The 144,179-nt window shown below is 44.6% G+C and overlaps 1 protein-coding gene across 1 annotated transcript; it reads left to right on the top strand.

The window, feature by feature from the left end:
• The first annotated feature begins 32,162 nt into the window (after positions 1-32,162).
• On the top strand, positions 32,163-142,211 carry LOC120049073 (dedicator of cytokinesis protein 4-like). The gene is made up of 52 exons (XM_038995322.1): positions 32,163-32,181; positions 39,615-39,698; positions 42,734-42,774; positions 43,075-43,130; positions 44,045-44,141; positions 44,703-44,851; positions 45,402-45,486; positions 55,608-55,759; positions 63,377-63,458; positions 63,607-63,667; positions 63,878-64,010; positions 64,520-64,608; positions 77,086-77,211; positions 82,695-82,819; positions 83,437-83,599; positions 85,189-85,295; positions 89,593-89,746; positions 91,374-91,471; positions 91,630-91,713; positions 92,349-92,449; positions 94,692-94,773; positions 95,106-95,276; positions 98,385-98,577; positions 98,957-99,084; positions 101,746-101,880; positions 102,614-102,712; positions 103,221-103,315; positions 103,444-103,519; positions 103,632-103,732; positions 103,839-103,897; positions 104,033-104,181; positions 104,374-104,459; positions 105,439-105,465; positions 105,700-105,856; positions 106,374-106,467; positions 106,609-106,757; positions 107,402-107,488; positions 107,594-107,698; positions 108,078-108,219; positions 110,804-110,970; positions 111,914-112,000; positions 116,856-117,032; positions 119,504-119,587; positions 119,719-119,838; positions 120,022-120,146; positions 120,996-121,116; positions 121,315-121,396; positions 126,565-126,674; positions 126,906-126,978; positions 128,701-128,820; positions 130,089-130,150; positions 139,592-142,211. The coding sequence occupies exons 1-52, from the start codon at positions 32,163-32,165 to the stop codon at positions 140,057-140,059; spliced, it is 5,937 nt and encodes a 1,978-aa protein (XP_038851250.1). The 3' UTR covers positions 140,060-142,211.
• The last annotated feature ends 1,968 nt before the right edge of the window (positions 142,212-144,179 follow it).

Genomic DNA, 144,179 nt, shown 5'->3' with positions numbered 1-144,179 from the left:
TATCAAAACATCACACCAGGGTAAGCCTACAGGAAACACAGCCCTTATTTTAAGTTTTTCTAAGTTCTACGTTTTTCTAAGTTCACTCTGGAGTGCCAGAGAGCGCTCAGTGTGCTCTGGGCGTTCGTAAATTCCGAGTGTTGTCAGATTGTCCGTTCGTAAATTCAGAGCGTTTCGCTGATCCTACTGTTCTGAGCTCCCAATGGCAGTCAAGCACCCAAGCTAACTGGCTGAAGTTGGCTAGCTTGCTAGCTACTTCCAGACATAAATGGCAGAACACCTCACTCTGACCATTTTCTCGCCCTAGAAGAGCTGGTTAGGCTGTTTTAGGGCGATGGTGACTGTAACTGTGCTGCTGGCTACAATTTAATTATGCTTTTTTGTTATTCTGCGCTCTGGCACACTCTGACGAGAGTGCTCCAGAGGGAATTTACGAGCGCACCCTAAAATCCACTATGTGAAAAATTAATGGTGGAAAAACGATTGGAAACATTTCCCTGTTTGACTGCTAGGTTTTGTGGGTATTATGACTCATACAGTGGTACTCTATTTCATCCATGTTTTCATTGTGGCTTTGTGGGACTCTGAGTCCTTTTTTTTCTCTCAGTTTGTTTACGTCATTCGGTTTTACTACAAACCCCAAAATGCAAAGCTCCTTCTCCGTCTCAATCCACTATGAAGATACAGTAGCCGCTCTCTCTCCTGCAATCTGAACAATGACTTCAGAGCGGAGGAAAGGAATTCAATAGCCTAGAATGCGTTATACAGCACGAAATATCTGCATTGAGCTGCTGTTCTCACAAATTACTTTAATGTACCAATCGTAAATATGTGGATACCTACAGAACACGACAAATACGGCGTCGGTAAGTTTATTGGTTATATGTTTTAAAAATGCGGCGCTCTCGTTTACACCAAAAAATTTAATTACTTTCAATCTAATAGGGAATATGCTGCTGTTTAATTTTGTTACACAGTATCAACATAACAACGACCAATGTCTTTTATCTTGTAGTTTACTAACGGTTACTAACGCGTGCTTATTTCATAGGCACCACCACTTCCACGCATTTCACGAGTCTTTGCTCTTTCCATGCATTTGTAGGCTATAGGCTATGAATACATTATGGTTTTACAGCTATAAAAATGAACGCACCACGCATGACTCGGGGCAATGGAACCTCCGTGATCAGTGCATCTCTTTGCACTCTGTGCGCACTCAATCGCTTTGTTGGTTGTTGTTACATTGTGTCTGATAAATGAATGGAAGCAAACAAAATACGATACTCTGTGCGATGCATTTATTTAGCACTTTATATGTGTGTGTTGTGTTTACTCCTCATTGAAAAGAAAAGAAAGTGTCGATAAAAAAAATAACGTTCGAACGGAACATTGTTTGTGTTTTTGGTATTCGGAAATTCCACTGAACCGTCAACCTTGTTTATCTAGTCTCTCTCAGTGACAATAGGGAGTGAAGCTGACCTCCTAGTGTGCATTGTTCTGAGCGGCATGGGTGTCATAACCACAGATAAAACGTTGAAGTGAAGCAAACACAATGCGAGAGAAATATATGCTATGGGATTAAAAAAGAGTGCTGTGATATCTCATCGAAGTGGGGGATATTCACTGTGCGCCCACATTCTGTCAAAACATCCTATTGAGATGCGTTCCCCAATGGACCAAAAATAGTGTTGCAAATCATATTTATTGGTTGAAGGAGTGCATGTTTGGAATGCTTTATCCAGCCCCTAACTGCTTGAAATCTCACCATTGCAGAAATATTGCCATATTGTGTTATGTAGGCCTATCAGTCACACCTCTAGGTGCCTGAAGGCCTACCTTGTCTTGACCTGAAATCATTGGAACACAGTGATTCACTGAACCAGAAACTGGCCTCTGCCCTGTATCTGTTACAATTGGTTTTTGGTCACTAACTGACCCTGCTTTCCCCCCCGGTGTGTGCATGTTTTACTTCCCTCCCTGTCACAACTGAGCTAAGAAGCTTCGGCACTGTATAACTTAAAGACTCAAGTTAGAACCCAGCGCTTGCAGTTTGATACATTGCTTAATTTCACAATTTCAACCTCTTTCTAAGTTCAGTCCACGGAGACAGGTGGGAGGAGGCTTGTATAACATTCAATTTATTCTCAACGCTTGAATGCCTTCGTTGTCTTAAATTGCAAGTGAGGCTTTAAGTGGATTAAGCAGTCTTGATCCTATTTTCAATAAGACTATTTTAATTAGCTCAGATTTAGAGCCTGTGGTTGGGTAGTAGGGGACTTCCTCCCTGTGACGGTGGTGATTCTGGAGAAGAAAGGCCGTTTCCTTCTTGTGCAACTCTGGCCATAAACCCGCTGTTGTTTTTAAGTGGACAAAGAAGCAACAACACAACGTTGAGTAAATGTAGTGATTTGTCAGTGTTTTGTCACTCGGGTTAAGGTTATGCACACGTTGTTTGAAAATGGACAAAGAGTGCAAGAGCAGCACGCAGCAAATGCCATTTGAATATATGTTAATGGTGTAGAGAGATGTTTGACGGGATGAAGACGTAGCCCTGTGTAGAAGTACTGTGGTTGATCTTTGGTTGTTTGTTTGGATGCTTTGGGCTGCTAAATAGGTTAAGTGGAGAAATCTGGAGTTCAGAGGAGACCAGGTGTTTTCATCATCAAGACTCGGTCCCTTGTTTATAAATTCCTTCTGCCTCTCGGTACACAGGGTGCTCATTCCATTGAAGAGTTGTTACTGTTTCGACCTTTTACTGAAACGGATAGCTGAGGTCAAGATACATTTAGGCGTTTCAGTATGTTTTCTTGCATCTTTAAAGTCTTGGTCACCGTAGTTTTGGTTCATTGGTTTTTGAATGAGCAACAAAAAAAAATAGAATGCAGACGTTCGCTTGATTCAACAGGATCCTAACACGCGGAACACATTGCTGTTCTATAGCTATGTGACGTCAACCAGCTAATTACCCTCTGTGATCATCATCGATCATGATCACTCACTGAGGCTCCACACAGAATGTTATTTGAGAATATTCATGTTTCAGCGAAACGGCCGTCTTCAAAACCCTGGTTTTAACCGTCTCACCCCAGGGTCTTTAGTCTCAAGAGGTATGGATGTCCATTATGTCTTTGATGTACCAGTAGCGTTGATATAGTAGCCTACTGTATTTGAATACGATTGATATAGTGTGCACTGCAAATGTGATGTCCTTGAGGTCCTTTCAGTGAACATTTTACCCCCCTTTAAACCAGGGCTGGCTTCCCAAAATGGGTTGAGGTTCTTGGATCCTTGGTGCGAACCATTTGATCTCTCGCCACAGAGTGGAATTTAGAATTCCAGCTTTTAATTGGGAGGTATTGGGCTTTGATGTTGATTTGCCTTATGCATGGGAGGAGAGCCAATGAGGAGGACAGCCCTCTATCTATCTACCATTGATGAAATATGAATGGAGTCCAGCAGAGGAAGACAGTACGGCATTAAGACTCCTATTAGTACACCATTTAAGTGACTACAGGTTTGTAACCATAAGCAGGGGTGCTGTAAAATTGGATTCCTAATGGACATTGAGTCTATGGTGGCGTTGCATTCTGCCAAGTGGAGAGATTTTCATATCAAAGAGGGTTGGAATGTATTTCGGTTAAACATGAGGTGGGAATTTGAATAAAAATGTGTACATTGAGAAAGGATGGTAGACGAATGGAATAGTAGGACTGAATGTGGGGAATATTTTCACTGGAAATCCCACCTTTGGAAAATCCACTGCATCTGGTTCCTTTTGAACACTGGAATACTGAAATTCTCAGTGGATTATCCATCATCAATTAAACACAAAATAGCTAACAATGTAGCTTCACAGCCTTGGAGAGAGAACATTGTCTCTGTTTTGGGAAATTGTATTTGCTGCACATAGTCTTAAATTATGACTAACAGGAAGAGAAGGGGCCTTTCTCTCCTTGTTAAGACTGATATTGCAGCCAATCAAGCATGTCATTGCTCATCATAATTTAATGAGCTGCGTTAGGTCGTGTGAGTGTGTGTACTGAATAGAACTTTCCAGCAAACATTCAAACAAAATACTTTATATTTAGCATATAACCACAGCCTAGTATTTACTTTTGTAATCTCAATGTTTACCCACAGCAGCCTATGGAAACACATAAATAATCCTCAACATATAAACACCCTCAAGCGAATGGTAGAATAACAGAATGGAGCGGTTGGGTAGTGAAGTGCTGCCCTTGAATGGCCCTGGCCCTTAAGCAATGCATGTAGTAGAGTGGAGGAGTTTGAGACCTGCTATGTAGTGGGGGTCTGTGTCAGGCCTGGGGCTGTCCTTCTCCCCTGGCTGCTGTCGCCCGCCCCCCGTGGGGGGATGTCACTGGGCCGAGGGGTGGGTGGCGGGCCCTGCCTTGCGGCGTGTGTCAGGAGGCCTTATTGTTGGACGTGCCCACCCTACCCAACACCGCCTACCCCCGTGGGATTAGCAGGTTGTTTGGCAGGGGGAACGGGGGCCTGTGGTCCCATTCCTTCGTTATATTACACCCCCCTGCCTCCTTAATGAACACCGCCCCAGGGCACAGGGAGGCGTGGCCCCACAACGCCACCCCAGCTTGTAATTGCTTCTTCATCCGCTCCCGTCTGCTGTCTTCATCCATTAGGCTTCATCTACTAGCCGCGGCCGGGCCAACACAGGCAATCATTTAGGGATGATGATCGCTGGAGGGAGTTGCCCTAGTCAATATTGGAGCTCCCTGGTGAATTAGACAGGCACGGTGGGATCAGAGAGAGAGAGATAGCGAGAGGGAGAGAGTGGGGGAGAGGGATGGGGAAAGGGAGGGAAAGAGAGAGCTTAACCTCTGACATGTTAGCCTAGCTGGTGTTATAGGTAGACGGGGGCAACTAGCTATGTATATTTTATTCCTCCGCTCCAACAAAGATGTTTTGTGTTTATTTACAATGACAATCATGCACAACACCTTTTCAATTTAACATGGTTGGTGAATACTAGACTGGATTGAAAAATGCTGCATTTAGCCTGTTTGTGTTTTCCCATTACTGCAGCTCTATTTACTGTCAGTTGAAAATATAAGAAACATCATTCTATCCCATTTATTATATAAAGACACACAGAAAAAACACTGCTATTTTCCGGGTCTTATTTCTTACAGAATCAGCATGTTTACCTTTTCACCCCCTGTGGCAAGGCAGCCTTTTGATATGAATACAATGTAATGTGTGCGTCCCGTTGGATTCGGTGACGCCACCGCGGTCTAATTGGCGGCGTATGTTTTATGTGGAAGGATGCAGCTGAGGCTAGGCGGCTGCAGCCGGCCAATGAGTGGACTGGATCGCAGCTCACATGTCACCTCCAGTATGAATCCCAGCCTGCTTTTCACCACAGCACAGTCGGCTGACGGCAGGGCAGTCTGGAGGTAGCTAGGGCTACTGTCTCCTGGTAACTACTGGACTGAGAGGGCATCACTATGGCTACATACTGTACATAGTACATGCATGCATGTCCTATTAATGTATTACTTAATGTACATTAAAATCACACTACTGTAAAATAGATATATTTAAAGGACAGTGCTGTGAAATAGATATATTTAAAAGCCAATGTTTTAAAAAAGGGGTGATATTAGCCGATTCATTGTTCTATAGAAATGGCTTCCCCTCTGAGTGATTTCATGTACTCCTTTCAGGCCTATAGGGCCTACTTATTGAAATGGACCCTATATTTAAACCGTACTGACATAAATCCTACTTGAGTTACGTTGTAATGAAGTAGCCTTCCGATTCCAGAGGTCTGTCTATTGTATGGTCACCGTGGTTTCCCTGATACCAATCTGTGAACCCAGTAAGAGGTTAATGGGGCGTGTTCTACTATGATTTCACAGTTCGTGCTCATCAACACTGCGACAGCGGAGGTGGGGGGGGGAAGAAATGACAGGCTGTCACCAGAGTTGTCAGAAATGAATGCTATATTCATAGATGACAATCATTGGGATTGATGTGTGAAAGGAACTATGGATGCGTTTTGAGTTTTTGGTGCACATGCTCATTTTTAAAGGGGCAAAACAACAGATTCCCTAAACAAATGCATTCCCAGGGGTGTTGAGTTATATAGTGTCCATTGCGTGTGTAATCTCAGTCTTGCTGTATTGATCCAGCAGTTGTCTCAAATGGCACCGTATTCCCTTTAAAGTGCAATACTGTTGACTAGAGCGCTATGTGCACTATAAAGGGAATATGGTACCATTTGGGCCGCAGCAGCCATTGAGACTCTGGGACCCACACTACACACCAGTCACCATCTGACAACCTCTTGTCCTCAGTTATTAAAAAGAACAATAAGAGGCTATGTTATTCACGCATTATTAATGCTTTATAATAAATTGTCATTGTGGTGGTTGCGTCGTGGTTGAGCCAGGCCTTTATGTGCGGTGATGCTTGTGTTAGAGGTGTTAGCGGTTTGCTATTAATACATTATGAATGCCTAATAAAATGGGTTGTTGTGGTTGGTCGTACTAAGGTTGAGCCAGGCCTTTCTATGCAGTGATGGTCCTCGTTGTGTTCGAGGTCATCGAGCAGGCGCTCTCCTCTTGGCAGGCAGGAAACATGTCAGTGTCAGGAGTGGGCAGGGAGTGGGCTGTTTGCAGAGATTGGAGGTTACTCTCCCCCATATCTTCTTATCTCAATCTCGCTCTCTCTCTCTTTCATTCCATCTGTCTGTCTTTCTCTCTTTTCTCTTTCTCTCTCTGACTGTTGATCTGTCTGCCTGGTGGTTCTCTCTGTCTCTCTCTCTCTTTGTTATTTTCTCTCTTTACCCACCGCTCTCCGTATCTGTCTTTCCATCTGTCTTTTTTTTATCTACTCTCCTCCCATTTGTCTATTTCGCTCCCTCTCTTTTGTCTCTTTCACTCCTTCTGTTTGTCCATTCTTCCTCCTCCCCAGACACTTCCGTAGTGTTGTTGTGGTCTCTCTAGGGCAGAGAATACAGACAGAGCGACTGAGGATGGCAAAAGTAGTGAAACCTCACTGGCTCTCTGTGTAGTGTCTACCTCTCCTACTATCTCTATGCATTTACCTACAGCATGTCCCCGTCTCCCCATTCGGCTCCCCAAATGAATATGGATGATCATATCTGGGCATGGAGCATGTTGCTGACACACAAAGGCTTCCGTTGAGTACAGAACCCCACCACTGAGCTGGTGCCTGGCCACAATTAATTTAGGTGTTCATCTACATGAAAGAGATAGAGATCACTACCACCACAGTTGGTTGTAATCAAAGCGTATAGAACACTGTTTCTGTCTGTGTCCCAATTAAATGACACCCTATTCCCTATGTAGTGCACTACTTTTGACCAGAACCCTATGGGTCCCCTAGGATACCATTTGCGACGCACAAACTCTCTCTTTCTGGGTTGTGTTTTGTGTTGGTAAAGTACAATGTATCAGGCCAGATGGCTTTAATGTTTTCCTGGCTCTCCATGTCCTTGGCTCCTGTTTTGTCTGTGTTGTTGAAGGGTGATGTTTGAATGCTGTTCTGGCTCGGAAAAGCAGGAAGTATGATCCATCGTCGTGGTGTGATTGTACTCTAGGCTGTTCTGCTTGCCCAGCTCTCATCACTGTCTTTCATGTGAGTGATAATGATGTCTCTCTCTCTCTCTCTTAGCTTCACAACTATTATTTTACCCTGCTGATTTAAAACTCTTCCCTCTCTCTGTCGCACGTACAGTATGAATAAATATATTTGGCTGCCAGTGTTTGACTTGATACTACCTGAGCTGCTAGTGAGGTGTTAGATTTCCATTCCATTAGATCAATTCACACCACACACACTATACTGTGTTAGTTTTCCGTTCACGTCACTTGCACGCACACACACACACACACACACACACACACACCACATGAATCAGCTCGATGCGGCTGGGCAGATGATGGTTTGACCTTGGCTGCTGTAAGCCATCATCTTACCTGTCAGTGTGTGTGTGTGTGTGTGTGTGTGTGTGTGATCTCTGTTTCATTGCCCTGCCTGGTTCAGGGTCTGGCTCAACACACACACACAACCACAAAGCACACACACACACACACACACACACACACACACACACACACACACACACACACACACACACACACACACACACACACACACAACCACAAAGCACACACACACACACACACACACAACCACAAAGCACAAAGCACACGCACATCCTCCCTCAGGTCCTTTATATCCTGTCTTGGACATCCACAGACAAGCCAGTTTAACTTCATGTTAGTTTGACATTCAAAGGGTTTTTTATTGTAATTCACTGTTGGTCCATGGCTGTTTTTCACCAAGTGAAAAGCTGCGTGGGTATTTAGACCAATTGAAATTCATTTTATCCTGGTGCGCTGGTTGAAATGGCTTCGTTCTCCTTAAAGAGAGTAGGCTACACACATGGTACTTAACAATCTACATGGGTTGTTCAATGTTCCCAGTTGGCTTCGAAGGGACCAGAATAGAATAACAGTTTAATTGTTTTCAGTATGATTGAACACTAGAAATGCAAGCCTATTGACAACTTCCTGATGGAATAAAGAGCTTTATCTGAAATCTTACACAGCGAAGAATCGCTTTGTCTCTGAACCAGACGTTCCCCTAGGATTTCTTTCAGCAGCGGTGGCAAAGTTACGGGGGGGGGGGGGGGGTGGCAAGGTTTTCTTCTGCAATTCTACACATATTGATATGGGACAGAGAGAATAGTTTACAGTTTTAAAACTAGCTTCCTGCAATTTTACACATTTGTCATGGGGCTGAGAGAATTTTCTGTTTTAAAGGTAGTTTCCTGCAATTATACACATTTTGCAATTGGTTATTCCTTGTTCTTATGCTATCTGAGTGACTCAAACATTATAACAATATCAAATCAAATTTTATTGGTCACATACACGTGTTTAGCAGATGTTATTGTGGGTGTAGTGAAATGCTTGTGCTTCTAGCTCTGACAGTGCAGTAATATCTAACAAGTAATATCAAACAATTTCACAACATATACCCAATACACACAAATCTAAGTAAGGAATGGAATTAAGAATATATGCAGTTGAAGTCGGAAGTCTACATACACCTTAGCCAAATACATTTAAACTCAGTTTTTCACAATTCCTGACATTTAATCCTAATAAAAATTCCCTGTCTTAGGTCAGTTAGGATCACCACTTTATTTTAAGAATGTGAAATGTCAGAATAATAGTAGAGAGAATGATTTATTTCAGCTTTTATTTCTTTCATCACATTCTCAGTGGGTCAGAAGTTTACATACACTCAATTAGTATTTGGTAGCATTGCCTTTAAATTGTTTAACTTGGGTCAAACGTTTCGGTAGCCTTCCACAAGCTTCCCACAATAAGTTGGGTGAATTTTGGCCCATTCCTCCTGACAGAGCTGGTGTAACTGAGTCAGGTTTGAAGGCCTCCTTGCTCACACACGCTTTTTCAGTTCCGCCCACACATTTTCTTTAGGATTGAGGTCAGGGCTTTGTGATTGCCACTCCAATACGTTGACTTTGTTGTCCTTAAGCCATTTTGCCACAACTTTGGAAGTATGCTTAGGGTCATTGTCCACTTGGAAGACCCATTTGCTGTCACGCCCTGGCCTTAGTTATCTTTGTTTTCTTTATTATTTTAGTTAGGTCAGGGTGTGACATGGGGGATGTTTGTGTGTTTTTGTCTCGTCTAGGGTGTTTGTATTGTCTAGGTTTTTTTTGTAGAGTTCATGGGGTTGTGTTCATTGTAGGTGTTTATGTAAGTCTATGGTTGCCTAGATTGGTTCTCAATTAGAGACAGCTGTCTATCATTGTCTCTGATTGGGAGCCATATTTAGGCAGCCATAGTCATTAGGTAGGTTGTGGGTGATTGTCTATGTGTAGTGTTTAGTGGCAGCACTATTTGTTTATATAGCTTCACGGTTGTTTTGTTAGTTTGTAAAAGTGTTTGTTTCGTCCTCATTAAAAAAAAGAAGATGTATAGTTATCACGCTGCGCCTTGGTCCTCGTCTCTTTCACCATACGACGAGCGTGACATTTGCGATCAAGCTTTAACTTCCTGTCTGGTGTCTTGAGATGTTGCTTCAATATATCCACATATTGTTCCTGCCTCATGATGCTATCTATTTTGTAAAGTGCACCAGTCCCTCCTGCAGCAATGCACCACCACAACATGATGCTGCCATGGTTGGGATGTTGTTCTTCAGCTTGCAAGCCTCCTGCTGTTTCCTGAAGTCCATGATCATCTCCTTTGTTTTGTTGACATTGAGTGAGAGGCTATTTTCCTGGCACCACACTCCCAGAGCCCTCACCTCTTCCCTGTAGGCTGTCTCGGCATTGTTGGTAATCAAGCCTACCACTGTTGATGATTGAGTTGGAGGAGTGCTTGGCCACGCAGTCATGGGTGAACCGGCTGAGCGTTCTCACATAGGTATTCCTCTTGTCCAGATGGGATAGGGCAGTGTGCATAGTGATGGCAATTGCATCGTCTGTTGATCTATTGGGGCGGTAAGCAAATTGAAGTGGGTCTAGGGTGGCAGGTAAGGTAGAGGTGATATGACACTTGACTAGTCTCTCAAAGCACTTCATGATGACAGAGGTGAGTGATACAGGCCGGCAGTCATTTAGTTCAGTTACCTTTTCTTTCTTGGGTACAGGAACAATGGTGGCCATCTTGAAGCATATGCCCATAAACACACCAGCCAGCTGGTCTGCGCATGCTATGAGGACGCGGCTAGGGATGCCGCCTGGGCCGGCAGCCTTGCGAGGGTAAACACGTTTAAATGTTTTACTTACATCGGCCACGGAGAAGGAGAGCCCACAATCCTTGGTAACGGGTTGCGTCGGAGCCACTGTGTTATCCTCAAAGCGGGCAAAGAAGGTGTTTAGCTTGTCCGGAAGCAAGAAGTCGGTGTCCGTGACGTGGCTGGTTTTCCTTTTGTAGTCCGTGATTGTCTGTAGACCCTGCCACATACGGCTCGTGTCCGAGCCGTTGAATTGCGACTCCACCTTGTCTCTGTACTGAAATTTTGCCTGTTTAATTGAATAACTACACTGTTTGTATTCTGCCATATTCCCAGTCATGGTTAAATTGCCATGGTTAAATGCGGTGGTTCGCACTTTCAGTTTCGTGCGAATGATACCATCTATCCACGGTTTCTGGTTAGGGTAGGTTTTAATAGTCACAGTGGGTCAGACATCTTCTATACACTTCCTGAAAAACTGTCACCGTTTCAGTGTATAAATCCAATTTATTTTCGAAAGCTACCCGGAACATATCCCAGTCCACGTGATCAAAACAATCCTGAAGTGTGGATTCCGATTGGTCAGCCCATCGTTGAATAGTCCTTAGCACGGTGTCACACCCTGACCTTAGAGAGCTTTTTATGTCTCTATTTTGGTTTGGTCAGGGTGTGATTTGGGTAGTGTTCTATTCTATTCTATGTTCTATTTTCTATGTTTTTGTATTTCTTTGTTTTGGCCGGGTATGGTTCTCAAACAGGGACAGCTGTCTATTGTTGTCTCTGATTGGGAAATATACTAAGGCACCCTTTTTCCCTTTTGTGTTTGTGGGATGTTGTCATTGTTTGTGGCGCTATAGCCCTTAAGCTTCACGGTCGGTTTTGTATGGTTTATTGTTTTTGTTGGCGTCATTCCAAAATAAAAGTAATGTACGCTCAGCACACTGCGCTTTGGTCCAGTTCTTCCATCGGCAGTGACACACGGGTACTTCTTGTTTGAGTTTCTGCCTATATGAAGGGAAGAGCAAACTGGAGTCATGGTCAGATTTGCCCAAAAGGAGGGCGGGGAGGGCCTTGTAAGCATGCCGGAAGTTTGAATAGCTGTGGTCGAGTGTTTTACTCACGCGAGTACCACAGTTGATATGTTGATAGAACTTCGGCAGCCTAGTCCTCAAATTTGCTTTGTTAAAATCCCCAGCTACAATAAATGCAGCCTCAGGTTTCCAGTTTGTGGTAATTTTAGACATATGTGGTTTCCAGTTTGCATAAAGTCCAGTGGAGTTCCTTGAGGGCCGTCGTGGTATCGGCTTGAGGGGGGATATAAACGACTGTGGCTATGACCGAGGATAATTATTTTGGGAGATAATACGGTCGGCATTTGATTGTGAAGTATTCTAATTCAGGTGAACAAAAGGACTTGAGTTCCTGTATGTTACTACAATTACACAATGAGTCGTTAATCATGAAACACACACCTCTGCCCTTCTGCTTCCTGGAGAGATATTTATTCCTGTCTGTGCGATAAACTGAGAATCCCTCTGGCTGGATCGATTTCGACAGAATAGACAGAGAGACATGTTTCTGTGAAACAAAGGATGTTACAGGCTCTGATGTCTTTCTGGAAAGAAATCCTTGCCCTGAGCTCGTCAACTTTGTTATCGAAAGACTGAACATCAGCAAGTAATATACTCGGAAGCGATGGGTGGTGTGCGCGCCTCCTAAGTCGAACCAGCAGGCCGTTCTGAGTGCCTCTCCTCCGCCGGCAATGTTTTGGGTCGGCCTCTGGAATCAGTTTAATATCCTTGGGGAGAGCGAACAAAGGATCTGCTTCGGGGAAGTCGTATTCCTGGTCATAATGCTGTTAGTTCTGGTAAGTTACCACCGCTCTGATATCCAATAGTTCTTCCCGGCTGTATGTAATGACACAAAATATTTCCTGAGCTAATAATGTAAAAAAGAATACAGAAAAAAGCAAAGTTTCGTAAGAGGTAGTCAGCTGCCATCTCCGTCGGCGCCAGGTTCCTCCAATCCTCAATGGGTGTTCCATGCCATTTTGGGAATTTCAGATTCTCTCCGACTGCCTAGTTTTTATTTTGGGGATTGTTAGTTCTCAAAGATGATCTTATAAAAAAATATATTGCTCTATCTTTTATATTTTCTAAATACTTTGTCTGGTTTTAGTCATTTAAGTTTAAACTGAAAACGTTTTACCATCCCGAACATTATTGATATTGTCACTAGGTGGTAGAGGTTTTGCCTAAAAGAGCCTGTGTTTAATTTATTGAGTTGACTATACCTCCGACTGTTACCCACTCCACTTAGTCTCCTACTTAACCTGTTCTTTGGAGCTTTTTTCTGTCTGAATGTTTATCCAACTAAACAGAAAGCCTTTAAACCATTAAGGCGGAAACCAGAATTCTGTTAGGCTTTTCCTGAATAATAATAACCCGGTTCTCTCTCAAGTTGTTTGTCTGGGGACATTGTGTCTTCTCTTCCTCCTCCTTCTCATCATTGATTGAATGGGGCCTTTTTTGCATTCTTTCAGCATCAACACCAAAGGTTTGCATTGCAAAGCATTCTGGGATGCCCCTTTGTTTCCTGGTCTTTTTACTGGCTGTGAGGATTCCTTCGATTTATTCAGTAGGCAGCTTTTGTATCCTTGTCATTTAACAGTCTTTGTGTTACTCAACCATGACCTATTAATTACAAAGCAAGAGTGGATTGAAGTTGTTTGCTGAATTTTTTTCTTTTATGAGTAAGAAGTAACTTATTGAGTAAGAAGTAACTTATTCAGCAGTGGCTGACCCAGACTGACATCCCTGTCTGGCCTCCAGTATTAGTAAATACTGTACTGAGTGGCCTCTGGTCTGGCTTATCAAGTTCATACAGTACGTGGAGTGAGGGTGTAGTCTAGTTCACATCTCTGTACTGTGCATATCTGATGAAGAATCTAACATGACACTCAAGGTAACTACACCAAGAAGAAGCTGCCACAGTCCGGCCTGTTATGATATATTGCATATCTCTCAGACATGTTACATTCCAGTTCAAACGAACCTCAGACTGGAGTCATTCCTAGGGCTGGTGTCTCTTACACTTCACTCCCCGACCGATGGGCCACTGAAACCAACTGCAGTGGGACGGCTGCTCGTGAAATGGCCCGCTTTGCCCACAAGCCCTTAACCCCACGACCCCTTTCCTCTCTCGCTTTCCTTTTCATCTCCACCTGGTCCCTTTATTTTACTCCCCTCAGGGGTGAACATTTAGTCCTAAGTGTCTGCAGCGAAGTGCAGTTCAGCAAAAAGTCTGTGTAATGTATACCCTTTGTGTGGGTGAGTGGGCTGGGAAGGACTGTGGCAGTCCCACTGTGAGAGCTTTTGTGTGGGACGTTAATGCAAACGGTTCATGTGATGACAGATGGAGACCTTGGGCCATAGAGTCAATGCAGCAGGAGAGAGAAGAGATACTGTATGCACAACACTGGAGAACACTTAGCCTCTATACAGCCACCTTTCTGTGCGTATCAGTGGATAGGGCATAGGAGGTTTGGGGAGAATGAGAATATGGTTGGTTCCCATGCTTGAACCTACACTAAAAACAGCATTGGCTTGGATAATCAGAGAGCATTCACACTTTATAGTCTGAATAAAATTCTCCATTTGATGGCAGATGCCAAAATGTGTATTTTTCATCTTTACATTTTGTCATTTTGAATAAGTCAATAAAATGTGACTCGCCACCTGGATTTGGTCTTACGTAGCAACATTTGAAATTGTGTTTTTTTAAACTTTTGATAAAGTAGAGACTCAGAGCTACAAAATGGTATGTCATCCACTGCATTTTTGAGGAACAATGTTGAAGTAATTCTGCTTTGAAAGTTGATAAACTTGTAAACTCACTTTTGAGAAAATGGCCTTTGAATGTTTTGGTATTTAGTGAAGAGCTCTTCTTTGTCTACACCCATTCAGCATCGTTCTCACCCTCTTAAGCTTTAGCCCCACCCATCCCGTTTTGCTCTCGGAGCGTTCAGAGCGCACACTTGACGTATGGATAACAAACAGCATAACCAGACTGCTGGCAACAATTTCATTATGCTTTTTTGCAGACGTTTACTGATACCAGCCATATTCAATGGGTGTTGTACACTTTAGCTGAAGATATGTACTGTAGCTAGCTAGCTAGGTAAACAATGAACATAGCTAGGTAAACAATGCGTAAGATCACACACGCCACATAACGTTAGCTAACGAGCCAGCCAGCTAATGTTAGCTAGTTAAACAACAATGAACGTAGTGCCAAATCATGTCGTTACTACGCTGCATGAATATACCGGGAGCTAACCAACCAGGTTCAATGTTAGCTAGCTAACATTAGGCTCTAACTAACAAAGCTCTGGGATACGAATGATAACGTCATCTAGGGAGCCAGCCAGCTAACGTTAGCTAGCTAGTTAACAGTACACTAGCTTGAAACGAAACCACTTTCTGTCAAAATTAGAAATGTGTAATATCTGAAAATGTAGCTAGCTATCTTACCTGTATACATCATCATGCGTGATGTCAGGGATTCCATGCCACGGTTGCCCTTAGTTTGAAGATGTAATCCGGAGACAGGTGTTTTCTCCATCTCTTTAGATATCATACTCTAATTCCACTGATTTCAAAATTTGACCCTCCAGAACTACACGAAACTTTAAAAAAAAGTAGCGTTCGACAGGATTTCCAACACAGACTGACCAGCTCAAATCGACAGAAGCCTTCTATATGCCAGACCAATCCGAACTCCTCTCTAGGCATGTCCAACCCACTCATTATCTCAGCCAATCATGTTTAACTTCTTCTGGCTGCAAGCCCGACGTCGGTACACTTATGACAACAGCCAGCTCAAGTGCAGGGCGCGAAATTCAAAATATATTTTTTAGAAATATTTAACTTTCACACATTAACAAGTCCAATACAGCATTTGAAAGATAAACATCTTGTGAATCCAGCCAACATGTCCGATTTTTAAAATGTTTTACAGCGAAAACACCACGTATATTAATGTTAGCTCACCACCAAATACAAAAAAGGACAGACATTTTTCACAGCACAGGTAGCATGCACAAAACCAACCTAACTAACCAAGAACCAACCAAACTAACCAAGAAAAATGTGCATATTTGAGCTATAAATCAGTTTTACATTGCAGCTACCATCACAGCTACCGTCAGAAATAGCACCGAAGCAGCCAGAGTAATTACAGACACCAACGTCAAATACCTAAATACTCATCATAAAACATTTCTGAAAAATACATGGTGTACAGCAAATGAAAGACAGGCATCTTGTGATTCCAGCCAATATTTCCGATTTCTTAAGTGTTTTACAGCGAAAACACAATATAGCATTATATTAGCTTACCACAATAGCCAGAAACACAAGCCATTCCCCAGCAGCAAAAGTTAGCGATCGTAACAAACCAGCAAAAGATATATAATTTTTGACTGACCTTGATAAGCTTCATCAGATGACAGTCCTATAACATCAGGTTATACATACACTTATGTTTTGTTCAAAAATGTGCATATTTAGAGCTGAAATCAGTGGTTATACATTGTGCTAACGTAGCATCTTTTTCCCACAACGTCCGGATATTTTTCTGACACTCACATATTCTGACCAAATAACTAATCATAAACATTACTAAAAAATACATGTTGTATAGGAAATGATAGATACACTAGTTCTTAATGCAATCGCCGTGTTAGAATTCTAAAAATAACTTCATTACGACATCCAGCTTAGTTATAGCGAGAGAGTGCCCAAAATCTGGGCGCAAACTACTAGTACAACATGTTCGACAGATATATGAAATAGCATCATAAAATGGGTCCTACTTTTGATGATCTTCCATCAGAATGTTGTACAAGGGGTCCTTTGTCCAGAACAATCGTTGTTTGGATTTAGAATGTCCTCTTCTCCAGTCAATTAGCACGGAAAGCTAGCAAAGTGGCGCGAAGCTCTCCTTCCTGAACATACGCAGACAAAGCAACACGCCTAACGTCCCGAAAAAATTTCAATAATCTAATAAAACTATATTGAAAAAACATACTTTACGATGATATTGTCACATGTATCAAATAAAATCAAAGCCGGAGATATTAGTCGTCTATAACGACAGCTTTACAGAAGGCAATACCAGGTCCCTTCTCGCGCGTTCCAGGAAACAGGAAATTGGGGTCACGTCATGCCAAGAGCTTTTATTCGACCCCAGATCAAGTTATACTCTCCATTTCTTCTCTCACTCCCTGTTGACATCTAGTGGAAGGTGTATGAAGTGCATGTATACTGATATATATGAAGGCCATTTATAGGCAGGCCCTAGAACAGAGCATCGATTTCAGATTTTCCACTTCCTGTCAGGAAGTTTGCTGCAAAATGAGTTCTGTTTTACTCACAGATATAATTCAAACGGTTTTAGAAACTAGAGAGTGTTTTCTATCCAATAGTAATAATAATATGCATATTGTACGAGCAAGAATTGAGTACGAGGCCGTTTGAAATGGGCACCTTTATCCAAGTTACTCAATACTGCCCCTGCAGCCATAAGAAGTAAAAAAAATAAATAATTGTAACCTTTATTTAACTAGGCAAGTCAGTTAAGAACAAATTCTTATTTACAATGACGGCCTAACCCGGCCAAACCCTAACGACGCTGGGCCCATTGTGTGCCACGCAATGTGACTCCCAATCACGGCCGGTTGTGATACAGCCTGGAATCGAACCAGGGTCTGTAGTGACACCTCTAGCACTGAGATGCAGTGTCTTAGACCGCTGTGCCACTCGGGAGCCCCCAGGGCGAGGGTGAGTACCTTTAGAACTCTACAGATATTTTCTCTCCCACGCACCGGGAGAGAACATGGTATTACCTGGTATTTACATGGTAACAGTGTCATTATTTTTTGTCCCTATTCAATTCTATGGACCCTCTCCAGAAGATACAGTAATAAACTGTATGACTCTTTCTGGTGTCGTGACGTTGTATTAGTTAATGTGACGACTGTTGCTCATCGAATGATTAAAGGTTTCTAATTGCGTGATTAAATGAATCAAGCAATTATTAACTCATTAACCTGGGGCACCATGGGAAAATTAGTTTAATTGAGTTTCTATTTCCCAAATTAACTCAAAGAATATCAGAATATCAATTTTACAACAGCCGCTAATTAATCAGTTTCCTCTACAATCTCATTCTGAACGTCGCATAATCCGGGAATCTGCACGGACCCGGGTCCCACCAATGAGTTCGTACCACACCAATCTTAGTTGATTATTTATTTACTAGAAAGCTAAAATGATGATAAAAGATACACATACACAAAACACAGTCTAGGCTATTGATTAGAACTTAGTATAACGGGCCAACACACTATGGCGCGTGTTACCCAAAATGGGTATTTAAAAGAAAGAGAAAAAGAGAAAGTACACGAGAGAAATATACATTTGGGTGCATTTGTCAGCTATGCTTATTTTAACCTTAGCCTTGCCCCGAAATGCCGCTCTTATGGGTCAGAATATAATGATGTAATTACTTGTGGGAGGTCTCAGATGGGAAGCTCCGCGTGGGTCGTTTAGGCTTCTCAATGACGCACTTCTCCGGCACAACTCTCTGGTTGTCCTCACGATGTCAGTGTCCTTTTGGCTTAGTGGTCTGATTCCTTGCCCTTGCTCTGGGAGGGGTCTTCTGAGGACAGACAGCTCTGTAGCTCAGAGCTCACAGCGTAGGAATGAAACAGTGTAGATACCACGATTCGATGGAGTGGAGGCTAGGTGGTCCGGCTTGAATTCACCCGCTTAGACACAGCTACTCATCCGTAGCACGTCTTCAACCTTGTGTTGCGTTTTGGGTTCGTTGACTTTTTAGACCTTGGCTGCAGCTCGGGTCATTTAGTCTGATATGTTAATTCTTAACTCACATGTCTTATACACTCGGGTCAGAAGTGGGCGTGATCGCCTTTAGGGCAATTCTCTGGGCGTACCAAGTTAAGAGGCAAGGTCTAGATTTTACTCAAATCCAATTTTAGACAACTAACTTCACATTTCATCTTTACCAAAACATTCTCTTTGATTTGAACATTTTCCACACAACGTATCATGTATAAACTGGGAAAACTGTTAAAGTTACAATGTTTTCGTAATAACGTCATCTATTAACCTTTAATAACAAAACAAAAATGACATACATTTTCATATTCCATCCATCGTCATGACCACCATTGTGGCTGACGGAAACCATTGTTCCAAAGTCCCTTTATTGCATGTTTAATGTTCTGAGGCTGGTTCTCCATAGTGAGAGGACAAAGGAATTTTGTCTGTGGCCTAAGATTTACCATGGGCGTGAGGGGTCATAAAACCCCCACATCTTCAGACCCCTAGATCTCTCCCCCTCTGTTGGAGGTGAGAGATAATCTGTAGGGTTGTGGTCTCCTGTAACCTGACCTGATCAGGACAGTCATGACACTGGTTATTACTGAAGTCAAAAGGCCAGGATAATAGCTTGATGATTGGATTGATATGAATCTGAATCCAGGCCATTCTTTTATTTATTCATCAATTTACCTAAGGAATGTACCCACTCCACTCCAGACATCCTCATCAGCACCTGCGTTAGTGTTTAAATCTCTCCTGGTTGGTTTTCACCTGGAATCGCGCCATGATCCTCTTTGATGTTGGCCCTAATGCAGCGCGAAGGCTACTGCATCCCTCCACTCACACCACCAGTGCCACCAAGAAATAGGCCTATCTTATCAACAGGACAGCAGCAGAGGAGTGCACAGGCTTCCCCTGAATGGATCCCCCACCCCAAGCCCAGTCAGTGTAGCACAGCTCGGACAATAGGCCACACAGCAGCCTGTCACCCTGCCAGGCCGGATCCTACCTGCAAGACTGAGAGGATTACAGAGAGGGGGGGGGGGGGGGGTACACAGTCTGAGCCATCTGTAGCCCAGTGTTGAGTTTCATCCCCAGCTGGATCTGTGGATGAGAGGCTTGTGATGTGTTGCACATATTTGAGTGTGTTGCGATACAGAGAGACAGAAAGTAAGTTAAACCACTTCTGTCAGTTGATCATCAAGGCCTTGTCCTATGTGGATACATTTTGCAGCTTAGTCCCGTATCATCCATATTAAGGGATCGACTGCCGAATTAGCCAGGCACTGCGTTGGCATGAGGGTTGTGCCGGTTTGGCTTTGAGGAACACTGAGGAGCTCATACCAACCCATCCATGGCCCCCAGGGAGCTGTAAAGATGGAACGACTCACATACACAAATTAGGCAACATTTCTTTTTTGATATACGCTCTTATGCACCTCATACTGAGGGACTGTGAGGGGAGTAAAACAAAGATGAAATTAATCACACCAACCAACCTCCCCTTTTCCTCCTGTTCCATTTCCCCCAACACCTCCACATCCTCAGCCTTCTACAGAGCTTTTAACTCGTTTTGTTTAATTACAGGCAGTTTGAGGGTGTAAATGGCTGCCGCTGACCCAATTCAGGTTGGAAACTGGGGCACAGATTTTATTTTTTTTCAACCTCACTTACTTTCCTCTATTGATTTTGCCTGGCTGTGTGGACCCCGGTCGGCATGAATAAATTAGCAGAGCTTAACCACTTTGACTCACGACAGGAGCAGCGATAGCTGCTGCATCTAAATCGTCCGACTGAGGAAGTGAAGCCTGACTGGGTCTACTCAGGCATAACAGTTTTTTCCTTACAATTTTAATCTGCAAGTAAAGTACAAGAATTGAAAAACTCATTCATTTCGGTTTGACTGGACAAGCTATAAACTTGAGTCATTATGGAACTAAATGAGGAGCCCGGTATTAGTTTAAAGCGTGATATGCTCTGGCTGGACTGTAATTGGCAAGATAAAGATAATAGCAGATGTGTGAAGTAGCTGTTTCACCGCAACTCAAAGCAGAGCCTTGAGAGATGCACTCACATGACAGCTGAGTAGCAGTTAATCATGACTATGTTGTGAGGTAGCTGGAGAATGCACTCTCTTGGCTGTGCTGTGTTCTCCTGTCCTCTCCCCTCCCCACCCACTCTGTGGCTACTGGCTATACCTCCTGTCTCCGCGGCTGGCTTTGACAAATTGAGTTCCATTCCTGAAGGAACTCTCATACTGAGCCGACGGCGGTCTTCGCGGTTCCGTCGTGGCTCTCTCGCACAGTTCCCCCCCCCCCCCCCCCGACCCCTGGATGAATCCGGCATGATCCACCAACGGCGTGCGCCGGCAGCAGCGGGCGGCAAAATAACTCAGACAGCTGAAGCTCTTAGCCTCAGAGGAATGCTAAACCACGTGCACAAGCGTACTGTAGTTGACTTTAGCCCTTTCACTGTTTCTCTCTGATACTTCGTTGAATATTATTTTGTTCAGCAATAGTCCACTGTAACCTGAGAACCTGTACTTGGTGTGTCCATGATGACCATGTGTCTCGAATCCCATTCCCATGACTGATCTACCGCAGGCCCAGGCTCATGTCCACACCACACCTCAGAGTGTCAGTGTGCTGTCAATGGGCCGGATGGAAGCCAGGGTGGCGGTTATTGATGAGTCTAAATCCAAGCAAATGGCATAGCTGACTCTGGCATGCCTAAGGCTTAAAGGGCCTCTCCATAACCTCGTCCCTTAGCTATTGAGGAGGAACACATTTTCCACGAGGGGAAAAATGGAACACCACAGCAGCATGGATGGACTCGTTTGGTCGCTTGGTGACATCTTCTTGGCAGGCAGGGAAGGGGAGGGGGGATGGAATGTTAGTGTGACAAGAAAATTACATCCATTCATATGAGGGGTTTTGGTTTGGATGACACAAATCATTTTCACTTTCGTTTTTCACTGTCACCATATTGTATGGGCCCTGCAGTGGACTAGCTCTTTAGACACCACAGACACAGACATATTCTTAATGTAAGACAACAGCAGCATTCTCTCAGTCCATTAAACATCGTTATCCTTCACTTCTCCTCCCACTGCTCTGTTGTAAATTGATGATTAGCTATTCCAGCGCTTGTGGTTCTGGGGTGTGTCCTAAATAGTGCCCTATCCCCTTTTATAGCGCCCTACTAAAAGTAGTGGACTATATAGGGAATCATTTGGGATGCAGCCGTTGCGAAATTGTGTTGTGTTAGTGCCACTGTGCTCACGGGGCCGTGGCTCGCGCTCCTTTCTGACGGGATGAATGGCTTAATGCTAAAACAAACGAACAGCGTTGGCACTCCTATAACCAGATGTATCAGATTATGATAGCTGGCGGTACTGGAACGTCTCTGACAGCATGGTGGGTGATGTCATGTTTAAGGCTGCTGTGGAACTGTACACCACACTCTCTCAATCCTGTTTGACCCAAATACAGTACAGATTTAGGTATACATACCTAATACTCTGTTTACTGAGTAAACATGATATCTTCAAAATGCCTTTTCACATTATTGTGCTTTGATGTCATTGAAATAGTCGTACATGAATAACCGTGTAACTAACGGTTATGGATGGAGACCGTCATGAAAATAAAATAACAGTCAACCATTTAGATAGGCCTACATTATATTTGATTAACTTTATTTTCATGTAGATAAACGTGACCTAATAGTGGGACTATTTACTAAGGATTATAAGCAATTGTTTTGCTAACTTAGTCTCTCTATTAAACTGTCTACATCTCCTCCTCTTTCCAACTTTAGTTTGACATGGACAATGCGCCAAACCTCTCAAACCCGGCATAGTAGAATTTGATAGTGAATCTTTTCTTAATTTATATACGAATCAACGCTGATAAATAGGCTATGGACATTTTGCGTGTATTTGTTTCTATTTTAATGATAGTATGGAATGGACAATCGCATGGCTATCTCTCCCCTTTTAAGGAAAGGATAAATATTTGCTCTTGTGTCTGACATTCGCTGGCGGCTTTGATCGACGGGTCCTTTTACGGGGGTGTGCGTGTGTGAGTTCGCTGATTCTCTCTAAAGGCCTATATACCCATTCATATTCCTAAAGTAGCATGTCTGGACTCCATCTCTTTAATAAGATTTAAAGGCTCCTGTCATGATTTAATATAGTAAAAGGCCTCTTTTCAGTAGCTTAGGCTACATTATTTCTCTCATTACGGCGTCTTTGAAGAACATATGCCACTGCCATCGAATTACCACAGCAGCAGGGTTTGTGACATTATGCAAATATTTCGGGACATTTTGAGAAGAAAACATCGGACTTCATGTGAATGGATTTGTGCGTCGAAATAGGATCTGTATTTGATTTTTTCTATTTGCAGAAAGGCCAACAGACAAGGTCAAGAGAGGCATATCTCACACAAATTATCAATGAACCTACCAGGTACAACCCCAAATCCGTAAACATGGGCACCCTCATAGATATCATCCTAACCAACCTGCCCTCCAAATACACCTCTGCTGTCTTCAACCAGGATCTCAGCGATCACTGCCTCATTGCCTGCGTCCGTAACGGGTCTGCGGTCAAACGACCACCCCTCATCACTGTCAAACGCTCCCTAAAACACTTCAGCGAGCAGGCCTTTCTAATCGACCTGGCCCAGGTATCCTGGAAGGACATTGACCTCATTCCGTAAGTAGAGGATGCCTGGTTATTCTTTAAAAGTGCTTTCCTCACCATCTTAAATAAGCATGCCCCATTCAAAAAATGTAGAACCAGGAACAGATATAGCCCCTGGTTCACTCCAGACCTGACTGCCCTTGACCAGCACAAAAACATCCTGTGGCGTACTGCATTAGCATCGAATAGCTCCCGCGATAAGCCACTTTTCAGGGAAGTTAGGAACCAAAATACACAGGCAGTTAGGAAAGCAAAGGCTAGCTTTTTCAAACAGAAATTTGCATCCTGTAGCACAAACTCCCAAAAGTTCTGGGACACTGTAAAGTCCATGGAGAATAAGAGCACCTCCTCCCAGCTGCCCACTGCACTGAGGCTAGGAAACACTGTCACCACCGATAAATCCGCGATAATTGAGAATTTCAATAAGCATTTTTCTACGGCTGGCCATGCTTTCCACCTGGCTACACCTAACCCGGTCAACAGCCCTGCTCCCCCCACAGCAACTTGCCCAAGCCTCCCCCATTTCTCCTTCACCCAAATTCAGATAGCTGATGTTCTGAAAGAGCCGCAAAATCTGGACCCCTACAAATCAATCTGGACCCTCTCTTTCTAAAATGATCCACCAAATTTGTTGCACTCCAATTTGTTAACTCCAATGCTTCCCACAGGTGTGTCAAGTTGGCTGGATGTCATTTGGGTTGTGGATCATTCTCGATACAGACGGGAAACAGTTGAGTGTGAAATACCTAGCAGTGTTGTAGTTTTGACACAAACCGGAGCACCTGGCACCTCCTACCATACCTCATTGAAAGGCACTTAAATATTTTGTCTTGCCCGTTCACCCTCTGAATTGCACACATATAGGATCCACGTCTCAATTGTCTCAAGGCTTAAAAATCCTTCTTTAACCTGACTCCTCCTCTCCGTCCTCGTATTCCTACCCTATCATCACCCAGCTCATCCAGACCACTGCAAGATAACCAGTCTGTTGTGCGACACACGCCTGATCAGCCCTCTCACATTACTAATGTCTTCACCTGCCCCTTTCTTATGTCTTCCACCTTGTTTTATATATATATATATATATATATATATATATATATTTTTTTTTTATACCTTTATTTAACTAGGCAAGTCAGTTAAGAACAAATTCTTATTTTCAATGACGGCCTAGGAACAGTGCCTTGTTCAGGGGCAGAACGACAGGTTTTTGTCAGCTCGGGGATTCGATCTTGCAACCTTTCGGTTACTAGTCCAACGCTCTAACTTCTTTCTACCCTGCCAATCATTCTCTCTCTCTCCCCCCTTCTCTCTTTCCACTCTGACAACCATGCTATCTTTCTCCCCCTCCTCTTCTCAACCTCCCCTCTTTCTCCCCTGCCAATCATTCTCTCTCTCTCCCCCCTTCTCCCTTTCTACCCTTCCAACCATCCTCTCTTTCTCCCCCTCCTCTTCTCAACCTCCTCTCTTTCTCCCCTGCCAATCATTCTCTCTCTCTCCCCCCTTCTCTCTTTCCACTCTGACAACCATGCTATCTTTCTCCCCCTCCTCTTCTCAACCTCCCCTCTTTCTCCCCTGCCAATCATTCTCTCTCTCTCCCCCCTTCTCTCTTTCCACTCTGACTACCATGCTATCGTTCGACCTCCTCTGTTTCTCCCCAGCTTCTCTATCTCCCCTCCTCTTTTTCCGCCAAACATCCAACCATCGAACAAGTCATTCAGCTACGACTGATTCCTACAAAAAAATGTATCTCTCTCTCCAGTCTCCACCACTGGTTCTTCTGCTCGTCTGTGTCCGGGCCCAGGCTTGATTTGTATGGATGAAATATCGCGTGACCCTGGATGACTGAGTGTGTTTATACGGCTAGCGTGGTGGTTCCTGGGCCTGTTCTCGTATTGTTGTGAGCCTGGGATGGTTGCTTCACTTGCTTCTTGCGCTCAATCTAAATCACAGGTTGGGATATTGTAGTCAGAGGCTGGCTAGATGAGTTGATAATAAGGTATGCTCCACTGGCTTGTTTGTGTAGCACATGCCATCTGGGTCTTGAGTGTGTGTGTGTGTGTGTGTGTGTGTGTGTGTGTGTGTGTGTGTGTGTGTGTGTGTGTGTGTGTGTGTGTGTGTGTGTGTGTGTGTGTGTGTGTGTGTGTGTGTGTGTGTGTGTGTGTGTGTGTGTGTGTGTGGTGCCTGCGTGTATACTCTGGCTACTGTCTCCTTTGTAGGGACTTCCTCTGCCCTGGCTGTGCTCTGAGCCGAGCACCGTCTGTTCGTGTGCGTGCATGTGCGTGCGTGCGTGCGCGTGCACTGAACCCTAACGCACATCTGAAGACCAGGCGTGTGTCCGGTTCTCCCACTGTGCGCTCTTCCTTCTGTAGCTCTGCAGTGACCAGAGCATTTCATACACTCCCTGCTCTCATTTTGCTCAGGACTCTACTCGTACACTCACGGCACTGTGCTGCTTCGTTTGCACTAGTTCTATTGAGGCCGAATTGTCTAAATAAGCCATCGGTGATGATTAAACCAATGGACGTTTTCTGGCGGCTGATAATGGGGATGTTGATGCTTAGAGAGAAATACCTGATTCCTCCTTTACCCCTCCAGTCTTAGAGCTGATGAGCTATAATCGTGTGTGTGTGTGCGTGTGCGTGTGTCCGTGTGTGTGTGACTGTGTCGATACCACTTCCCTCTCTGCTTCCTATACAGAATGCATGTTCACTCAGCTGAGGTGCATTAGAGGCTATATATCCTTGCCCCATTACCACAGCCATTCAAAGTGACAAGTTAGTCTGATCTTTATTGAAAGCTCTTTTTATCGACGTGATAAGGAGATGCAAATGGCTATAGTTTAAAGGGAATCCAAACCTCCGGGCCCCAGCTCCATTTTGTCCTGAGAATTCAATCCATCTCCTCTGCCTCCCTCCCTCGCTCTGATCTGCTCTGCCTCCCTTTATCCCTTCCTCTCGATCTCTCCCTCCATCCTTTTATTCATCCCTCCCTCTGTTCTACTTCCCCTCTGTCTCTTCCTCCCTCGCTCTGCCCTCTCCCTCATCCTGACTCCTTCTCTCCCTCAATGAACCATAGGGCTGAGGGTGCTAATCAGATGGGGGCCCAGGGGGGCCCAGGGGGGAGGACACTAGCCAGCTTTGACTTACTGTGATACTGCCAGCTAGTGCCGTTAACACACATACACACACACACACACACAAAGTTGTGGTGTTATTGTGTGTTTTTCTCATCCTGAAGTGGTGTTGGTTGCGTGTGGTTGTCAGGGCTTTTCAAAATGGCTAATCGGTGTGCGTCTGCTTTTATATGTAATGAACAACGTAACTGCCTGACAATATTTCAGAGGCTACTGTCATGCAACAATCCAGCAGATTCACAAAAGAAATCCATATGGTCTTCATGGCTCAGTGCGGATTGAAATATGTTAGGCAATCCCCTAACACCACACTGTGTGGGACAATTTGAGGTAGAAATATTTCCATATTTTTAGCAGAAGTGATGAGCACCGTGTTATGGTGTTATAATAATCCATATTAACAAAATTATATCATACCACTTCAGTTGAGAACATAGCTTCCACACAGACATTGTCTGCATCGTCGGGAATGAGATGGCTGTAGTGTAGCCAGTCTAAATTCAAGTGGGAGAAAAGGTGCAGCTCTTCAGAAGTAGTGTTTCATCTTCCCGAAGGAGAGAAATAGTGAAAGTGTACAGCCTTACTATTAAATAGTCATCGAAAAAAAACACTCTATTCTCCCCAGACAGGCGGTCTCCACACAAAATGCACACGCTCGGATGCACATGCTCACACACACACACACACACACACACACACACACACACACACACACACACACACACACACACACACACACACACACACACACACACACACACACACACACACACACACACACACACACACACACACACACACACACACACACTCCTCACAGCATATTTCCCATCCTGACCATTAACATCAGTCCTCTCGTGTGTTTAGTTCTCCCATTTACTTCACCCCTGGTTCAGTCCAGGGCTTTTATGTTTGGAGATGAGAGTCGCGTGCTAGTGAATCACTTTATATTAGAAAGATACCAGACGGAAACAGAGAATGGGGGAGAGAGTAGAATGATATGCATGAGGTCTGACAGGCACTTATCTCTCCTCCTTTCCCTCTCTCTTCGTCCTCTTCTTCCTCTCCCCTCTACACTCCCTTGTTTGTTGTAACCCCACTGGTGTCTGGCTGTACAGACAGGGGCTTGAGTCGGATGCTGTATGTGTGTCTGGTCTAAGACCCATGGACTACCTAGTAACCTACTGTCTGTCTGCTTTAGGGCTGTCCCCGACTGAAAGAAATCTTGGTCGACTGAGAGCCTTCTGGTCTTTTGACCAATCGATTGGTTGAAAAAAAAAACATGTTTTTCTCCATAATTTCTTCTTAACTGACTTGCCTAGTTAAATAAAGGTTACATATATAGACACACCTTTTGTGTTTTAATAAAATCAACTATATGCTCTGAGCTTGTCTGATGCTTTAAGTAGGCTTGGTTGGTATCCAGATTGTCACACCTTCATACTGAGCTTGTGCCATACCGGGATATTCTGTAATACTGGCACTGAACACAAGGGGCGCTGTTCTCAAACCCCACTGATACTCAGCGTCTGCTAAATGACTAAAATGTAAATGTATTAAAAAAACTTCAACGAAATAGTTTCAACAGTATTGAATGACGGTATACCGCCTAGCTTTAAGCGCACTGTTTGATTAAATAATTAAGAAACGCAAATTACTCAAGATAACCAGGGATCAAGATAACCAGAAAAAACCCCAGACCCCCCCCAACTCTCTCTCCTTCCCTGCCCCCGCTGCTGCAGATTTTGCCCTTCCGCTCCTGAAGTTTTTTATTTGATCTTTATTTTACTAGGCAAGTCAGTTAAGAACAAATTCTTAGGAACCCCTTGTTCAGGGGCAGAATGACAGATTTTTTACCTTTTCAGCTCTGGGATTTTATCTTGCAACCTTTTGGTTACAAGTCCAACGCTCTAACCACTAGGCTGCCTGCCGCCCCATTACTGCCCCAAGTTTCCGGTAATAGGCTACACCAGTGGTTCCCAACCAGGGGTACTAGGACCCCCTGTGGTTTCTTTGCCTATCAACAGTGGATACTTAAGAAGACTCATGAGACCCTAAGCCTACTGGTAAAATGCACGAGGGGGGTATTTCAGGGGTACTCCGGGCATAACAAAATTCAGTTGGTGATATCGTAACCGAAAGAGGTTGTGAACCACTGGGTTACACAATAGGCCTTGTTGTAACTATATTTGAGAAGGCCAAGTAAAACGCAGGAGAAAGCGCTCACTATCCAACACGGGAGAAAGCGCTCACTGAAGATTCAGTTCAGCACCTTGGAGAGGGCCACTGCAGCGGCCGCTGTCAAGCATATAAAACCCATCAATGTTTTAGCATGCAACTAGAAAAACTAAGTTGGCTAACTTACTGTTTTCAAGTGGTATGTCATATTCGTGGTCGAACGATGAGCAAATTGCTGTTTGCAGACTTTGCTTTCCACTTTTTTTGCCGTCATCCTTTACTGCAATGAAATGCTGCCAGATTGCAGACTTTTTCTTTCATTTTGTCTTAAGTAGGTCTAATATGAGTATCTAGTAGTTACCGTATGTACCGGTACGCAAGTCTTAGGCTACAGTTAGGCTCATTTGCACGTGCCGTCTGCAAAAAAATCAAGTGAATACACAGTTTAATGAAAGGGGATGTTTGGCATTATATGTTAATAGTAATAAACCAAACAATTTGGGAAAACATATTTGTTATAAAATGTTGCACCATTGTTCTTACATAATATAACCATATACAATTTCAGTAGGACATATGTCTTAGAGAGATGGACTGTGCCATCCCCGCAGCCTCCACAATGGTTTAGTGTGTCTCGTGTGCCATTAAAAAAAACATATACACTTTGTGACTGCTCCACAAACAAAAATCTCTGTCGAACAACAGCCTATCGACCAGACAAACCAGACCACTAAATGGGGTCAGCCCTAGGCTGCTTGACCAAATCCTGGCTGACTTCCCTCAAACATTTAAGTAAAACAAAGTGAAGAGGCAAAGTCAGTGTGACATTTCTTAAAGTCGCAAAGTGAAAATGTAACTTCAAAAGGTCAACCTCACACTCTCTTACGAAGACTTTCATTATCCTCAAAAGGTAGCGCGCCACAAAGATTACTCACAGGCAGGATATCTTTTATTATTATTTTATTACAAGCGCGTGGGATATTTATTATTTATCCTAGCCGTGATTTCTTGGCTGAGGCTGAGATGTCCCCCTCCCTGGAAGCAGTTGTGGTGACAGTTAAACAAGGCAGCTGTCATCTCTGTTACTCTGTCATTCAGACAATAGGGATTAGGGAAAGAGAGAGGGGGAGGGGGGAGAGTGGGGACAGTTCGTCACATGCCCGGTCAATGGCCCCTTGCTCACTTGTGTCTGCTGTACACGTGTGTGTGTGTGTGTGTGTGTGTGTGTGTGTGTGTGTGTGTGTGTGTGTGTGTGTGTGTGTGTGTGTGTGTGTGTGTGTGTGTGTGTGTGTGTGTGTGTGTGTGTGTGTGTGTGTGTGTGTGTTGCACACACGTGTGTTTTTGTTTTCCTCTCTGACTGCTAGGTATTTACAACTCAAACGCCTGTTCATTTAATATCCTGTGTGCACATAATGTGTGTGTTCGCCCGCAAATGTGTGTGTGTGTGTTCATACACGTGCCGTGGGAAGAGCAGGTTATGGATGTAATTTCACTTGAAGTGCGGGTGGAGTAGGTGGTCACTCACTCCTCCCCTCTCCTCGGATGGAGGGATGTGGTGAACAAAGACACTCCGATGCAGCACGCTTCACATAACCTCTACACTGCCTCCACCCTCCCTCCCACAGAAAGACACTCCGATGCAGCACGCTTCATATAACCTCTACACTGCCTCCACCCTCCCTCCCACAGAAAGGCACGTTACCTGAGAATACAGGCCTCTTTTTTCCCCCTCTCGTTCACTCTCTCCACCGTTCCTCTCGCTCTCTCTAATTATACTCACCCATCCCTTTTTTCTCTCCTCTTCATATGTCGGTCTATATCCTCGTCTTTCTCCCCTCCCTCTGTCCTCTCCCTCTGTCCTCTCCCTCTGTCCTCTCCTCTCAGCTGGATGTGAGGAGGCGTAGGCATCTGTGTGTTTTCCGTTTTGCCACACCGTTGACATGCAATACTTTGTCAAGTTACAGCATCGACACCATCACTTTTCAGGGTCAAAATACAAAGTGAGTGAGAGTAGAACACAGAGAACTCAATGCCCCCTCCACACACATACAACTCAATGCCCCCTCCACACACATACAACTCAATGCCCCCTCCACACACATACAACTCAATGCCCCCTCCACACACATACAACTCAATGCCCCCTCCACACACATACAATGCCCCCTCCACACACATACAACTCAATGCCCCCTCCACACACATACAACTCAATGTCCCCTCCACACACATACAATGTCCCCTCCACACACATACAACTCAATGCCCCCTCCACACACATACAACTCAATGCCCCCTCCACACACATACAACTCAATGCCCCCTCCACACACATACAACTCAATGCCCCCTCCACACACATACAACTCAATGCCCCCTCCACACACATACAATGCCCCCTCCACACACATACAACTCAATGCCCCCTCCACACACATACAACTCAATGCCCCCTCCACACACATACAACTCAATGCCCCCTCCACACACATACAACTCAATGCCCCCTCCACACACATACAATGCCCCCTCCACACACATACAACTCAATGCCCCCTCCACACACATACAACTCAATGCCCCCTCCACACACATACAATGCCCCCTCCACACACATACAACTCAATGCCCCCTCCACACACATACAACTCAATGCCCCCTCCACACACATACAATGTCCCCTCCACACACATACAACTCAATGCCCCCTCCACACACATACAACTCAATGCCCCCTCCACACACATACAATGTCCCCTCCACACACATACAATGCCCCCTCCACACACATACAACTCAATGCCCCCTCCACACACATACAATGTCCCCTCCACACACATACAATGCCCCCTCCACACACATACAACTCAATGCCCTCTCCACACACATACAACTCAATGCCCCCTCCACACACATACAATGCCCCCTCCACACACATACAACTCAATGTCCCCTCCACACACATACAATGCCCCCCCGCCCTCCACACACATACAATGCCCCCCCGCCCTCCACACCCCAGCCAGTCCACAGAGAGAGGCAGCAGGCAGGCAGATTAGGCCTGAAACTGAGAATGAGGTGAAGTGGGATTGCTTTGCATTGGACTCGCTTTGACCTATATTCTCCTTTAATCTGAGTCATGTATGATTTCCGCTGCCTGGCCTAGTCATTAGGCAGGCTGTCACCATTTCACTGTTTTCACAGCGTTATTTCAGCAATATGGGACCTCTGATCTGGTCAACAAAGATGAGATGTTACACTGTCATTACTGTTTATGTTTGCCGTGACGTTATGCAGATGTTAAACAATCCGTATTTTTTTTTGAATTTTTACTCTATTTTCATGTATGATCTGAAAAAAATCACTCGCTACTGTGTTGATTACAATCAGGCTGTGTGGTTTATTGCAGAGATTGAGTCCGTGTTTGTGTGTCATCTTCCTTGTCACGATGCGGCGTACCATACGCGGTAAACACACGGTTCATGTTTTAGGCTGACTGCATTACGTAAAATGCGATTTATGCGACGGCGTTCAGGCCTAGACGCGTTTCTCGGCGCCATGGGAGCTCTTCCTTTGCGAGAGGCTTTAGTTCGTGCTAATCACGCGCTAGGAGAGATCTGCATGCTGAAGCAGCCACAGCAGAACACCCAGTTCCTCTCAGGCTTCCTTTTTAATGAGCAGAAATATAAGGGTCTTGAAAAGGGTCTGACAGGATGTTGCTGAAAGGTGGCGGACACACACGTTAGAATGCACATGTAGACACACACACACCCACCCACACACAATTAACACCTCTCTAAGAGCACACTGCTCTCTGGGGCGCCGTTCAAACTCATAATCTTGCATTTTATGAATACATTCAGACCAGAGCGAACAAAGCACCAACCAAGCGGAATTTCCATTTGACTCTTTGTGAGGCCTTGCATGATTTACTTGCATTGATATTTGTAGGAGGAGGAAGCCTATTGCGTGGCTTACATTTGTATTGATCGAAAGTTATGCATCCCGGTGTGATGTTCTTTTGCTCACAGTTATTTGTAGTAATTACATTGGTTTTATTTATTTATATTCCGTGCGTGGCCTTGCCACCTCATAGAAGCTATACACTTATCTTTTACGAAAGCTCATTGTGAGGTGTTGTGATTCGAGGGAAGGCTATTGTTGCCAGCGAGCGCTTGTTTCCCCGAGCCTGCTTATCACTGTTATCTCGACATACAAAGGCATCGAAAGGACAACTGGAAATGGAAAAGGTGAAATGAAAGCCGTTCCTCGTGAGCGATTTCGCCAGCCTAGCTGTTGTTGGCCTGTCTTTCCCTCTCTAGCACAGATAGAGAGCGCCTATATATATCTCTGTAGCTGACGCATTGTGGCGCAATGTGGGTCTTCTCCGTATCGTCTGGATGCTGTGAGGCAGGCGTGTGTGTGTTTGTTTGCTGTGAGGTGCGCGCGCGTGTGTGTGTGTGCATATACTCTATGCTGTGAGGCAGGCATCTGCTGCTGCCTCCTCTCACGCTGTCAGCCCCTTGTTGATTCCTCCTGCTTTAAAATGCATAGCGGCCTCTTCCGGGGTCGAAGCTCATCCCCAGGAGATCACCTTTGTGAAAGAGAGCAGAGCGCTGAAGCGCATCGGCACTTATTTAATCCCTGTCTCGGTTTTACAGCGCTCTGTCAGATGACCAGGCTTGGCCCAAAGCTTCGTGCCCCGTGTCTCACTAGACTGTGGTGCGCGTATACACACACACACGCATGCACACACATACATTTCTCTGCCCCAAAGCTGCTTAGTGTGTTTGGAGGGGCTGAGGGATGTAGGCATGTGTACTTAACCACGGGGGCTGAGTCATTGCCTTGAGTCCATAACACAGTGGAAAAGTATGTTAGGAGTGGGTATTTAAAGACGCATCTGTTCTCCGCATTGAAAAGAATGTCCAACTGTAATGTTTCCCTAGAACTGGGATATAATGGGTTGGGACCCATTCAAACAACGTGGTTAATGCTGGGTTACTCTGTCATGTTTATTCGCATAGCTAGAATAGAGAGTATTTTGGTCCAGAAAATTGCACAGCAAAGCAATATGAAGACGGTCTTAGACTTGGACAGACAGATGCTGTCTTTGTTTCGATTGGGGCTCCACTGTAAGGCATAAATAATTATTTTTCTCTACCCGTGTCGAAGCCACAATGGCATGCCTGTACCAACTACCAGCCCTTTGCCAGAGAACATTAAGGATCTGTTCAGAACTTTGAATAAATCACTGATTCTATAGGGACTTTGGATATTCTAACCCTGACAGCAGAATTCCCATTATGAAACCCAACCGTTTCATGGTTATGACGTCAAACCCAAGCAGATGGCTGTGGTTTGAGATGTAAATTCTGCAGACGCCAGAGTATAAATAAAGCAGGACTTAACCATCCTCTACTCGCAGCCTTACATATAGCGATGGAATAGAAAAAGGAGGAGAGGGAACGAGAGGAGGGATGGATAAGAGCAGGGGAAAAGCGAGGGATGTCATCTTCCATTTTGAATATCACTTACTGCTGATTAATTGTTTTGTAACTTCCTGCAACTCATTTGCGGTCCCGTTCTCTCCATTATTTATTAACCTTAGTACATTACATTATATTCCAGTATGTGTGGATTGTAGTAGGAATCCAACAACTACACATCTGAATAATGCAAAATGCATGCTGGCTCATTTCTGGCAGCAGGGTTAATGGACCACCCGTGTCTGTGGCGACGAATTAGCATATTAATGATGTGTTGAATAATTGATGACGGAGGAGTGGATTACGAGTGTGATTCGTTGTCGGAACACAAATCAGAGAGAAAGGGGGTGAGGCCCGACTGTTTAACGCACTTTTATGGAGCCTTTTGAAATCAATTTGCTTGTCTGGTTGGATTCAACTGACGGTTGTTTTTCTAGTTTTTTGGCAGATACTCTCAGTGGTGTAAAGTACTTAATGAAAAATACTTTAAAGTACTACTTAAGTCGTTTTTTGGGGTATCTGTACTTTACTTGACTATTTATATCTTAGACAACTTTTACTTCACTACATTCCAAAATAAAATAATTAACTTTTTACTCGATATATTTTCTCTGACACCCAAAAGTACTCATTACATTTTGAATGCTAGCAGGACAGGAAAATTGTCTAATTCATGCACCAAGAGAACATCCCTGGTCATCCCTATTGCCTCTGATCTGGCGGACTCACTAAACACAAATGCATAGTCTGTAAATTATGCCTGAGCGTTGGAGTGTGCCCCCGGCTATCTGTAAATAAAAAAACAAGAAAATGGTGCCATCTGGTTTGCGTAATATAGGGAATGTTTTATTATTTTTTACTTTTACTTTCAATACTTATTATATTTTAGCAATCACATTTACTTTTGATACTTAAGTATATTTAAAACCAAATACTTTTAGACTTTTACTCAAGTAGTATTTTACTGGGCGACTTTCACTTTTACTTGAGTCATTTTCTATTACGGTATCTTTACTTTTACTCAAGTATGACAATTGGGTACCTTTTTCCACCACTGGATACTCTCTGTACTAAGAACCGACTATGTATGTTCGTTGTCTTCTCTGAATATTCTGTCTGGTACATGAAACCCAACTGTTTCATATTCTTTTAAAGTAACCTTTCAAACGATGTTGTTGTTATGCCTACCACACTCAATCGGAAGCTACTTACCTTTTACATCTAGTATGGTTTGAACACATACCTAGCGAGCTGTAAACCTGGTATTGCTTGATAAATTCAGTATAACCTGTGAAACCCAGTGCCTTTGAACACAACTCAACAAACTACACCAAAGCATGTCTGAACCAGTGGTCTGCATCATGTTCCTATAAGGAGCTTAGAGGGAGACCGACAAACCAACTGTAGGATCATTTGACAGGCCTAGACTCCAAAATGGCAGCCTAAAGCACATGTAAGCCTAATTCACACAAACACTCTTTGTACTGATCTGCCTGCCTTTCCCCATCCACCCAGGGCAGAACACTGAGAACACAGTACATAGTCAGTCTTGTCTCTGGCTTTGGACTGCCTTAGGATTAGGGCAAGGTGAGAATCGCAGTCACACGTGGGTAGATTACTGGACGTAAGTGCGACTAAGTCTCCACTTTGGCTCAGGAATGGAGCATAGTTACCTACTTCCCTTTTGGACATACAGTTGAAGACGGAAGTTTACATACACTTATGACTTGGAGTCATTAAAACTCGTTTTTCAACCACTCCACAAATTTCTTGTTAACAAACTATAGTTTTGGCAAGTTGGTTAGGACATCTACTTTGTGCATGACACAAGTAATTTTTCCAACAATTGTTTACAGACACATTATTTAACTTATAATTAATTCACTGTATCACAATTCCAGTGGGTCAGAAGTTTACATACACTAAGTTGACTGTGCCATTAAACAGCTTGGAAAATTCCAGAAAATGATGTCATGGCTTTAGATGCTTCTGATAGGCTAATTGACATCATTTGAGTGAATTGGAGGTGTACCTGTGGATGTATTTCAAGGCCTACCTTCAAACTCAGTGCCTCTTTGCTTGACATCATGGGAAAATCAAAAGAAATCAGCCAAGACCTCAGAAAAATAATTGTAGACCTCCACAAGTCTGGTTCATCCTTGGGAGCAATTTCCAAACACCTGAAAATACCACCTTCATCTGTACAAACAATAGTATGCAAGTATAAACACCATGGGACCACACAGCCGTCATACCGCTCAGGAAGGAGACGCATTCTGTCTCCTAGAGATGAACGTACTTTGGTGCGAAAAGTGCAAATCAATCCCAGAACAATATCAAAGGAAGATGCTGGAGGAAACAGGTACGAAAGTATCTATATCCACAGTAAAACGAGTCCTATATCGACATAACCTGAAAAGCCGGTCAGCAAGGAAGAAGCCACTGCTCCAAAACCGCCATAAAAAAGCCAGACTACGGTTTGAAAATGCACATGGGGACAAAGATTGTACTTTTTGGAGAAATGTCCTCTAGTCTGATGAAACAAAAATAGAACTGTTTAACCATAATGACCATGGTTATGTTTGGAGGAAAAAGGGGGAGGCTTGCAAGCCAAAGAACATCATCCCAACCGTGAAGCACGGGGGTGGCAGCATCATGTTGTGGGGATGCTTTGCTACAGGAGGGACTGGTACACTTCACAAAATAGATGGCATCATGAGACAGGAAAAATATGTGGATATATTGAAGCAACCTCTCAAGACATCAGTAAGGAACTTTAAGCTTGGTTGCAAATGGGTCTTCCAAATGGACAATGACCTCAAGCATACCTCCAAAGTTGTGGCAAAATGGCTTAAGGACAACAAAGTCAAGGTACTGGAGTGGCCATCACAAAGCCCTGACCTCAATCCTATACAAAACGTGTGGGCAGAACTGAAAAAGCGAGTGCGAGCAAGGAGGCCTACAAACCTGACTCAGTTACACCAGTTCTGTCAGGAGGAATGGGCCAAAATTCACCCAACTTATTGTGGGAAGCTTGTGGAAGGCTACCCGAAACGTTTGACCCAAGTTAAACAATTTAAAGGCAATGCTACCAAATACTAATTTAGTGTATCTTCTGACCCACCGGGAATGTGATGAAAGAAATAAAAGCTGAAATAAATTATTCTCTCTATTATTATTCTGACATTTCACATTCTTAAAATAAAGTGGTGATCCTAACTGACCTAAGACAGGGGATTTTTGCAAGGATTAAATGTCAGGAATTTGAAAAACTGAGTTTAAATGTATTTGGCTAAGGTGTATGTAAACTTCCGACTTCAACTGTTAGTCTTTATATCTCAAGTCTGAAGGAGCTGTTGTCATATAAATTCATGGATCTCAGTCATAGTTCTGTTCAGGACTTTTATTTAAGTTTGTGACTTTTATCCCAGTTCCTGAATTCCTGTCTGTGTGTCTTTTTTCCCCGTTTCCTGCGGTCTTTACGTAATGTCTAAGTTAGTTCAGCATGAACGAGGCTGCCTGGTCAGAAATAGGAACAGCCATTTGCCCACGAGTAGATGTGTGTCACAGCAGAGCAGAGCACAGCTTGTGGTGACTGAACTCCTGCCTCAGACCAAGCCGACTGGAAATATGGGCCTTGCCCCTGTGTGACAGGTTCATGTACACATATCATACCAGTGCGGCTGTGGTTTAGCTATATTTGTGTGTGAAGCTTTTTTATACCCCAGTTCATATTTTTCATTACGCTGTGGTGTGTGTAGGTGCCAGGCTGTGGACTTCCGTTTGAGCTCTATCTCTTCTCTCTCTCCCATTCTTTCGTTCCTGTGTGTGTTTGTGTGTGCGCGTGCTGTCCTCTCTCTCCTGCCTTTAAGGAGGCACTTCTCTTACTCCCCTGGAGAGGAAATAAAAAATCTATTCCCCGCTGAGTGAACACCTTACAAGTGCCAACATCTCTGGAAAAGAGCCATGGCAGTTAGCAGACAGGCAACAGCTGGGGAATGGTTCATGAGGAAGTGATGCAGCTCTATCAAAACTCTACTTCAAGCTGCATAATTTAGTACACTGCAGCTGGAAAATTCTACTTGTAAAATTCATGCATTAGACTTGATGTGTTTACCCCCCCCCCACCCATGCGCCCCATGAAATGAAACCCTCTCCAAACCCTTGCCTGACTCGAGTCTTCCCAATTTCCTTTTTTTTCTCTCCACAATTTCGTGGTATCCAATTGGTAGTTACAGTCTTGTCTCATCGCTGCATCTCCCGTACGGACTCGGGAGAGGCGAAGGTCGAGAGCCGTGCATCCTCTCAAACACAACCCAACCAAGCCGCACTGCTTCTTGACACAATGCCCGCTTAACCCGGAAGCCAGCCACACAAATTGGTCGGAAGGAAACACCGTACACCTGGCGACCGTGTCAGCGTGCACTGCGCCCGGCTCGCCACAGAAGTAGCTACAGCGCGATGGGACAAGGACATCCCTGCCGGCCAAACCCTACCCTATCCCGGACGACGCTGGGCCAATTGTGTGCCACCACATGGGTCTCCCGGTCGCGGCCGGCTGCGACAGAGCCTGACTCGAACCCAGAATTTCTCGTGGCACGGCACCACTCCGGATGCACTTGACTCTTCCTCATTTCCATGTTGTAGTACTAACCCTATTAGTTTCCCCCCCGAGTGTGTCAGTGTGTGGCAGCTTGGAGAATTCTCTGAGTGCTGCTGTTGTCATGTCCTGTCTCTCAGAACCACAGAGAATGGCATCTGTCGACACTCCTCACTACTAACCCAGCTATTAGACGCTGTTAGACCAAAGTACTCTGTGCTGATCGACTGAGATCTCTCTCTCTCTCTCTCTCTCTCTCTCTCTCTCTCTCTCTCTCTCTCTCTCTCTCTCTCTCTCTCTCTCTCTCTCTCTCTCTCTCTCTCTCTCTCTCTCTCTCTCTCTCTCTCTCTCTCTCTCTCTCTCTCTCTCTCTCTCTCTCTCTCTCTCTCTCTCTCTCTCTCTCTCTCTCTGACAGTGCTTCTCATCAGCGAGAGTCCTACTCTAAGCCTCCTCAGGCGTTGCCTCCCTCCTCTATAAGAGCGCTCCTAGCAGAAAGACCCAGGATGACATTATATTCCCAGCTTATTTTCCCTCCACTTCAGCCTGACGCCCAGAGGCGTACTCAATCTACCAGCAGTCAGCGGGCTATTCTCTTCTCTCTTTCTCTCTGCCCAGAGAACACTAGAAACAAATCACCGCACGGCTTCAAAGTCAAGACAGTTGTGCTCGGATTCAATTCTAGTGACATGAAAAGACAGTGTTTTTTTGGGGGGGGACTGTGTGTGTGTGTCGATTTGGTGTGTGTGTTACCTACTTACACACATAAAAATACACACAGGTATTAAAGTATGTATCTTCTATTGTGTTTCAGTGCTGGCCAGTTTCCGAGGGACGGTCCAGCATGGCTTGCCATTGGAGATTGGGGACACGGTGCAGCTCCTGGAGAAATGTGAAGGTAACTGATAACCTCTACTCATTTCACACCCATATAAACCATGATCCCCCCTTCGAGCTTCACAGACTCCCAGATGGGCTGCTACTGCTACTTGGGCTGTAGTCAACCTTTGAGGTTGGGCCACTTTTCCTTCCCCAGTCTGTCCCTCCAGGAGTATTGTGTTGTACATGAAATGTTAATAGACTTTATTATTTTTTTGTTGTTGTATTTGATGAGATTGTGGAGGCTCTCAGTTTGCTACTGTTTCCTGTGCCGCGAGAGGGAGAAGACTTTGGTTCCTGCTTCCCGCCCACATTGAGCTCAGAGCGTGTGTGTGTTTGCTTGCCTTAGACACAAAGAGACTGAGAGCTTGTGTGTGCTTGCTTGCCAGTGTGTGTGTCCCTGCTTGCTGGTGTATTGCGAAGGAGTGTGTGAGCCTCGGGGTCAAGGCCGAGGCACTCACATTCACACACCAAGGTTCATTTTTGACATAGTTTCAGACAGAGCAGAGCAGGCGCCCGTCACACATTCCTGTTTCCACCCAGCTTACTTACACAGCATTGACGCAACCTTCCTCCCTTCTCAGAGTGGCACAATCTCACTTCCTGTTGTTGCTCAAGGCCAGACAGACAGATGACAGATCCGTCTGAGATAGCTGATGATGCATTCCAAACTCACCCAAGGAAATTATCTGACATCTAGCACACAGCCATGCATTCTCCATAGACAAACATTGGCATTAGAATGGCCTTACTGAAGAGCTCAGTGACTTTCAACGTGGCACCGTCATAGGATGCCACCTTTACAACAAGTCAGTTCATCAAATTTCTGCCCTGCTGGAGCTGCCCCGGTCAACTGTAAGTTCTGTTATTGGGAAGTAGAAACGTATAGGAGCAACAGCGGCTCAGCCGCAAAGTGGTAGACCACACAAGGTCACATAACTGTATCCCAGAATGCTGTAGCGCGTAAAGATCGTCTGTCCTCGGTTGCAACACAGCAACGTCAGCACAAGAGCTGTTAGTCGGGAGCTTCATGAAATGGGTTTCCATGGCCGAGCAGCCGCACACAAGCCTAAGATCACCATGCGCAATGCTAAGAGTCGAATGGAGTAGTGTGAAGCTCGCCACCTTGAACTCTGGAGCATTGGAACCGCGTTCTCTGGAGTGATGAATCACGCTTAGATATCTGGTAGTCCAACGAATGAATCTGGGTTTGGTGGATGCCAGGAGAATGTTAACTGCCCCAATGCATAGTGCCAATTGTAAAGTTTTGTTGAGGAGGAATAATGGTTTGAGGTTGTTTTTCATGGTTTGGGCTAGGCCCCTTAGTTCCAGTGAAGGGAAATCTTAATGCTACAGCATACAATGACATTCTAAATGATTCTGTGCTTCCAACTTTGTGGCAACAGTTTGGGGAAGTCCCTTTCCTGTTTCAGCATGACAATGCCCCCGTGCACAAAGCAAGGTCAATACAGAAATGGTTTGTCGGGATCGGTGTAGAAGAACTTGACTGGCCTGCACAGAGCCGTGACCTCAACCCCATCGAACACGTTTAGGATGTATTGGAACGCTGACTGCGAGCCAGTACTAATCACACAACATCAGTGTCCAACCTCATTAATGCTTTTGTGGCTGAATGGAAGCAAGTCCCCGCAGCAATGTTCCAACGTCCAAGTTGAAAGCCTTCCCAGAAGAGTGGAGGCTGTTATAGCAGCAAAGGGAGGACAAACTCCATATTATTGCCCATGATATTGGAATGTTGACACCTGCTTGACGAGCAGGTGTCAACATACTTTTGGTCGTGTATGTGTTTGGTTTGGAGGAAGGGAAGAAATAAAATATGTACCAGTCCCCACAACTCAAAGGCAAGACAGGCTGCTGACAAGAATGTCTATCTATTCTGTACTAAAGAGGAGAGGAGAGGAGAGGAGAGAGGAGAGGAGATACGTTACTATAAAAAGAGCTTCTGCCAGTGCTGGTACTGTGTCATCAAGTTGCTACTGTAGTGTGATAGGTAACATACGACCGCTTCTTCTCTGACACTCTGGCCAATCAAAAACTAGAAAGAGCTCTGAAAGAAAATGCCTAGCAGAGGTTCTTCAGGAGGCAAGACCACAAGTCAGTGGCAGCAGTGAGGCTCATTCTCACCTTGGCTCTAACACTCTCACCTCTAGCACTGTCACAGACAGGTGTTGGACCGAGGAGCACATTATGACCTTAGGTTACTAGTACTACTTACACCCCCCGGTGCTAGTTACAGTCCCTGGTTCTACTTACACCCCCCGGTGCTACTTACACACCCCGGTGCTACTTACACCCCCCCGGTGCTACTTACAGTCCCTGGTGCTACTGACACCCCCCGTTGCTACTTACACCCCCCCGGTGCTACTTACAGTCCCTGGTGCTACTGACACCCCCCTGGCTCACCAGCCTGGCCGGTGGCCACAACAAACACTGTAACACCGTGCCTGGTAGGCTGCAGTAAACAGTGCCGTGACAGAAACTGCCTCCCGTGTTCCAGCTGGCCGTTTTGTTTTACAGCTCGGCAACTCTACGACTGGTGTGGTTGGAGCTGAAGTGGCGATGCTTCAGTAACCCGAGGTCTCTGTCCCAAATGGCAACCTATAGCCCATAGGGCTACAGTAGTGCACTATAGGGACTAGGGTGCCATTTGAGACACAACCCCAGTCATTTGTTTGGCAGTAATAGGCAGACATTACTTAACCAGACAGCTCTTTCTCTCCTACTCTCCACTCCCATATCAGATGCTGTAGAGATGGAATGAAATTGATTATTTGATGGTTGACATTTTAACTGAGAGCGCAGAAGAGCCAATCTACAGAATCATAATAGGGCTGCTATCTATTAGTTCAGTGGACACACACACACACACACACACACACACACACACACACACACACACACACACACACACACACACACACACACACACACACACACACACACACACACACACACACACAATTTGATAGAAGGAAAGATAGCGGGTCTGAAAGTCACGGTGACACGATGAACATGTTGTTTTTGTCTCCTCAGGCTGGTACAGGGGGTTCGTCCATAAGAATCCAAATGCCAAGGTAGGTGAGACTATTGTGTGTGTTATTGAGGATGTCAGTGCAGCTGCTATTTTCAGATTCAGAAATATCAGCTCTCTGCTTTGATCTGAGGGCTGTGCAGCAAGCAGGTCAATAGGGCGAGGCTCATAGTTTAATAATGTCAAGTTGACACATGCACACACACACATACACACATGAATTTGTATTGATTATATGCATCATTTACACTCGCTAACAGAATGTGTTCATGGTAGTGTCGTTTAATGATACAGTTAGAATGACATTCGCCATTCATTAGCATGTTTATTCTCTCCCCCCCAGGGTATTTTCCCATGCACTTACATTCACTTGAAGAACGCCCATATCAAGAACAAAGGGTAAGTAATGAGTGTATTGTGTGTGTCTGTTTCCGTGTGTGTGCGCGCGTGTGTGTCTGTTTCCGTGTGTGTGCATGTGTGTGTGTCTGTTTCCCTGTGTGCGCGCGCGCGTGTGTCTGTTTCCGTGTGTGTGCATGTGTGTGTGTCTGTTTCCGTGTGTGCGCGCGCGCGTGTGTGTCTGTTTCCGTGTGTGTGCATGTGTGTGTGTCTGTTTCCGTGTGTGCGCGCGCGCGTGTGTCTGTTTCCGTGTGTGTGCATGTGTGTGTGTCTGTTTCCGTGTGTGCGCGCGCGCGTGTGTCTGTTTCCGTGTGTGTGCATGTGTGTGTGTTTGTTTCAGTGTGTGTCTGTTTCCGTGTGTGCGTGCGCGTGTGTGTCTGTTTCCTTGTGTGCGCGCGCGCGTGTGTCTGTTTCCCGTGTGTGTGCGCGCGTGTGTGTTTGTTTCAGTGTGTGTCTGTTTCCGTGTGTGCGTGCGCGTGTGTGTCTGTTTCCTTGTGTGCGCGCGCGCGTGTGTCTGTTTCCCGTGTGTGTGCGCGCGTGTGTGTCTGTTTCCGTGTGTGTGCATGTGTGTGTGTCTGTTTCAGTGTGTGTCTGTTTCTGTGTGTGTGTGTGTGTGTGTGTGTGTGTGTGTGTGTGTGTGTGTGTGTGTTTGTGTCTGTCTCTGAGAAGGCAAACAGCCTTATTAGATCAGCCAGTCTGGAAGGTGAGGGAGGTTTATGTCATACCTGTGGAAAGGAAACTTTAGATAAACATTAGATTTACGTCATAATAACAGAACAGAGGTTGAGTGCTTCTTCTATCAGCCTCTCATAATGACACTGCATTATTATCTGTGTGTGTGTGTGTGTGTGTGTGTGTGTGTGGGTATACTGTTGTAATTTGATGTCCCTCTCTCTTTCTCTCTCTCTGACCCACAGGCAGTTTGAGACTGTCATCCCCACAGAGGACTCTGTTATCACTGAGATGACATCCACCCTGAGAGACTGGGGGGCCATGTGGAAACGGCTCTACGTGGTAAAGAGTGTTCAACCCACACATGTAGGAATGCATGCAGGAATTCGCACAGACTTGCATGAGTTTACACATACACACATGCATGCAAACACACACACGCACACACGCATGTATGTGCATGCACACACCTCCTGCAGAGAGAAGAATAGACCTGGGAATACCTTTCAACTAGTGGGCAATGTGTTTCCCCTGCAGCAAACAGTGGAAGCTTTTTTTCTGCTTATTAATTACTAATCTTGCTTGTGTTTGTGTCCCTAATAAATATATGTGCTTGTTCGACGGAAAGTATTTATTTGTGATTTTTTATGGAAGGCTGACTTTCTGGCCCCAATTTTTTTTTTACTCTGAAATCTCGCTCTCTCGCTCGCTCTCTCGCTCGCTCTCTCGCTCTCTCTCTCGCTCTCTCTCTCTCGCTCGCTCTCTCGCTCTCGCTCTCTCGCTCTCTCGCTCTCTCTCTCGCTCTCTCTCTCGCTCTCTCTCTCTCTCTCTCTCTCTCTCTCTCTCTCTCTCTCTCTCTCTCACTCTCTCTCACTCTCTCGCTCTCTCGTTCTCTCTCTGTAGAAGAATGAGGGGGATCTGTTCCATCGGTTGTGGCACGTAATGAATGAGATCCTGGACCTGAGGAGACAGGTTCTGGTTGGTCACCTCACCAACGACCGCATGAAAGACGTCAAACAGCACATCACTGCCAGGTTGGACTGGGGAAACGAGTGAGTAGTGGAGAGAGAGAGAAACATTCCTGCGTCCCTCTGTCTTTGAATGTCACACTCCCTCCCCAGGCACATGCTGTGCTCAATCAGTTTCCGTTCCCCTTCAAACAGACACACCACGCGTTCAAACAGACACACACACTTTTCATTTTGTATCAAACAGACACACACACCAACACTCCCCACCGCGTCTCTATCTCCCGGGCAGAAGGGATAAAACGACACCCGTCAATCCCTTGCTGTTTGGTGTGGACAGACGACAGACGGCTCCCCCTGCCTCTCCTTGTCTTATGCTTTGAAAGACTTATCTATCCCTGGGAGATTGGAGAGCGTGTGTGTGGGTACCCATCTACGCCTCTATGTCCCTGTGAGACATAGCAGACTTGCAGTTCTGTCAAGTGTGTCCTTTCTGAATGGTTTGATGCACTGTCGTGTGTGTGTGTGTGTGTGTGTGTGTGTGTGTGTGTGTGTGTGTGTGTGTGTGTGTGTGTGTGTGTGTGTGTGTGTGTGTGTGTGTGTGTGTGTGTGTGTGTGTGTGTGTGTGTTCCAGACAGCTGAGTTTGGACCTGGTACCCCGCAGGGAGTTCAGCATGGTGGACCCAGACGAGATCAGCGTCACAGAACTCTTCAAACTGGTAAGTTATATTCCCAAAACCAGGCACACTTGTCTGAACACTGTTCTCTCGTTACTCTGTATTGCCTACTCACTATTGTCAGGTGCTAAATGAACCGAGTAAAAACTCACGGACGATTAGTAAAGCTCAAACCAAGTTTATTCACCCAAAGGGCCAGACAGCTGAACGGACAGACATGTTTCCACCAGCACAAGTATTTAACCCTTCCTCCTCTGCTGAGTCTCCTTACACATCTAAACATCCAATACACCTCTGTTGCTAAACAAAACTTTAGTGATATCTGTTCTTCCTCACTTCATCTGACCTGACCTCTGCCCAAATTCCTCACTTCTCTATCATGTTGACTTGTACCTGACTGTGGCCATTCTCCTTCCCATAGGATCCCTGATGTCTGACAATAACAGATTCTGACAGAATGTAAACGTTGTACATTCACCTCTCTCAGTGACATGAATAAGGATACTTCATATTTTCAAGTTTAGAAGTCAGAACCCATCAGTATCCTCATCAATCCACTGTCCACTATACCTTTCTCTAGCATTAGCCACATAGCTAGCCCTTGTGACTGTTGAGTGTGTGGCAGTATTCTCCTCTGTAATTCAGCTGTGTATTTGACTCTTTAAGGCTGAATAAAGGTACATAAGAGTCTCCCTTCGCCTTTCCCTTCCGCACTCTCCTCCCCAGGCAGCGCTTTTCCCTCCACAACCCCACCCCCATTTCCGTCTCCCACCCCGTAACCATAGCAACCGCATCCCCTGCCCGATACTCCTATCCTGACGTGAGATGGCTTTTTCTTTCCCCACACAATGTAATTGAGGCACTTAATCCTTTTTGATAAACAAAGACGTTACATGGGGATGAGAAAGAGGGGGGTGAGGGATGAGAGAAATAAAAGCTGAATGCATCTCCATTACAGCGTGTAGGATGTGGAAAATTACAGTAATTCCTTAGTAACTGAGACGGAAGATACAAAGGGGGAAGAACCAAACAATTACTGTTGTCGTCATGGATGCAAAACAATAATAACATCGCCATCATCATGACAACAGCAGCAGAGAACCCGTTTAATTTGTTTGGTGACAAAGGCAGATCTTTATTTGTGCCCCTCCGCATTGTGTGGCTTTATTAAGTTGCAGATAGGGCTGTTGCGGTGACTGCGTTACCGTGACACCGGTATGAGTCAGGACTGCAGTCAAATTCTATGTGACCGTTGAGTCATGGTAATCACCTCTTATGTACTCTGGACATGTGTTAGTAGGACCCAACTCTATAATGATCATCAGGTCGCTAATGGCCGGGTACTCAGGACTCTATTGTCCCTCTAACCACTCTGACATCAATGCAAATGGGTTTGAAAATCACATCAAACACATGAAAACAGTATGTGCTTTTAAAACTCACCTCACTGTGATGATCATTTTGAAGAAAGATGTTCAACAGCAGGTTGAAACTGAGTGTAAAATATGGTCATTGTGGATGTTGTTTCAAAGCCTAGCACACCGAAATGGAAAGTGCTTTCTATGGTGATGATTAATTCAAAACATCCATATGCGTATTAGAGGTTATGCATATGCGTAGGCCTATAAATGAGCCCAAGCCCGAGAAAAAAAAAAAACTGATTTAAGATATCTTTGGTACATAACTTCTCTAGCCTAAATTAAAAACATTCAGAGTTACCCTACATTATATTGAATTTTGTATTTGGTTTTGAATAGCCTAGTAATAGGGCGCTTTTTATATTTTCATAATGAATAGGCTGATGCATTACCTTAAGCTACAGAAAATCTCATCACTGCGTTTCCATCTCCTCCCCTCTCTCCTTTCTTCAGCGCCCAGAGAGAGGAGCTGTCAACAGTTTAATGAAATACTGACAGGTGTATAAAATCGAGCACACAGCCATGCAATCTCCATAGACAAATATTACTGTAGAGCTCAGTGACGTTCAACATTGCACCGTCATAGGATGCCACCTTTCCAACAAGTAAGTTCGTAAAATTCCTGACCTGCTAGAGCTGCCTCGGTCAACTAAAAGTGCTGTTATTGTGAAGTTGAAACATCTAGGAGCAACAATGGCTTAGCCACAATGTGGTAGGCCACACAAGCTTACAGAACGGTACCGCCGAGTGCTGAAGCAAGTAGAGCATAAAAATCGTGTGTCCTCGGTTGCAACACCCACTACCGAGTTCCAAACTGCCTCTGGAAGCAACGTCAGCACAAGAACCATGGCCGAGCAGCTGCACACAAGCTTTAGATCACCATGCGCAATGCCAAGCGTCGGCTAGAGTGGTGTAAAGCTTGGACTCTGGAGCAGTGGAAACACGTTCTCTGGCAGTCCGACGGACTAATCTGGTTTTGGCAGATGCCAGGAGAATGCTACATGCCAACTGTAAAGTTTGGTGGAGGAGGGATTATGGTCTGGGGCCCTTTTTCATGGTTTGGGCTAGGCTTCTTAGTTCCAGGGAAGGGAAATCTTAACGCCATACAATGACATTCTAGATGATTCTGTACTTCCAACTTTGTGGCAACAGTTTCGGGAAGGCCCTTTCCTGTTTCAGCATGACAAAGCCTCCGTGCACAAAGCGAGGTCCATACAGATATGAGATTGGTGTGGAAGAACTTGACTGGCCTGCACAGAGCCCTGACCTCAACCCCAACGAACACCTTTGGGATGAATTGGAATGCCGACTGCAAGCCAGGCCTAATCGCCCAACATCACTGCCCAACTTCCTTAATGCTCTTCTGGCTGAATGGAAGAAAGTCCCCGCAGCAATGTTCCAACATCTAGTGGAAAGCCTTCCCAGAAGAGTGGAGGCTGTTATAATGCCCATAGTGTTGGAATGAGATGTTTGATGAGCAGGTGTCCACATACTTTTGTTCATGTTTTGTATGTTTCGTTCGGAAAACATGTTACTATCGATGTTCCTGAACAGATTTCACTTGATTTCCCAAATGAAGCACTGAGTAGCTGCAGGAACAGGGTTGGAGAGGCCATGGCATACAGAGCTTGGACAGAATATCACCTGTTGTGCAGTGATATAACCCCAGTAGCCTACCCAACATGGGACGAACCAGCGGGAAAGTGGCCTCCATTCGCTATTCGAGTGCATACGGTCTTTTTCCTCTTTTCCTGCCCATTTGATAACGGGCCATTTCTAAATCTAAACAAATGTTAGATAGTAGTAAAGACAATATTAAATTGAGAATAGTCTGATGGGTGAAATAATGATCACTTGATTAGAGCTGGAGAGAACAATGTGACGTAAGGAACAGAGCGCAAGCTTTTTTCGCGGCTTTCTCAAATCGTCAACAGCCTGCAGTCGTATCATGCAGCCCATATATCTTTTGATTTCTAAGGCATTCTAAGGTCTGTATCATTCACAATTAAAGTTGTCAAGTACCTCTAAATCTAGCATATAGGACCTGTTTCAAATTCACTTTTACGCTCAACATAGCTACTTCGTATGTGCACTCTAACTCCGGAATGTGAAAAATATCCTTTCTATGTTACTCAGCTAAGTTCAATTATAATCTTCTTACTATAAAATCACATAATATAAAATAATGGCATGGGACTTGTAAGCTTGTCTTGTCAGCTAAATGAACAAGCCTACAGCCTATGGCATGAAGCATAGTCAGATAACATACAGTAGGGCAACATATTCTATTCTTCTGAATTCATTTTCTTCATACTGTATCATGTTTCTCTAGACCTGCCTAAAATAAATAATGGATGTATTGTGATGGTGTATATTCAATTGATTTACTATATATATTTTTTTACTGTAGATGTTCCAAAGGCACACGCATCAGCAGCTTGTGTGTGTGTGTGTGGAGGCCTGGAGATGCTAATTGTGTTTATGTTAATTAACGGTCAATTACCGTGAGACCGCAGTCTTTTGCCTGACAATAACCGGCAGACAAAATGACATGACCGCCACAGCCCTAGTTGCGGATGAGTGCTTTGCAGGATTAACCTTGTGTATGTACAAGGAGATGAGGAGATGTCATGAGGAGATGAGGAGATGTCATGAGGAGATGAGGAGATGTCACCAAGCTCTACAGTTACTATAGGTGTGCACTGTAAACAATGTGTATTTGGATCATCCTAAAAAAAAATGCGGCACTAGTTACAAGTAAATGAGTTAGGTTAAAAAAAAAAATAATAATAATAATAATTTGTTCAAATCAAATTGTATTTGTCACATACACGTGTTTAGCAGATGTTATTGCGGGTGTAGCGAAATGCTTGTGCTTCTAGTTCCAACAGTGCAGCAATAGCTAACAAGTAATATATAACAATTTCACAACAAATACCTAATACACACAAATCTAAGTAAAGGAATGGAATTAAGAATATATAAATATATGGATGAGCAATGTCAGAGCGGCATAGACTAAGATACAATAGATAGTATAGAATACAGTATATACATATGAGATGAGTAATGCAAGATATGTAAATATTATTAAAGTGTCATTTTTAAAGTGACTAGTGTTCCATTTATTAAAGGGGCCAATGATTTCAAGTCTCTATGTAGGCAGCAGCCTCTCTCTGCTAGTGATGGCTGTTTAACAGTCTGATGGCCTTGAGATAGAAGCTGTTTTTCAGTCTCTCGGTCCCAGCTTTGATGCACCTGTACTGACCTCGCCTTCTGGATGATAGCGGGGTGAACAGGCAGTGGCTCGGGGATTAGTTGTCCTTTTTGGCCTTCCTGTGACATCGGTTGCTGTAGGTGTCCTGGATGGCAGGTAGTTTGCCCCCGGTGATGCGTTGTGCTGACCGCACCACCGTCTGGAGAGCACTGCGGTTGTGGGCAGTGTAGTTGCCGTACCAGGCGGTGATACAGCCCGACAGGATGCTCTCAATTGTGCATCTGTAAAAGTTTGTGAGGTTTTTAGGTGACAAGCCAAATATATGGTTCAGTGTAAACTGTTAGATTTTATTATTAACAAACCTATATTTAAAGTTGCAACCTATTTCTTTCAACATTCAACTTACTTTTATCCTTTTGTTAAACCTAATAAATAACTATCATTTTTTTGCAATTATGTCAATTATGGCCTAGAAGGCCAGCATCCCGGAGTCGCCTCTTCACTGTTGATGTTGAGACTGGTGTTTTGTCGGTACTATTTAGTGAAGCTGTCTGTTGAGGACTTCTGAGGCATCTGTTTCTCAAACTAGACACTCCAATTTACTTGTCCTCTTGCTCAGTTGTTCACCGGGGCCTCCCAATCCTATTTCTATTCTGTTAGAGACAGTTTGCGCTGTTCTGGGAAGGGAGTAGTACACAGCGTTGTACGAGATCTTCAGTTTCTTGGCAATTTCTCGCATGGAATTTCTCAGAACAGGAATAGACTGACGAGTTTCAAGAGAAAGTTCTGTTTCTAGCCATTTTGAGCCTGTAATCTAACCCACAAATGCTGACGCTCCAGATACTCAACTAGTCTAAAAAAGGCCAGTTTTATTGTTTCTTTAATCAGAACAACAGTTTTCAGCTGTGCTAACATCATTGCAAAAGGGTTTTCTAATGATAAACTTGGATTAGCTAACACAACGTGCCATTGGAACACAGGAGTTGTAGATATTCCATCAAAAATGATCAGTTTCCAACTACAATAGTCATTTACAACATTAACAATGTCTACACTGCATTTCTGATCAATGTGATGTTACTTTAATGAACAAACCCTTTCTTTACATAAGACTTTCACATTAACTGGTTACAATATTGTAACCAGATGGTGACCAGCTCTTTAAAATCACATTACTTATGCAGATATTATTTAATAATCCTGTACAGTCATTCTGGAAAGTACCTTTTCCTCTCATGGCTAACTATCAGGAAGAGCTTATATTCATGAGCTCACCTTGAGTGACAGCTCTTTGAAACGTCTATGCCAAGCAACTTGGATGCAGTGTTGCAGTAAAAATCACCTCAAGCTAAATTGGTGATGCACAAAACAACTCAAGCAACATTGAAATTGCATCAACGATATATATACTGTATATATATATATATATATATATATATATATATATATATATATATATATATTTGCCTCTCCCATTTGGCATGTCTTTTGTGCTGCGTTTCACAGCAGCACTGACAAGCAGCACTGACAAATGTGTTGACTTGACAGCTGTCAGAGTTTTGAACGACCCTTCACCCCCATTTGTTCCATGCTGACTGAAGACCTAGCTAGCCAGTATCTAGCTAACACCAGACACAGATAACATGGGAAACATATAAGTATATTTGCCATAGGTAAATAGGGTAAACTTTTAATTATATTTGCTAACACCCTACAGTAAACATTTGGCACCAGTAGCTGTCGAAAAATGAAACCATGCCCATCTGCAAACACGCCTTAGGTAAGAGAATATATCATGTTACCATTGGTGTATTAAAATGGGCTCCCAAGTGGTGCAGGTCTAAGACACTGCATCTCAGTGCAAAAGGCATCACTGCAGTACCTGGTTCAAATCCAAGCTGCATCACATCTGGCTGTGATTGGGAGTCCCATAGGGCGGTGTACAATTGGCCTAGTGTCGTCCAGGGTAGGCCGTCATTGTAAATACAATTTTGTTCTTAACTGACTTGCCTAGTTAAATAAAGGTTAAATAAAAAATGCCACCTTGTCCCCTTAATAATGAATCAACAGGAGGGGGCCAGTAACTTTATGATCAAATTTGATCAATGTAGAAGCAACAGTAATTCTTCATACCTTGATCAGATTTCCTTCAAATATCCTTCAATTTCGTTATGATTCAGTGCTGGCAGTGAACATATAATCATAAAAGAAGAACATGTTACCTGGAATGACATTCACACTCACGGGTGGCCAAAAGAACAAACAAAGTCACACCCCCAATAGGCCACACCTCCAGCTCTTCTGATAGGCTGCTGCTGCGACATTGCTCCCACCGCTATGCAATACGCTTGAGGTGTTGAAAGTAATTTAGAAGCTTTCATCCAAATCAGAAACTGATATTGATCTGTCAAATAATTAATTTGATTTCAGACACAAATGTAATAGAATACGGTGAATGAACCAAGGCGTAATTTTGGATCATTCCACTCAGAAAAAGCACTTCAGATGAACAACAGTGCCGTTCCTCTTTTTACAGTCAGTATTAGAGAAAGAAACTAAGGTGCACTTGTCCAACAAAACACAAATGATTTGCATCAGAGCGTGAGTGTTCGGTTAGATGATGTCTTCAAGAATACTTGGTGGAGCATGGCGCTTGGTTCGATTCCCAGGACCACCCGTACGTAAAATGTATGCCTGCATGACTGTAAGCCACTTTGGATAAAAGCGTCTGCTAAATGGTATATTCATATATGTTATTTCTTTATTGTGACCCGATCTTGGTGATAAAAAACACCATTTATTATACTATATTGTGCCAACCTCTCAACTCGTAATTCAGATGTGTGTTTAGGACCCCTGAGCTGTAGGTCAGAGAGCCCAGAGCAGAGCAGGAACAGTAGGGCTCGCTACACTGTCATACTGAACAGTGGTGATGGATAGTTCAGGTTTACCTAGGTAAACATACTGTCTCCAGTTAGCACTAGCACACATGGAGATGGCATGGAGAGAGTAACCTGTTTCACACTATTGTGCCGACCTGAACCATACTGGTCAAGGATATTTTCTTTTCAGATTGTCCTTTGCCGCACGTTTCACGTGATAAAGGCATAATGGATGGATCCGTATATACTGTAGCCTTGATTATGTGATCTCTTAAGAATCTCAGTAGGCTGTATTTAACTCTCTCTCTCTCTAAAGCCCAGGGACATTTAGACTGTTACAATACTTGTTTCTGTTTCACGCTACTTACTCGAAAATATTACATGGTGAACCTGGTCCTCTGTAGCAGCTGGATAGTGAGTTTGATTACAAAAACCACCAACATGTAAAAACTATGCATGCATGACTGTAAGTCACTTTGGATAAAAGCATCTGCTCAATGGCATAATCATCATATATATTATGAACAATATTTGAACGGTTTGAACGGTTGACTTATAATACTACACTACACTAGTTCCCCTCCTGTATTAAGTGAGGCAGAGACAGTCACGTAAGACATTGTCTCCCCGCGGTTGCTTAACGTACTGCGTAGTTGAGACAGAGAAGAAAGCTGCTAATGAAATTCTACCAGTTGTCACATAAGCCTATTCATTCCAGATGAAACTAAACTGGGAGATTTAACCCTGTTACGTGAGCCCGCGGAAAACAGAACGTCTCAATGCCTGCTGGTGCCCCCTCTCCTCGCCTCTCTTCTCCTCCTCCTCCTCCGTCCCAACATCTTCCTCTCCTCCACCTCTTAGTCCTTATCCCTGAGAGAAAAGTGAAGATGAATGCTGGGCAGGCTTCGGCAGGGACTGTAGCAACCATCTGATGGAGTGGGTGAGTGAGTGGGTGAGTGAGTGAGTGGGTAAGTGATTGAGTGGGTGCGTGCAAGGAAGACTTGGACTGGGTCCTAGCTCGATGTTTAGTTGTTTGCCACACGTCCTTCTTTTGTCCTTGTACTGGGCACCAACACAGACAATGACTAAGGAAGATGAGAGTTCATTCTTTTTCACAGCAGTGAGCTGTGAATAATCTGTATGAAGGCGTCAGCATGCCTCAGTTCGGCTGGCGGGTAGCCGAAGTCGGCTAGGCGAACCGAACGAGTGTGCTCGAATACTCCCTTAACAGACATTCGCTTGAAAAACAAGAAAAAAGCGTGAAGAGTACTCTTTGTCCATTTTGAGATACCGTAGACAGTATACACTTCCTCAAAAAAGTCAGAAGGTAACTCAAGAAATCTGTCAGTAATTTTACGTTTTTGCTGAGATCTTAGTCGAGCAATTTTACATCTAACTAAGATGTTTGGTGCAGTATTTCTAAATAAGAAAATGTTAGTGAAAACTAGTCGTCTCTCGTTGAATGACATCAAAGACTTGCGTGCGTGCGTGCGCGCGCAAATGAAAGACATATCATTCCTTTGAAGCACTCTGTGTTGTGACATTCTTCCTATAAAGGTGTAAATGGCGTGTGTGTGTGTGCATTTCCTTATGCGTGTGTGTGTGTTTTTTCTACAAAGAGGGCAGCATATTAACTGAAACAAATTAGATTTAGGCGACTATTAAGGAAGCGTGCTGTGAACGTGCAGCCTCTGGAATTAAATGGAATACGTAACATGTTTTTGGGAAATAATATGCATAGCTTTAACACAGCTTGACTTAAAGGGCCAATCAGCAGTTGAAACAATAAAAAAGCATTTTCCCCACCACTGTTTTGGTAAAAAAGGTGATGGATGGGTCGGGAGAAATGATCTATGGATGGAGGTACTGACCATCTGTGATATCAAAATGATATTTTTAACCATGTTTACAAACATTGGAATCCAATAAGTGTTCTGGTGGGGTGTGACAGTTAAACTAAGCTCCGGGGGCATTTCTAAGTTATATTCTTCAAGAATCAATGGGAATCAATGGATGTTTCAACTGCTGATTGCCCCTTTAATGGGATTTGGAGCGATAGGTTGAAAATGCAGCATGAATCTGAAATTACCTCGTTCTCTTTACCTGCTCTACTCAACCAGTTGTAAAGCGCTTTCCTCAACTGAGATGAAAGGCAAACGCCAGAGTAGACAGAACAGCTTAAAAAGCCAATGCTGCCGTTTATTTTCACAGAGCTACTGTAGGTCCACTTTGAAGTGTTTAATTCAAGTCAAATTAGATCATAATTTTTTTTTTTATGAAGGTCAACGCTGAATAAATCAGTTCATTGAAAAAGGGAAAGTGATTAAATTGTGTTCATTTCTGCACTCAGAACCAACGATAAGGCTGTGTCGAGATGCTATAATAAAAGACCTGTGTTTGAACCGGCTGATGACCACCAGGGTTTTGACATGTCTAATCCTGTGTGCACACATTACAGAGCGCTAGCTTCCTGTCTTCATGACATCCCTAGTTCCGATAATAAACGACCAGTAGACCCGTGTTTGCACCGGCTGATGACCATCAGGGTTTTGACTTTTTCCGACCCGTTGACGATAACGCGCCACTGGACTAGACTGGTGTTTGCGCCGTCCACATGATCTCTGATCCTGTTTGTCCACACTACAGATGGAGCACCGTCACCGTAAGAAGGAGACTCCGGTGCCGGCCAGCACGCACCACCTCTTCGTCCACATGAAGAGTCTGATGAGCTCCAACCTGGGAGAGGAGCTGGAGGTGTTCTTCCACATCTATGACGGCAGGGAGAACAGGCCACTCAGGTAAACGTTGCAACCGCTGTGACTGTATGTTTTGATACTAACACGGGTATACTACTTAGAATGAAACACTGTATTGGGCATGCGTTCTCAGTGATGTGCTACTATCGCTATGTTGTTGACTTTGAAGTGTGTGCTCAATGTGTAACTTATAGTATGTGTGTCTTGCATCCGCTGGCGGCTGCCCCAAATCAAATTCAAAGGGATGAACACATTTTGTGTTGTGTTTTATTGTATTGCATTATATTTCTAAGTAGGTAGGGTAAGTAGGGTCTCATGATGTTGTTTTGAAGTGAACAGGATTGACTGACCTCTGACCTTGTGTTGGGGGTCTTTGCAACTAACAATGGAATTACATTTTTAACCAGTTCTGGCGTCTAGCAACCAGTCTATCGGTTGTGTTTTCCCCCTTGACCTCCATTGAGGCTACCACACTTGTAGCCAATCCTATCGGACTGTAATGCTGCGTCACAATGAGCTGTTAACTGGTGGCATGGTTGAAGTGGGTAAGGCCATGTTCCTTTCATCTGACTGTAAACGCAAGTCTGTCTCAAAGCCACGTCACTGGGTTTGTTTGCGGTTGGCCGTTGCTGCAGGTAGTAGTTATGAGGGAGGCACACGGGTGATTACGTGTGAAGGAACACCACACACACACACACACACACACACATCCACACACACTCATAGTGGCCCGTTGGTGAGAAGGCTGTGTGAATTAACGTCACTGTTTCCTCTGAAGAGTTGAGTGTGTCGTGAGTCAAAGGGAAGAAATTCCATTTCAACTCGCAAATGAATCCATTCATCAGAAAAATAAAAGGAAGTGTGAGAATAGAGGCTCAAGCGTCCTCTTTCTGTACAACAGTGTCTGACGTCTGTACCCTGGTGGCTAACATGATAGAAACTAGGCTGATGGTGATGGGATGAATGCTTCAGCATGTGCAACAGAGACGAGAAGCCAAGTGTATCTAGTCCACCATTATTCATACACGGTTATTCGTAGGCATCGATAGACTGATGTCCCAGAATTCATTGTGGTGTCTGTCGTCCGGGTAACTGTCAATGGATGTTGCATTGTTGTGTTTCATCCTCCCGGAAGCTTTTCATCCTATAGTTAGTCGCTACACTTCTTCCCCTTGTGAGTGTTGCTGTGACTACTTATCACATGAGAGAACATATATTTTCACCTTCTCTGCACAAGGCTGTGTTGATGGCGTGCTTTGTCTGCCTGAATGTCGAGAGTGTGCACTGGGGAATAAGAGCAGTTTCTGAATAAAATACCTACCTGCACAGAGTGCCAGTGGTACTCACTTTAAAAAGGGGCCTATTTAAGTGTGCTCTCTTGGCTCTCTAACTCACAGCTCTGAAGTCCATGATAATGAAGGCACTTTTTTCCCCTCCACTTTCCCAGCAAGCAACTTTGTCACAGAGTGTATAATTAGCTTTAACGATATTATCTTAATTTTCGCTCCAACCAGCTCTCTCTCGCTGTCTTGCTCGCTCTCTCTCTCTCTCGCGCGCGCTTTCTTTTAAAAAGCTTGCCACTAAGTACCTGTGCCCGGTAATTGGTCCTTAATTGTAATGCCGTGCCGTTTGAAATGTATTTTAAGCACACTACCTATAAGATAGTTCTCTTATTGAGAAGTAAGTGTGCTTAGCACTATATCATAGCTGTCGCTCAGTTGCTTGATAAATATAAACGTAACCCCCCACAAAACATAGAATCGTTTGAAAGACTATATCATTCATGTGATTCTTACCCTTGATATAGGCTTGATGGAATTGTGCATCTTCTAGCCCAGAGACATGAGAAACGCGACGCATCCAACTCATCCCAGCCGACTGTCACGTTATATGAATACGTTTCTCTCTATGCAAGCAGCGCTTTATCTTATCTCGTCTTAACTAATTACTTTCTCCCCCTCTCTCTTTTTCTCTCTCTCTCTCTATCTCTGGCTGGGGGCTGTTCAGCTGTCTACAGCTGTTGTCCTCCATTGTTCCTCCATTGTCTGGAAGCTCTGAGTGGCCGCTGAGTTCATCTTCCTCCCACCTATGTTGTCTTGAAGGGGAATCTGGACGCATCCCAAATGGCACCCGCTACTTTTGACATAGGGCTCTGGTCAAAAGTAGTGCACTATATATGGGAATTAGGGTGCCATTTGGGACGTGGACTCTGTTTTCTTTTTGGCTGTTTTCCAAGGCTTTTTTCCCTCAACCTGGCTGACAGCCAGTTAATTAGTCCTTATGGTGTTGTGTTGGTTCGGGGTTTGACTGGAGCCAGATGGGGGTCCGACCTGCTCTTTCTCGACCACAGCTAGAGGAAAGAGAAACCATGCCAGCACCACCAGCTCAGCAGAAGCCCTCATTCAGAGTCAGACATGGCATCTGTGTTATATCTAATAACCCTAGCATGGATGCAGGTGCGCACACACACACACACACACACACACACACACACACACACACACACACACACACACACACACACACACACACACACACACACACACACACACACACACACACACGACTACAACCACTCTGAAGAGTGGATGACACTGACAAGCCATCCAGACACCACTCTCTCTCTCTCTCTCTCTCTCTCTCTCTCTCTCTCTCTCTCTCTCTACTGAGCAGTTCTGTCAACATTCACTCAAGCCCCTGTCTCTCTGCTGTCATAGAAACGAATGGGTTCCCTCTCCTCTTCCACGCTCTGGTCAGTTTTAACAAGACTAGGGATGGATGGATGAGTGGAAATGGGGCACTAGCTGCTGTCTACACAAACATCTAGTGTTAGAGCAGCCAGGAAAACAACAGCAGTCCAATGAGAACTGTCACAGATGGTGTAGTGGGGACACGTTCCCTGATAGCTTGGATGTTGATTGGTATGTTTGGAATTGGTAACAACACTTATTTTCAATGTGTCTGGGTCAGTGGCGGTTCTGGCTTGTATGGCTCCCTGGGAACCCCTCCCCCAATCCCGCTAACACACAAAAAAGCACCATTCTGCACTAATGGTCCTTTTTATTCAGACATTGGAACAACACAAATTAATAATCATAACATTTAAAATTTATGTAAATATAAAAACATATACAAAAGTAAGACTCATAAATATCAAAAAGAAGTTACAAAGACAAATAGAAACAAATTTGTGTTGATTTGGCACTTGAGCAGCAATACAATACCCATCCCCCAACACTGTCAACCAAGAGTCAAGACTAATCCAATTCACCTTGGTGGTGTGCAGACTGGTTTTATGTTATTAACGATTTGGCATAAACCAGAAAAAAATGCAACAATGTGTCTGTGAAACTATATATTCACAGTATTATGAATGAATGTATGAGTTTATTTGGTAGTATTTCGTAATGTGACTGATTTTACTAATTGCATTAGTACTGTCCAAAGTTAGAGGTGCGCTATTTGATAGATTCCCCCGCTCCCCCTATCTCAGGCTTCCAGTGGGGAGACCTGAGGTCAACCTACCATCGCCCCCCTCCCCATCTCGTACTTCTGAGTGGGAGACCTTCCCAGGCAGTAGCCTGCCTAGCTCACAAACTAAAATCAGGGCGCCCACTCCGACAAGGTTAATTGACCCACAGTCTCACACGGTGACGTGCAAGTGACGTGACGTGCAAATGAGCGATAGAAAACCGATCGCGCAAATGTCACCATTCCCAAATCATTTGCGCGGGCGCCCCGTGCTGCCCCCGGCGACATGCCGCCATGGACGGCAGCCCATGTCGCCTATACCTAAATCCGCATCTGGTCTGGGTCCTCTATGAGACACACTCTCACAATGCTTCCCTCTGTGTTTGTCTGTGAGTGTGTGGGCCATATTGTGTGGCTATACGATAGTCCCTCAGACTGATTCAGACAGTCCACTGTGGAGTGATATCCCGTCTCCACTTCCCCTGGAGACTCTGTATAGAATGGTTCATTTACCTAGCCTTCAACACACACCAGCCAGGTCATTCTGGCCAACGCTCATGTCTGGATCTCTTTCCTAATGCAATCATCGATACCAGGGGAGGAAAGAATAAATGCTCCGAGCACTGCAGAGGTACTACGTGATGAGCGGGAGAGAGAGAGGGAGGGAGAGAGGGAGGGAGAGAGGGAGGTAGAGAGGGAGGGAGAGAAGCCATTCATTATATTTAAATGAATCTGCTGATAGGCAGTGATATGGTCCCACTAGAGACCTGCTAGTGGTCTGAAGCAACCTGATCAGCAGCCTTGCAGCTGTGTGTGTGTGTGTGTGTGTGTGTGTGTGTGTGTGTGTGTGTGTGTGTGTGTGTGTGTGTGTGTGTGTGTGTGTGTGTGTGTGTGTGTGTGTGTGTGTGTGTGTGTCGTGGGGCTCAGGGATCTGTATGCACTGGAGCGGCTGGTAATTGGAGGATGAGGTTTCAAAAATGTAGTGTTAATTAGAGATTGGAGAGGATGGGTGCGAGTGCACGCGTGTGTGACTCCCATGCTTAATGCATAGGAATCTGTCAATCTCCTGGTTGGCTTGCTGAATTAACAGGCTAGCTAGCTAACGGCCCATGTAAGGCTATAGCTGTAGCAGTGAGGTTGGAGTTGGCTTGCTGTCCCGGCATTACAAGGCTCTCTCTCTGCTTATCTGAGGGCTGTGAAAGTCACCTAACAGGATTAGCTGGCCGTTGGCAGCGGGATGGGACAAGTATGGCACGGGATGGTGTGTGTGTGTGTGTGTCCTCTGTCTGACAGTCACTCTCCTTCCTATCCTTTCAGCATGGAAGCATCTGAGGACAGTTCTATTATGCTGCAGTTGGTTAAATACACATTTTGTAGATGTTTTTGGAATTTGTATAAACACAATATGTATAATACGCATGCTATGTGCACTACCGTTCAAAAGTTTGGGGTCACTTAGAAATGTCCTTGTTTTTTGGTCCATTTAAAATAACATCACATTGATCAGAAATACAGTGTAGACATTGTTAATGTTGTAAAGGACTATTGTAGCTGGAAACTGCAGATTTTTGATGGAATATCTACAACCATCACTCAGCAACCATCACTCCTGTGTTCCAATGGCATGTTGTGTTAGCTAATCCAAGTTTATAATTTTAAAAGGCTGATTGATCATTAGAAAACCCTTTTGCAATTACGTTAGCACAGCTGAAAACTGTTTTTCTGATTAAAGAAGCAATAAAACTGTCCTTCTTTAGACTAGTTGAGTATCTGGAGCATCAGCATTTGTGGGTTCGATTACAGGCTCAAAATGGCTAGAAACAGAACTTTCTTCTGAAACTTGTCAGTCTATTCTTGTTCTGAGAAATTCCATGCGAGAAATTGCCAAGAAACTGAAGATCTCGTACAACGCTGTGTACTACTCCCTTCACAGAACAGCGCAAACTGTCTCTAACAGTATTGAAAGATGATTGGGAGGGCCTGGTGCACAAATGAGCAAGAGGACAAGTACATTAGAGTGTCTAGTTTGAGAAACAGACACCTCACAAGTCCTCAACTGGCAGCTTCATTAAATAATACCTGCAAAACACCAGTCTCAACGTCAAGAGTGAAATGGTGACTCCGGGATGCTGGCCTTCTAGGCAGAGTTGCAAAGAAAAAGCCATATCTCAGACTGGCCAATAAAAACAAAAGATTAAGACGGGCAAAAGAACACAGACACTGGACAGAGGAACTCTGCCTAGAAGGCCAGCATCCCGGAGTCACCTCTTCACTGTTGACGTTGAGACTGGTGTTTTGCGGGTACTATTTAATGAAGGACTGTAACGGCAGATTTGTGTAGCAGGGATCAGACCAAGATGCAGCGTAGTTAGTGTTCATCATGTTTAATAACGACAAAACCGTGAACACTACAAAATACAAAATAACAAATGTGGCAAAACCGAAACAGTCCTATCTGGTGTATAGACACAAAGACAGAAGACAACCACCCACAAACCCCAACACAAAACAGGCTACCTAAATATGGTTCCCAATCAGAGACAATGACTAACACCTGCCTCTGATTGAGAACCATATCAGGCCAAACATAGAAACAGGAAAACTAGACACACAACATAGAATGCCCACTCAGCTCACGTCCTGACCAACACTAAAACAAAGAAAACACAAAAGAACTATGGTCAGAACGTGACAAGGACGGAGGGATTTATCCCTTTTATACCACAGTTACCAGAGAAAACAAAGTTAAAGTAGACATTTACTTCTAGAAATAACATTTTTTTGTTGATATTTCAATTCATACTTTCTCCTATTTTGGTTGCTAGAGATGCAACCCAGTTGTTCATTACGAATGTTCTGTTGCCATGCTCACTGGCAATGTTATTATTCCTTGTTTGCTAACTAGTTATGGCTAACACAGTCACATCTTCTGCAGCCAGAATAAAAGCTAAATAGCGGCATTTGCGTTTGTTACTTCCATAACAATGAGCTGATGATGCCCAATTTTGCCTGGCAAAGGGCCTTCTCGTCAGGACACTTAACACTGTTCATTACGAGGAGATCACATTGCATATCAAACACTCGGCTAGAAGCTAGCTAAATAGTTTGTTGCTAGCAAACCTGCCAATATGACAGCCGAATTAAATAAGATCAGTTGCTGAGAACAGCTGGTCAAACTAGACGTTTCATGTGGGAGGATTTGACAGCATAGCGCCACTTGTGTCATGAAATTCATGTTCATCACTCACCACGTTAGGTTATTCTCCCCCAAAAAACAAATCAATTGCTAGCTAGCTAAATTTTTCTTCATTGGACCTGCGTTTACAATGTATCCAGTTTCGGTTCGTGTGCGGTTTAGCTTTCTGTAACTTTGTAGCAAGTACGGTCTTCATATGTAGGTGGATATTGCGACGTTTGCCATTTCACTGCTTTTCTTCCATGATCTATAATGTTTTTATGAATTCCCCCTTCATCTCCTTGCCATACTGCAAAATTACAATGACATCCGACATTGCAGTGTATCCCCAATGTTATTGCAAAGCGCTTTGCTTTGTTCATTCTAATCTACACTCCGTCACTTTCCTTTCCGTTGGTCGAGAGTCCAAGAACTGGGTTAGTATCGCTTCTGAAGAATTTGCTAAATTCTATGAATATTTAATCTAGTTTGGTTGAAAGGAAGCATCATTTTCTTGTGTTGTCGGACATGGAAATGAAGCATATATTTTTTCTGTGTTGCCGGATATGTTGCGTACATGTTGGGTACAATCTCGTCATGGTGCTATGGCATTAATTCTTCTTCTTCTAGCGTTATTTGCCACAGGGCTCTCTCTCTGTGAATATGGAGTAGCTTACCTCTGGGTTACCTCTTGTTGTACTCTTGTAGACTAATACACTACATCTGCTTGTACTCTAGTACACTACTAGTACACTACATCTGCTTGTACTGTAGTACACTACTAGTACACTACTTGTACTGTAGTACACTGCTAGTACACTACATCTGCTTGTATTGTAGTACACTACTCTCGTGTGGGAGTCCTGATCTAGTAGCTTACTTGTTGTTTAGCCAACTCCCCTCCTCTGTCATGTTTACTGTCATCACCAACATATATTTTATTTATGGCGTGACAATGAATAACCTCTCTTCCCCTCTTATTTCCTATTTTGTCCTCTCTTCTCCTCCTCCAGTGAGAGGTTCTTTGTCAGACTGAATAAGAACGGAGTGCCCAAGTCGCCAGAGAAGACAGAGAGACAATGCACCCTCTTTGTGGCGAGTACTGAACTTCACTGTGTCTTCTATGCACCCTAGGGGGGTATAGAAGTAGTAGTCGTTCTGCACATGACGCTTTGTCTGTTATTGTATTGAGGATACTACCATCACCCTGTGATTAAAAATGTATGTGTTTTTCTCTCTTCAGGATTTGGGGAGCAGCGATCTCAGAAAAGACGTCTACATTGTTGTTCACATTATGAGAATTGGTAGGTTCCCAGTGTATTTTCCTCTTCTTAATTAGTCAAACACTACATTTATATTGCATACATTAAACAAATGAACACAGCTCTAACACAGTAATAACATAGTATTATAGTATTGCAGTAATTATAGTTAAGTGGTAACACTCTCTAATATAGTAACTACAGAGCACTGATGTACAGACATTGACTGTGTTGTTGTTGTGTTGGTTGCAGGGCGGATGGGCGCCGGGGAGAAGAAGAACCTGTGTAGTGTCCAGTACAGACGGCCCTTCGGCTGTGCAGTGGTCAGTATCGCAGACCTCCTCACGGCAGACTCTAAAGACGACCACCTACTGAAGGTTTACGCGTGAGTCACCTTCCATCATATCGAAAGTGCATTTTACACAGACGCCACAACTCACAATACACTTCAGTACCCTCTCACAGACAATGAAATAATGTAGCAGATACATTGTTCAGCTTTCACAGTGGACGGATTGTGGTGCAACAGTGTTGACCAGCTTACACACACACACACACACACACACACACACACACACAGACAGACACACACGGAGACACACACACAGACACACACACAGACACACACACACACACGGGTACTATTACAGCACTCTAGATACATGCCCAAGGGATGATTGAAAAAGCCGTTATGGACACAGTAATGGTTTGACCTACATAGGGGCTGAAATGGGTGGACAATAGGCCTATAGTACTTAGCCCAGAGTTTTGACACTTCTCTACCTCTGTGTTTCATTGGATTTATATTATAAAGTTGCGGAATGTTATTGGGCTAATGTTATCTTGTTGACCCAAATCATGCATGACACACCGTGTTTTGCCTTTGTGTTCCAGATGTACCACGGAAAGCGAGTGGTATCAAATCCACGAGAACATCATCAGAAAGGTCAACTCCAGATACAACCTATCGGGTTCCAACACGGGTAAGGAACCGCCTCCCTTTTGTATTTTCTCACCTCACAACTAGCGGAAATATCATACCTCGAAAACTCTGCGAACTGAAAATACACGAGATGCGATGGATGGCAGTTTAATGGGAAGCCTGATTAGCTCTCTGCTGTACAGTTCCACTGTAGCTGGGTTCGTACCACGCTGCTCAGCGGGAAGCCTGCACAGCTCAATATGCATTGAACTGATATAAATAGCAATCCCCTCCATATGAAACTGACTGTCTGCCGTTCTCCCGAGCAAACAGGTTGATGGGTAGGAGGAGAACATTAGGTTTAGGCTGTGAGAGGAAATTGCAAATCGGATGGAAAGAAAGTAGATGGAAGACGGTTAAAGACATGTATGAATCTCTTTTCAAACAGGCCTAAATTATATTGTGTGTGTGTGTGTATACTTTTCTGCGCATGCGTGCGTGTGCGTCATCAATGGTTCATTTGAATAGCTATCTCGCCTTATTCTTATACGGCTTGTCTACAACAATACGATTAGTAGCTAACTGGCTTCTGTTCTCTCCACATAGAAAACACCGGGAAGGTTTGTAGGATTTGGATCTCCATAAACAGAGTCTATCTCACAGACAGATCTGCAAGTCTGCTCCTGTTTCAGCCTCAGCGCCTCAAAAGACCAGCAGTAATTGCACGAGGTGCAGTCACAACTCGGGGATTTTAATAAGCTGGTGGTGGAGGGAGCAGCAGCAACACAGTAATTACGATGACTGACATAAAGTCATTTAGCATACTGCGCTATCCGCTGCGGATTTACATGACGTCCGCATCTGAGAGTTAATAACAATAATAGTTAGTCGTCTGTTCGGACATTTTTAAACGTGTATTCTTCCATATGTAGACACATCCTGTGTGTTCTAATCCAATCAACTACATGCATTGAGCTTGTCTGATGCTTTAAGCGAACTGTTTGATTAAATAATTAAGACACGCAAATGACTAGAGGGAGTCCGACCGCAATTGATTTGAGTGTGCAGTGCTTGGCTCAGACTTGACGCGCAGTGTTAAAAAAAAAAGACTGCGAGTGACTGTGTGACTAGCACCCGCTGTCTCTCTCTCCTCCCTGCTGCAGCGGCCGCCACAGAACATCTACAGTGTGTATCACTGTAGATGTCCGTGTTGCTGAATCTGCAACGTAATTACAGCCATTTCTGACTTCAAAGTTATGTTTTACCGAAATCCCCTAATTTGTTTAGGGAAAAACATTCCCTATTCCCTCAACCCTTGCTCTCTTTAGTGAAACCTGTATGCATCGCATGCACGTGACCAATAGGACCTGACCTACAGCATATCATGATCACATCAATAAGTTGGTTATAACAAACTCTGAACACTGTAACATGTGGCAAATCAAATCGAATCAAATTGTATTGGTCACATACACATGGTTAGCAGATGTTAGTGCGAGTGTAGCGAAATGCTTGTGCTTCTAGTTCCGACCGTGCAGCAATATCTAACAAGTAATCTAACAATTTCACAACAAGAATATGAATAAGAATATGTACATAGAAATATATGGATGAGCGATGGCCGTGCGGCATAGGCAAGATGCTGTAGATGGTAACATTATATAAAGAGGCATTGTTTAAAGTGACGAGTGATACATTTATTACATCCAATTTTTTATTATTAAGGTGGCTAGAGATTTGAGTCAATATGTTGGCAGCAGCCACTCAATGTTAGTGATAGCTGTTTAACAGTCTGGTGGCCTTGAGATAGAAGCTGTTTTTCAGTCTCTCGGTCCCAGCTTCGATGCACCTGTACTGACCTTGCCTTCTGGATGATAGCGGGGTGAACAGGCAGTGGCTCGGGTGGTTGTTGTCCTTGATGATCTTTTTGGCCTTCCTGTGACATCGGGTGCTGTAGGTGTCCTGGAGGGCAGGACATCACCGAAGGTAGTTTGCCTTCGGTGATGCGTTGTGCAGACCTCACTACCCTCTGGAGAGCCTTACGGTTGAGGGCGGAGCAGTTGCCGTACCGGGCGGTGATACAGCCCGACAGGATGCTCTCGATTGTGCATCTGTAAAAGTTTGTGAGTGTTTTTGGTGACAAGCCAAATTTCTTCAGCCTCCTGAGGTTGAAGAGGCACTGTTGCGCCTTCTTCACCGCGCTGTCTGTGTGGGTAGACCTTTTCAGTTTGTCTGTGATGTGTACGCCAAGGAACTTTCCACCTTCTCCACTACTGTCCCGTCGATGTGGATAGGGGGGTGCTCCCTCTGCTGTTTTCTGAAGTCCATGATCATCTCCTTTTGTTTTTTTGACGTTGAGTGTGAGGTTATTTTCCTGACACCACACTCCGTGGGCCCTCACCTCCTCCCTGTAGGCCTTCTCGTCGTTGTTGGTAATCAAGCCTACCACTGTAGTGTCGTCTGCAAACTTGATGATTGAGTTGGAGGTGTGCATGGCCACGCAGTCATAGGTGAACAGGGAGTACAGGAGAGGGCTGAGAACGCACCCTTGTGGGGCCCCAGTGTTGAGGATCAGCGGGGTGGAGATGTTGTTTCCTACCCTCACCACCTGGGGGCGGCCCGTCAGAAAGTCCAGGACCCAGTTGCACAGGGCGGGGTCAAGACCCAGGGTCTCGAGCTTAATGACGAGTTTGGAGGGTACTATGGTGTTAAATGCTGAGCTGTAATCGATGAACAGCATTCTTAGATAGGTATTCCTCTTGTCCAGATGGGATAGGGCAGTGTGCAGTGCGATTGCATCATCTGTGGACCTATTGGGGCGGTAAGCAAATTGGAGTGGGTCTAGGGTGTCAGGTAGGGTGGAGGTGATATGATCCTTGACTATTCTCTCAAAGCACTTCATGATGACAGAAGTGAGTGCTACGGGGCGATAGTCATTCAGCTCAGTTACCTTTGCTTTCTTGGGTACAGGAACAATGGTAGCCATCTTGAAGCATGTGGGAAAAGCAGACTGGGATAGGGAGCGATTGAATATGTACATAAACACACCAGCCAGCTGGTCTGCGCATGCTCTGAGGACGCAGCTAGGGATGCCGTCTGGGCCGGGCAGCCTTGCGAGGGTTAAGACGTTTAAATGTTTTACTCGTTGGCCGCGGTGAAGGAGAGCCCGCAGGTTTTGGTAGCGGGCCGAGTCAGTGGCACTTTATTGTCCTCAAAGCGAGCAAAGAAGTTGTTTCATTTGTCTGGGAGCAAGACATCGGTGTCCACGACGGGGCTGGTTTTGTTTTTGTAATCCGTGTGACAGCAATATGGATGCAGTGGACTGACAAATAAACTCGAAACGAGGGAATGTTTGGAATAAATTTGACTAGTTGTGGAAAATACTGGAGATCAAGAAAAAGAAGGTAAGGAGCAAGTGCTGCATGCATATTGTGTATGCTAAACAGGTGCTGTTAGTTTACAATATACTTTTTTTGACCGTTTGGAACTATGCTAACAACACTAAATAAATTATTAAGTGTACCAGAGAGTCTGCAACTTTTTTTTGTAAACGCTTTAATTACAGCAAAGACTAAAAACTGTCGCATTTATTTTATTTGTGAATGCAATTTCTGAAATGGAACGGTTTAGGCCTATTTATTGTTTACGCAAATTATTCAGTGGTCGCTTTGTTATTGTATTTTAAAACTAAAATGCTTGATTTAATTTCAAATCATGAATGACTCGTATGCTGTGTGATAACATGAACGAATAAATGATTGATTGATACAGTAGCCTATATAAGTATTGAAATATAGGCCTAAGTAAGTTATGGTATTAAGACTAAACAGAATGCACTCTCAGGCCTACAGCTCAATGGTGGTTATACCAAGCTGCTATACTAAGCCTACTAATAATAATGACAGTTATTATAATGATGATATTAATAATAATAGTAATAATAACAATAAGGAAGAGAACAAGGAAAAAGGAGGGTTATTATTATTAGAAATATACTTTTTCGGACAATTTGGAACACTAAATAAATAGTAAATAATACCAGAGAGGCTGTTCTAACGAAAAAAAGTGTAAAGCTTTTTTTTTACAGCATAGCAAAGATTAAAAACAGTCGTGGTTGCTAGACTATTAAACAAACACTCAAACAGGCAACAGAAGCAGGACCTGTCTTATTTATGTAGATATAAACGCAGCAAAAAAAGAAACGTCCTCTCACTGTCAACTGCGTTTATTTTCAGCATTTGTATGAACATAACAAGATTCAACAACTGAGACATAAAGTGAACAAGTTCCACAGACATGTGACTAACAGAAATTGAATAATGTGTCCCTGAACAAGGGGGGGGGGGGTGTCAAAATCAAAAGTAACAGTCAGTATCTGGTGTGGCCACCAGCTGCATTAAGTACTGCAGTGCATCTCCTCCTCATGGACTGCACCAGATTTGCCAGTTCTTGCTGTGAGATGTTACCCCACTCTTCCACCAAGGCACCTGCAAGTTCACGGACATTTCAGGTGGGAATGGCCCTAGCCCTCACCCTCCGATCCAACAGGTCCCAGACGTGCGCAATGGGATTGAGATCCGGGCTCTTCGCTGGCCATGGCAGAACACTGACATTCCTGCCTTGCAGGAAATCACTCACAGAACGAGCAGTATGGCTGGTGGCATTGTCATGCTGGAGGGTCATGTCAGGATGAGCCTGCAGGAAGGGTACCGCATGAGGGAGGAGGATGTCTTCCCTGTAACGCACAGCGTTGAGATTGCCTGCAGTGACAACAAGCTCAGTCCGATGATGCTGTGACACACCGCCCCAGACCATGTTGGACCCTCACCTCCAAATCGATCCCGCTCCAGAGTACAGGCCTTGGTGTAATGCTCTTTCCTTCGACGATAAATGCGAATCCGACCATCACCCCTGGTGAGACAAAACCGAGACTCGTCAGAGAAGAGCACTTTTTGCCAGTCCTGTCTGGTCCAGCGACGGTGGGTTTGTGCCCATAGGCGATGTTGTTGCCGGTGATGTCTGGTGAGGACCTGCCTTACAACAGGCCTACAAGCCCTCAGTCCAGCCTCTCTCAGCCTCTCTCAGCCTATTGCGGACAGTCTGAGCACTGATGGAGGGATTGTGCACTCCTGGTGTAACTCAGGCAGTTGTTGTTGCCATCCTGTACCTGTCTCGCAGGTGTGATGATCGTATGTACCGATCCTGTGTTGTTACACGTGGTCTGCCACTGCGAGGAAGATCAGCTGTCCGTCCTGTCTCCCTGTAGCGCTGTCTTAGGCGTCTCACAGTACGGACATTGCAATTTATTTCCCTGGCCACATCTGCAGTCCTCATGCCTCCTTGCAGCATGCCTAAGGCACGTTCACGCAGATCAGCAGGGACCCTGGGCTTCTTTCTTTTGGTGTTTTTCAGAGTCAATAGAAAGGCCTCTTTAGTGTCCTAAGTTTTCATAACTTTGACCTTAATTGCCTACCGTCTGTAAGCTGTTAGTGTCTTAATGACCGTTCCACAGGTGCATTAATTGTTTATGGTTCATTGAACAAGCATGGGAAACAGTGTTTAAACTCTTTCCATTGAAGATCTGTGAAGTTATTTGGATTTTTACGAAGTATCTTTGAAAGACAGGGTCCTGGAAAAGGGACGTTTCTTTGTTTGCTGAGTTTATATGGATGGTTTATAAAGCAAGGCACATTTAACAGTTAGGCTATTGATTATAGACCTAATTAAGTTGGCGTTTCCTCTCTCCTCACTTTTCTTAGACAATTAAGGCAAGGGCTGTTTTCTCTTCTCCCAACTCCGCTGCTGCCTCTGCCGCATTGTTCTCAACACCAATATGCTGGTTAACTTTGCTATTATGCACATAGAAACGTGGTCTAGAGAAATGCGCCAATTCAACAGCGCACTGATGTGTTTCAGAACCCCGGACAGCGACCACTACCCAACGCGGGAGAAAGCACGTTTATTATAAAATAATATCATTTGTATTTGTGTTGCACCATTGTTCTTACATAATATAACCATATACAATTGTAGTACCATATCTTAGACTGATGGACTGTGCCATCCCAACAGCCTCCACAATGGATTAGTCCACTCAGACAGGTGTCTTGTGCACCATGACATATATATTTTTTTCTAGAGCTCGAGGAAAGACATTTTGGTCGACCAACAGCCTATCGACCAAACAATCGGCCAGTCGACTAAATGGGGTCAGCCCTAATAGCCCGGCGCCAGTTAAAATCCCAAATGAAAGATTGGCTTTGGAATAAATGAAGATGTTATTTGCTCAGTTGAATTGATAAGCGAGAAATTGGAATTAATTCCCAGACAAAAGTGAACTGGGGAATGATGCTAAGTAGGAGAACAATATCCTCACAGAGATCCACTTTAATCAACCATTTACTGCACTCTCTCTGACTCGATGGAGTTGAATTAATAAGTTCTATAAGATGATGTTATAATCCTTATATCAGATGCATATTGCGGTAGTATCTAGTAGTCTGTTATGTTGTTGTTGATATCAAATAAGACATGCATATTGCGATAGTATCTAGTAGTCTGTTATGTTGTTGTTGTTGATATCAGATAAGACATGCATATTTGATGTTAACTAAGAGGATGGGGATTCAGAATGCTTTTAAGATGTGTTGATTTTTCAGGAAGTTGCACAAGAGTTTAGGAGGTTTAGACATCGGGGTTATTTGTGGCAGTTTCCATGCAGGATGATATGGTCCAATAACACTTAAGTGTTCTGCTCTGCTGTATTTAATAGAATCGGTAACCATGCAGTTGATAGAGGTGTATAGCAACTTGTGATACTGTATGCTTCAATACATCACCGAAGGGGAAAGGGGATACCTAGTCAGTTGCACAACTGAATGCATTCAACCAGAAACGTGTCTTCCGTGTTTAACCCTTCTGAATCAGAGAGGTGTGTGGGGGGGGGGGGGGGGGCTGCCATAATCAACGTCCACGTCATTGATGCCCGGGGAGGAGTTGTTGTTGGGGGCTGCCTTGCTCAAGGGCAGAACGGCAGATTTTCCCACCTAACAGGCTCAGGAGTCGACCCAGCAACCTTTTGGTTACTGGCCCAACGCTCTTAACCGCCAGGCTACCTGCCACCCCGCACTTATCATGGTGTTTCTACACTGAGTGCTTCTCTTTCCATGACATAGACTGTCCAGGTGAAGGCTATGATCCCTTATTCATGTCACTTGTTAAATCCACTTCAACCAGTGTAGATGAAGGGGAGGAGACAGGTTAACACTAGAACCGCTGGGCCCCGAGGAACCCAGTTCAAGCTAAAGAGCAGTCATTCTGACTGCAACATTCTAACAGTGTAATTAATATATTTCATATATGCTATCACAAAAATAATCATTTGGTTGTGTTTATTGAAGGCCTTGGGTGACATTAGAATATGACTATTCAACTAACACGCTAGTATTTTCATTAGTTTATGTTACTGTAGGCTATATGTAAAAATATATATACGAATAAAAATGGCTAAAATTCAAGTGTTCAATCAATATAAAAATGGCTAAAATTCAAGTGTTCAATCAATTTTATTAGTGGAGTGCCATTGCTACAACGATGAAACAGAAAGCATATGCATTGGAACGTGGTAGTAGCTTTTTTTTTATATGGACAAAATAAAAATAACCCAACCACCAAGACACATGGTCAAAAGACGCGCAGTCAAATGATGGAAACGTAGCCTAAGCATCATTATAAGCGCCAAGTGGCCTTGATAAATAGTGAAACTCTGCAAAAAAAGCTATAAAGGCCTCATAATGAATATGAGTGTAGATATGACAGCAGTCAAAAATAATCAATTATTGTCCACTCGTGTTTGTGTGCATCTTCACGCAATGGCATTCGTTGGATTTAATTTCATGTTATCCCTTGTCCTAACAGTTGACCCAATTTTTAAAAAAAACTTTCAATAGTTTGACACACTTTGACACCTTTTGTTTGGTTGTAGTCTCCTATTTTCTCTTTGTGTCTTGTCATTCTTCCACACTGTTGTACCGCAACAGTTATGCGGCTGCCTTATTTTGGGCGGAGGGAGGGAGCTCCTGACTCACTTTGTTCACGGTGCCGGCCAGACTTGTCTTCTTTGCAAGCAACTTGTTCGCCAATTAAAGTGAAGTGAAGCAATTGTCCATGGGGGACATTGCTTCCCTTGCCAACGTAAAGGTGTAACAAGCCTCATCACCACATTCTCAGACACTCGTGCCTGCTGCCCAAAGTGGATATCTTCCCAGATATTGAAAGCCGTTCAACATGTACAACTACGCTCACTGTGTAGCCTATTCCAAGTAGGCCAGAGTAGACTGATAAGACAGCTTTGATTCGGTGAACTGATATAGGTAACATAACATTTTAAGATTAGGCCTATAATTAGAATGGATCAAAATAATAGACTGAACCACCCTGTTCTTCATTTGCAATTGGTGTTTACATCATTATGCATCGTTCTCGTCCTCTTGCTCATCAACTCACCCATTCTCCCCATTTCTCCCCACACACACATCGCATCACATCACATCCCATCACATGATTGAAGTAGAGTTGACGTGTCCTCTGTAGTGGAATTATTTTAAAATGCACATTTTTCTGACCCTGGCCTGTTAACCTGTCTAGCCCCGGGGTTCCGCTAACTCCTCCCACATTCCACTGAAAAGGCAGAGCGCGAAATTCAAAAAATATTTTTTTGAAATATTTAACTTTCACACATTAACAAGTCCAATACAGCAAATGAAAGATAAACATCTTGTGAATCCAGTCAACATGTCCAATTTTTAAAATGTTTTACAGCGAAAACACCACGTATATTTATGTTAGCTCACCACCAAATACAAAAAAGCACAGACATTTTTCACAGCACAGGTAGCTTGCACATAACCAACCAAACTAACCAAGAAACAACTTCATCAGATGACAGTCTTATAACATGTTATACAATAAATCTATGTTTTGTTCGAAAAATGTGCATATTTGAGGTATAAATCAGTTTTACATTGCAGCTACCATCACAGCTACCATCAGAAATAGCACCGAAGCAGCCAGAGTAATTATAGAGACCAACGTGAAATACCTAAATACTCATCATAAAATATTTCTGAAAAATGCATGGTGTACAGCAAATGAAAGACAAACATCTTGTGAATCCAGCCAATATTTCAGATTTTTTAAGTGTTTTACAGCGCAAACACAATATAGCATTATATTAGCTTACTACAATAGCCTACCACACAACCGCATTCATTCATTCAAGGCACGTTAGCGATAGCAATAGGCACGTTAGCGATAGCGAATAAACCAGCAAAATATATTAATTTTTTCACTAACCTTCATAAACTTCATCAGATGACAGTCCTATAACATCATATTACACAATACATATATGGTTTGTTCGAAAATGTGCATATTTAGAGCTGAAATCCGTGGTTATACATTGTGAAAACTTAGCATCTTTTTCCCAGAATGTCCGGATATATTTCTGACACTCACCTATTCTGACCAAATAACTATTCATAAACTTTACTAAAAAATACATGTTGTATAGGAAATGATAGATACACTAGTTCTTAATGCAATCGCCGTGTTAGAATTCTAAAAATAACTTCATTACGACATGCAGCTTAAGTTACAGCGAGAGAGCGCCCAAAATCTGGGCGCAAACTAAAAGTAAACATGTTCGACAGATATATGAAATAACATCATAAATGGGTCCTACTTTTGATGATCTTCCATCAGAATGTTGTACAAGGGGTCCTTTGTCCAGAACAATCGTTGTTTGGTTTTAGAATGGCATTTTTCCCTCTCGAATGAGCAAGCAAAACTAGCCAAGTGGCGCTAAGCTCTCCTTCGTCACCAAACGCAAAGAACGCAACATGCCTAAACTCCCGAAAAAATTTCAATAATCGGATAAAACTATATTGAAAAAACATACTTTACGATAATATTATCACATTTATCAAATAAAATCAAAGCCGGAGATATTAGGCGTCTATAGCGAATGCTTTTCAGAAGCCAATACTGATGACCTTTATGCGCTTCCTGAACAAAGGAATTCGGGGGTCATGTGATTCCAAGCTCTCTCTTTTGACCATAGAAATACCTAGAAACCCCATTTCACCTCTCACAGCCTATTGACATCTAGTGGAAGGCGTATGAAGTGCATGTATAGTCATAAATTTCAAGCAAAATGATAGGGAGGCCCTGGAACAGAGCCTCGATTTCAGATTTTTCACTTTCTGACAGGAAGTTTGCTGCAAAATGAGTTCTGTTTTACTCACAGATATAATTCAAACGGTTTTAGAAACTTGAGAGTGTTTTCTATCCAATAGTAATAATAATATGCATATTGTACGAGCAAGAATAGAGTACGAGGCCGTTTAAATTGGGCACGATTTTTCCCCAAAGTGAAAATAGCGCCCTCTATCTTCAACAGGTTTTAAGCTCCGGCGCTTTCCATCGAATACCTTCCAGATTGTATCATCGATCACACTCAGTGCTGGATCAAGCTTCCCCTTTCCTGTTTCACAGCCGCTGAAAAAAAAATGAAACGGGGACAGTTCTAACTACATTACAGTAAAGCCGTGTGTGTTTCATCTGAATGATGACGAATGCAATATGGATTGATACAGCAGTTGCTGATTAATTATGTCAAGCCAGTGCTGTTTGGCTCATTGAGGAGCGAGGGCACATTCATGAATTATGATTCGGCATAAAACGTTGACATAATCACAGTGTATGGAGTAGTTCCATGGAACCCCTGCATGTGAAAACCTTTTTTAGTAACAGCATGTTATGCATAAAAGCAGATTAGTCATCCCGAAGAGGTAAAGTGTTGATTTCTACAGAACAAACCCCATTACATTTCACTTGGATTTACTTGACTGAGAACACTTGTTTCCCCGCTAATTCGGTGTATTTAAAGCCATCCACCATTCCGACTGTACGGTATGTATCCGCTTCATTTCAATATCAACTCCAGCCCCTTACGCGTTCTGCTGTATTGCAGCAGGCGACTAAACGGCTGCACTAAAAGACAAGCAGTTGAGCCTCTCAGCCCTGTAGCCAGGTGACTGCGCGCGTCTGCTCTCTTCTCCACAGGCCCTTATAAATCATTGATGCGGGAGACGGTGGAATAACTTGCATAATTAAAGGCCTTAAATTCATTGGTCTGGTTGTCGGGGGAACAATTAAAATGAGCGGTGGTGTGCTGCGTAGCGGGGCTCGCTGTGTAGAGCTTCCAACTACCAACCAAAACCAGCCATGGAGAAATATTAGCTAGCTGCTAGCCAATTAACAGGGAGAGACGAATGGAGACAATATGAGAAAATATGAAGCAGAGGAACGTGGGAAATGATATTGGTTTGAATAAACATAGAGAGAGGATGAGAGGGAGTGAGAAGAGAGAGAAAGAATAAGCAGGAATAGAGAGACGGAGAGAGAGAGAGGGTACGGAGTCAGCAAAGGTGACAGAGAATGAGGCTCCGCAACGGACAGAAGCAACACAAGGCTGTGTGTTGTTGTTGTTGAACAGCGGAAATGTTCCACCCTGTTGCTCCCTGTGCTCCTTGTGTTAAGTTGGTGAAATGCCAGTGAGGAAGACAGAGGGGAGAGAGTGTCAAAGCGGTGCCAGGCAGGCTGGCAGCCCTGAATACTCTTGTGTGTTACTGTGTAGAATAGTAATGAAGCAGGGGTTTGCCTAATTGTGGCCCTGGAGTGGCTGTGAGGCTGTGCTGTGCCATGGGCTTCATCCACATGAAAGGGAGGGCAAGGCGGACATGCCCCAAGCACTGTGGAATCTCCCCCCAAACTTAATGGGTTTCTTGTCTTTGATTATTGATCAAGCCTTGACTGTGCCATGTTAAAACATAACGTTACTGTGGAAGGATTTCAGTGTTGTTACAAGACTGCTGCCTCTGTATTCCTGTGGTTTGAGCTGTGACAGGCGAATCTGTTCGAGGAATGTGTGTGCGTGCATCTATATGTGTGTGTGTGTGTGGATATTGTAGTTTGGGGGAATTAAACCCTTGCCATCTTGGGCCACAAAGTTCTGTAGCTTCTCCTTTTAGCAGGCCGGCGAAATATGTACCCGTTTCTAAATTCAAGAATATAGTGACCTGAAACATTTCAGAATGACAGGATCAATGGTCTGGTTGACCAAAAGACTTTTTCACTTCCTTGAAAACCGGAGCAATATCTAACATGGCATCAAGGAGATATGGAACGGTATGAAAATGAAAAAATACTGAAAATAGAAGCAGGGGTTTTATTCCATGGCCACAGTCTGCAATTTTACATTTATTGGGTGTTTTCCAATATATTAGATGGAGATGACACCGATGCTGTCTGTTTATTATTTCTTATAGCATACCGTAGTCTGACTCATGGTGTGTGTGTGTGTGTGTGTGTGTGTGTGTGTGTGCACGCGCACGTGAGTCACATCTTACTACATGTCAAGTATTCAAGATGCGTCACTTTACTTCTAAACATTTGTGTGGGCTTCTTCTGTTCCCAGGCCTGGCTGTATCTCTCCAGTTGCTGCACGGGGACATTGAACAGCTGAGGAGAGAGTACATGGTGTTGTTCACCAGAGGAGTGTCCATCACCAAGAAACTGGGCTTCTCTGACATCATCATGCCAGGTAAGAAACCACCCACGCAGCTAACCTCTTCTTTGGTCAAAACATAGCGACGTCTGTACTGCACTGGTTTTGCAGGTAAATCTACACGCATGGCCAATGTACACCACCGGGTTCACGGAAATGGATCGTTACCACAGACAGTGAGTCACGTGGCCTGCTATATTAAGTAGGCAGACAGGCATCGAGGCATTCAGTTACTGATCGATTGAACGTTAGAATGGGCAAAACAAGTGACCTAAGCTGCTTTGAGCGTTGTATGGTCGTCGGTGCAAGGCCCGCCAAATCCAGTATCTCAGAAACGGCCGCCCTCCTGGTGTCACGCCCTGATCTTAGAGATCCTTTTAATTCTCTATTTGGTAGGTCAGGGTGTGACTAGGGTGGGAAATCTATGTTTATATTTCTTTGTTGGCCGAGTATGGTTCCCAATCAGAGGCAGCTGTCTATCGTTGTCTCTGATTGGGGATCATACTTAGGCAGTCCTTTTTCCCACCTTCAGTTGTGGGATCTTGTCTTTTTGTGTTGCAGGTGTTGCACTCCTAGCTTTACGTTCGTTGAGTTGTTTATTGTTTTTTGGTGGAACATTTAATATTAAAGAAAATGTACGCCTACCACGCTGCACCTTGGTCTTCATTTAACGACGGACGTAACACCTGGGCTTTTCACGCACAACGGTGTCTAAGGTTTACAGAGAATGGTGCGACAAACTAAAAACAGTCAGCGGCAGTCCTGTGGGCATAAGCAGCTTGTTGATGAGAGAGGTCGAAGGAGAATGGTAAGAATCGTGCAAACTAACAGGAGGGCCACAAACCGACAAATAACGGCACAGTACAACAGTGGTGTGCAGAACGGCATCTCTGAACTTATCCTGGAAAAAGGTTAGGTCCCTTGATAACAATTGAGCAACAATTGAATGCCAGGCAAAGTGGGGTTTGTTCTGGAAGAACAGGGGGGTTCAACCCGGTACTAGATGACCTAATAAACTGTCCGGTGAGTGTGTATTGGCATGAATGACTGTACATAGTAAAGTGTACAGTAAAACTTACTTGCAAAACAAACATAAAATAAAAAAATCCATGTGAATGTCCATTCACATAAAGAGAAACACAAAAAGAGGAACCGATTGCTGTGTGTCCCCTAGTGTTTTGCCTTATACAGCAGCTCAAGATTTATATTCACGCTCTTTGTCAGAGTCTGCTCCCACTTTCACCGTGCCCCTGGGCTAGGGATTTTAGTGTGTGTACGCTCCTGTAGGCAAAGGATTATAGTCAAGCTGCGCTGCTCTCTCTGTCAGCCTCTCCAGGCTCTGTGTGTGTGTGTGTGTGTGTGTGTGTGTGTGTGTGTGTGTGTGTGTGTGTGTGTGTGTGTGTGTGTGTGTGTGTGTGTGTGTGTGTGTGTGTGTGTGTGTGTGTGTGTGTGTGTGTGTGTGTGTGTGTGTGTGAGAGAGAGAGAGTCGATCTCTCTGGGTTGAGTTGAACCCTAGAAGCCATTAGATAGAGATGTGGAGAGCTATTTTTGCGCACACACACACACACGCACACACACACACACACACACACACACACACACACACACACACACACACACACACACACACACACACACACACACACACACACACACACACAGGGGCTGGAAGAAGACGACTTCCTCTCGTTTCTAGTCTAACTATTCTCTGAAGTGGATACGGACCTGTCTTCTCTCGTGCAGATGTTGCCTTGCTACATTGTGCTACTTCTCCAATAACCCTATTTATAAAACGTGTACCACTACTTCTCGGCTATTTCCGTCCCGAGACTGCCCTTCAAAGGCCGCCTTGAGCGTATACATGTGTCCTTTCCTGTAATTATTCTCTAGGCGGTGAAGTTAGACAGACCTCCTCAGGAGGCTGTTTTCATACGAGGCAGCTACGAGCTACTCTTGAATGTGTGTGTGTGTGTGTGTGTGTGTGTGTGTGTGTGTGTGTGTGTGTGTGTGTGTGTGTGTGTGTGTGTGTGTGTGTGTGTGTGTGTGTGTGTGTGTGTGTGTGTGTGTACACATATCTCAGTACAGGTTGAACACGTCACTGGCTCAGGTAGTTCAGTTGTGTACAGCAACAAAATACTAACACATCCCACCAGCTCAGAATGTAAGTGGGGGGGTGTAATTCTCCTTATCTCACAAAGTAAGTGAAGAGCGTCTGGTTTAACTGTCACACCTTGTGGCCCGGGGTACCGGGTGATGAGGTAATAGAATAGCACAGGAATGTGTTATCACTAGATGACTGTGTGTGTAGCATCCATGTCACCCGTCTGAGTCATACTGCAGGAAGCACCTGCCGTCTTGAATGCCATAGTCGCTTAGCCGTACTGTGACCATACATCCATTCTACTTCCAGAGCCCCACACACACCTGAAAGTGCAGGCGCAAGTGAAAACCAAGCACATTGATTTATTTGTAATATTTTACATGTTATTGTCAGCTATATGAAGTATGCAGTGAGGGTGCCGCTATACGCCTTTTGCCAGCCTTTGGGATGTTGATGTGCCCTGTGCCAACCCTGTCACTTCCATGTCTGTCACTGGGGTGAAGAGGTCACCCTAGCCTTGCTGACAGTGTGATGTGTCGATGCCTTCTCTTTGCTGATAAACAGACTTTTCTCCTTAACTTATTTAACTCTAACATGTATGTGTATATCATAAATGTAAATGACCACTGAACAGCAGGAAAAAAAATTGCAGGTTGGGCTGACGTGCAATTATACTAACATCCATGTACTTAATCCCTGAGTGACGAGGAGGATTATTTAAGATACTGTTTGAAGAGGTATGGTCTCAGATGTATTCGGAAGATGGGCAGGGTCTGGGCTGAGGGGGAGCTGCCATCCCGTGGGGTGGGAGGTCCAAGAGACCTGAGGTGGCAGACCGGAGTGTACTGCTTTGATGTCTGCAGAGAATGACAAGGTGTTGTCCAGAGTCACGCCAAGGTTCTTTGCACGCTGGGAGGACGACGCTCTGGAGTTGTCAACCGTGATAGAGAGGTCTTTGAGCGGGCAGGCCTTCCCCGGGAGGAAGAGCAGCTCCGTCTTGTTGAGGTTGAGCTTGATATGACGGAGCCGAGTGACTTGGTGTATAGAGAAAAGAGGGCCGAGCCCTGGGGTCCACCAGTAGTGAGAGTACAGAATGCAGACACAGATCCTCTACACGTCACCTGGTAGGAGCGGCCTGCCAGGTAGGATGCAATCCAAGAGTGTGCAGTGCCTGAAGCGCCCAGCCCTCAGAGGGTGGAGAGGAGGATCTCACGGTGTCAAAGGCAGTGGATAGATCTAGGAGGATGAGAGAGAGTCAGCTTTGGCAGTGTGGAGAGCCTCCGTGACACAGAGAAGAGCAGTCTCGGCTGAGTGACCCGTCTTGAAGCATGACTGGTTAGGATCAAGAAGATAGTTTTGAGCGAGAACTAGAAAGTTGATCAGAGACGGCACGCTCAAGTGTTTTGGAAAGAAAACATAAAAAGGGTTACAGGTCTATAGTTTTTGACGTCAGATGAGTTGAGTGTTTGAGGGGAGCAACTCGGGCCATTTTGATGTCAGAGGGGACGCAGCCAGTGGTCAGGGATAAGTTGATGAGGGAAGTGAGGAATGGAAGAATGTTTCAAGAGTTGTTTTGGAGAAGGGAGGAGGGGTTGAGTGGGCTGGTTGTCGGGTGGCCAGACCTCACTAGTCGCAGGATATCATCTGGAGAGAAAGAGTTCAAGGCATATGGTAGTTGTGTGAGTGAGACAGGCAGACTTTATAGGCTGAGTGAATGAGTAGGGGATCTAGTCAACCTTTAGTCTGCAGAGAGGGAGGAGGATTATTATTTTATTTAACTAGGCAAGTCAGTTAAGAACAAATTCTTATTTACAATGACAGCCTAGGAACAGTGGGTTAACTGCCTTGTTCCGGGGCAGAATGACAGATTTTTACCTTGTCAGCTCAGGGATTTGATCTAGCAACCTTTCGGTTACTGGCTCAACGCTCTAACCACTAGGCTACCTGCTGATTAAGGAGAGAGGAGAAGGTAGAAAGGAGTTTCCTAGAGTTAGAGGCAGAATCTTGACATTTTAAAGTGGCTTTAGCCACGTACAGAGGAATACATAGGAAGAGAAGGTAGATAGGAGTGAAAGGATGATAGGTCCTCCGGAAGTTTAGTTTTCCTCATTTTTGGCTCAGCTGCCCACAGCCCTGTTCTGTAAGCTCGCAATGAGTCACTCAGCCACAGAGAAGGAGGGGAGGGCCGACACGGCCTGGAGGAAAGGGGACAGTGCGAGTCATGGGATGCAGAAAGGGAGGAGATTAGGGTCGAAGAGGCATAATCAGGAGACAGGAGGGAGAGGGATTTAGCAGATGGGAGAGAGAACATAGGATAGAAGACGAGAGGAGAGAGAAGTGAGAGAGCGAGCGACGATTGTGACAGAGCATGAGCATCTGGGTAGGGGCTGAGCGGTTAGGGTTAGAGGAAATGGATACGGAAAAGGAAGCAAAGTAGTGATCAGAGACCTGTAGAGGGGTTGCAGTGAGATTAGTACGCAAACAGCCTCTAGTAAAGATGAGGTCAAGCATATTGCCTGCCTTGTGAGTTGGAGGGGATTGAGAAAGGGTGAGGTGAAAAGAGGCAAGGATGGGAAAGAAATGAATCGATGGCAGACGTTGGGAGGTTGAAGTTGCCAAGTACGAAGAGCGGTGAGCCATCATCAGGAAATGAGCTCATCTGGATGTCAATCTCATTGAGGGGTGGGGAGCGTCTGTAAAGTCTACAGGGAGAGGTCCCGAACAGGTATAGAAAACGCACACATAGTTGACAAAGCTACAAAAGAGTACCAAGTTGATTCGTCAGGTAAACAACTAGGTAAGATACTCAAGTGAGAGAGTGGTGTGGAGCCTTCCTCGAACAACTCGGCGATGGTAAGCCGCTGCTAAGAAGCCAGGGGAGACTGAAGAATTAACAATACTTGCTAATTGTCTAGCAGAGGTGGAGAATACACCTCCCTGTACTAATTGCTGATTGGCTAGGAGAGGTGAAACCACTCCCCCTCCAATACAGCCACTGATTGCCAAAACAAGTGACAAATTGCCCTGCCATTGCTCTGCCCCTTGATCCTGGTTGATGTGTCAACAACTATCTGCAAATGATGAGCAGTCAGCAGTTCACACACCAAGTAGACCACTGGGAAGACGGGCCCCACTTAAAGTAGATGGCCCTAGCTAGCATAAAAACAGTACAAGAACACAACAGACAAAGACAAAAAAAAAGTATACTTCTCACTCCTGGAAATATCAGGAATCCTCTAGCTATAGAACGAAGCAAATGACTCATGTTTTTATACATTCAAATATAATCAGTCAAAGAGGAGATGAGTATGCCTGTTATTTCCACCGATAAAAAGAACGGAACATCGGTTAGGTTCACCGATACACAGAGTGTTCTTTCCTTCTTGTTGTTTGACCCACTCTGTTCGCCCTCCTGCAGGAGAGATGAGGAATGACCTTTACGTGACGCTGGAGAAAGGAGAGTTTGAGAAAGGAGGGAAGAGCGTTGCCAGGAACGTGGAGATCACGGTCTATGTGCTGGACATCGAAGGCCAGGTCATGAAGGTAAGATCATCCATTCCTTATGGTTTTTCATATTACAGGCATGGTTGCGCTTTCAATTCTCGTAGTTGCATTGTTGTGACCTGGTTCAATCAGACTGAACGAGGCAAACGTTGTCTAATGTTGAAGGCCTATATGGGTACATCTGGTGTGCACTGGTTGTATGATTTATCTATCTGCCTCAGCTAGATGTGAGATGAGGATGGGTTTTGACACATGGTGTTGGTCATTGGTAGGGTACTAGTTTTCTCTGTAAAACACTGTGGTTTCCTGATCAGACAGGATGCTGCAGCCGTATGCAGAAAATAGATTTGATTCTGCTGCTGCTAGAGCTCACCTCTGCATGCAACCCTGTCACTCACTCAGCCAGAGCGAGAGACTGAGTTTGCTGTGCGTCACAGGTCCAGTAAACAGTGTGTGTGTCCTGCAATCTCCCTCCTCCTCTCTCCATCTCTTGCTTTCATCTCCACTACCTATTAACGCCGCTCTCTCCCCACTCTCTCCTCTCTCCTCTGCCCTCTCTTATCTACCCTCCCTCCCTCCCTCCCTCCCTCCCTCCCTCCCTCCCTCCCCCCTCTTTACCACCCTTCCTATCTACCTCTCTCCTCTCTCTCCTCCAGAGTTATGTAGCGGCTGGTTCAGGGGAGCCTGGTGGGGATGAGTACCACTCCTTTGTGCTCTACCACAACAACAGTCCCCGCTGGGCTGAGCAGATCAAACTACCCATCCCTGTGGACATGTTCAGGGGCGCGCACGTCCGCTTTGAGTTCAGACACTGCTCCAGTAAGACACAACTCCACCACTACTCTGGGATAATGTATTGTGTGTGTGTGTGTGTGGGGGGGGTAAGAGCGATGCGTGTGTGCGTGTGTGTGCGGACTCCAATATTACTATATACATGTTCTGTATTATGAGACTAATAACAAGCCAGTCATGACTCCTCTTATGTGTGATTTGGGGATAGCAGACTCTCTCACACTAAGTGTTGATGTGCTCTGTGGCTCTGTCGAGGTTGGAGGCCTATACAGTTGATATTGGGTTATTACTACTGACATTGGGAATGTAGCCAGAGGGGACTCTATCTCTCTAAAGGAACTTTTCATTTGGGCAGCACAGCCAGTGGTATTATGGTTGTGGTGTGTTTGCTGTTTACTAGGTGCTCTTTCAGCCCACTATCGAGGCTAGCCTGCCAAGAGAACAGATGACATACGCAACTGAAGCACAAGTCCCAAAAAACATTACAACACACAACAACTTTACCCACACCGCCGCCACCTACCGTATCTCACACACACGTCTAATGCTAATATCTTACATTTGGTGGCGGCTCCGGTGATTGCCATTTTCGAGGTTCTACTTTGTTTCTATGGTAACATCTGTTGAGACTGTGGGGCCAGTGTTGCCAACTATTTTTCAGTGAGAACCGCTATTTGCTCCTTGATTTGTCGCTAGAAGATGCTAGATGATGTTTTGCCGTTGCCGCGACGATGTCACAGCACCAATTTACCTTGCAGCGGCACAGCTACAGTCCCTGATGTAGTGTTTGCGCCCCCTCTCCCACCTGTGCTTCTCTGCCTGTGTGGAGGGGTCTGAAAACCCGATAAAATATAGCGCTAAATTAGCAACACTGTGTGGGGCAGAAGCCGTAAGGTCAGACGTCACAGTTGGGTCAGAGGTCAGGGGAGAGATTTAAAGAGATCTGTGGGCGTATTTAGATTGAAGAGAGTTGCAGCAGAGGCACCACGATGTGATTTCAATTGACATAATATGTACGTCAACTTTTCAATTGACATTAGCGTCGGACAGTCATGATATTGTAAGCTTATGAAGTATGCAGGGACGGTGCCACTGTACAGTACAGTGTGACTCAGCTATTCGCCTTTTGCTAGCCTTTGGGCCGTTGTTGTTGCCGAGAGAGAGTTCGGGGGCTTGGCAACAGACATTCTTGCGCTGCAGCTTAAAATTGCAAAAAGGGTCTGTGTCTCAGAATCTCCTCATAACCCTCCAGGCCTGTAGTTGAGCGAGTCTCAGTATGTCACCGTCTCCCACAACACTGAGGAACAATTCTCATGTGATGTCCACTCCCTGCTCTGACACTCGTAGGTGTTGTTTTTAAACCCGCTACCTTAATAAAGGCACCCTTTTCCATCGTCCTCCAACGCTCTACACATAGCGATAGAGCTTTCAGGTTGGATGGATGCATAACACAGGAGACTGCTGAGGGGAGGATGTGGTCTCCTCCCCAATTAAGGTGCCACCAGCCACATGTGATGCGTACGTCTTGCACTCGATAGCGTAGCTGTCTGATCGTAGAGTAGCAGGGATAGTGTGTTTCCAGGATAGTGACGTTGGATGTGTGCGGTGTTCCACAGCCAAAGACAAAGGGGAGAAGAAGCTGTTTGGCTACTCCTTCGTTCATCTGATGCAGGAGGACGGACGGACACTGCCGGACGGCACCCACGAGCTCATCATTCATAAGGTACTGGAGTCCTACGGTACACACACATACACGCACGCACGCACACGCGCACGCACTCACACGCACACAAACAATAATTTCTCACCTGTCCACCATGATAGTCGTCACTTAGGTAGGCATTTCACATTAGTGGCAGATGAGTCAATCCGTACTGTTTCATGTAAAGCTCTTTGAGACCTTGAGAGAAAGAAAGCGCTGTAATAACGCAGTCCCATTACCGTGATTGATTGTGGCTGCTTGGCTCCGGAGCGGCTAGGTGGCTAGGTGAGTCAGATGCTTCAGCAATGAGTAGGCTAGCAGGATGATGAGTAATATCTGTTTATGTAATGTCCACTAACCATGAGACATGGGCAGAGCTGTGTGTGTGTGTGTGTGTGTGTGTGTGTGTGTGTGTGTGTGTGTGTGTGTGTGTGTGTGTGTGTGTGTGTGTGTGTGTGTGTGTGTGTGTGTGTGTGTGTGTGTGTGTGTGTGTGGCAGTCTATGGCTGTGGCTGTGGGTGTTTTCTGTCCTTACACATGCCCAAATACACACGCGCGCACACACGCACGCACGCACGCACGCACGCACGCACGCACACACACACACACACACACACACACACACACACACACACACACACACACACACACACACACACACACACACACACACACACACACACACACACACACACACACACAGCTCTGCCCATGTCTCATGTCTTACTTTTCCAGCTTATACTCTGTCATAAACAGGCGCTTGCCATCCCAGCTTGTTTTCATTACTACCCCAGTAAGCTCTCCACTTAACCCATGGCCTGTCCAAAGCAAACAGCATTTAAACCAACCCTCAGGCATAGCCAATTAAACACAGCTCTGCGTTATGGGGCCTGTTGCCTGTTTTGGGGTGTAGCTCTGGGTAATTTTAGGTTGAGATCGACAGGGCTAAGGAGCATAAGCTGCAGAGACAGAGATGACAGAGCACACAATAGTTCGCTGCAGGCTAGCAAGGAGCTGTTCTGCGAGACTAGTTAGCACTGAGGCTGTGGGTTAAGAGAGCAACAGGAATGGGTACAGAGCACTGTAGGTGGTCTGTTAGTGTTATAAAAAGAAAGGCATGGTAAGAGAGGTTGTGCACAGGTTGTGGATAGAATGAGACACAGGCAGGTGTAAAGAGGTTTTGGCCTGAAAGAGAGACAGTATAATCCAAGGTACTGTAGAGAGACAGACAGGTTATAGGTTGTCTAGACCAGTGGTTCCCAAACTTTTTATAGTCCCGTACCCCTTCAATTATTCAACCTCCAGCTGCGTACCCCCTCTAGGTTAGGGTCATCGCACGCTCAAATGTTGTTTTTTGCCATCATTGTAAGCCTGCCACACACACACTATATGATATATTTATTAAACATAAGAATGAGTATTTATTAAATAAAGAGCAAAATTATTGATTATTATTATATTATTATTTGTGCCCTGGTCCTATAAGAGCTCTTTGTCACAACCCGGCTCGTGGGAAGTGACAAAGAGCTCTTATAGGACCAGGGCACAAATAATAATATAATAATAATCAATAAGTTTGCTCTTTATTTAACCATCTTACATATAAAACCTTATTTGTTCATTGAAAATTGTGAATAACTCACCACAGGTTAATGAGAAGGGTGTGCTTGAAAGGATGTGCATAACTCTGCAATGTTGGGTTGTAGTTGAGAGAGTCTTAAATCATTTTCCATACACAGTCTGTGCCTGTATTTCGTTTTCATGCTAGTGAGGGCCGAGAATCCACTCAAATCAAATCAAAATCAAATCAAATTTTATTGGTCACATACACATGGTGAGCAGATGTTAATTCGAGTGTAGCGAAATGCTTGTGCTTCTAGTTCCGACCGTGCAGTAATATCTAACAAGTAATCTAACAATTTCACAACAACTACCTTATACACACAAGTGTAAAGGAATGAATAAAAATATGTACATATATATATATGGATGAGCGATGGCCGTGCGGCATAGGCAAGATGTAGTAGATGGTATAGAGTACAGTATATACATATGAGATGAGTAATGTAGGGTATGTAAACATTATATAAAGTGGCATTGTTTAAGTGACTAGTGATACATTTATAACATCCAAATGTTAATTATAATAGTGGCTAGAGATTGAGTCTGTATGTTGGCAGAAGCCACTCAATGTTAGTGATGGCTGTTTAACAGTCTGATGGCCTTGAGGAAGAAGCTGTTTTTCAGTCTCTCGGTCCTACCTTTGATGCACCTGTACTGACCTCGCCTTCTGGATGATAGCGGGGTGAACAGGCAGTGGCTCGGGTGGTTGTTGTCCTTGATGATCTTTTTGGCCTTCCTGTGACATCGGGTGGTGCAGGGTGTCCTGGAGGGCAGGTAGTTTGCCCCTGGTGATGCGTTGTGCAGACTTCACTACCCTCTGGAGAGCCTTACGGTTGTGGGCGGAGCAGTTGCCATACCAGGCGGTGATACAGCCCGACAGGATGCTCTCGGTTGTGCATCTGTAAAAGTTTGTGAGTGTTTTTGGTGACAAGCCAAATTTCTTCAGCCTCCTGAGGTTGAAGAGGCACTGTTGCACCTTCTTCACCACGCTGTCTGTGTGGGTGGACCATTTCAGTTTGTCCGTGATGTGTACGCCAAGGAACTTAAAACTTTCCACCTTCTCCACTACTGTCCCGTCGATGTGGATAGGGGGCTGCTCCCTCTGCTGTTTCCTGAAGTCCACAATCATCTCCTTTGTTTTGTTGACATTGAGTGTGAGGTTATTTTCCTGACACCACACTCCGTGGGCCCTCACCTCCTCCCTGTAGGCCGTCTCGTCGTTGTTGGTAATCAAGCCTACCACTGTAGTGTCGTCTGCAAACTTGATGATTGAGTTGGAGGCATGCATGGCCACACAGTCATGGGTGAACAAGGAGTACAGGAGAGGGCTGAGAACACACCCTTGTGGGGCCCCAGTGTTGAGGATCTGGCGGCGGCTCGTCAGAAAGTTCAGGACCCAGTTGCACATGGCGGGGTCGAAACCCAGGGTCTCGAGCTTAATGATGAGTTTGGAGGGTACTATGGGATTTAATAGTCACCGTGGGTACCACATCACCGATGCACTTGCTAATAAACTCGCTCACCGAATCAGCGTATATATCAATGTTATTGTCCGATGCTATCCGGGAAACATATCCCAGTCCACGTGATCGAAGCAATCTTGAAGCGTGGAATCAGATTGGTCGGACCAGCGTTGAACAGACCTGAGCACGGACCTGAGCACGGTCGGCATTGATCATTTTCATCTTAGTTAGACAGACAGACAGACAGACAGACAGACAGACAGACAGACAGACAGACAGACAGACAGACAGACAGACAGGGAGATCACAGAGGAGTCGAGACAGTGGGAGAACCATTATGCAATCAAGTAGCCTATCCCTCCTTGTGGTTCTGGGCTTTGCTCTCTGCTGCCCTTTCCTAGTCCTGCTCACCACCTCATTAAGAAGACTCCCACTGCTAATAGGTCATTCCCCCTCACACAGGAGAAACAGAGAGATTAAAAACAAAAAAACCTTGGCCTGGCTTCAGATGCAGTCTGTAGTCTAACCTGTCTGCAAACAAAAAGGGATAGTCTATAGGTGGACCGTTTTGCACAGTTTTAGCTGCCTTGAAATGTGTGTAAAGTGCTATAATTCACAATAAATACAGCTGCTTTTGTAGCCTTTGAAGTGCTTACTCTTGTCTCACCTTTTGAGACAGCCTTCTCTGTAGGGTTTTAAGGGAATTGCATTTGACGCCTCTTAAGAATCTTCAGGACAAAAGTCAGGACAAAAGCTGGAAGAAATTGGCATGGCCTAGTTCCTCATCTCCAAAATAGGGAAGAGGAATTCAGCACTAACCACGTGTAAGCATCAGAGTGGGACCTACCTGAACTGTTATTCAGAACATATTTAAATACTAGCTTCAAAATGCTTTCCAATCTGTGCTGATACATTAGAAAGCATGGCTAAAATAATTGACAGTTAGAGATTTGGAAAATGCGCAGTGCTTACTTTATAGGGTCCCCAGCCCTTTCCAATGTTTAATTGAAACAAAGATACTGTTGTAGTTTGAATGATGATGAAGATAATAATACATGAAATTCCCCAAACTGCATTTTCCTAGCAGTATGGAAACAGTATATTGTAGTGTATCAAACTCCTTAATGTTTGAGAATGCAGTTAAGTAACGAACCAAATACCATAATACTGTAGCCTTTTTCTCCAGTCTCCTGTAGTGGCACTAACCCAGTACTGTATCTCTGCTCCTTTCAGTGTGAGGAAAATGCTAACCTCCAGGACTCTAGCCGTTACCTCAAGCTGCCCTTCTCCAAAGCCAATCTGCCCGGCAACAACCAGGCTGTGAAAGGCACCAAGGAATCCTTTTGGATCACCTCCTTCCTCTGCTCCACTAAACTCACACAGAATGGTAAGGGTGGAAGTCAAAGTATTAGAGCTTGCATCTGCACGGTAGACTTACACCCAAACCAGTAGACCGACACCTTTCCTACACCACAGGTAGGCCTGCTCCAACTTTCTATGGATCTATTATCCAGCGACAGATCACTTACTAGTGTAAAGTGTAATCCTTCAGTCTGGATAGTGGATAATCGGTCTGTTTCTGACTCGTCCGGAGTCGTTGTCTTGTCTTGTCTTGAATATTACTGTTAGTATTGCTGAATTCTCAAACAGTCTACCACTCAGTGTAAATATTCAGAAATGTAAGCTGAACAAAGTGATTTGAGGCATTGTGCAAGGAATATATCTAGTTTATTGTCTGGGGAAATACAGGTACTTCCTCACATCCAGAAATACAGGTACTTCCTCACATCCAGAAATACAGGTTCTTCTTCACATCCAGAAATACAGGTACTTCCTCACATCCAGAAATACAGGTACTTCCTCACATCCAGAAATACACGTACTTCCTCACATCCAGAAATACAGGTACTTCTTCACATCCAGAAATACAGGTACTTCCTCACATCCAGAAATACAGGTACTTCCTCACATCCAGAAATACAGGTACTTCCTCACATACAGAAATACAGGTACTTCCTCACATCCAGAAATACAGGTACTTCCTCACATCCAGAAATACAGGTACTTCCTCACATACAGAAATACAGGTACTTCCTCACATACAGAAATACAGGTACTTCCTCACATCCAGAAATACAGGTACTTCCTCACATCCAGAAATACAGGTACTTCCTCACATCCAGAAATACAGGTACTTCCTCACATACAGAAATACAGGTACTTCCTCACATACAGAAATACAGGTTCTTCCTCACATACAGAAATACAGGTACTTCCTCACATACAGACTGGCACATTGCAGACACCTTCAGAAGTGCAGTTGAAGACAGACGGAGTCCTTTATTCTTTAACCTCGATATTTTATTCATATATTCTGGGGAATTTAACACTGGGAAAATTGCTTTGTTGTTTAAAGCTCGCTACATTATGAGCTGTCATCATTATTTTGAATTCGTGGATTGTTTGAATGTAAATGTGTTGTCTTATTATATCCTTTAAATAGAATAGAAGGACGTTGTTTTTTCCATAAGGTACTTCAGTAATTAAATTATAGCGCTTTAACCATACGCCCTCATATTGCTTTGACAGAAATGTTCTGGATTTCCCAAATTGTGATGGACGTTCAATAACGCGTCTTCTTTGCCTCGCCATGATATTGTTTGACAAACAACGGCAAGTTGCCATTATGCAGAAACCCAGGCTACTGTGCAGAGTCTTAATTTGATCACGTTTGTTGCTGAGAATTGTTCTGCAAAGCAGGAAATGCAAACTTGGGGTGTATTTGAGTGTAAACATTTTTGTTTACATTATTTTCCTGCTGTAGCAAACTGGCTCAAATTAAGATCCTACATCTGTATGTTTCTCTCTCTCTCTCTCTCTGTGTGTGTGTGTGTGTGTGTGTGTGTGTCTAGGTCTCGGAACCAAGAGTAGACAGTCTCTCACTACATGTCTATGAGCTAACTGAGGTTGTCCATGATGTAAAGGTGGTTGTTTTTCTTCATGTGTCTCTGTAGGTGACATGTTAGACCTGCTGAAGTGGAGAGCCCATCCAGAGAGGATCAATGACAGCCTGTCAAAGCTGAAAGAGATCGATGGCTCTGAGATAGTCAAGGTACCGCCCCTCCCTGGGCCCTCTATTTTCACCCTGATTGGTTCAGGATCATGTCACTCAAAGAATGTCTCCTAGATGTATCATAGGATTTGTCATCCACATGATCTCATAGATATTCACTCTGATGTATATCTATCACTCTATCTCTCCCTCACCAGTTTTTACAGGACACACTAGATACACTCTTTGGGATCTTGGATGAGAGTTCCCAGAGGTATGGGCTGAAGGTGTTTGACTGCCTGGTAAGTGGCTACTGCTTCTGTGGTCTTCTATTTCCTAGCATATTGTTTTCTCCCTCCCTGACAGCTAATCATTGGTTGATTCCAAACACTACTGGTTGGAGCCAGGATTTGGGTGTCATGACAGCAGAACTAATTGCGTGTGTGTGTGTGTGCGCATGTGTTGGGAAGTAGACCAAGCCTCATTAGAGTAGAAGGCCTGTGCCTAATAGTGGGATACTGCGGTGAGAGAGAAAAAGATGCATGGTAGACACAGAGAAACACACACTGGAAGCTTGAGCCAATGGATGTGCTTAATACTGTAACGCTTCACAGCCTTCGCTGATCAATCCCAGTCCAGTCATGCTGCATCGCTCTAATACAGAGCTGAGGGATTGATCTGCTTGCAGTTGACTCGGTTCAGTCAATCACGCACGCACGCACACACACACACACACACATAGACTCATCTCTGCTCTGTTCTCCTTCATCATGTGAGGCAATCATGTGAGATGAATCTGTACAACTTGGCCAGTTTGTGTCACATAGGAGGTTAGGTTGAATAAATAGGTTGTTTGTTGTTGGCTAAGTAGAGAGCGTTGCATTTTGTGGAAAGCATAAAGCGGTGTGTGACTGAATGATTTCCTTTACTCTTTCAGGTCCACATTATTAATCTGCTACAGGACAGCAAGTTCCAGCATTTCAAACCCGTCATGGATACCTACATCGAGAGTCATTTTGCTGGAGCCCTGTCTTACAGGTGTGTTTGTCTCTTTCTCCTCCTAGGGTGTATTATGGTTGTTTTATGGTTGTCCTATGGTAATACCTACGGTCTACTACCTGGTAATAATGGCGGGCGGCAAAGGTGCTTCAGTGGTGTGAATGAGTCACCCGTGGCGCCCTCCTAATTATAAATTAGGATCATGTGTCCTCAATATCTCACGTTGATTTGGCCCTGCGAATCCACTCGCTGTTCCTCATACGCTGTGCTGTCGCCTCAAACTCACAATGTGATACGCTCACACTGTTCTGCCCTCACTACCTGCTAAGCTCTCACACTACCCATTTCTCACTAACAGCCCTCTCCTGCCAGGCTCACAGCTAAAGCTCTCACCTCTCGCTTACCTAAAATAAACTCAATAAATGAATTTAGAGAAAGAGTGTTGCCTTCCTCTGGAATCATAGTCTACGGTGGTTTAGTTGAGTTATTCAGCGATTTCAGTAGAATATAAAACTGTATGTACATTATATATACAAAAGTATGTGGACACCCCTTCAAATTAGTGGATTCGGCTATTTCAGCCACACCTGTTGCTGACAGGTGTATAAAATTGAGCACACTGCCATGCAATCGCCATAGACAAACATTGGCAGTAGAATGGCTTTACTGAAGAGCTCAGTGGCTTTCAATGTGGCACTGTCATAGGATGCCACCTTTCCAACAAGTCAGTTTGTCAAATTTCCGCCCTGCTAGAGCTGACCCGGTGAACTGTAAGTGCTGTTATTGTGAAGTGGAAACGTCTAGGAGCAACAATGGCTCAGCCGCAAAGTGGTAGGCCACACAAGCTCACAGAACGGGACCGGGGAGTGGTGAAGCGTGTAGCTCATAAACATCGTCTGTCCTCGGTTACAACACTCACTACCGAGTTCCAAACTGCCTCTGGAAGCAACTGTTCGTCGGGAGCTTCATGAAATGGGTTTCCATGGATGAGCAGTCGCACACAAGCCTAAGATCACCATGCACAATGCCAAGCGTCAGCTGGAGTGGTGTAAAGCTCACCGCCATTGGATTCTGGAGCAGTGGAAACGCGTTCTCTGGAGTGATGAATCACACTTCACCATCTCACAGTCCGACAGACAAATCTGGGTTTGGCGGATGCCAGGAGAATGCTACCTGCCCGAATGCATTGTGACAACTGTAAAGTTTGGTGGAGGAGGAATAATGGCCTGGGGTTGTTTTTCATGGTTCGGGCTAGGCCCCTTAGTTCCAATGAAGGGAAATCTTAGCTCTGCAACATACAATGACATTATAGACGATTCTGCGCTTCCAACTTTGTGGCAACAGTTTGGGGAAGGCCCTTTCCTGTTTCAGCATGACAATGCCCCCGTGCACAAAGCGTGGTCCATACAGAAATGTTTTGTCGAGATCGGTGTAGAAGAACTTGACTGGCCTGACCTCAAACCCATCGAACACATTTGGGATGAATTGGAACGGCGACTGCGAGCCAGGCCTAATCGCCCAACATCAGTGCCCAACCTCACTCACTAATGCTCTTGTCGCTGAATGGAAGCAAATTGGTGCAGCAGTGTTCCAACAGCTAGTGGAAGGCTGTTATAGCAGCAAAGGGGGGACCATCTCCATATTAATGCCCATGATTTTGGAATGAGATGTAAGCCGAGCAGATGTCACATACTTTTGCTCATGTAGTGTGTCTATTCAGTCCCAGAAATAGCATTGTACACTTTATTAGCTGATTCTTTCCAACAAAATGGTGGCTGTCTCTTCAGTACACTATGTACCCAAGGGAAAACCAATCAACATACAATCACAGTCCAATCACAGAAAATCCGGCGAAAACATCTCCCACACAAATGCTCATTCTGTGGAAATTACCGTACGACCATTTGCTCTCTCTCATCATTTTTCCTTTGCTTGTACTCATAATGTCTCTTATGATTTTCCCCCCCCAATTATCTGTAAGTGTGTGCTTTCTCAAACCTGGCCATTCATGTTAATACAGTACACCGTGTGAATTTGAAGTGTTGCGATCACACCATTGCACAGCCACACGCAGACGTTTTACAAACCAACCCCTTGTGTTCTGTGTCGTTCGTCGAATAAACAGAACATTGCGTTACCTCACGCCACACCAAGGCGCTCTTTGTCTGTTGCGTCTCTGGAATAGGTAGGTGGATGCTTGGTATTGTTGGTGGGAATGCGTTGTGATCCGCAGAGGAAGGACGAGTTCGGTAGTTGATGCTGGACGTGTGCTTTTTCGCAGGGACCTGATCAAAGTACTGAAGTGGTACGTGGATCGCATCGTGGACGCTGAGCACCAAGACCACATTCAGCAGGTGCTCAAGGTGAGTGTGCGCACCTGAACGCGCACGCTGCCTCTTCAGCGTGTGTTGAGGATCTCTCAGTAGCATTCATTAGTCTCTTTTCGAACCCTCTCTCTCATACTGTTGCTGCATGCAATTTCAAAAAGTGGAAATACTACACTTTGGGTGTTCAACATGTCCATAACACATTACTTTTAATGGGCCTAGTAGCACACATAATTGCAGGGACCCACATTCAACGACACTAATATGTTTCCCCATTATGCTTTAATACCAGTGTTGTCTAGGTTATGGTGGATGAGTGATATTGTCAGGGAGTAACTGGGTGTTACTTTATGTCCCCCCCCCCCCAGGCCACTGAGTACATCTTTAAGTACATCATCCAGTCCCGGCGTCTCTTCGCCCTCGCCACGGGGGGTCAGAGCGAGGAGGAGTTCCGCTGCTGCGTCCACGAGCTCTTCATGTCCATCCGCTTCTTCCTGTCCCAGGAGAACAAGATCACCAGCCCTGTCACGCAGACACAGGTGTGTGTGTGTGTGTGTGTGTGTGTGTGCGCGTGTGCGTCCGCGTCCGTTTATATTTCAAGCAATCCCACTTAATTCAGTTTGATTTGTTAGAAAATGCTTTTAATGGAATTTCATGCTGATATAAAGCCCTGGAGATACTTGGTAATTCATATTTCATGCTTTGTCTTGGGGGGCTGCACAGCACGAAACCAGGCTGAACTGCTCTCCAGGAAGACTCAAACAAAGCTGCTAAACACACCCACAAATAATCTGAATTACACACAGTGTAGTGTGTGTGTCTTCACGTGTCTGCGTGCCTCTGTCTTCAGCTGATGTCTTTGTTTGTACAGACACACACAGTAGTATGAGTGCGTGTGCGTGTGTATGTGTGTGTGTGTTTGCTGATGTGCTTATTATACCCCAGAGACCCCTTCCCCCAAATAATCTTGATCCTAATCTACAGTAATACATTATTTATGTGTGTGTGTGTGTGTGTGTGTGTGTGTCCCTGCTCTCTTTAATAATCATCTCTCCCCAGTGGCTCTCTGTTGGCCTCCAGCCTGTCTCACCCTTGTGCCCTCTACAGATAATGTGTGGGTCTAATTCATGGTTGCACACTAGGATATAAACCACTGGGCTGTGTGTGTACGTGTGTGTTATGTCTGTGTGTGCTGCACACTTAGCTGTGTAAACTCCCACAGCAGCCCACCCTAATGAACCCAGCTGATAATGACCTGGCCCGTCAGTCTGTCTGTTCACCCTGTTGCGTGAGTGACCATTCACTCTGTCTCACGCTCTCTGCTGGAGATCCTTACCACACACTGTGCTGTTATTTTCACCTTGTGTGTGTTGTTATTTCGCCCTGGTGTCATCATGCTGCTCCACCTTTCCTCCCTTCCAGTGCCGCCGGGAAATCATTTTAACTAGGCACAGAGGCTCTCTGTCAGAACAGCAACAGTGCACAGTAACAGAGTGCAGTCTTGGCACAATCCAGTAAAAAAAACATGGCTGATTGCTGAGCTATTGTAATCTTGATCTACAACAGAACAGAACAATGGCTATAGGAGAATGCAGGTCAGGCCACTCCTAATCCATGTTAATCTGGCGCCCCCCCCCCCCCCCCCCCCATCATGTATTGCACCGTGCTGCTGTTGACGGCACCACCTGGATTAGGTGTGTTGGAGGCATTAATGAATGGTGCCCACATGGCAAACTCTCCATGAAGGCCAGTGGATTGGGATTGGAGATGAACATACATTTCATTTCCAGCCCGGTACATTAGTTTGTGAGCAGCTCTCTATGTGTCAAGGTTGAAATTGGGGTGTAGATAGACAGGGATATTTGTGACATAAAAATCAATATATGCACAATTTGACATGACTTATTATGCCTCTCTTAAGGGGTATTTTGAAAACACAGTATGAGTGGAAGGACAAGTGGAAGGAAGTTTTAAAGCTAATTTCCTTCAATTATACACATTTTGCCATGGGGCAGAGAGGAAAAAAATGCTATTTTGTAGCTCATCTCATGCTATTCGTCACATTTTACCATGAGGATGAGATTTATTTTGTAGTTTTACATCTAATTATCTTCAATTCTACACATTTGCCATGGGGCAGAGAGAAAACACATATGTTTTTAAAGCTCATCTCATGCTACTCTACACATTTTGCTATGATGCTGAGAGAAAATGTTGCAGTTTTAAAGTCATTTTCCATATTCTGTTAACTTATACCTAAATAATGTTGTTGACTCATTATATACTCGTATTTGTAGCCAAACACTTCAAAACCCCCATCTCAAACAGACCATTTAAAAAATGCTTGCTATTTCCTTATAGAGGATGAGCTGGCCAATCAGCGGTCTACTCGCTTGAATATTTTTAATGACTGGTATATGCCCTAATCATTCTGTTGTTGGGGTACGCCCACACCATTCCAAAAGCTGCTTTTTTTAAACATACTTAACTACCATTTTTCTGGAAGGAAAACTATTTCACTTATATTGTAATTAATTGTAGGTCATGTTTCATAGAAATCTGGAAACACTGGACAGTTACATTTAAAGGTAGACTTTGGACAAAAATGCAAAAGTAACGGTTTTAAACTGTATAACCTATCAAATCACCATCATACCTGGTAATTTTAATTCTTAAAAACAAATAGAATTATGAATAAGATATTTGGCTACAGAAGTAACATTTCTTATCAATCTCTACAGCTTCCGTTCCAAAAACAAAACCTGTGAAATGAGGTCAACACATACAGGAGGAGTTACTGGCTAGCTACAGTGTCTAGCTTAGCTAACAACTAGCTCTGTCGGTTGCAGCGCTCATGACCAGAATAACACATCGATGAACCACCAAAGGCACACCCCATTTATGTTTGAAAATTGAGAAAGAGGAGTTGGACTGTTTTTCGTGCTCAACGTCGACCGTTAAAGCTAATTTCCTGAAATTGTACAACATGTTCATATGCTATCTGGGGGGCTATAAAACAACACAATGTGGATTAAGTCAAGGGGTATGAATCATTTCTGAAGGCACTGTAGGTTAGATATAAGGGATATCAAGAAATAACTTATATTATACTGTCGTGGAATTGTGTTTCTGTACAGGCCTAGACTGTCTAGGACCCGGGCCTGTTTCTGTACAGGCCTAGACTGTCTAGGACCCGGGCCTGTTTCTGTACAGGCCTAGACTGTCTAGGACCCGGGCCTGTTTCTGTACAGGCCTAGACTGTCTAGGACCCGGGCCTGTTTCTGTACAGGCCTAGACTGTCTAGGACCCGGGCCTGTTTCTGTACAGGCCGGGTCCTAGACTGTATCGGCTGAAGCATTGGTTATAATTGCTTTGATTTCTCATGGGCCACATTTACTGAATTTACAGTAGCCTATTTGTTACTATAGCTCTAGATCACTTTAGGTAAAAGCCTCTGCTAGATAAGTGTGTTGGGGTCCTAGACCAAGACTGTATATGATTTGAGTAACATTTTCTCATAAGGCACATGCTGTACAGTACACAGTAGCTTATGTGTTAACTGTAAGCCACTTTAAGTAGAAGCCTGTACGACATACTAATAGATATCTATATTTATTCCGTGTCTGTTTATGTCTGTGTGTTCCCAGGCGGTGTTCCTGCGGACGTTCCCTGAAGTGTACGGGGAGCTGCTGAAGATCTTCACGGTGAGGGAGGTGGCAGGCTTTGTCAGGGAGACGCTGGGCAGCCTGCCCGCCACCGCTCACGCTGAGTGCCCTCTGGAAGCCGTCAAGCTGCATTGTATCGCCAAGACCGTGGAGAGCCAGCTGTACACCAACCCAGGTAGGAACGCGCGGCCGCACACACACAACATTGAATAACTTACGCAACACTCACAAGCAAACATTTGGGGGTTGTGTCGGCACACACACAAACACACATATCACACACACATGATTATACACATTTGCTAGTAATTACATACCTACACAGGCACACTTGCCAGTTAATTGTAGGTAATGGTAATTATATACTCACACAAATAGCTGTGGTAACATTTTATTAGCTGCTTGCTCAGAGGGCGGGCTGGGGGATAAAATCACACCCAAGAGAGGGAGAAAAATAGAAAAACAGGTGTTTGAGCAGGACATGCTTTCTAGTATTTTTGTGAGTGTGTGTGTGTATTTTCATGTTCAAGGGTGTGTACTGGTGTGTATTACAGAGTCGAGGTGTATCCTGCTCCCGGTGGTGTTGCGTCTGTTGCAGGCCCACATGCAGGAGCAGAGAGACCTGGTGATGTGTGCCCGTATCCTCACCAGCATGCTCTCTCTCATCAGGAAGGATGACTCTGTCACCACCGTGAGTACAGCTACAGCAGAGCACCATGGGTGGTGTAGTCTTTTAGGCTGCCACCTCACAGTTAATCACGGACAGACTACAAATTGTGCAAGATTTGAGGTTCTGGGTTAATCGAGATTACCTCACAGTTAATACAGTGGCTTGCGAAAGTATTCACCCCCTTGGCATTTTTCCTATTTAGTTGCCTTATAACCTGGAATTAAAATAGATTTTGGGGGGGGGGTTGTATCATTTGATTTACACAACATGCCTACCAAGATGCAAAATATTTTTTATTGTGAAACAAACAAGACAAAAAACTGAAAACTTGAGCATGCATAACTATTCACTATTCAAAAGTCAATACTGTGTAGAGTCACCTTTTGTAGCAATTACAGCTGCAAGTCTCTTGGGGTATGTCTCTATAAGCTTGGCACATCTAGCCACTGGGATTTTTGCCCATTCTTCAAGGCAAAACTGTTCCAGCTCCTTCAAGTTGGATGGGTTCTGCTGGTGTACAGCAGTCTTTAAGTCATACCAAAGATTCTCAATTGGATTGAGGTCTGGGCTTTGACTAGGCCATTCCAAGACATTGAAATATTTCCCCTTAAATCACTCAACTGTTGCTTTAGCAGTACGCTTAGGATCATTGTCCTGCTGGAAGGTGAACCTTTGTCCCAGTCTCAAATCTCTGGAAGACTGAAACAGGTTCCCCTCAAGAATTTCCCTGTATTTAGCGGCATCCATCATTCCTTCAATTCTGACCAGTTTCCCAGTCCCTGCCGATGAAAAACATCCCCACAGCATGATGCTGCCACCACCATGCTTCACTGTGGGGATGGTTTCTCGGGGTGATGAGAGTTGTTGGGTTTGCGCCAGACATAACGTTTTCCTTGATGGCCAAAAAGCTAAATTTTAGTCTCATCTGACTAGAGTACCTTCTTCCATGTGTTTGGGGAGTCTCCCTCATGCCTTTTGGCGAACCCCAAACGTGTTTGCTTATTTTTTTCTTTAAGCAATGGCTTTTTTTCTGGCCACTCTTCCGTAAAGCCCAGCTCTATGGAGTGTACGGCTTAAAGTGGTCCTATGGACAGATACTCCAATCTCCGCTGTGGAGCTTTGTAGCTCCTTCAGGGTTATCTTTGGTCTCTTTGTTGCCTTTCTGATTAATGCCCTGCTTGCCTGGTCCGTGAGTTTTCGTGGGCGGCCCTCTCTTGGCAGGTTTGTTGTGGTGCCATATTCTTTCCATTTTTTAAATAATGGATTTAATGGTGCTCCGTGGGATGTTAAAAGTTTCTGATATTTTTTCATAACCTAACCCTGATCTGTACTTCTCCACAACTTTGTCCCTGACCTGTTTGGTGAGCTCCTTGGTCTTCATGGTGCCGCTTGCTTGGTGGTGCCTCTTGCTTAGTGGTGTTGCAGGGGGCCTTTCAGAACAGATGTATACATACTAAGATCATGTGACAGATCATGTGACACTTAGATTGCACACAGGTGGACTTTATTTAACTAATTATGTGACTTCTGAAGGTAATTGGTTGCACCAGATCTTATTTAGGGGCTTCATAGCAAAGGGGGTGAATACATATGCACGCACCACTTTTCCGGTTGAATTTTTTTCGAAATTTTTTCTAACAATTTTTTTTCATTTCACTTCACCAATTTGGACTATTTTGTGTATGTCCATTACATGAAATCCAAATAAAAATCAATTTAAATGACAGATTGTAATGCAACAAAGTAGGAAAAACGCCAAGGGGGATGAAAATATTTGCAAGGCACTGTAGGCATTGCTCAAAAATGTTATCGTGTATTGTGATCTCAATAAAGCTTTGTTTGTTTGCGTGGCGTGATCAAATAAACTAGCAAAACCAGCCAGACTGACAATAGACTCCAATAAATCTGGTTTATTGATCAAGTAATGAAGTAAACCGATAGGCGCAAGAACAAGTCAACAATCCAATCCAATTGGAATCCATCAATGAAAGAGTGTGGATGTGGCAGTTTGTCCCTGTGAGCGTGTTTGTCTCATCGTGACCTTGACATGGTGCTGGCCTGTTTGGCTGAGAAGCAACTAATCGCACGCACACACACACACACACACACAACTCTGACAGACAGGGATGTGAACATGGCTAAGATGAAGTGACAGCAGGAGCAGCCAGTGTGCCAGCCTGACACTCTCTCTCATTATCACTTTGTCTGTCCAACATGGGGCTCTATTCTCCTGTCAGGGTGAGAGGGGGAATGGACTCTCTCTGCCTTGGTCTTAGTTTCCCTCTGCTGTTGCTCTGTTGCTGTGGCTCAACGAGCAGGCTGGCAATGTGGAACACGCACACACACACACACACACACACACACACACACACACACACACACACACACACACACACACACACACACACACACACACACACACACACACACACACACACACACACACACACACACACACACACACACACACACATACACTTTATCTCTCTAATGTGTGTCCAATTTGTTTAAGACTGGTTTGGCTAGTATTGGCTAATGGTCTATCTTTTTGTGTCACCTGTGTTTGCATGCTGTCTGTATGGGTAATGTGTGTGTACACATGCAAACTTCAGGCATGATTATGTACCATATGTACCTGAGTGAAACTTAATGTGAACTTGTGTGTGTCCCGAGGAGCCGGTGGTTTCTGAGGAGGTGGATCTGATAGTGGACAGTCTGCTGGTTGTCCTGATGAGGACTATCCTTGAGATCACTAACAGGCCACAACCAGCCGGGACCAATATGAGACTGCAGTTCCAGGACATCACGGTTAGTGTGTGTGTGGGTGCATGTGTGTGTGTGTGTATCTAACTGCTAGTCATTCTAAATATAGCATGAGGTTTTTAGGTCAATGATTGAAACTGCAATTGTGGTCAAAAAGAGCCGTGCTTCTGTTCTGCTCTTAACCACAGCCGAGTTTAGAGAAAACCATTCTCTTACATTTCCATTTGACATTTTGCCAAATGTCAAACCACCTAAAAAAGTAGAAAACGACCACTTAATTTCTCTCCCAGGTTGTTCGGACTGTAGTATTTACAGGTCTTCCATGGAGATACATGGTCTTCCATCTCTCTCACTGTTAGATTTAGTATATGTGGCCAATGTCTCAGATTTTAAAAGCTGTTGCTCTTCTTTCTCTCTATCGCTCTGTCTCTCAATATGTCTTTATCTCTCTCTTCTCTGTGTGTCTCTCTCTCTCGTTCTCTCTCTCTCTGTGTCTCTCTCTCTCTGTCTCTCTCTCTCTGTCTCTCTCTCTCTCTCTCTGTCTCTCTCTCTGTCTCCATGTCACTCTTTCTCTCTCTTTCTCTCTTTCTCTCTTTCTCTCTCTCTGTCTCTCTCTCTCTGTCTCTCTCTGTCTCCATGTCTCTCTCTCTCTCTCTCTCTCTCTCTCCCTCTCTCTCTGTCTCTCTCTCTCTCTCTGTCTCTCTCTCTCTCTGTCTCCATGTCACTCTTTCTCTCTCTCTTTCTCTCTTTCTCTCTCTCTCTCTGTCTCTGTCTACAGGGGGAGTTTGTGGCATGCCTGCTGGCTCTCCTCAGACAGATGAGTGATAAACATTACCAGCAGCTCCTGCAGACCTTCACCAGCAAGGATGACCTGAGGGTAAGTCCACACACACACAGACACACAGACACACACACACACACACACACACACACACACACACACACACACACACACACACACACACACACACACACACACACACACACACACACACACACACACACACACACACACACACACCACTCAGCAGAATCTGACTGATGACTCAGCTTATGTGTCATAGTCAGTAGCAGGAGTGTGTGTGTGTGTGTGTGTGTGTGTGTGTGTGTGTGTGTGTGTGTGTGTGTGTGTGTGTGTGTGTGTGGCATGTGGAACGGTCATGCCAGGGGTTGAGGAAGAGGTGGGATGGAGAGATAGGGATGTTGAAAGGAAGAAATGGGGTCACTAAGTTCACAGTAATAGGAAGGAACACCATAAATGCACGCTATGGATATCATGAATGCACTCCCTCTCTGAATACATTACTTTAGATTCACAGTTGATGTGATGTGCTGAATGGCAATTGCTGTTAAACAAAGTAAACGTAGTGTGCTCTTTTTTTCAGGACTTCCTCTTACAGATTTTCACCGTTTTCCGCATTCTGATTCGGCCAGAGATGTTCCCGAAAGATTGGACTGTCATGCGGTTGGTCACCAACAAGTAAGACCCCTTTTCCCCCTTCATTTGATTCAAAATGGTGTCCCTCCATTAGTCATCATTAGCTGACACCTGTTTATAGTCTGGTTGATCAACCTAATCTTATTATGCACTCTCTCTTTCTTCTTCAGTGTCATCATAACAACAGTCCTGTACCTCTCTGATGCTCTGAGGAAGAACTTCCTCAATGAGAAGTTTGACTACAAGGCAAGAGCTGCTGACTTCCACTTTTATCTTTCTTTGTTAAAAAACAACTTGAAAAAGCATGTAGTGACCTGTTATTGACCTGCTATAATGTGGTTTAATGCGTCTTCCCTAGGTGTGGGACTCGTACTTCTATCTGTCCGTCATCTTCATCAACCAGCCCTGTCTTCAACTGGAGTCCTTCTCTCCGTCCAAGAGGAAGAGGGTACTGGAGAAGTAAGCCTTGTCTCTACATGCACACTCACTAACTTCCTTCACTTTTCACATCCTGGGTGTGGCGCTGTTCTGACCTGGCGCTGTCTGGTGTCATCTCGTTGTACAGGTACGGGGACATGAGGGTGATGACGGGTTGTGAGCTCTTCAGCATGTGGCAGAACTTGGGTACGATGCAGTCACGTTCTCGTTCTCTTCCTGCATCCCGCCGTTGGATTCTTGCCCGTCTCTCAGAGGAACGTAGTTGATCTCTCTCCCTTTCTCTCCTGCTCTCTCCGTCTCTCTCTCACTCTCTCTCTCCAGGTGAGCACAAGTTGAACTTCATCCCGGCGATGATAGGTCCGTTCCTGGAGGTGACCCTGGTTCCCCAGCCTGACCTGAGGAACGTCATGATCCCCATCTTCCACGACATGATGGACTGGGAGCAGAGGAGGAGCGGAAACTTCAAACAGGTAATGGACCGAGCCGTCCGTATTTTGCAGCTCATATAGCTCTGGTACTGGACTGACTGGGACCAGCACTAGCACCCCCTGGTGGCACTTCACGGATATTGCAGTTCCACCAAGACCAGACCGACTGTGGCCAATGGTGGCATCCGTGTATTGATATAGATTGACTCCATAAACGATCTGTTCTCACGTCAGGTGGAGGCCAAGCTGATCGACAAACTGGACAGTCTGATGTCAGAAGGCAAAGGAGACGAGACGTACAGAGAGCTCTTCAACAGCATGTGAGTCGGAGGGAACGCGCATACAGCCGTACTGTAAACGTCGTTACCAGAATCAGTTTGTCTGTGTGTTGTATTGAGTAAGGTACGAGGACTCGTGGAGGGAAGGGTGGGAAAAGGGAAGTGTTTTGAGTACTCCAGACAAGCACCTCCCCTCATATCCATACTCCTTCACGCCTCCTCTCTGAGATCTCCTAGTCCGTGTGCTCAGGTTGGTCCCTTCACCTTGCATGCTTGGTGCTGTAGTGTGTGTGTGTGTGTGTGTGTGTGTGTGTGTGTGTGTGTGTGTGTGTGTGTGTGTGTGTGTGTGTGTGTGTGTGTGTGTGTGTGTGTGTGTGTGTGTGTGTGTGTGAGAGTGTGTGTGTGTGTGTGTGTGTGAGAGTGTTTTTTTTGTTGTTGGCCTGTGCAGTGTTCGTGCAATTCTCTCCCTATCTCACTGCAAGCCCATGCATCATAGTCCCACTTTTTGTCAGACATCAATTGGGCCATTTATGAATGTTCCACCAGCTTTGAGATGTATACGCTTTACGAGCTTTATATGAGCGTTATAACTAGTTTATGAGCTCCGTGACTAGTTTGTAAACAAGTTTCAACGTTAGGTTAGAGCGCAGCATTAGGCGACACTCGTTTACAGTATGTACAGTCCAACGTCCATATGATGTGTCACTGCCTTGTCCACAATCAGTGCACGTGCGGAACACTGTGCAGCTTAGTGCCATCACATTGCTCTCCCTCCACCACCACCGTCTTTCACATGTGTGGTCTGGATACAGCTTATTTCAATATAGCGGTCAAGTTTTCCATAACATGGGGGTACAGACACTTTTTAGCCTTTTATAGCTGTACACAAGTATTTTTGTTTCATTCCGTTTCCTTATCTACCTGACTGACATCACTAACCCTGAACTAACTTGTGTGAGTGTGTGCTGATTTTATTAATCTATTAATATTCATTTGTTTTGCCATTGCGTTCCTGGAGTAGAATCCCTCTGTTTGGTCCGTACCCTAGGTAAGACACTCCAATACTCTACACACAGTGTGTTGTCCTTCTGTTAGGGATGTCTTTACTGCTGGGATACAGGACAGCATGATTGACAGCAGGTCGAAGAGTTTATTTCTCTCTCTTTCTGTATTTTTCTCTGATTTCTCTCTTTTTTCTTGCTCTCTTCTTCTATGCCTATTTCTCTCTCTCTCTCCTCTCTCTCTCTCTCTCGCACTCCCTTTCTCTCTATCGCTATTCCAGTCTGTTGAAGAAGATTGAGAGGGAGACGTGGAGGGAGAGTGGCATCTCTCTCATCGCCACCGTCACGCGTCTGATGGAGAGACTGCTGGACTACAGGGACTGCATGAAGCTGGGGGAGGTGGATGGGAAGAAGATTGGCTGCACCGTCAGTCTGCTGGTCAGTTACAGTCTCTCACCGTCTGTGGCCCTTGAAGAGATTCAATCACTGCTCTCCATTTATTTGTTGCTAGCCTTTTGTCCCTTTGAACTATTGTGTTAAGTGAGCAGGACCAAAGCTGTGTTTCTGTTCCATTCCCAGTGATGATAAAGTTGCTATGATGATCGTGCTTTTTAGATCAGGGCTCAAATCGTTCCACAGCCCCCTCATACAATACATTATGTTCTGGGTTGTCTTTGTTACCATGCCAACCTGGGGGATTTTATTTTGTGCGTGGTGTCTTTCAGTCCTGCAGGTTTATCTTATATAACGGACCGAAGCACTTGAGCCTGAAAGCACCTGTTCATGTGGACCGATAGCACAGAGTTCATTACTATTCAGTGGCTGATAAACGATCTTGCACTTTGCTCTCTCTCTCTCTCTCTCTCTCTCTCTCTCTCTCTCTCTGTCTCTCTCTGTCTCTCTCTCTCTCTCTTTCTCAATCTCTCTCTGTCTCCCCCTCGTTGCCTGTCTCTAGAATTTCTACAAAACTGAGTTGAACAAGGAGGAGATGTACATCCGCTACATACACAAGCTGTACGAACTGCACCTGAAAGCACAGAATTACACAGGTACACTGCAAAACATGGCCTGGAAATGAAGCCATGTATGAAGTGTGTGTGAATGTTGTGTGTGGGCTGTGAGTGTGGCTGTCCGTGGGCTCAAGGGTTTGGCATAACCATGACTATGTGGTGGTGTTGTGTGTTGTACAGAGGCCTCCTACACTCTTCTGTTGTATGACGAGCTGTTGGAGTGGTCCGATAGGCCCCTCAGAGAGTTCCTCAACTACCCCATGCAGAGCGAGTGGCAGAGGAAGGAGTACCTCCATCTTACCATCGTACAGAACTTTGACAGGGGGAAGGTGGGATCTCTCTCTCTCTCTCTCTCTCTCTCTCTAGCCCTTTCTTTCACTCTCTTTGTCTCCGTCTCACTCATTCTTTATCTCTCATTCTGTCTTTCGTTCTCTCTCTCGTTCACCCTTCCCCACACTCTCTCTCTCCATTAACAATTACCCTGGAACAGTGTCATAATAATAAGGCAGTCTTATTTGAATGCTCTGCTCAGCAACTCCCATTACATTATTCCTCCGCTGAATCATTCAAAATGTCCTCCCCCGTTATTCTTTGCCCAATTTCCCTGTGAATTCACAACCAAAGCCATCTGCTAGCTGTCGCTGCCTTGGGATTAAAACGCAGCAGGAAAGGAAAGCTTTCATTTCATTAGCATGATGGCTGGGTGTTGCACCTGCATTGTGATGGCAGGTCTGCCTTGGCAGTTGGCACGGGTTATTGTTAGTACACTACCGCCACCCAGTGGTCAACACTCATACTGCAGTCACTGTCCTCTGCAGGCCATTTTACATGTTTTGTCAGGATCTCAATATTCTAAAGAGGCTTCTTTTCCTTTAATCATTATCCTGCTAATGTGAAAGAGATGAAAAGGCGAAAACATGTTCCTATTGAGATGTGACCATTGTTAATGCGATAAGGTGTTTTGTTTCTTCAGTGTTGGGAAAACGGGATCATTCTGTGCAGAGAGCTGGCGGACCAGTACGAATCTTACTACGACTACAGGAACCTCAGCAAGATGAGGGTGAGTTACTTCATATCTTCTCGGTATATCACCACGCTGACTGATCCCTAACCAGTTATGACATAACCTATTAGTGTTTTGTAACCTGACATTTCCTGTTGACAGATGATGGAGGCATCGCTGTATGATAAGATCATGGACCAGCAGAGACTGGAGCCAGAGTTCTTCAGGGTCGGCTTCTACGGCAAGAAGTTCCCCTTCTTCCTAAGGGTACCGCTCTGTTTTACCACTGGTTTTGTTAATGAAAGGACCTTTTAGAGGCCATAGAACTGCTCTTAAAGGCGTTTGCTCTCCAATTTCCATCTGCACTTCTAAGCAAGTCGCTACTGAACTATATTGCCTCTTAGTTTCCTCAAAAGGACTCGGAACTACGCATTCATAACCAACGTAACACAAAAGCAACCTCATAGGAATTGTTAGTTATGTGTTCATTAGATTTACAAATAAATCCTATTCTGAAGTTACATTATTAGAAGATTTGACCTCTAGATACTGTAGCTGTTGCAGATACCGTAACTGTCCACTAGATGTCATGTTAACCCCTGTGCTGTCTCTGTTCTGCCTCTGATGCTCTCTGCCTCGTCTGCAGAATAAGGAGTTTGTGTGCCGTGGCCATGACTACGAGAGGCTGGAGGCCTTCCAGCAGCGCATGCTGAATGAGTTCCCCCACGCCATCGCCATGCAGCACGTCAACCAGCCTGACCAGACCATCTACCAGGCCGAGGCCCAGTGTATCCTTTATTGAGCTATTGACATAGACAACATACACTATACACTGCACAAACGCGCACACACACACACACACACACACACACACACACACACACACACACACACACACACACACACACACACACACACACACACACACACACACACACTAGTTTGTTTTACTATCCTTGTGGGGACCAAATAATTGATTTCCATTCAAAATCCTATTTTCCCTAACTTTAAACCTAACCCTTTACATTCGTGGGAATTGGCCTATATGGAAGGGGCTAAATTGAAATGTTTCTTACAGAAGAAATATGGAATACATATGTATAACCATGGTAGAAATTAAACAGGAGCAGTTTGGAGATTAGGGGAAAATTATGAGACTAAAGGTGAGGACACAACAGTTCACCCGACACAAGACTGAATCCAAACATTACACTGTTGATTTTATGTGCATTTTACATTTACTGCACTTTTCTTTCTCCTTTGTTACGAAGTCTGAAAATACTCTGGATACATTCAGTAACACGATACGAATATTCCTGGAAAACGTGGGGTAGGTGCAACATAAGACAAAACAATTACAAGGGTTTGAGTGAGAGGTCAAACTGGTGTCTCCTTGTGGCCACACACCTCTCCAGTGTGCACAGTTCCTAATGCTCGTTTATGACTCAAAGAAGAGTCTTCAACCACAAGGTGCTTGTTTGAGCTCTCCTAGCTGTGCCGTTTAGGAACCAGAACAAGCCCACTTGTAGTTGTTTTGATTGGAACACAGCCCTGCATCCCCGCCATCCATCCCCGGGCATCATTTGAAAGCTTGTTCTATTGCCAACATGATTAGCTTTCACAAGGCAATTCAGAGATGCAGATAGTCATTTTGGTGCATATAGAAAGTACTCATGAGTGCATTCAGATGCAAGGTCCGCAGCAGATTTTCTTCCCAATACGTCAAACATAGTCTCATTCTGTTCAGGACAACCCAGGGTATAACGCCATGTCATCTTGTAACTGTACATCAAACATAGTGATCATAAACGTTGACACTGTATATTTAATGAGTTTTATTATATGGACTCACGGGTGTTTGGCTTGCTTGTATGACATTTAAAGCTGTATTTATTATAATCCTCAACGTCTCGTCTTTATAAATACATAGAGTCCTCTTAATTTACTGCATATTCCTCTCACTCAGACAACCAAAACATTTGCAAAAGTTGCCCAATTAGCAGAAGGGATGGGGGCAACTTCTTGTCTCGCGTGGTGCTCATGTTCAGAACGTCTGTCAGTCAAAACCCATGCAGTGCTTTGATGTCATGTATAGCATATTACTGTACAGCCACTGTGTTTCAATTTAGGCACCTGACCAAATCTGCCATTTTCAACCCGTATACGGGTACGAGGGTAATGGGTTAACCTAACCTGAACCATAAGCTTAAGGCCTAAACTTAACCCCTTGCCTAAAATAGCCTTTTTCCTTGTGAGGACCGGCAAAATGTCCCCACTTGTCAAAATGTTCCTTGTTTTACTATCCTAGTGAGGACTTCTGGTCCCCTCAAGGATAGTAAAACCAAAAATACACACACACACACACACACACACACACACACACACACACACACACACACACACACACACACACACACACACACACACACACACACAGTGGTGCGCCATCCCACATGTCTAGTAAGCCTAAATAATATAAATGGCATATTATACCGGACTGATTATTCCTTATGAATAAGGATAACAATAGGAGTCATATTGTTTTTCCTAACCTAACCAGGAAGCTCTTAGGACCCTAGTTTTCTTACGCCGCATACAGGTTTCCACTGCATTACAGCATGTCGATTATAGAGGAGTAAACCGAAGGTATGACTCCTTCCATCTTGGTCCTGAGCCAGATCTCTAGCCATGCTGTAAATACATACGCGAGTACTTAGTGCGGATCGGGATCGATCCCTTGATAAAAATGCACAAGGTGTCTGTAGGACGCGGCAGCCATCTTAATGATCCTCCTCCTCCTTTTCCGCAAGTGATTGATGGGACAGCTGTTTGGAAGGAGCCGCTCTCTCTCTCTCTCTCTCTCTGAGTGTGTGTGCGGATGTGTATACATGCATTCCCTCTATATGTGTGCGCGGGTGTGTGTGTGTCGTCTACTCTGTGTTTTGACTTTTCTCCGAGTGCAATTAGAGCAGACAAGGCCCCTCAAACAGCATTAGCATACAGCTTTGTTATCCTCATGTGTCGTTAGTCATTGAGGCTCCTGGACCCATGCCCGTCCCTATTCATATCTATGGGCTGATGAGCTCTCCCTCCACTACGCTGACACAGGCCAGTCCTGCTGCCAATGGGTATGTGTTGTGATATAGTGTGGGGTGGACATTCAGATATATGGCTACAGGATGTGATTAGTAGAAAGCATGTATTAACACAGGAATTGGATGGATAGACCTGTGGAACCAAGGAAAGGGGGGAGGGGGGGGGGTGAGGAAAGTGTGTGGGTGCGTGTGCTTGCGTTCACGTGTGTATGTGTGTTTGCCCGACCTATTGTACGCATCTTTGCGGATCAGTCATATCCTTGACGTGCTGGCCCAGACCTACAGATCTACGCGGTGAGCCCCATCCCAGAGAACCAGGACGTGCTGCAGAGAGACGGCGTGCCTGACAACATCAAGAGCTTCTATAAGGTCAACCACATCTGGAGGTTCAGATATGACAGGCCATTTCACAAGGGCACCAAGGACAAGGAGAACGAGTTCAAGGTGGGGGGGGGGGGGGGGCACGCAAAAACTCTCCTCTGTGCCTTTCTGTTTCTCTCTCTCTTTTACCTTTCTGTCTCGCTCGTCTCGTCATCTTATCTCACCTTTCTGGACTTGTTAGTGTCCTCCTTTGATGTTTACCCCACATCCCTCTCCTTACTCACTTTCCCTCCCTCTCCCTCCCTCTCGTCCTCCCTCTCACCACTCTCTTGTTTATTGAGTGGTTGTGTGGGTGGCTCATGGTCTTCCTCTCTGTATACAGGTGTGTTCAGGTGTTGTTTAATTCATAGTCCTACTAATTAGACTCTGGGGCTAGGAGAGGCTGAGACATGGAGCTCAGTCTAAATATCGTCTCTCCAGACTCCACCCACCCACGCTCACTCAATCTCCATTCGTTAACCTAATTTTGTCAGGTTTATGAATTGGATATCATCATCATATCATATCATCCCGAGGGTTAGGTTTCCCAGCTGTCTTTTTTGGGGTCTAGTTAGTACTTGAGATAAACTGTTCAGGCCAAGTAGATTTGACATTTAATATGGAAATATTAAGTAGCATGAATCAGTTCTGTGTTGATATGGTCTCGTAAAATGATGGACAGAAAATGCAATTTGGTTTCTAAACCCCTTGTGGATGAAAGGAAAGGTATTACTGGAGTATATATAATATATAAGAATCTCGTGTTTTAATTCATTTAATTCAGTGACATTGCGTCATTTGTAGATCGGTGTAGACTGCTGCTATGAGAACTCTGTATCCATGAGTATGTGTACTACTTGGACATTATATGAACCAGTGCCTACACATCATATATTGACAGGAGAGAAAAGCAATGTTCTGTGCTACTCGGATGTGTGGGTGAATGTGTTTGCAGAGTGCCAGCATTAACATGAAGTGTGTGTGTGCCTGCCTGCACATGTCCGTGTGTGTGTGTGTGTGTTTTCAGAGCTTGTGGGTGGAGAGGACTACACTAACCCTGGTCCAGAGCCTGCCAGGAATCTCCAGATGGTTCGAGGTGGAGAAGAGAGAACTGGTGAGTCTCTTACACTCCTCCAATAACCTCCTCATATAACCCCATTCAGAACACACTGCTCGATGCTGACCCTGCTATGTTCTAACTTTGCAGAGAGCCCAACCGAGCTCCCTGAGTGTAGACCTATATTAAAGGGACATTTCATCTCCAGCACCACCCCAACATCTACATCTGTGAAAATTGTGCATTTCTATGTTTTGTAGTAAAAAATAAATGGGAAGATAAGTGTTTCCAATGGTTGTGAAATGTCCCTTTAAGAGAAGGGTGAAAGTTATTCATAATTATAATGTTACTCTGTAACCTCTGACGGATCAGGCTGCAGACGGAAGGCTGTGTGTTAGAGAGATGGTGTTGTCACGTTCCTGACCTGTTTTCTGTTAGTTTTTGTATGTGTTAGTTGGTCAGGACGTGAGTTTGGGTGGCCAGTCTATGTTTTCTGTTTCTATGTTGGTTAATGGGTACCTAATATGGTTCTCAATTAGAGGCAGGTGGTTTTCATCTTCTCTGATTGAGAATCATATTAAGGTAGGTGTTGTCACATTGTTTGTGGTGGGTGGTTGTCTCCTGTGTCTGTGTTTGTCGCGCCACACGGGACTGTCTCGGTTTGTTTGTACGTTCGTTCTTTTATGTAGTCAGTTTTCCTGTTCATGCGTTCTTCGTGTTTCATGTAAGTTCGTCGTCCAGGTCTGTCTACGTCGTTTATTGTTTTGTAGTTTGTTAAAGTGTTGTCGTGTTTTTCCGTTTTGTAAATAAATATTATGTCGAATTCAAACGCTGCATTTTGGTTCAATCCCTGCTCCTCCTCTTCGGATGAAGAGGAGGAGGAACGCCGTTACAGAACCACCCACCAATCCAGAACCAAGCAGCATAAGTTCGAGCAGTGGAACACGAAACAGGAATGGACATGGGAGGACGTATTAAACGGCAAGGGTTGCTACACATGGGAGGAGATCCTGGCTGGAAGGGATCGCCTCCCATGGGAACAGCTGGAGGCACTGAGGAGAGCAGAGGCAACCGGACAAGGGAACCGGAGATATGAAGGTACACGGCTAGCAAGGAAGCCCGAGAAGAAACCCCAAAAATTTCTTGGGGGGGGGTTAAGAGGTAGTGGGCCAAGGGCAGGTAGGAGACCTGCGCCCACTTCCCAGGCTAACCGTGGAGAGCGGGAGTACGGGCAGACACCGTGTTACGCAGTAGAGCGCACAGTGTCTCCTGTACGTGTGCATAGCCCGGTGCGGGTTATTCCACCTCCCCGCACTGGTAGGGCTAGATTGAGCGTTGAGCCGGATGTCATGAAGCCGGCTCTACATATCTGGCCACCAGTACGTCTCCTTGGGCCGGCTTACATGGCACCAGCCTTACGCATGGTGTCCCCGGTTCGCCTACATAGCCCGGTGCGGGTTATTCCACCTCCCCGCACTGGTCGGGCGACGGGGAGCATTCAACCAGGTAAGGTTGGGCAGGCTCAATGCTCAAGGGAGCCAGTACGCCTGCACGGTCCGGTATTTCCGGCGCCACCTCCCCGCCCCAGCCCAGTACCACCAGTGCCTACACCACGCACCAGGCTTCCAGTGCGTTTTCAGAGCCCTGTTCCTCCTCCACGCACTCTTCCTATGGTGCGTGTCTCCAGCCCAGTGCCTCCAGTTCCGGCACCACGCACTAAGCCACCTGTGCGTCTCCAGAGCCCTGTACACACTGTTCCTTCTCCCCGTACTCGTCCTGATGTGCGTGCCCTCAGCCCGGTGCCACCAGTGCCGGTACCACGCACCAGGCAAATAGTACGCTTTGAGAGTCCAGTGTGCCCTGTCCCTGCTCCCCGCACTAGCATGAAGGTGCGTGTCCTTAGCCCGGTGCCTCCAGTTCCGGCACCACGCACCAGGTCTACAGTGCGCCTTATCCGGCCAGAGCCATCCGTCTCCCCAGCGCCATCTGAGCCATCCGTCTCCCCAGCGCCATCTGAGCCATCCGTCTCCCCAGCGCCATCTGAGCCATCCGTCTCCCCAGCGCCATCTGAGCCATCCGTCTGCCCAGTGCCGTCTGAGCCATCCGTCTGTCCCGAGCCATTAGAGCCGCCCGTCTGTCCCGAGCCGTCAGAGCCGATAGTCAGTCAGGAGCCGCTAGAGCCATTCGTCAGACAGGATCTGCCAGAGCCGCCAACCAGACAGGATCTGCCAGAGCCGCCAACCAGACAGGATCTGCCAGAGCCGCCAACCAGACAGGATCTGCCAGAGCCGCCAACCAGACAGGATCTGCTAGAGCCGCCAGTGAGCCATGAGCGTCCAGAGCCGTCAGCCAGCCATGAGCGTCTAGAGCCGTCAGCCAGCCATGAGCAGCCAGAGCCGTCAGAGAGCCATGAGTGTCCAGAGCCGTCAGCGAGCCATGAGCGTCCAGAGCCGTCAGCGAGCCATGAGCGTCCAGAGCCGTCAGCCAGCCATGAGCGTCCAGAGCCGTCAGCCAGCCATGAGCGTCCAGAGCCGTCAGCTAGTCATGAGCGTCCAGAGCTGCCATGTATCCAGAACTGCCCCTCAGTCCAGAGCTGTCTCTCTGTCCGGAGCTGCCCTTCAGTCCGGAGTTGCCCCTCTATCCTGAGCTACCTCTCTATCCTGAGCTACCTCTCTATCTTGAGCTACCTCTCTATCCTGACCTACCTCTCTGTCCTGAGCTATCTTGTCCCGGAGCTGTCCCTTATTTTTGTGTTGCCTCTTATATTAGGTGGGTGGAATAAGAGGGTGGTCATTCTGAGGGGGAGAAGTAAGCTGGGATTGACTATGGTGGGGTGGGGACCTCGCCCAGAGCCTGAGCCACCACCGTGGTCAGATGCCCACCCTGACCCTCCCCTAGACTTTGTGCTGGTGCGCCCGGAGTTCGCACCTTAAGGGGGGGGTTATGTCACGTTCCTGACCTGTTTTCTGTTAGTTTTTGTATGTGTTAGTTGGTCAGGACGTGAGTTTGGGTGGGCAGTCTATGTTTTCTGTTTCTATGTTGGTTAATGGGTACCTAATATGGTTCTCAATTAGAGGCAGGTGGTTTTCATCTCCTCTGATTGAGAATCATATTAAGGTAGGTGTTGTCACATTGTTTGTGGTGGGTGGTTGTCTCCTGTGTCTGTGTTTGTCGCGCCACACGGGACTGTCTCGGTTTGTTTGTACGTTCGTTCTTTTATGTAGTCAGTTTTCCTGTTCATGCGTTCTTCGTGTTTCATGTAAGTTCGTCGTCCAGGTCTGTCTACGTCGTTTATTGTTTTGTAGTTTGTTAAAGTGTTGTCGTGTTTTTCCGTTTTGTAAATAAATATTATGTCGAATTCAAACGCTGCATTTTGGTTCAATCCCTGCTCCTCCTCTTCGGATGAAGAGGAGGAGGAACGCCGTTACAGGTGTTTGTTTTAGGGATACACGATATATCAGTGAACATATCGGAATCGGCCAATATTAGCTAAAAATGCCAACATCGGTATCGGCCGATGTCTAGTTTAACACCCGATGTGCAAAATCGATGTCAAAGCTGACGTGCATACCTATTTAACGAAGGTACATGGCGTAATGACGCCACGTAAAATGTTGCGCTATACGTGCAACACAGCATTCCTAAATTAGCCCACAATGTCTGCTGTGTGGATCGAGCAGTCAACAAGTCATTTGAAAGAGTAAGAACATTTCAGCGAGACAACTCAAAGGCGAAATCCATTAACGCCAAGATAATGGAATTCATTGCCCTTGACAATCAACGGTTCTCTGTCGTGGGTGATGTTGGCTTTCGCCGACTGGCCGAGCACCGGTTAACACTACCAAGAGCACTATTTTTACGATGTTGCCCTACCGGAATTACACGGTAATAGTGTCACTGCTATTAGCTTCACGACATACATACTATGGAATGCCGTTTGGGTCTTTGCGTGTCAAAAAAGATACAGTAGCACTGTCAAAGCTGTACAAAAAAGTCAGCAAATGCCGGCCACGAACGATGTGTTTACAATACCGCGTTGGTAATAAAGCATCATTTGTTCCACCGCAACTTCTGGGGTAGCTAAATTTAGCTTGGTACCTAGCTAGCACCAATACAACCAGCCTGAAAACAATGACCAGTAAAAACTGCAGTCATTTTCATTATTCTTAGCAATGATTTAGGAATCCTTGTGAGTAAGTATTAGCTAGGTTGCCACTTGTTGTTCGCCTATTGAAATTGAACTTCAGTTCATGTAAATAAATAGCTAGACAGCTACTTAACACTGTTGCCCAAAGCTAACGTTATAAGCAGCCAGCTAGCTTCATCTGGCTAGTGAGGCTCCACCTTATGTGTTGTGAAGCTAGCCACAATAAGGATTAGGCACAATAGTGGAAATTGCATTTTGCCTTCAAAATAAAAGTATTGCCCTATGGGACTCGCAATCACGGCCGGATGTGATACAACCTGGATTCGAACCAGGGACTGTAGTGACGCCTCTTGCACTGAGATGCAGTGCCTTAGACCGCTGCGTCCGTGTGTGTATGTGTGTTAACTATTTAACTGTACTAGAATGCTTAAAAGGCTGCAAAAAATTTAAATATTGGTTATCGGTATCATCTTTTTTGGCAAGGAAAATATTGGATAACAGTATCATCCAAAAATGTCATATGCACCTGCATCACTATTTTGTTTTTGTGTGTGTGTTGAGAGTGTGTGTGTGTGTGTGTGTGAGAAAAATACTTAGTGTTTATGTGGCCTGCCTCATTTTGTGTGTCTTGTCTCTACTTATACATATTCTGTTTGTGTGTATGTGTGTGTGCATGTGTTTTGTGTGTGTTGTATCTCTACATAGAGGTATGCATATGTCTGTATATATACTAATACCTTATCACCCTGTGTTTTCCTCCTCTAGGTGGAAGTGAGCCCGTTGGAGAATGCCATCGAGGTGATTGAGAACAAGAACCTGCAGTTGCGGACGCTGATCGCCCAGTGCCAGAGCAGGCAGATGCAGAACATCAACCCCCTCACCATGTGCCTCAACGGGGTCATCGACGCCGCCGTCAACGGGGGGCTCGCACGCTACCAAGAGGTCAGAGGGCAATGATGGTGTGACTGGCTTACATCGGTCACTCAATATTGTGTGGAGACATTGTCTGGGCTTGCTAGATCTAGAATGTCAGTACAGTCTGTCTTATGTGTTTGTTTAAAAAGTGCACAGACAGTAATACAGACACGGACAGGGACAGACGGAGAAGGACACAGACAGATGGGGACAGATGGCAGACGGACTGATGGCGACAGAGACAGACGGAGACAACATGAGACAGACGGAGACAGCATGAGACAGACGGACAGAGACAGACAGCAACCGACAGACAGCAACTGACAGACAGAGACAGACAGCAACAGACAGACAGAGACAGCAACCGACAGACAGCAACTGACAGACAGCAACAGACATACAACAACAGAAATACAGCAACCGACATACAATAACAGACAGCAACAGACAGACGGCAACATTCAGACAGACAGACAGACAGACAGACAGACAGACAGAGGAGACAGACAGCAACAGACAGACAGCAACAGACATATAGCAACAGACAGACAGACAGTGACAGACAGTGACAGACAGATACAGACAGACATACAGACAGACAGACATCAACAGGCAGTAACAGACAGACAGCAACCGACTAAATGAACTCTTTCTTTTCTTTCCAAATCCATAACGGAGTGCCATAGCGTCCGAGCTATAATCACTATAATCACAGCTATAATCAAGGAGACCTCCGGCGTCAGCCAGCTAACTGTGTGTACTGTACAGGGGCTCTCGGTTGCGTAGCAACGTCACATTTTCACTACAGCTAGCCGCGTTTGACTTTGCAGCGAGGCCTAAGGGCGCCAAGTTAGCAGGGGTCTGCTCTCGTCATGACCGCCACTACCCCTCACCTCTGTTAAACTGGCGGTGGAGATGATGAGATGAAGCCAGAGATGAGGATGTAACAGGGAAATGAGTTTGACCCGGGAGAGAATAGCTAAGCTAGCTACGGTTGTGTTTGCGCAACGCCCACCTGTTGCTGCTTGAAGTGCATTATCTGCCAGAGCTTTGATCCAATAGGCTCATTGTATGAAGGATGTGATGATATACAATGCTGCTGAATCTATAGACTACATGATGTGACTGTTTAGATACAGTAGGTCTCATGTATATATCATGATGTTCAATGCATACATTTTATAAACATATTACTCATTTCAAGTGTGTACCATTCAGGGATATAATGGTGATCTATACTATCCATAAAGGCAATGAGAACGTCATACATACACATTTTGTATGCCTAATTCTCCATGATATTAATAATGCATTGAGTTGGCTTGAGGAATATTGCACACAATACAGCATAAATCAGTTACTTTATTAGGATAACGCAATTGACTTTTATGCCAATTTGTTCAGCCATAAATGAAGCAGTTATCAGCATTCATATTTCGATTTATTGCTTATGGTTATAGTTCCAGCCCTGAAGGAGAATCCAGCCTGATTTAATATCTATTTATTGCCAGCATTTCATCTTTAATTGAGGTTTTATAATGATTCACAATGTCACTTGACACTTGGAGTTTCTCCTCCAATCTCAAGTCCAACCAGCACCAGAGGAAATAATAATTTGATGCAAATATTGGTTATTTTTCCACCCTCGGCTATGGATTTCAGACAGTTTTATTCATACAGCCGCAATATGATTCACTAAGACGGAATAAGTCCCTTTTTCTGTGGCTTTGGACTATTTCACACCAGTTATTTCGGTCAAAGCGACCGTGGCGTTCACAGCGTCACAGCAGGGGTCGTAAAGCTGTGTTTTGTGTCGGGGATAACGATCGGGAGATGAGCCTGCTACTGTAGCCTAGCTAGCGCTGTTACAATGGTCACATGGTGGTAATTGTGTGTGTTATTGTTTAGCTAGCGTCATGGTAGAGGTTGCCTCTCACGCTCAGATGGTAGACACAGATAGGACCATGCCTGTTTGGGAGGGGGTTTTGACGTAAGCGGTGAGCTCCTCTCCCCTTTTGAGTCCCCCCTCCCTCCCCCTCTCCCATATCTCTCTCTGTCTCTTTGGAGATAGCCTGCCACAAAGTCCTTGTGAGGGAGACCAAACCCTGGTTTCTCCTTTGTGGCGACTCTTCCCCCATTGCTCTCTTTCCACTGAAGATTTTAAAAGAGATTTTGAGTTGTTGCTGTTCATTTTCTGATGTGTTTTTATTGTGATGCAGATTAAAAAGCCTTGACTCTAATCTGCACTCATCTCAAGGGTTGCAAATATCAACATCAGGGAATATGCAACAGGCCCACTCATAATTATGCAAAGCATGTTTACATTATGAATATTATCTCTTCATTTTTGTCTTTTGCCCACAAAAATACGTATAGAGAGAGAGAGACAGACCGATAGATAGACAGACATACATACATGGTGGAAACATGGTGACACAATGAAGTAAACTGACGAAATCAAACAAATGCAAAACATGCAATGAATTGTGTTCGTGCAGGCGTTCTTTGTGAAGGACTACATCGTGAATCACCCTGAGGACGGGGAGAAGATCGGACGACTAAGGGAACTCATGTTCGAACAGGTCAGTTCCCGACGTTGGAAAACGCTAGCCCTACTTTACAAGGAGAACTGCTTAGCTTTTGTGATGATATTTCATCTGGAAGAGATTAACGTTGGCTAACAAAATGCACCGTCTCCGACTCTCTCCTCCAGGCTCACATCCTGGAGTTTGGCCTGGCCGTCCACGAGAAGTTTGTTCCTCAGGACATGAGACCTCTACACAAGAAGCTGGTGGACCAGTTTCATGTGATGAAGTCTAGTCTGGGGATCCAGGTTAGCGAAGACCACTCAACAGGAGCACCGATCTCTAATCCTCAAATGGACCTTCATCAAGCCTGCGTTAGCGCCGCCATAACTCATGCTAGCCTAAACAATAGGCTAATCACAGGTTTCCCCTCCCTCTTCTCTTTCTCTCTCTCCCCCTCCGTTTGCCCTTCTCTCTAATCCCCACCCCAGGAGTTTCCAGCGTATGTGCGCGCTAGCCCCGTGCACTTTACCAACGGCAGCCCGCGTAGTTCATGCAGGAACTCAGTCCTCAACATCATCAGCCCAGATGGCGCTCGCGTGGTGGCCAGACGCAGGTGAGAAACACTGTCCTCGTCTCGCTTTATCTCTTTTGCCCCCTCTTCCTCTCTCTTTTCACTCCCTTCCTCATACTGTTTTCTTTCCTCTCCATCTTCACTTCTCTTTTCCCTTTCTGTCTGTACATCCTCTACCCCCCCCCTCTCTATCTCACTTCCTGGTATGGCACCATATGGGCGTAGGTGGGCAGACTGGCCCCTGCAGTGAGCTCTCTGTGTGTGTGCTCAGTGACCCTGCCATTCTCTACCTGTGACATCCTACCTCCATCCTACCTCTTCACGAGCGTAATGAGGCATAGACATACACAGCCCAGAGTGAAATATATACACACACACACACACACACACACACACACACACACACACACACACACACACACACACACACACACACACACACACACACACACACACACACACACACACACACACACACACACACACACACACACACACACACACACACACACACACGTGCAAGCACACACGCACGCACACCCAACCTCAATCTGTCACTGACATTTCTCTCGTTGAATTTTTACTGTCCTCTTAAATCGACAGCTTGCTAATTTAAAACAGTTACTTGTGATTTAAGGAGAGATTATTTGGCTGTGATTTTCTTCTGAAACCCAAATATTGTGCCTTTTTATCAGAATGATATGGTATTATGTCAGATGAATGCTCAACCACATTCTGAAAGTAACTGATCTTATTTTCTCTCTCTCTCTCTCTCTTTCTCTCTCTATTTATTTCTCTCTCTTTCTCTCTCTCTCTTTCTCTCTCTATTTCTTTCTCTCTCTATTTGTCTCTATTTCTCTCTCTCAATGTGTGTGTTATGTTTGTGATCAGTCCCCTCACTTACCCGGCTGTCAACCGCTACTCGTCGTCATCGCTGTCATCTCAGGCCTCCAACGAAGTGAGCAACATCACAGGGCAGTCGGAGAGCTCTGATGAAGTCTTCAACATGCAGGTACAATTCCAATTGGATTTACCCGCAACCTCCCTTTTTCAGAGTGAATTCCTTTTTTTTGTGTGTTCGCAAAAGCTCACGTGAGAAAGTCACTGATCTGAACTAGATTTGGATAATTCCACTCCCCCACACGATCCTGGCTGTCTATAATTCTTAACTTGTCAGTGATGTTGTTGATGTAGTTGTTTGTCCCTGCAGCCCAGTCCATCTACCTCAAGCCTCAGCTCCAATCATTCTGCCTCCCCCAACGTGACCAGTTCTGCTCCATCCAGCGCCAGAGGTAAGACTAGCAGAGAGAAGGAGTAAGAGAGGGAGAGAGAAAGAGAGGGGGAGGGAGGGGGGGGGGGGGGGTGAACCCAATGAGGAACAAAAATATAAATATATCACCTATTAGAAAGGCACCACAATAACCCAAAACACACTTGAATGATTTTTGGCCTTCAACACAGTGCTTGGTAGCAAACTATCTGACCACCGTGACGGAGAAAAACACAGGCTATTTACAGACTCAATGAACACAGCCTGGCCATAGAGGCCGGCCGTCACAGGCGGATCTGGCTACCCAGAGAGGACAGGCTGTGCACACTCTGCCCTCAAAGAGAGGTCGAGACAGAGCTGCATTTCCTTTTCCACTGCGAGGACTTTGCAGACATACAGGCAATTTTCTTCTGCAAAAAGGAAAACAAATATGACTTTGAAAGAAAAACATTGGGAGAAAATAACCTCTCTAGAAAGAGAGAGGAAAAAAACAGCTCATATCATATCTGAAATAGTATCAGTAATTGCACTGGGAACAATCTGTATTCAGACCAAAATACTTCACTGAAACCGAAAACGGTGTCCTACTGGAGGACATCAAGAAATCACTGGATGAGGGAAATGTGGTCGGAGCAGTCTTCCGTGACATGAAAAAGTCCTTTGACATAGTTAATCACAGTGTACTGATCTCCAAACTCCACAAGTTACATTTCTCAGACAAAGCCATACGTTGGTTTGGTTCCCCCAAATTCTACCACCACAATATATGACATTTGCTTTGTGCATGTAATTGTGATAATGTACTGATATGTGATTCAATGTCCTTTTAATTGATTATGCATGCCTTCCTTTCCTTTCGTTTTCCATAAAAGCCATTCTAGGGACGGTTGTTGAAAATGGGCGTGAGATAGAAACACCCATAGGACGATTGTTCAATGTGTCACTGTGTTTTGCACTTGTCCCTATCCAAATAAACCAAACAACAAAATAGATGAAAATAGACAGAAAGAAATAGCACAAAGGAGAGAAATAAAATGATTACCATCTTGTTGTTATGTCGTTAGATTGGTAAAAAAACAAAGTATTGTTTGATTGAAAAATGTATGCATGAATGCATAGATGGGAGAAAGAAAGAGAGATGAAATGGGGATACACATCAAATCTTGAGAGGGTGCATTGTTGATTACGCCTGTGAATCACAGAGAATGTTCCTGAGCCCTATAGGACACTTGGTACCACAGCCAGCCAGGCTAGGGGGTTCTCTAGAGGATTGTGACTATCTAATCGCTCCTCCAGCCTCTTATCTCCCCTCGCTCAGACACTCTCATGTGTTTCTGCCTGACGCCGATCATAAACATAAGAATATATGGAGACATTTCTGGATGCCTATGCACTCCCCTTGGCAGCGCCTGTGCAACCAGAAGGACACCCTATAAAGCCACTGTCGGGACCATGAAGTGTTTCGAGAAGTACAGCAAACTGAACTGCCTGTAAGATGGCCATCTCATTCCCATATGATGTCCATTCTAAAGCTAATTGCCATATAATGTGTAATGGAAAAGGATATATGGGCAGCCAGTGATGCGCTGTAATCATTACTGCCTGTAATGTGTTTGTGTGTATCTGTGCACACGTGTGCATGCGTCGTCTGTGTACACATTATCCCTGGAATGAGTGTCTGGCGCCACCACAATCTGACAGCCAGCCCAGCAGGACAGGTATTTTATGTGCTGAGGTTAGTGAGATGGAAACAGCCAGGGTGGAGGATGTGGAATAGGGAGCTGTTGGTTGGTCGATGGTTGTTGACTGCCAGCTTCTATGCTCGTTTATTTGTGTGTCTCGCTTGTCTAACAAGACCACCTTTTTGCACTTTAGTTTTTTGTGTCATCATTGGTTTAACACCTATTCTCACACTCCCCCCCCCCCCCCCCTCTTCCTCTCTCTGTCTCTCTCTCGGTCTCTCTCTCGCCAATAAAATAAATAACACAACGCCTCTCCCCTATCTGATCTAGTTAACCTAGTTAAAGCATATGTGTGTCGTGACTTCATCCTACTGCTACGACTGGATAGAGCGAGGCTGTAACTCACCTCCTTTTCACATCTCCTTGCCTCTCTCTCCATCGCTCATATCTTAGAGCTGTTTACTGATACTATGAGAACGAGCTCAATGGCGATGTCATTCGCTACCAAGCCATAAATGTGTATAATATCTAACAAGGAGAGTGAGGGTAGGAAAAAATATGAAACGATGATGCATGTTCTGTCTGACTCAAGTCTGCCCATTAGGCATTTTAAAACACTTCCTTCCTTTAAAACACTTCCTCTTACGACAATCGTCTAATCCAACTATTAACTGACAGTTTACGGATACGATTATCGCTGGTCAGATTAGCACACCAGTAAATAACTAACGTTACACCGCAAGTCAGATGGCTCGTTGCAGAAAATGGTACATGTTCAAAATGATAACCAGCTAACGTTAGCTAGCTACATTGGCTATTAGCAAAGATTACGGATATACTGGCAAGATACATGTCACTCCGCCCTTACAATCGTTGTCCACAAAGCGGCACGGTGGGCTGTAACTCCTGCCTATCCTTTCTTTGGATTGGTGGATACATCTCATTATTGTCATCTTCTTTTGAATATTCGATGAGGGTTGATGACAACCACGTGTATTCAATGGAGAGAGATGCTATGCTACTAGCCTTAAAGTTGCCAGGATGTCACGTGTCCTACTTATATCAGTACACTCGTAACAACTTAAGCATTACGGTACATCTATTAGATCAAATAAACCTTACGTAGCAAATAAGTCATACATTTTTTGGTTGACCAAATTCCACACTTGACCTCCATACAAAAGCTTCCTTGCTTGGTGGGCAAAACATCGAATAAAATGCCACCAGCTGGAGGGAGATGTTCCGCCGAGTTGAGCCTCACTCTTCCTCTCTGCCATTAGCTCCTATCTGATATCTTTGCACCATGTTTTTATCTAGCCAGCTAACTAGCATAGTAGCTAATATAGTTAGCTAGCTAACACCACAGATGAAAGGGTTAGTTATTGTAATCTTTGCTAACAGGTCACATAGCTATCTGCTTAGGTAACTTGCTTATTGCATGAATGTCAAGGGCACTTCAACACTAGCCTTATTATTAGTGAATTAACTAAACTAATATTAGCAACAGGAGTTTGATTTTGGTCACTGTCAATTCATCCATTTCTCAATACTGCAACTTTCTGTTGGAGAATGAGCTAGCTTGCTGCTGCTGATTTGCTTCGGCATTGTGCAGTGCTCGTGGCCCAGGCAGCGAATGGCGGCTGGCATAGCAACAGCTTTGCTATGTAGAGGGACTATCAGAAGCCGATATAGAAGGGTCGATAGCCTATAGACTAGAAAAGGCCAACATCGGCCTGATATATTGGCTCAGACGATTATTTGTCGTTCTCTAATATGTAGTAATGTACAGTACCACTCAAAAGTTTGGACACACCTACTCATTCCAGGGTGTTCTTTATTTGTACTATTTGCTACATTGTAGAACAATAGTGAATACGCCAAAACTATTAAATAACACATATGGAATCATGTCGTAACCATAAAAGTGTTAAACAAATCAAAATATATTTTAGATTTGAGATTCTTCAAAGTAGCCACCTTTTGACTTGATGACAGCTTTGCACACTCTTGGCATTCTCTCAACCAGCTTCATGAGGTAGTCACCTGGAATGCATTTTAATTAACAGGTGTGCCTTGTTAAAAGTTAATTTGTGGAATTTATTTCCTTCTTAATGCGTTTGAGACAATTATTTTGTGTTGTGAGAATAGGGCTACAGAAGATAGCCCTATTTGGTAAAATACCAAGTCCATATTATGTCAAGAACAGCTAAAATAAGCAAAGAGAAACGATCATTACTTTAAGACATGAAGTTCAGTCAATGCGGAAAATGTCAAGAACTTTGACAGTTTCTTCAAGTGCTGTCGCAAAAACCATCAAGTGCTATGATGAAACTTGCTCTCATGAGGACCGCCACAGGAAAGGAAGACCCAGAGTTACCTCTGCTGCAGAGGATACGTTCATTAGAGTTAACTGCACCTCAGATTGCAGCCCAAATAAATGCTTCGCAGAGTTCAAGTAACAGACACATCTCAACGTCAACTGTTCAGAGGAATCTATGTGAATCAGGCCTTCATGGTCAAATTGCTGCAAAGAAACCACTACTAAAGGACACCAATAATAAGAAGAGACCTGCTTGGGCCAAGAAACACGAGCAATGGACATTAGACTGGTGGAAATCTGTCCTTTGGGTCTGATGAGTCCAAATTTGTGATTTTTGGTTCCAACCACCATGTCTTTGTGAGACGCAGAGTAGGTGAACAGATGATCTCCGCATGTGTGGTTCCCACCGTGAAGCATGGAGGAGGAGGTGTGATGGTGTGGAGGGGCTTTGCTGCATGACACTGTCAGTGATTTATTTGGAATTCAAGGCACACTTAATCAGCATGGCTACCACAGCATTCTGCAGCGATACGCTATCCCATCTGGTTTGCGCTTAGAGGGACTATCATTTGTTTTTCAACAGGACAATGACACAACACACCTCCAGGCTGTGTAAGGGCTATTTAGCCAAGAAAGAGAGTGATGGAGTGTTGCATCAGATGACATGGCCTACACAATCACCTGATCTCAACCCAATTGAGATGGTTTATGATGAGTTGAACCGCAGAGTGAAGGAAAAGCAGCCAACAAGTGCTCAGCATGTGGGAACTCCTTCAAGACTGTTGGAAAAGCATTGCAGGTGAAGCTGGTTGAGAGAATGCCAAGAGTGTGCATAGCTGTCATCAAGGCAAAGGGTGGCTACTTTGAAGAATCTCAAATCTAAAATATATTTTGATTTGTTTAACACTTTTTTGGTTACTACATGATTCCATAGTTTTGATGTCTTCGCTATTATTCTACAATGTAAAAAATTGTAAAAATTAAGAAAAACCCTTGAATGAGTAGGTGTGTCCAAACCTTTGACTGGTACTGTATGTATGCGTGTAAGACTGTAATGTCTTTGTTAATGTTTTTAAATGTATGTACATTTTAAAGTATTTTTCGTTATGTGTTGGACCCCAGGAAGACTAGCTGTCACCAATAAAATCTACATCTAAATATCTCCTCTCTCTTCACCTCTCCCTCCAGGTTCTCCCCAGCTCCAGGACAAACAGAAGCATTCCAGAGAGAACTCCTGCCTCTCTTCCAGGGAGAGACCCGTCAGTGCCATCTACCCCAATCCCCTAGACCCTGCACAGGTGAACTCACACGAACAAATCAATACTCAGACGAGTACAGTTATAATACCTTAATTAAGATCTCTGCAGTCTGAACCAAAAGAGCTCTTCAGCAAGCATGAAATGTCACTCACAGTATGGATTTCTCTAAGTTAAGACTGTAAACCTGAACTCCACATAAGTCAAAATATCTTACTCTCCTTTATGGATTTTGTAGCTTCAGTATTGTCCTGTCTTGTTTGCTTTTTCTAGAGGGCGACCCCTCATCAAATAGGTGACACCACACTACCCCGAAGTGATCCTAACCTTTCTGCACCAGACAAAGGTAAAACATGTCTCATTGTCTTGTATGTCTTCTCAGTCATTGTCTCCATCTCTCTTTCCGGTACATGAGTATATAAGTCCAAAATCATTACATCACCAAAGTATCCTTGGCTATGTGTCGTACCAAGACACTGCTAAACAGTCTCTTCTCATCCTTCAGTCAGTCTAAGAGATCATAGCTGTGGTCATCTGTCCGGACATGAGTGTAGTTGACAGACTGACTGGTATAGTTGACAGACTGACCGGTGAGAGTGTGACAGACTTTGTCTGGAGAGGAGACATCTGCTTCAATGACAGCCTCTCCCCATGAGGTCTATTCCTTTTTAGCGACATCAGTATTCACAGTCAACAGCAGACATGTGGGAATCCCAAATGGCACCCTATTCCTTATATAGTGCCCTACTTTTGCCCAAGGCCCATGGGGCTCTGGTCGAAAGTAGTGCACTTTATAGGGAATCGGGTTCCATTTGGGACACACACACACATTAAATTGATGCTTTTTATATATTAATATCAGAACGCGTGAAAACACGTTTATTCCCCAAGGGTTGATGGGAAATGCCTTTTCGGAAGTTTATACATATGTATAAATGCATATGTGTGTCAGTTTTTTTATCCACAGATGCCTGTTTTGTATATTTTGTATGTTATATAAGCGCTTTATATTTTTACATATTCCAGTGGGGCGGCATTTCAAATCTAGTTTGGAAGGGCCCTTGTGTAATTAAAAAAAGCTCAGCTGTTTGATTGCTTTCTGTGAACTTCACTGAAGGTTAGAGGTTCAGGGAAAATTAACTCAGTAATTTTATAGAAAATATAAAAAAATATGTGGAAAATGAATATACCTGTAAAACAAATCACGTCGATTCACAAGCCCAGTGGTGTGCCACTTTAAGGTGTATTCACTCAGCTCAAGTGGAAATGCGCAAACCTGCTCTTTTACACCAGTTTGTGGAAGAATGAACCTAACACAGGAAGAGCACCTTTGTATTAACAGGAGAGAACAGGGAAGTGTTATTTACAGTGTGATTTCTCTCACTGCATTCTAAACAGCACAGCGAGGGTTTAAGATGAACGAAAACTTGTCAGTTGCATGATATTCAGTACATAAGAAGATTGACGTGTGGGTGATTGTTAATAATAATCATTCATCATTTTGTATTTGTCCTATTTCACACATATGTAAGTGTGTATTAATTGGAAAGGTGTTTTTTGCATATCACACTCTCTCTGAGACACCCTCTCTGAGACACCCTCGGAGAGCGGAGTCACACCCAAGGTCTGCCATTCAACGGCGATCGTGGAGAAATTAGGATGAAGTGCCTTGCTCAAGGGCACATTCATAGATTCTTCACCTTGTCGGCTCGGGAATTCAAAACTAGCGACCTTTCGGTTACTGGCCCAACGCTCTTAACTGCTAGGCTATCTGCCACCCCCACAAATTTAAAGGTGCAGTCTGTCAAATCTCCACCCAACCATGCTTTATATTTAGGCTAAGAAGATCTTGAAATGTAGTAACTCTGTCATAAATCATCAGTTACAACAGCAGACACGAATCCCTACCTCTCTTATCAAATGTCCTGTTATTCACTATGATTACATTCTAATACAGATCTAGATTCTAGTCTACATCGTCTGATGTGCTGTGATATGTTGTGTCGTGTTGTAACCCAATGAGCAGTGATTGATGCATGTCTGTCTATATGTTTGTACACCAACATAGTGAGAACCACCTTCAGTAGCCGGAGTCTAGACAGTGTAAAAGAGGTCAACAACACACAGTTCTCTGACACTGTGGGAAAGTTGCTCTGTCCCCCTGTACCTCCTAGGCCACCATACTCAGGTAAACCAATCAGAACACTCGACCAATGAGGAATGGCACTAATCCTTTCCCCCATATTTTGACACCTGGTGCTTCCACCTGCTCTCTTACAAGGCTCGTTGTTACGCTGTCAACTCTCTGCTATAAACTCAGCTGCTCTCTTCTGTTCCTCCTGGTTTGCTTCTATAAATAACTTCTCCTTCACATGATGTATACATACTGTGTAATAATGGTCTGTATTCTAGCCTGGGTGCCTGTTTGTTTCTGCTCTAGCCAACTTGTTATTATCCTGCCAAAGGCAACCATCTAGCACTGTTGAGTACACACATAGTCCAGTACCCAAGCATTTTAGTCCTTCTACTTATTGTAAATAATATTTATTTTTTTCTTAACTGACTTGCCTAGTTAAATAAAGGTTAAATAAAAAAAATAACTATCTGCAATAATGAACTATCTGACCAGCTTTGGTACAGGAGGACAAATCATAAAACAATCTATATGATTGACTTTGATGATGATTGCAGAAGAGTTCCTATAGACAAATAAATTGGTCAAGCTCACGTCATAAAGCCGTCTTTTATCTGAGGGGACAACCAGTCTAGAGGGCATATTTTTCCTCTGCTATACCGCCTGCTACTCTATAATCCAAACTATATATAATAACTATAACCAGTTAGACTCAACTATACTATAAGATTGTATAGATGAGCCTTCTCATACCATCTCCATCCACTTTAATCTCTATGGTGCTTCAGGGGTTCATTAAATCCCCAAACAGCAAGCCTACACACACGCAAACACACACATGCAGTGCACACATACAAACACACACAGCACACACAAACATACACACACATACACAAACATACACAAACAGCGCACACATACACACACAAACATACACACATGCAGTGCACATAACTCCCAAACTCCCACTTTTCAAGCCCTGAGCCTGACACTTCCAGTAAACTTAGACTTATGTTATTATATTTTTTTAGTTATATATTTATTTTGTGACTCACTAGAGCTGACTTTTCCCCCTGTTGTTGCGTTGAATTGAGTGTTTTGCCCTCCAAAGAGCAGCTGTTGGATGTATAAACAGCTTAGTGCAGGCTAAGGACCCGCGGCTGTGAGATTATTTGATTCATAGATGCCCAAACCTACTGAAGTCCTCAGCTGTGGAGGACTCACTCCAGTGTCATCAAGTCGACTGGTACAAAATGGTGGCAGGAGTTAAACGTTCCCTCTTTTCTTTCTTTCTCTGTTTCTCTCTGGTTGACTGTCAACAGGCTCTTCAGCCAAGACTATGAGGTCGCAGTCCCCTCTCCCAACGTCCAGATCTCCACAAAAGGTTGGTGTTGTTGTGTGTGTGATTGCATTTGTGTCCTCTAGTGTTTTTCTGATGCTGCTGATCTGAGTGTACCGTGCACTACAAATAGGGTCAGGAGGACAGCATGGGATCAGAACCCAGAGTCCTTCATTCCAGCAGTAGATGACTCATTTGATCCTGTTTGCGTGCATGCTTGTCTGAATGTGTGCGGGTTTGCGTACATACATGCATGCTTGCATGTGGTACGTGGTGTATGTATTTGTGCATGCATGTGTCCATCTGTGAGTCTGTGGTTACTGGGTTGTGACAGATGACACTGATCCGGGTTGGCAGAACAAAGGCCAGCACAGCTAAACAGAACTGAGCTGAGTCCAGGGCCCTGAAGGAGTTCTCTCAGTATAAGTACGAGGCATTAAAATGGGTTAAACATATTTATTGAGGAAGTGGAACGGATGTTAGAATGAGGATTCAGGAGGTGAATGAGAATGGACCGGATGAAGCCAATGGCTGCAGATGAAGGATCCAGGGAGTGGACACTGTAGGGTTTGGCTTTGAGTCTCAAAACATCATCGCCAGTTCTTGATAGTCTGGCTGCTGTGGTGATGGCAATCACTCCTATGAGATCCTTGGAAGAACCTAAAAGGTACTAGATAGAAGGTAGAGAAGGAGCAATGCAAGACTTCAAAAGGCTAGTAACACCACACGACATGCACTGCGGAACAGAGAGGGGTCTGATTAGCAATGAGTAGCAGCAGCTGATGCTTGTTGAGTTGCTAGGGAGCTGCGGTCAAGGCAACAGGTTAAAGTGTTGCATTCAAGTCAGGTCCTCTCTCCTGAATTTGTATTCATTCTTAACACCATAACAACCCTATGGCTCCCCCTCTCATATACCAAGAGGAAGAGCCTCTTCATTATATATCCCTGAACCTGGTACAACTACAAGTATTTGTAGTTGTCTCCATATTTTATTAAACAACTAACCTGTACCTTTCCTATAATCTTTTATGGGTTGTTGGCTAGCTGCTGGTGAATATATCCTGTTGAGGGTTGAGGCCAAGGGAGCTGTGTATGTACAGTTGAAGTTGGACGTTTACATACACCTTAGCCAAATACATTTAAACTCAGTTTTGCACAATTCCTGACATTTAATCCGAGTAAAAATTCCGTCTTAGGTCAGTTAGGATCACTACTTTCTTTTAAGAATGTGAAATGTCAGAATAATAGTAGAGAGAATGATTCATTTCAGCTTTTATTTCTTTCATCACATTCCCAGTGGGTCAGAAGTTTACATACACTCGATTAGTATTTGGTAGCATTGCCTTTAAATTGTTTAACTTGGGTCAAACGTTTCGGGTAGCCTTCCACAAGCTTCCCACAATAAGTTGGGTGAATTTTGGCCCATTCCTCCTGCCAGAGCTGGTGTAACTGAGTCAGGTTTGTAGGCCTCCTTGCACACACACGCATTTTCAGTTCTGCCCACAAATTTTCTATAGGTTTGAGGTCAGGGCTTTGTGATGGCCATTCATATACTTTGACTTTGTTGTCCTTAAGCCATTTTGCTACAACTTTGGAAGTATGCTTGCGGTCATTGTCCATTTGGAAGACCCATTTGCAACCAAGCTTTAACTTCCTGACTGATGTCTTGAGATGTTGCTTCAATATATCCACATAATTTTCCATCCTCATGATGCCATCTATTTTGTGAAGTGCACCAGGCCCTCCTGCAGCAAAGCACCCCCACAACATGATGCTGCCACCCCCGTGCTTCACGGTTGGGATGGTGTTCTTCGGCTTGCAAGGCTCCCCTTTCTCCTCCAAAACATAACGATGGTCATTATGGCCAAACAGTTCTATTTTTGGTTCATCAGACCAGAGGACATTTCTCCAAAAAGTACGATCGTTGTCCCCATGTGCAGTTGCAAACTGTTGTCTGACTTTTTTATGGTGGTTTTGGAGCAGTGGCTTCTTCCTTGCTGAGCAGCCTTTCAGGTTATGTCAATATTGGACTCGTTTTACTGTGGATATAGATACTTTCGTACCTGTTTCCTCCAGCATCTTCACAAGGTCCTTTGCTGTTGTTCTGGGATTGATTTGCACTTTTCGCACCAAAGGACGTTCATCTCTAGGAAACAGAACGCGTCTCCTTCCTGAGCGGTATGACCTGTGCGTGGTCCTATGGTGTTTATACTTGCGTGCTATTGTTTGTACAGATGAGCGTGGTACCTTCAGACGTTTGGAAATTGCTCCCAAGGATGAGCCAGACTTGTGGAGGTCTACAATTTTTTTTCTGAGGTCTTGGCTGATTTCTTTTGATTTTCCCATGATGAGGAGGCACTGAGTTTGAGGCACTGAGTTTGAAAAAGAGGCACTGAGTTTGAAGGTAGGCCTTGAAATACATCCACAGGTACACCTCCAATTGACTCAAATGATGTCGATTAGCCTATCAGAAGTATCTAAAGCCATGACACAATTTTCTAGAATTTTCCAAGCTGTTTAAAGGCACACTCAACTTAGTGTATGTGTATATATAGTGTATATATATTCTGACCCATTGGAATTGGAATACAGTGAATTATAAGTGAAATAATCTGTCTGTAAACAATTGCTGGAAAAATGACTTGTGTCATGCACAAAGTAGATGTCCTAACCGACTTGCCAAAACTAAAGTTTGTTAATTCAACAAGAAATTTGTGGAGTGGTTGAAAAAACAGTTTTAATGACTCCAACCTAAACTTCCGACTTCAACTGTATGTATGTACACTACGTGATCAGCTTTCTCCTGGCATCTGCCAAACCCAGATTCGTTGGACTGACAGATGGTGAAGCGTGATTGATCACTCCAGTCCACTAGCGGCGAGCTTTACACCACTCCAACCGACGCTTGGCATTGTGCATGCTGCTCAGCCATGGAAACCCATTATTTAAAGCTCCCGACGGAAAGTTATTTGGCTGACGTTTCTTCCAGACGCAGTTTGGAACTTGGTGATGAGGGTTGCAACCGAGGACAGACGATGTGTACTCGGCGGTCCCGTTCTGTAAGCTTGTGTGGCCTACCCACTTCACAGCTGATCCGTTGTTGGTCCTAGATGTTTCCACCACAATAACAGCACTTACAGTTGACCGGGCCAACTCTGGCATGGCAGACATTTTACAAACTGACTTGTTGGAAAGGTGGCATCCTGTGACGGTGCGACGTTGAAAGTCACTGAGCTCTTCACTAAGGCCATTCTTTTGCCAATGTTTGTCTATGGAGTTTGCATGGCTGTCTGCTAAATGTTATACACCTGTCAGCACCAGATGTGACTGAAATAGCTGAATACACTCATTTGAAGGGGCGTCCACACGCTTATGTATATATAGTGTATGTTAGGGCTGTCCCTGACTAAAAAACATCTTGGTCAACCGAGAGTCGTCTTCTTTCCACCAATCGATTGGTCGAAATGTTTAAACTTATTTTTACATATATAGACAGACACACCCTATGTGTTTGAATACAATTAACTACATCTGCACTGAGCTTGTCTGATGCTTCAAGCACACTGTTTGATTAAATAATTAAGACACACAAATGACTTAAGAAAGAGCCCGATGGTCGTACTGTGTTAAAAAACAAAATGCGAGTGCCTGTGTGACTGGTGCATGTTGTCTCGCTCTCCTCCCTACTGCAGTGAAAAGGCACCACAGCACAGCAAGTGTTTATTGAGCTGTCCGCCCTGAAGCTGCAACATCATGTCAGCCATTTAGTTTCTTACTTGTTTCTGACTGAAAAGTTCTGTTATCACTCATTTGTTTAGGAAGAACATTCCCTATTCCCTCAACCCTTGCTCTATTTAGTGAAACGTGAGCGTCACATGCATGCGACCAAGGCCCATACCTATAGCCTATCATAATCACATCAACAAATTGGTTCTAACAAACTCCGAACACAGTACGTGACAGCAAAATGGATAGCGAAGACGTGAAAAAGAAACTCGAATTGGGCAAATGTTTACTGGTTGTTCAGGAGGGAAAGGGGAGGTCAGATCTGTGGAAGACATTTGACTTAGTTGTGGAAACTACTGGAGCTCAAGAAAAATGGAGCAAGTGTTGCATGAGTATGATGTGCCAAACAGTTGCTGTTAGATTACAATGTTATTTTTTCTGACAATTTGGAACACGGTAAACAACACCAGAGTCTGTTCTAATGAGAAAAAAAAAATATATATATATATATAAAGCCTTTATTACAGCAGACTAAAAGCGTTCGTGAATTGCGGTTTATTTATTGTTTTGGCTGATTATTCACAGCTCCATTTGTTTTTTTTGTTTTTTCATTTTAAAACTAAAATGCTTGATTGCTTTTCAAAGCATGAATGTCTCGTCTGCTGTGTGACGGCATGAACGAATGAAGGATTGATTGATTCACAGTAGCCTAGATATTGAAATATAGGCCTAAGTAAGTTATGGTATTAAGACTAAGCAGGACATGCTCTTAGGCCTACAGCTCGATGGTGGTTATACAAGGCTGCTACACCAAACCTACTAATGATAACGACATTACTTATTATTATAATGATGCTCATAATAATAATTGTAATAATTACAATAAGAAGGGGATCAAGAAAAAGGAGGGTACAGGAACGAGAGCTGCGTGCATATTACCTGTGACAACCCGGTACTGTTAGATTACAATATAAATGTTCTGCCTGTTTGGAACAGTGTAAACAACACTGAATATTTTATAAGTAATACTAGTCTGTTCTAATAAAAAAACAAATGTAAAGCCTTTATTACAGCATAGCAAAGAATAGCGAATCTATGAAATTGCTTTCTCCAACATTTTGCCGTTGAATGAGGCTTGGTGCTCACGGAATCAGCAGGCTATTAAACAAACACTCAAACAGGCAAGAGAAGCAATATGTCTTATTTCTGTAGATATGGATAATTTATAAAGCCATGCACATGTAACAGTTAGGCTGTTGATTATAGACATAATTAAGTTGGGATTTCCTTCTCTCCTCACATCTTAGACAGTTAGGCTAAGGCAAGGGCTGTTTCCTCGTCTCTGCTGCTGCTGCTGCCTCCGCCGCATTGTTCTCAATCCCATTATGCTGGTTAATTTTCTATTATGCACATAGCAACATAGGGAAAGGCGCCAATTCTACGGTTCACTGGATTATGTTTCAGAACCGCGGACAGCAACCGTATCCAATGCGGGACAAAGCACATTATTATTACATACACTACCGTTCAAAAGTTTGGGGTCACTTAGAAATGTCCTTGTTTTTGAAAGAATAGCACATTTTTTGTCCATTATAATAACATTAAATTGATCAGAAATACAGTGTAGACATTGTTAAAGTTGTAAATGACTATTGTAGCTGGGAACGGCGGATTTTTAACGGAATATCTACATAGGTGTACAGAGGCCCATTATCAGCAACCATCACTCCTGTGTTCCAACGGCACGTTGTGTTAACTAATCCAAGTTTAACATGCTGCCTAGGAGGCCAGCATCCCGAGTCGCCTCTTCACTGTTGACGTTGAGACTGGTGTTTTGCGGGTACTATTTAATGAAGCTGCCAGTTGAGGACTTGTGAGGCGTCTGTTTCTCAAACTAGACACTCTAATGTACTTGTCCTCTTGCTCAGTTGTGCACCGGGGCCTCCCACTCCTCTTTCTATTCTGGTTAGAGCCTGTTTGCGCTGTTCTGTGAAGGGAGTAGTACACAGCGTTGTACGAGATCTTCAGTTTCTTGGCAATTTCTTGCATAGAAATTACCTTCATTTCTCAGAACAAGAATAGACTGACGAGTTTCAGAAGAAAGTCTTTGTTTCTGGCCATTTTGAGCCTGTAATCGAACCCAGAAATGCTGATGCTACAGATACTCAAGTTTTATTGCTTCTTTAATCAGAACAACAGTTTTCAGCTGTGCTAACATCATTTCAAAAGGGTTTTCTAATGATCAATTAGCCTTTTAAAATGTGTAACTTGTATTAGCTAACACAACGTGCCAATGGAACACAGGAGTGATGGTTGCTGATAATGGGCCCCTGTACGCCTATGTAGAAATTCAATCAAAAATCTGCCGTTTCCAGCTACAATAATCATTTACAAATGTCTACACTATATTTCTGATAAATGTTATGTTATTTTAATGGACACAAATGTGCTTTTCTTTAAAGAACAACGACATTTCTAAGTGACCCCAAACATTTGAACGGTAGTGTATGTTAGTGTTGAACCCTTATTTTTACATACTATAACCATATACAACTTCAGTATCATGTCTTGATGATGGACTGTGACATTCCCGTGGCCTCCTCAATGGATTAGTCCACTGAGACAGGCGCGAATCAAACATTCGTGTTGGTGTGTGCCTGACTGAATACCTGTGTGTGTCGAGGGTGTGTGCCTGACTGAATACCTGTGTGTGTCGAGGGTGTGTGCCTGACTGAACACCTGTGTGTGTCGAGGGTGTGTGCCTGACTGAACACCTGTGTGTGTCGAGGGTGTGTGCCTGACTGAACACCTGTGTGTGTCGAGGGTGTGTGCCTGACTGAACACCTGTGTGTGTCGAGGGTGTGTGCCTGACTGAACACCTGTGTGTGTCGAGGGTGTGTGCCTGACTGAACACCTGTGCGGGTCGAGGGTGTGTGCCTGACTGAACACCTGTGCGGGTCGAGGGTGTGTGCCTGACTGAACACCTGTGTGTGTCGAGGGTGTGTGCCTGACTGAACACCTGTGTGTGTCGAGGGTGTGTGCCTGACTGAACACCTGTGTGTGTCGAGGGTGTGTGCCTGACTGAACACTTGTGTGTGTCGAGGGTGTGTGCCTGCCTGAACACCTGTGTGTGTCGAGGGTGTGTGCCTGACTGAACACCTGTGTGTGTCGACGGTGTGTGCCTGACTGAACACCTGTGTGTGTCGAGGGTGTGTGCCTGACTGAACACCTGTGTGTGTCGAGGGTGTGTGCCTGACTGAACACCTGTGTGTGTCGAGGGTGTGTGCCTGACTGAACACCTGTGCGTGTCGAGGGTGTGTGCCTGACTGAACACCTGTGCGTGTCGAGGGTGTGTGCCTGACTGAACACCTGTGCGTGTCGAGGGTGTGTGCCTGACTGAACACCTGTGTGTGTCGAGGGTGTGTGCCTGACTGAACACCTGTGTGTGTCGAGGGTGTGTGCCTGACTGAACACCTGTGCGTGTCGAGGGTGTCTGCCTGACTGAACACCTCTGTGTGTCGAGGGTGTGTGCCTGACTGAACACCTGTGTGTGTCGAGGGTGTGTGCCTGACTGAACACGTGTGTGTCGAGGGTGTGTGCCTGACTGAACACCTGTGTGTGTCGAGGGTGTGTGCCTGACTGAACACCTGTGTGGGTCGAGGGTGTGTGCCTGACTGAACACCTGTGTGTGTCGAGGGTGTGTGCCTGACTGAACACCTGTGTGTGTCGAGGGTGTGTGCCTGACTGAACACCTGTGTGGGTCGAGGGTGTGTGCCTGACTGAACACCTGTGCGGGTCGAGGGTGTGTGCCTGACTGAACACCTGTGTGTGTCGAGGGTGTGTGCCTGACTGAACACCTGTGTGTGTCGAGGGTGTGTGCCTGACTGAACACCTGTGTGTGTCGAGGGTGTGTGCCTGACTGAACACCTGTGCGTGTCGAGGGTGTCTGCCTGACTGAACACCTCTGTGTGTCGAGGGTGTGTGCCTGACTGAACACCTGTGTGTGTCGAGGGTGTGTGCCTGACTGAACACCTGTGTGTGTCGAGGGTGTGTGCCTGACTGAACACCTGTGTGTGTCGAGGGTGTGTGCCTGACTGAACACCTGTGTGGGTCGAGGGTGTGTGCCTGACTGAACACCTGTGTGTGTCGAGGGTGTGTGCCTGACTGAACACCTGTGTGTGTCGAGGGTGTGTGCCTGACTGAACACCTGTGTGGGTCGAGGGTGTGTGCCTGACTGAACACCTGTGTGGGTCGAGGGTGTGTGCCTGACTGAACACCTGTGTGTGTCGAGGGTGTGTGCCTGACTGAACACCTGTGTGTGTCGAGGGTGTGTGCCTGACTGAACACCTGTGTGTGTCGAGGGTGTGTGCCTGACTGAACACCTGTGTGTGCCTGACTGAACACCTGTGCGTGTCGAGGGTGTGTGCCTGACTGAACACCTGTGCGTGTCGAGGGTGTGTGCCTGACTGAACACCTGTGTGTGTCGAGGGTGTGTGCCTGACTGAACACCTGTGTGTGTCGAGGGTGTGTGCCTGACTGAACACCTGTGTGTGTCGAGGGTGTGTGCCTGACTGAACACCTGTGTGTGTCGAGGGTGTGTGCCTGACTGAACACCTGTGCGTGTCGAGGGTGTGTGCCTGACTGAACACCTGTGTGTGTCGAGGGTGTGTGCCTGACTGAACACCTGTGTGTGTCGAGGGTGTGTGCCTGTGCATCTCTTTTTGTTCTCCTACTCATGCTGTTGAGTGTTCTGACAGTGCTTTGAACGTCTGTGTGCTGTATGGTTTCTCTGTTGGTTGTCAGGCAGTATTGAACCACAATTGAATTATCTTCCCCCTCTCTGTCGGCTCATGTTCTCTTCCACATTGGCTTTCGCCTGTCAGATAACTCTGCTAATGAGCAATTTATTATCGAGCACCAGCCTGCATGTGGCAAGGCAGTTTAGGAGTGACATTTTAACAGGCTTTTACAAACCTGCATTCAGAAAGTCTTCTTTTATGGGTGTGTGTGTGTGTGTGTGTGTGTGTGTGTGTGTGTGTGTGTGTGTGTGTGTGTGTGTGTGTGTGTGTGTGTGTGTGTGTGTGTGTGTGTGTGTGTGTGTGTGTGTGTGTGTGTGTGTGTTATAATGGGGCCTGTTGGAGGTCTGCTGAGGGGTCTTCTTTGATTGTGCTGTGAGGGGCAGCTCAGCGCTCTGGGCCTTTGAGATATGTGGGGAATATTAACATATCAACGAGCATTTAGCTTCAGTCTTGTTGAGAGAAGTTACATGAATATTTCGAATTGTCAGACAGAAGCATGAATTTGCTGCGTCTCAGCATGATGACAAACTGTAGCAAAAAATAACAGATCAATTGTCCACTCCAACTAAATCCAATTAAGAGTAACAAGATATAACAGTATTTCCATGTAATTTCTCAGAAAACGTTTTGACAACGTATTGGATTCCTCACGCTGAAACTGCCGGATATTGTATTTCTCCGTCCCAATGCACACTGACGTATGATGAGGTGGAAAAAGCTGGTGTCTTTATTCTTGTGCTTCATAGGCTTTATTGTTCCTTTTTGCTATACCTCATTAGGCTGTGAAGCACACGTGCAGTCTTAAGGAGATTGGTACTTTTTCTGTTTGAGCGATTGGTTGTGGTTAGTTCTCCTTTTCTGATTGGTTCTCTGATAAGTTCTCCATTTCTGTTTGGTCCTCTGATTGCTTCTCTGTTTCTGTTGTGTTTCTGATTGTCTCTCTGTTTCTGTCTCTCCATAGAGTTCATTGCCGCCCTTCACGCCCTCACCCACTGAGTCCCAGTCGGCTGGACTGGTGTCCAACTCGCCCGTCCTCTCCGGTAGCTACAGCAGCGGCATCTCCTCCATGAGTCGCTGCAGTGTGTCCGAGGCGTCAGGCACCGAGGCAACCACTGGAGACCACCCCGCCCACCAGGGGCCCACCATGCCCAACTCGGTCTCCTCGGGCTCGGACGAGCTCATCCGCCGCGAGAACAAGACACCGCCGCCCTACAGCGTGTACGAGCGCTCCAACCCTCGCCGGCCGGTTCCCCTGCCCCACAGTCTCTCCATCCCTCCCAGTGTGGACCCCCCGGCCCTGCCCCCCAAGCCCCACCAGCTACGCACTAGCAGCATGAAGCTGGTCCCAACATCGGACCCTCGCAGGGCCGACGGGGTGCCCCATGTCCCCAGACCCAGACCTCTCCCCAGGAAGGTCTCCCAGCTATAGGCTGGGTGAGGACCGACAACCCTAGTGGGTTGATGGGTGACACCACTGGCGCGTTTTGCACTTTGTACACTGTCTTCTCTTCAGTTTGGTAATCCCAGGCTCTGCCCAAGACAGACTCATGAGTCTGTCTCGTTGTGAAGATCTTTTTTCGAAAGGGCTTTGCATTGACTGACTTTGTCATTCCGCACTTTTAGCTCCAGTACAGTAGGTTCCACACGGTAAATTGCTGCGTTTATCAGAAGAAAAATGAAGACAACGAACGTAGGTGTCGATCTTTTGATAGATGTAATAGTCCCAATATATGTATATATTGGTTATATATAAGAAGTGTTTTGCCTTAAGTATTGGAAACAGAGTCTTTTATCCATGAGTCTTGCACGTTTTTGAAGTACACTGTACTTTTCTATATAGCTAAAAGGTGCTAGAGGTCTCATGCATATGCATTTCAGTTTATGGTAGTAGCTGAGGGCGAGTTCACATACATCCAAAATGGTACCGGAACAGGAAGCAAAAATTTGATAATTTTTTTCATTGCCATGACCATTTGAAAAGTGCTGTATAGCTAAAATCGATGCCTCGTTTTTATTCTTGGTCAGTAATGGAACATACCTTTCCCATAGGAATGGAGAATTGTAGTCGTAACAAGTTACTCAGAAATCCACCCCTTTCGTGATATTGAATCACTCAAATCTCTTGACCTTTCTCCAAGCTCTATTCTAAGACATAAAGAGCTCCTTCCGCCGTTGAAATCCACTTTCTTAGACCACAACGCACATGTTTCCAAGAATCCATTGTTCTTGGATCTGACATGTGCCACTAAATTGAAGGCTGTAGCTCTAGTAAATTGTGTGCCGTTCTAATTAATTGGAGGCCATTGCTGTCAGAGGGGCCAGAGATGTGGACACACCCTAACCCTCCTGCATGGAGTGTAGTATGTACGTGGCGGTGGATCTTGTGGGGTTTACCAAGTATTGTGCCAAAGGAAGATGTACTGTATGTATGCTGTAACGACAAACTAGAATCCTGAACCTGGAAACTGGAAACACTCCATTGACTAGACAAGCTGAGTTTGTACTAGCCCACAATGCAAACAAAACAACAGACTTGGAGACAAATCCAGTTATTTAGATGAAAAGTCATTGTGGGGGATATAAGAATGACAACTGTTACAAGTAAGGAATGGGGATATGATATTAGCACAAATGAGATTGAATCTGCGTTAACAGTGGTTACATTACCAAGGACTCACTCTATCTCTTGAGTTGGTATCCTGGCGACCACAATGGGCATTTGAAGTGCAGTATGTATGGTAGAAAAGATGCCCGCTATCTGCCGCCCAGTAACTGCCGGCAGCTCGTACACACAACGAGGGCTGCTCTTCTATTTGAGAGTCTTTTTAGAAAAGCATTTTTCAACTAATCATTGTACGGTCACGCTTGTACAGTGCCGCCGAGTGAGTTAGAGGTGTTGTCTCTGTTTGACAGAGTGTACTGGTATGGAGTCCTCTTCTCCTGTTCTACGGTATCTGGGCAGTCGCCACGTCAGGTGGTTTCCTGTCAGTGTTTTATGAAGAGAAGACGACACTGTTTTTGTAATAGAAGTTTTTAAAAATTGCGTAAATATTGATCACTTAATTCAGCACAACGGTTTTCAGAATTAACTTGGGTATGGTTTGTATGTTTCACTTTTGTATGTTTCATTTCCTTTTTAATTTGTTGTGAATTTTCTGGATCAAATATTCACATTAATCAGTACTTGAGAAATTGTAAATTATATAATGATGAGATTGTTGTAAGTATGCCAAATATACTACCTTTGTGTATTACTATTATTGTAAATAGTGTGTTTTTAACAAAGTGTAGCTAATACACATTTACAGCTTTGAATGTTGGAACGGCAAATTATTGTTATAAATGTCAAAAAATGCTGTTTTAGTGAGTGTAGAAGTCTATAGTAATGCATATCTACACCTACAGTAACACATTTACATGCTCAATAAACTGCCCTATGTAATAAAAACATTTTGCTCAAGCATACCTTTAAATCATCCCCAGCTCTAACCTTGTCACGTTCCTGACCTGTTTTCTGTTAATTTTGTATGTGTTTAGTTGGTCAGGGCGTGAGTTGGGGTGGGCATTCTATGTTTTGTGTTTCTATGTTTAGGTCAGGTGTAATTAGCCTTATATGGTTCTCAATCAGGGACAGGTGTTTGACGTTTCCTCTGATTGAGAACCATATAAAGGTAGGCTGTTCACACTGTTTGTTGGTGGGTGATTGTCTTCCGTGTTCTGTGTATGTAGCACCACACGGGACTGTTTCGGTTTGTTCGTTCGTTTGTTGTAGTCTGTACCTGTTCGTGCGTTCTTCGTGTTATATGTAAGTTCACATGTTTTAGGTCAGTCTACGTTCGTTTGTTATTTTGTAGTTTGTTGAAGTGTTTTCGGTTTTCGTCTTTACTTTAATAAAATCATTATGTCAAATTATCACGCTGCGCTTTGGTCCAATCCCTACTCCTCCTCTTCTTCCGAAGAGGAGGAGGACACCCGTTACAAACCTGTTAAAAACAATTCAGTGATAATTACTTCGATAATAGTTGCATTGTACAATGTATGTGTACAGGTTGCGCAATCACAGCAATGTTTATAGTGATCTTATGTGTACTCTAACGTTACATGATTCAGGATCAGCTTCGTGTCGTCAAAGTCAGTCCCACACAATGCAACGATAGTCACGTACTGTGTAGGCGCTCAAGGTGATGTGGTAATAGTTTATGAGGAACTGGTGCGTGATCAGATAAGACAATGTGCGCACACGGGGGGAAATGTTCCTTTAAACCGAACACATCTAATGAACGTCTCCTCTTTAGTCTGCTGGGTGAGTGAGTGAGCCTGGATGATGGTACTCTTCATAACATCACATCACCGCCAAGAGGAGTACCCTTCACCGGATCAGATAGACGCAGTAATACAGTAATTGTGTCTGAGGCTGGTAATTTGACAGTGTTAATCGTGTCAGAAATGAATTTCCTCTAATCCTGAAGACTTCTCGGAAGAGAGAACACGTATCGGGGTACCGGAGGAGCGATTAACGTGCCTCCCTTCTGGAACCCAGGAGAATGGGTTGTCAGTCCTACCCTCAATGGGCTTGTCAATCATCCTCACATTCAGCTTTCACTAGCAGGAAGGAAGCTGCGTTTCATTCATGGACTGAAAGACTGTCTCAGCAGTTTCGGGGAAGGGTTTAATCATTATGTAGAACACAACTTTTTGCGGATTCAAAAACTAGACATCCTGTGTTTAAGTGAAAATAGCTTAATTGTAACAGAGCTAATAGCTTGAAGGCATGACTGCAAATGATATATAAATGTTGTCGACTAGTGTGGCTTCCAACAATCACTATAACATAACGCCATACATTTTAACAATGCGTCATTCAAACTGTAGTCTAACTCGGCGGAACAGTTTAGCCTCGTTATTTGGATGCTAAACATCCGACATTGAAAAGTGTTCCATAGGTGCTAAAGAAGAATTAGCGATGGAAGGCAGGTTTTAATTTAACCTTGCCTGGGGCACATTTTGAATAACACACAACCCGAGAGAAGCCCCTTGGTGTTTTTCTCTCTGTGCTAAATCTCCCTGGAATAGGAAAGCTGGAGCAACTCGACGGTGCACTGAGATCCGGCTTTTCAGAGAGGAGGGAATTTTCAAAGGAACCTGACTAGTTGATCTTCTTTTTATCCGTCTTATTTCCTATATCAACTTTGTTGTGCTCCTGGCTTATGGGGATTTACCTGACAGCTTCAAGTGCTCAGGGTCTTTTCTTTCCTTTTTCATGCCAGAATGAGTGAAGTTACATTTTTTTGTGTGCGCTGTTCTCAGTGGAAGAGTATTGTCTCCACTGTGTCGGGATTCACCTGGCAGTTTCAAAGGGTTAAGCTGTTAAGGATGTGTCTGTGTGAGAGCGAGAGAGAGGGGATCATCAATTGAAGACTTACTCGTCCAGATAAATTCATGTTTGTGCGTAGAGTGGCCTTGCTGAAATGGCCAACGCATTTATAAAGGCAGTACTTGTCGATAATGAATACACGGTACCAATACGCCGCTTTAGAGTCCATACATTG

Source organism: Salvelinus namaycush, chromosome 6 (assembly GCF_016432855.1).
Source record: "Salvelinus namaycush isolate Seneca chromosome 6, SaNama_1.0, whole genome shotgun sequence".
In the NCBI taxonomy this organism is placed as follows: Eukaryota; Metazoa; Chordata; class Actinopteri; order Salmoniformes; family Salmonidae; genus Salvelinus; species Salvelinus namaycush.
This window is presented reverse-complemented; position numbering and strand designations above follow the sequence as displayed.

Coding starts and splice junctions, on each gene's coding strand:
- LOC120049073 (XM_038995322.1), top strand. Junction 45,487..55,607: donor TCACAGAACTCTTCAAACTG/GTAAGTTATATT, acceptor TCCACACTACAG/ATGGAGCACCGTCACCGTAA. Junction 64,011..64,519: donor CACCTACTGAAGGTTTACGC/GTGAGTCACCTT, acceptor TTTGTGTTCCAG/ATGTACCACGGAAAGCGAGT.